General features: G+C 34.2%; 8 protein-coding genes and 1 pseudogene across 10 annotated transcripts; 3 read left to right on the plus strand and 6 right to left on the minus strand.

Moving 5' to 3' along the window:
• Positions 1–9,135: 9,135 nt before the first annotated feature.
• On the plus strand, positions 9,136–14,031 carry LOC115963700 (LRR receptor-like serine/threonine-protein kinase). Its single transcript, XM_031082818.1, has 2 exons — positions 9,136–12,322; positions 13,291–14,031. The coding sequence occupies exons 1-2, from the start codon at positions 9,478–9,480 to the stop codon at positions 13,794–13,796; spliced, it is 3,351 nt and encodes a 1,116-aa protein (XP_030938678.1). The 5' UTR covers positions 9,136–9,477; the 3' UTR covers positions 13,797–14,031.
• Positions 14,032–16,809: 2,778 nt separating this feature from the next.
• Positions 16,810–22,260, minus strand: LOC115963681 (cell division cycle protein 48 homolog). The gene is made up of 9 exons (XM_031082775.1): positions 22,080–22,260; positions 20,615–20,780; positions 20,294–20,522; positions 19,415–20,181; positions 19,095–19,316; positions 18,908–18,979; positions 18,503–18,784; positions 17,999–18,358; positions 16,810–17,268 (listed from the first exon to the last, which is right to left on the minus strand). The coding sequence occupies exons 1-9, from the start codon at positions 22,139–22,141 to the stop codon at positions 16,972–16,974; spliced, it is 2,457 nt and encodes an 818-aa protein (XP_030938635.1). The 5' UTR covers positions 22,142–22,260; the 3' UTR covers positions 16,810–16,971.
• A 26,075-nt stretch (positions 22,261–48,335) lies between these two features.
• Positions 48,336–52,215, minus strand: LOC115965843 (zinc finger BED domain-containing protein RICESLEEPER 2-like). 2 transcript variants are annotated; one of them, XM_031085135.1, is made up of 4 exons: positions 52,036–52,215; positions 51,861–51,913; positions 49,049–51,122; positions 48,336–48,948 (listed from the first exon to the last, which is right to left on the minus strand). In XM_031085135.1, the coding sequence occupies exons 2-4, from the start codon at positions 51,897–51,899 to the stop codon at positions 48,929–48,931; spliced, it is 2,133 nt and encodes a 710-aa protein (XP_030940995.1). In that variant the 5' UTR covers positions 51,900–51,913; positions 52,036–52,215; the 3' UTR covers positions 48,336–48,928. The 2 variants fall into 2 exon arrangements, with proteins under 2 accessions (XP_030940995.1, XP_030940994.1); XM_031085134.1 differs by having other exon boundaries at positions 51,861–51,938.
• A 1,303-nt stretch (positions 52,216–53,518) lies between these two features.
• Positions 53,519–61,812, plus strand: LOC115963549 (2-oxoglutarate and iron-dependent oxygenase JMJD4). 2 transcript variants are annotated; one of them, XM_031082589.1, is made up of 9 exons: positions 53,519–53,888; positions 54,941–55,111; positions 56,090–56,252; positions 56,452–56,569; positions 58,100–58,169; positions 58,256–58,336; positions 59,426–59,482; positions 59,577–59,688; positions 61,017–61,812. In XM_031082589.1, exons 1-9 carry the CDS (start codon positions 53,556–53,558, stop codon positions 61,493–61,495), a joined length of 1,584 nt encoding a protein of 527 aa, XP_030938449.1. In that variant the 5' UTR covers positions 53,519–53,555; the 3' UTR covers positions 61,496–61,812. The 2 variants fall into 2 exon arrangements, with proteins under 2 accessions (XP_030938449.1, XP_030938450.1); XM_031082590.1 differs by lacking the exon at positions 53,519–53,888 and adding an exon at positions 53,910–54,646.
• Positions 61,813–64,997: 3,185 nt separating this feature from the next.
• LOC115963550 lies at positions 64,998–68,776 on the minus strand. The gene is made up of 7 exons (XM_031082591.1): positions 68,067–68,776; positions 67,875–67,961; positions 67,506–67,718; positions 66,743–66,907; positions 66,414–66,467; positions 66,186–66,332; positions 64,998–65,636 (listed from the first exon to the last, which is right to left on the minus strand). The coding sequence occupies exons 1-7, from the start codon at positions 68,451–68,453 to the stop codon at positions 65,259–65,261; spliced, it is 1,431 nt and encodes a 476-aa protein (XP_030938451.1). The 5' UTR covers positions 68,454–68,776; the 3' UTR covers positions 64,998–65,258.
• Positions 68,777–87,868: 19,092 nt separating this feature from the next.
• On the minus strand, positions 87,869–89,951 carry LOC115964104 (plant UBX domain-containing protein 10-like). The gene is made up of 4 exons (XM_031083430.1): positions 89,181–89,951; positions 88,701–88,874; positions 88,402–88,596; positions 87,869–88,322 (listed from the first exon to the last, which is right to left on the minus strand). Exons 1-4 carry the CDS (start codon positions 89,730–89,732, stop codon positions 88,095–88,097), a joined length of 1,149 nt encoding a protein of 382 aa, XP_030939290.1. The 5' UTR covers positions 89,733–89,951; the 3' UTR covers positions 87,869–88,094.
• Positions 89,952–100,233: 10,282 nt separating this feature from the next.
• On the minus strand, positions 100,234–104,499 carry LOC115963069 (annotated as a pseudogene).
• Positions 104,500–123,265: 18,766 nt separating this feature from the next.
• On the minus strand, positions 123,266–128,260 carry LOC115964302 (protein ASPARTIC PROTEASE IN GUARD CELL 2-like). Its single transcript, XM_031083639.1, has 4 exons — positions 128,158–128,260; positions 124,416–124,577; positions 123,961–124,173; positions 123,266–123,771 (listed from the first exon to the last, which is right to left on the minus strand). Exons 1-4 carry the CDS (start codon positions 128,258–128,260, stop codon positions 123,266–123,268), a joined length of 984 nt encoding a protein of 327 aa, XP_030939499.1.
• Positions 128,261–133,860: 5,600 nt separating this feature from the next.
• On the plus strand, positions 133,861–135,054 carry LOC115964303 (protein ASPARTIC PROTEASE IN GUARD CELL 1-like). The gene has a single exon (XM_031083640.1). It carries the CDS (start codon positions 133,861–133,863, stop codon positions 135,052–135,054), a length of 1,194 nt encoding a protein of 397 aa, XP_030939500.1.
• Positions 135,055–144,179: the final 9,125 nt, after the last annotated feature.

Below are 144,179 nucleotides of genomic sequence, written 5' to 3' on the forward strand. Positions count from 1 at the left end.
ATTCATAATCTAATACTGGTGTAGCTATTATGAGAGAATAAATCTAGTAAATCATATGTTAATGCGCATCTTCTTCTAATTCAAATGGACTGGCATTCTCTTAAATATTTGTTGAGAAGACATGGACATATGGTACAAGCATTTTCTCCATTTGCTTATTTGATCTTGCAACTTGCAAGCACATTGCATTAATTTACTATTCGATTTTGCGTTTACTGACTCCACCACAGTCTACACCCCACTCACAAGTCAAAACAAGGGGAAAATGATAGAAACAATTAATGTTGACAAGGATTGCAACAATTAATATGGGTCCATTTACACAAGATCGAATTTTTAGGAAATCTCAACAAATATATATATATATATATATATATAGTCAAAAGATTAGAGAAAGTCTAATTATATTTTAAATTGAAATTCAATTTTGTGCTACATGTCTCATCTATTTTTAAATTTTTGTGTTAAGTGAATTATTAGGTGCAAAAATTGAAAATTCTAAATTCCATTAGATTCTAAATTGGATTTCAATTAGAATTCAATTTTATGCCACGTATCCTATCTAATTTTTTAATTCTTGTAACAAGTAAATTATTGGGTGCAAAAATCGAAGAGTTTATATCCAATTAGATTCTAAATCATATATATATATATAAAGTGAGAAATCATTACATATTTTAGAAATTTATGACTTAAAAAATGTTTAAGTTGTAACTTTAACACCAAGTATAATTTGAACTTATATATATGTGTGTGTGTAAGTGTGATTATTTTTAAATATACCTGTGCATATGCACGAGTTTATATACTAGTTATGATATAAAAGCAATTTTCCAAGGGACTCAAATCATCCAACATAATTTTTTTTTTATTTAAAAAAAAGATATTTTATGAGATGATTTAATAAAATCTCTCTCACAACATTTATAAGTCCCACATGTGTAGAACTCATACCATAAGAAGATGGTTTTATGAGACCGTTTCATGAGATACACTCTCATCATAAAAGGAAAATAGGTTAAATGATTTTAATTATCAAAATACAAAGCCAAGAATCTTCTTTTTTATATATATAAAAGAAATTTTCCGTTCTATATGTTATAGTTGCGATAAGTGGACGCTCTCTCTCTCTCTCGTTTCTTTTCTTTTTGTTTAATATTTTCCTTTTGTTTTTTCTCCTTATACCACATGATGAGATGGCGCATAACTGCATTAAAATTAACACAATATTTTTTCTAAGTAAACCCCTAACATCAAAGTTTCAAGAGTTTTAACATTATTATTCCAATTAAATTATATTGCCAAAAATTAAAAAAAAAGTTATATTATTTATTTTAGATTATTTTAATAATTTGTTATAATTTAGGTTTTGATAAAATTCAGTTTTACATAATTCCATTTCTCTATGTAACTTAAAGTAATTTTTATTTTTCATTTTTGCCATGTATTTTATTGTTCATTTTCAATTATATTGTTGAAACACTTGTTTTAACATACATACAATTATTAATCTATATATCATTGCATAAGCATAATACTAATGTCTAAGAGCATTCCCATCAAGAGCTTTAAATTTTTTAGCATTTAACATATATAAAAAAAAAAAAAACCAATTTTATAGCATTTAACACGTCACTTTACAATACACCTAACATCAAATTTTTTTTTTTTTTTACCACTTCATTTAAATATTCTTTCTTTATTATTTTTTTAAACATTTTTTATTCTTCCTCTCTCTCCCTCTGTGTCTCTCTCTTTCTCAACCCAACTGTTCTAAGCACTGCGAGCCACATCCACCAGCCACAACATTAATTCACAACAGAGATAACGAACCCACCAAATCACAAAATCAGATCAGCCCACCAAAGTAAAACCACAAAAGCCACCAAAATTAGATCACATCCGCCAAAATCAAACCCCAAAATCAGCCACACTTGCCCAACCACTGTCGCCCAAACCCACGAAATCAACCCAGACCCACACTCGTCGAACCACCGTAGCCGCACTTGTCGAAACCCAACTAAAATCAATTCACAATAGAGACCCATGAACCCACCAAATCACAAAATCAGATCACCTCATCAAAATCAAATCACAAAACCCACCAAAATCAGATCATACCTCAGCCCACATTTGCCGAACCACCGAACCATGAAATCAACCCAGACCCATGAAATCACGAACAAGGACGATCCACCACCACCCACGAAATCAACTCGTCCTACGGAGAGAGGAGAAAGATCAACAGTCAAAGAAAGAGAGTGAGAGTCAAAAAGAAAGGGGGAGGAGACAAAAAGAGAGACGAAGAGGCAGAGTGAAAGAGAAAGAGAGAAGAAATAGATAAGTGATAACGCCTTAAAATGTATACTTGTTATATATTTATGTGGGCGTTATCTCCTTATTACTATGCTTAATTTGTATAATTAATCCATGATTTGCATTAGTCCCTATTATTTATTTTTACATAATTTCTTAAATAAGATGCTATTCATTGTATGTAATTTTCTATTTTCAGGAAATCATGTGAGAAAGAGGAGTTTACAGGAATTTGTGAGAGAATTGAGGCCAAACTAGAATTAAAATGGAGCTAAAGGACCATATTTAAATGTTTAAGGAGGTGCAGTTGGAGTGCTTGGATCGTCTACCATGATTGGAAGCTTCAAATAAGGAAAGAAATCAAAGAGGCAGAATCTGAAAAGGAAAAATCTGATTTAAGCACTGATCAGTATTTTGGGCGTATCTCTTTTCTCAAAAATCCAATTGACACAAAGCTAGATGGGTTGGAACCGTGACTTAAATATCTACAACTTTCCAGTTTTGAGTTTTTTGAAATTCTCAATTTTTGAAGGCTGAAATTAACTCACAAGTTACTACTGTAAACCTGGACGGAAATTAAAATAGTAAATGTTGTATTTTCTTTGGACACTTTTTACATTAGGGTTTTGGAAGGGAGGCTGTGCAGAACGAATTTTGGTAGAGAAAACCTTGTATTTTTCTTTCTCTAATGGCAGCCTAAACTCTTTGCTAGGGCTAGGGATATGTTTTTTCTATACGGTATGAATATCTAATGTGATTCTTTCTAGAATTTTATCAACAACATATTTCATTGTTCAATTAAATTTCTTTTGATGTATTAGTTCTTCCATGCTTTCAATAAGTTCAATCATATTTTTCTTATTGTTTAGATGAATTTTTAATAGTTTCAAATAGAAATCAGGTTTTAAAGTGAATGGATTTTTTTGAAAACTTTTCTAACTGTATTATTAATCGAGGTTATCATGCGTTCTTGAATTGTCTCAGTTCAATAGAATCATAAGTTTTTATTTGTATAAGAACAATCAATTATGAAATAGATATTTTCTTAGATCACAAAGAATTTTATATCGATATAGGGAAAAACCCCGATGCTCTAGTATTTACATTATTGATTTAAATCAGTTTTTATTATTATTCTTGTTAACAATCACCAAGAAAAAGTATTTTTCTTCTTCACCCAAACTGTTATTTAATTATATTTTCTTTGAATTTACCCTGCTCTTTGTGGTTCAACCTCGGTACTCCGAGAATTATATTGCTACGATCTCCTGCACTTGGGAGTGAGCAAGCAAGAAGAGAAGCACGGCAAAAGAGAGAGAAAGTGATAAAAAAAGAAAAATAATAATAATAAGAGCATTTTCATCAAATGTGTTAAAAATGCTAAATGCTATTTTTTAGCATTTTTAACACCTTAAATCATAAAAACCCATCTTTATCAAGGGTGTTAAATCTTAAAAATTTTAGCAACTTGCTACAGTGAGGTTTTATTACTAACACCTCACTGTAGCAAGCTGCTACTATTTTTTTATTATTTTCTTTCTTTCCTTTTCACTCTCTCTCTCTCTCTCTCTCTCTCTCTCATGCTCTCTGTCCCCTCTCTTTTTCACTCTTTCTGCCTCTCCGTTTCCCTTTCTCTCTACATCTCGAGTTTGTGGGTCTTGGGTGTGGTTGGGTTGAGTTGGTGTTCTTGAGGCGTCATTCTTGAGTCGGCATGGTCGGTGTTCTTGGCTGGGGTTGAGACCGGAGAGGCTAGGGTGGTGGTCATTGGAGAGGTTGGGGTGGGTTTTGGCTATAGTTCTGTGGTGGGTTCAGATTGGGGTGAGTTTGATTTGATTTTGGGTCTTGATTTGGTTTTGGGATTGTGTTTTGGTTCTAGAGTGCGAAGGAGGAAGGGGAAAGGAAAGTCAAGCCACCGTCGTGGAAGAAGATGACGACAGGGAGGGAAGTGGTGTCCATGTCTGTGTTCGTGGAACAAAGAGGCGGAACTAGATCAGCTGTTGACGGTGCCGTCAGATCAGGTCTTCCATGGGAGGACCAAGGAATTAGAATCTGATGGTTTGTTTTTGTGTGTGTGGGTGTGTGCTACAAAGTTAAAGAAGGGATGAACTTTTTTTCTTTTTCTTTTTGGTGGTTAGGGGTTGATGTTGTGGTTGGTGGTAGTGGCTGTGGTTATGGCTGTGGGCGGTGGTGATAGTGGGTGTTGGCAATGGCAGTGGGTTTGTTGGTAGTGAAAGAGATGAGAATGAAAAAAAAAAATTAATATTTTAATGAAGTGGTAAAAAATATAAAATCTTTGATGTTGGATGTATTGTAAAGTGAGATGTTAAAATTGATAAAGTAGGTTTTTGAGATGCTAAATAGTAAATTTTTTAAAATCTTTGATGAGGGTGCTCTAAATAGTAGCAACTTGCTACAATAAGGTGTTACTACTTTTTAGTTTTAGCATCTTTGATGTAAAGCATATTTCAAGATTTTAAGCTATAAAATAGCATTTTAGCATTTTTCACATCTTTGATGTGAATGTTCTAATTATTGTGATGGGTCCATGAAGCCAGGAAGAATAAAACACAAACCCAATAGATTTATTTAAGCTTTTGTACGGAAAATGATCATTTTGATTTTATTGGAAATGAAGAAAGTTTCTTTCACAGTTAAATTTTTCTTTTTCTTATCTAACATTGCAGAGAATAGTATGTAATTTTACATGAACTATGAAATGAAACTATCATGGAGAGAGGATCATTTTCTTTTGTGTTGATCTGTACATCATTATTACATGCATGCCTCTTTTTTTTTTTCTTTTTTTGCTTAGTAAGTGCAAAGGATAGAACCCCAAGCAAGAGGTTACAAAGAAACCCGGGTGCCACTTGACTACAAGGCCATTGGCATTATTACATGCATGCTAAGCAATAAAGTAGGGGGCAGACAAATGAACCAAGTGTGTCCAATAGTGTACTTGCTATGAATTACGATCAAACATCATCACCATTGATCATTCTTTTCTATGAGGATGTGAGCTTTCCACATGTCAGTTTCATGAAGAGAGGGACCTCTCTCACCTGAACCTGGCTATCAGACACGAGATCTTATTCTCTTAGTTCTCTATATAACTCTAGAACTAGCTAAACTTTTTCCTTAGCACTGACCATTTGAAAGGTTCTCCACAGCCTCTCATAGCTCTCTTATGCTCACATACTTATGTGCTGCTTTATTTCCATATATACTCACACAGCATTAAACAAAAAGTAATGCCCATTACAATCAACAAGCTTAATGGAAAACCCCCAACTATTAAAAAGTGTAAGAAAGAAAAAATTATCCTTTATTTTTTTTTAAAAGTTTCGACACATAACGTTTGCTTTTAATGATAACTCTTTATTATCAAACCAAAACATCAATCAGTTTTAGGTGTAAACGGGGATTGAATTCTAGATCTTTTGTTCAACCACAGAAAAAATTATCCTAGTTATGTGAAAATGACTTCTTCATGGATTCCAAAATATAACTCTGCATAAAACACTTCCATTGTAATTCCAAGGGGCAGCCGCAGTATATGTGTGAAAATGATTTTCTTTGGGTAACCACTTAGAACTGCTTAGTGCTTAATGAATTGGAATGTACATAATCTCCCACTTATGTGCTCACTGAAAGCCATTATCAGGTCATGTCAGATGATTGATAGGTATCTGATATGAAAACGTTATCACTTTTTTTAATGGTGGAGCTTCTTCTAGATGGCCCAAAAAATGATGTTTTGTACCGCTCAATTATCTAGTTTGTTATAAGTATAAATCCGCATGTGTGAAGAGACTAGTAGATATATAAAATCAGTACGAAAAGATCTCTCAATCATTTTTACGTGGAAATGTGAAGTCTTGATTTTTTGTTTTGGCGGGGCCAAACTGCTATAGTGAATCCCTAGATTAGAATTTGAAGCGAAATAGAGAAATTAAAATATTGTGCAATTGGAAAATGCAGAAGATAAATATATCATACTTAAACAGTGGCACAGAGGTAGAATTTTAAGAGATAAAATAATTAACAATATTTTTTTTAAAATAAAATTAAACACGCTAAATATAGAGTCCTATAGGAAATCCATCTTTTTTATTTTGGTTTGGAGTAATAACAATTATTAAGAAAATACACACTTAAGATATTCATATAGGAGATATGAAAATTTGGAGACACGTATATTTGTTGTAAAATATAACTCAAACATAGGGCTAAATTTAAATTTGTGGAAAGTTTGGAAGGCGATGTCACTTCCTTCCTACTTCGCAAGAAAAGACATAGAAAAGGTTTAAGAATTATTAAGAAAAATTATAGCTTCCATTTAATGCTTTGGTGCACTAGACAAGATATTGGCAAACACATGGCCAAAATGGCCACGTCTCCCTCTATATAACATATAGTGTAGATTGTAAATTCTCTTACAATTTTTTGATGTACATTGCAAATGTGTTCTCAAAGTTTTAGAATGCACAATTCTAAACTCCCATAGATGATGATGGATAGATTAAACTATTAAATTGTACAATAATTTATACGTTGAGAGATGGATAATGTAAATTAACATCAAGTGAGGGTGTTGATTAAAAAATTATTGAATTTGTGGTCATATTATAAATACTCCTATAGTTTAGGGTGGGATGATTACAATTAACCAAAAAAATAAAATAAAATAAAATAAAATCACACCCAAAAACATAGCTGCTAGATAAGAGACAATGGGAAATTGGCGAAGGATTGTTCCAAAAAGTTCAAGGGTACAATTAAAGTTACTGCTTTGCAGATAAGGAAACTATAACATAATAAAACTAAATTGATCGTTTCTTGAATTATTGATATCAAACTTTTGAGTCACTTGGAATATATGAATTTCTATTATTGACTCAGTTTACATTTTATTCTTAAATCCCATCATATTATTAAAAAAACACATGACACGGATAAGCACATGATGTGCTTGTGAATCATTGAAAAATGACCAACCATTCTCAGGTTCATTACAAGCAAACTTTCCAACCCAAAACAAAAGAAGATAACTTGTAGTAGGAATGCTTGCCCAGTTGCTTGCACAATTCATCAATCATGCAATTATATCCATGATTTGGTTCCAAAATGCCTATTTAGTTGGAACTTAGTTTAGTACATTGTGACACCCCCAATTACGGGTTTTAGATTGGATAAATGCATGTTATGCATTGAATCCTACATCGAGTGTTTATACAGTCCTACTAAATTGTATCAACAATCACGAGGAGCTCTAATAGTCACTTGACTAGTTCTTTTGAAATATAATGCAGATATGACTAAGGCTTCTTCGGATCATGACAACATAGTTTCAACCGTTTATCAGCCAAGTATTCACTTGAATCTTGCAAATTGAAGTTATGTCTTTCTTTCTTTCCTTTTTTCTTTTTTGATTTGTAATGATTTTTCATGAATGGTTACAGTAAGAAATAGTGATGGAAGAGAGAAAAGAGATGTAATAGGAACTTATTCTACTTTGATGGGGTTTGCTTGTCTCTTCCTCTTTGCCATCGACAAAACAAAGACACTTTTCATAAACCAAAAGCTGTCCTATGCCATGGCAGTTTTGGGTTCTTTAAGCAACGATCTACTTCCTCTCTCTCTCTCTTTCTTTCATGTGCAGCCCTCCCCATCTCGTGCTTAGATTCCTAATTGGACACATTTGTAAGGTAATTCGAATATAATAATATCAACCCCCAGAGCATAGTCACGAGGTAGCCAATATGTGTGACTCTAAATCGTGAAGAAACTCCCACAACAAAATGATTCATATGCTCAGTATGGCCTGTAAATCACGTGACATCTTTGTTACTTTAATTAGAAACCTCAATGGGGATTTAATTATGTTGAAAACAAAGCCCCATTTTTTTAATACAAATTCTGCAGAATCAGCACCTTAGCTCTTGTCATGGATGACCTTAAAATGTTGAATTTGTACATGACATAAACAATGGTTACAAAAAGTTTCATTTGAGTGTGTTATTTTTTAAATAATAAGCACATTGTTAATTAGCATATGAATTTCATAGGACAAATGGACCATGTCATAGATCTCATCTTGAATTTATTTGAGATTCGAAGAGGCTGGTTTACAAGCATCTGGATCTAAGTCTATATTTTTCTAATATAGATCTAAATCTGAAACTGTTACAATTTCAATAACAGGATTAAGGTCTGTATCCCATATGAATGATCAAGATCTAAGTCCCCTCCAAAATTTAGATAAAAATGGACTCACAGGTTATGGTAAGAGCAGAGAACAATGCAGCATTGTATTTGTTCCAACAAATCTTTTTGCAGCTTTTGAAAACCTTTGAAGGGATATTTTTGGACATAGATTCAAAATCAATCTGAAGTGATTTCTGTTCTTCCAATACAGCAATTTTGTAGGCTCCAAATGAAACAAAATTGGAAAATGAACCCTCACCCACTAATACAAGTTTAAATATCATTATCATCAGTAAAACTATAAGTTCCTTTCTAGTGAAAATTAAATGTTTTTGGATCCAGAACTAAAATTTGTGAAGTGGTCTCAATCCTAGTAGTAGTAGACTCATCCAACTCTACTCTAGACAAGGCTGACTCAGACCCTTCAGTGCTAATTGGCCAAATTATGCAGCAAGTGACAAAACCTTTTCACTTACTGATATTTTTTTTTTAGTTCTCAATTCTTTTCTTTAAACTAAAAAAGCAAAAAAAAAAAAAAAAAAATTAAGATTATTTTGTACATACCCACATATAAAAAGGATAAAGTTCACACCAGAAAATCAGAGACAAAAGTGACTCTCACCAAGCTCTCCCACTTTCCATTTGAATTAAAAAAACAGTTATCCCTCCCTTCCCCCCCACCTCTTCTCCATCATCAACCATAAATAAATGCTAAAAAACAACCATCTAAAATTTCATTTCTCTCTGCATAAAAACATCATGGCCTAGCTGTTCTTGGATCCGGGGATTCTGGGTCTTTCAATTTATTTATACATATACCACTTAAAAAACTTGTAGCCCACAAGACATGATTTGGTTCCTCCCATTGTCCCTCTCCCTAGCCTCAACTCAACCAACCAAACCCTCTTCCTTTGTGTACTTTCTTCCTCTCTCATTACACTTTGTAGCATAGCTGTAATGCCTGTAAATCCATGGAACACCCTCTTCTCTTTCCTAACAATTATTACCATTTCCCTCTTGAACCCTTTTGTAGCTTTCGCCGTTAATCCACAAGGCGAAGCTCTTCTTTCATGGAAGCAAAGCCTAAATGGATCCACTGTGGCCTTGTCTAATTGGAACCCAAGTGATGAAACTCCATGTGGGTGGTCTGGAATCACTTGCAACATCAACAAGGAGGTTGTGGAATTGGAGTTAAGGTACTTGGATTTATATGGTACAGTTCCAACTAATCTCTCTTCATTGGTTTCATTAACCAAGGTTGTACTTTCTAGTACAAACCTCACGGGTTCAATCCCAACACAGATTGCTACACTACATGAACTGTATTACTTGGACTTGAGTGACAATGCGCTAACCGGTGAAATCCCATCTGAGATTTGCAACTTGCTTAAGCTCCAAGAAATCCACCTCAACTCAAACCAGCTAGAAGGCTCAATTCCGGTTCAAATTGGCAACCTCGCAAGCTTGAAATGGCTGACTCTCTATGACAACCAGCTCAATGGAGAAATACCCAGTTCCATAGGCAACTTGAAGAACCTCCAGGTGATAAGAGCCGGTGGAAACAAGAATCTCGGAGGCCTTATACCCCGAGAAATCGGGAATTGTACCGAGTTGACCATGTTAGGCCTAGCCGAAACAAGCGTCTCGGGTTTCCTTCCTCCGAGTCTCGGCCTCCTCAAGAAGCTCGAAACCATAGCCATCTACACAACTCTCCTCTCCGGCCAAATCCCACCTGAACTCGGCGACTGCACCGCCCTCCAAAACATCTACCTCTACGAAAACTCACTCACCGGTTCAATACCGAAAAGTCTCGGAAACCTGAAAAGCCTCCGAAATCTTCTGGTATGGCAGAACAGCTTGGTGGGTGCTATTCCATCAGAGCTTGGGAACTGCAAGAACTTAACGGTTTTCGACGTTTCGATGAACTCGCTAACCGGAAACATTCCGGAAAGTTTCGGAAACTTATCGGCTTTGCAGGAACTTCAGCTGAGCATGAATCAGATATCGGGCGAAATCCCAGCACAACTCGGAAACTGTACGGAGCTCACTCACATCGAGTTAGACAACAACCGTATCGCCGGTACGATACCACCCGAAATCGGAAACCTCCCGAAACTTCAGCTGCTTTTCTTGTGGCAAAACCAGCTGGTGGGTCCCATTCCATCTTCAATCTCCAAATGTCAGAATCTCGAAGCCGTTGATTTGTCTCAAAACGGTTTAACCGAAAACATTCCTCAAGGAATCTTCGAGCTCAAGAAGCTGAACAAGCTGTTGCTTCTCTCCAACGATTTATCGGGCGAGATACCGGAAAGTATCGGAAAGTGTTCGTCTCTGATTCGGTTCCGAGCTAATGGAAACAAGCTCACGGGGCCGATACCGAGACAGATTGGGGCCTTGGAGAATCTGGATTTCTTGGATCTCGGATCGAATCGGATATCGGGTGGGGTGCCGGCCGAGATTTCGGGTTGCCGAAACTTGACGTTTCTCGATTTGCATTCGAATTTGATCGCCGGAGAGGTTCCCGGTGAGTTAAGCCACCTTGTTTCGTTGCAGTATATTGACTTTTCGGATAACTTGATTGAAGGCGTTCTGAGTCCGAGTCTTGGATCGCTGAGTTCACTCACCAAACTTATCCTCGGGAAGAACAAGCTTTCTGGTACGATTCCGAGTCAACTCGGTTCGCTTTCGAAGTTACAGTTGTTCGATCTGAGTAGCAACGAACTGTCGGGGAATATTCCGGCGAGTCTGGGGAAGATTCCTGCGCTGGAGATTGCATTGAATCTGAGTTGGAACCAACTTTCCGGCGAGATTCCGGTGGAGTTCGCTGGGTTAGACAAGCTCGGAGTATTAGATCTCTCTCACAACCATCTCTCCGGCGATCTCCAATATCTCGCGGACCTTCAAAATCTCGTGGTCCTCAACGTCTCCTTCAATAACTTCTCAGGGCGCGTGCCAAACACTTCGTTCTTCGCCAGCCTCCCTCTCAGCGTCCTCGCCGGAAACCCCTCTCTCTGCTTCGCCGCCAATGATTGCAACTCAGAAAATCCCAAATTATCTCCAAAATCTAGTACACGCGCCGAGGCAGCGCGTGTGGCAATGATAGTTCTATTGTGCGCTGCTTGCGCTTTGCTCATCTCGGCGCTCTATATCGTGGTGAACTCAAAGAAGAAAGGCCTTGGTGGGGCCCAAGACGATCCCAATGCTGATGTGGAAATGAGCCCACCTTGGGAAGTGACACTTTACCAGAAATTAGACCTGTCAATTTCCGATGTGGCAAAATCATTGACACCTGGCAACATATTGGGCCGAGGTCGATCTGGTGTCGTTTACAAAGCCACAATATTTCCGTCAAACTTAATGATTGCCGTTAAAAAATTTCGGTCATCAGAAAAGTTGTCTGCATCGGCCTTTTCGTCCGAGATTGCCACACTGGCACGAATCCGACACCGAAATATCGTGCGGTTGTTAGGTTGGGGAGCTAATAGAAAAACGAAGCTGCTTTTCTATGACTACTTGGCTAACGGTAATTTGGACACATTGTTACATGAGGGGTGCGCAGGATTAGTGGAGTGGGAGATTCGGCTCAAGATAGCATTAGGTGTGGCTGAAGGGCTTGCTTACTTGCATCATGATTGTGTGCCTGCTATCTTGCACCGGGATGTGAAGGCCCACAATATATTGTTAGGGGATAGGTATGAGGCTTGTTTGGCTGATTTTGGGTTTGCAAGGTTTGTAGAAGACAATAATAATTCATTCTCGGCTATTCCACAATTTGCTGGATCTTATGGCTATATTGCTCCTGGTATGTATCAAACTTTACCCTTTTTCTTTTGGATATAATTTGTTACTATTATTAGGCTACTAATTTAATTATCTAGTTTAGGAGATGATTATGTTGATTAGACAAATGTGATTTATGAGTTGTTAGATACTAAAAGCTTGATTAGTAATGTGATTAATGAGTTAATCATTGTTTAGTGACGTAAGGCCTTTGCTAACATAGGATGAGATGGGATAAAATCATAAAACCACTTTTTTGGACACTTCCATTTCTATGATAGTTGTTTGTTGTCGCTTTGTTTGTTCCTCATATTTTTTTTTTAAGAAATAACTACAATATGCTGCTAACATCGCAACTCGAGCCCTTCCCCCCTAGACCCCCAAGCATTTTGTGCATGGGGAGGTGCCAATTCAACTACAAGGCCTTTGGCTTCCTCATATATTTGGTTGTAAAGTACATGCATATTTGTATTTGATAGGTGAAGTGAACTATTCCATTGGGTATATCATAGATGTGTGCTGAGCTCATTAATTTGCGGTGTGATATAAACTCGGAAGTCTTAAATTTAATTTACCATACTATTAGTCCTTTTAATTTACCATACTAATAGTCCATGAGCTTATGAGAGTATTTCATGAACAATAAATGAAATAATCTGGTTAAAAGACTAGAACACCACTCCATTGTATAAAAAGAGAAAAAAAAAAGGGTGAATTGGTTCCGGACAAGAAATTTGGTATAGCATATGACATATGTACCGTGAATGGCAAGAATCCAAAACACCACACTTTATGTGGCCAGACAATTGCCCTACTTAGCTGTGATATACTTGATCTCTTTTGGATTTTATATTTTCACTATTTACACTTGTACCTTGTACCTGTGCCTCTAATAATTGGTGACACAAATTGATCATTTCATATCTGTGAAAATTGAACTGAGTTAATTTTTAACATTTTTATTTTTACTTCATATGGTTTATATTGCAGAATATGGTTGTATGCTAAAGATCACAGAAAAGAGTGACGTATATAGCTTTGGGGTCGTTTTACTAGAGATCATAACCGGGAAAAGACCGGTGGATCCATCATTTCCTGATGGGCAACATGTGATTCAATGGGTACGTGACCACCTGAAGAGCAAGAATGACCCAGTTGAGATCCTAGACCCCAAGCTTCAAGGCCATCCAGACACCCAAATTCAAGAAATGTTACAGGCCTTAGGAATCTCCCTCCTATGTACAAGCAATCGTGCTGAAGATCGACCGACAATGAAAGATGTGGCAGCATTATTAAGAGAAATTCAACATGAGCCCACCATAGGAAATGAGGACCACAAGCTGAATAGCAATTCATTGAAAAAGATGGAAAAGCCATCGTATTCAATTTCATCATCGTCGGTGACACCAGCTCAACTGCTACTCCTCCAAGGCTCTTCTCATTGCTCATTTGCTTATTCATCTTCCTCAGCTGGTTATATATCAGAACATCAATAGCTATATAGATTTTTATGTGTCATTATGTAGTAAGGGAAATATATATGTTCCAATATTGATTTGTAGTTGTAGAGGTTTTTTAATATATAAAGAAACTGTAAAGAGTTAGCAAGGATCAATATTTTGGATAATTTGAAAACAAGTTAAGCAAAATGAGTGTATAGCAACTTGAAATTGTTGTCCCTAGTAAATGTGATTATTTGATATTTCCCAAATTCAAACTTGTTTTCACATCTAAAAAGATTGCATTTTTTTTTTTTTTTTGGATATAGCTTGTATCCAGTGCAATTTTGCATTGAACATGATGCAATTCCAACATGTCTTCGTACTTCTTTTTTTTTTTTTTTTTTTTTTTCATATACATATATAGTATTACCAAATTAAACAATGTGCCTAAGAAAGAGAAAGGAACACAAATTGTTGCTTCATTGCAAAGTCATTTTCCATCACTTCTCCTAAAAGGAGCAAGGGGATGTGTTGATGGATGTGTGTGACTGTGTTATTTATGTCACCAGGGATGAAAAAGAATTTTAGAAAGTGATCTCTCTCTCTCTCTCTGATGTGTGGTTGTGGGAAATGTGTGCAATGATTGGGCATTGTGATCCCCTTATCTCTCTTGATAATTGTTGAGTTAAGGATAAGAAAGAAGCTTCTTTGATTTCATGCTTCCATCTAGGTCCCCACACCACGTGAAATGGAACCACACAACATTCAATGGGCACTTAAAAAACTTAATTACGAAAAAATGATAACTCGATGTGCAAATACAACTAGAAACAAGCCAAACGTCTTTTCCAAATATTAACTGATGTATACAGATGTACATACATGTATACATCAATACTTGTGTACAATACATTTTAACTTGCCACCACTTATTCTTGGATAAAGATAGAGACTAGAAATGATGACTGACAAAGAAGTCCTTCAAATACTAACCAAAAGGACAAAAAAAAAACAAGAAATTCTTCATATTTTCTTCTCCCTTTGATAAATTTTAATTATTTTGCACAATTAAAATGGATTAGATTGTTTGAGTATGTTGTGTGCTGTGTGAATGTGTGTCAAGTCCCATATTTTTACCTGGTGGATCTTGAGTTTATAAGTAATAATTACAAAATGTGACCAACTATTTTCCTCATACAAAAACTTTTGGCTCTGTATGTAACTAGGTACTACAAAGAAGAGCTACTGATCTTTCACAAAGATACTGCAGCGGGAAGCACCACAAAATATTGGTGCAAGACTTGAAGACCACTTTACATATTTGTTGGAAGCTTTGCTTTGTTGGTAGCTCACTTGAGCAATAAGTCTTAGTCGTGGCAATGCTAGGCTGTGCTTGCAGTATCTTCTTTATCTTCTTATACTAATATTATATGCAGCAAAGTTCCAAGCTAACTCTAGTAGCTCTCTGTTTGCTCTCACGTGATGCACATGCAAGTTGACCACAAAGTGATAAAGATTCTAGCAACTTAATGGACCAACATGTGAGCTCTGAGATACACTGCTGGCATCAAAAATATATTTCAGAGAAACCAGGAAATTTTGGGCCTTGATAGAATGTATCAAAGATTCCCAACGTAGATCATAAGTACTTAAATTAATATGATGTATATTTTGTGTGGTCATAGGGTCCACCGCATGTGTGCATGTTACATGGGATCCCACATGAATTTACATCAAGATGGTGACTGCCATGTGGTTCACTATCAGCACAGCTTTAACAAAGGACTAGTAGTTGATTTTGGCAATCAAAGGGACCAAAACTTTGGTATCCCTTGGATAGTGTAGGCAAATAGGTGGGTTGGTGTTGATTTTGGCAGATCTAAGTGAGGTCTGCTTCCCAGCTAACTTGGATCTAGCTAGGATCCAATCAAATTATAAGATAAAATTTTGGCTGGTGCTCAGTAAAATTTTTAAAGGAAGTGACACTTTATACTGAAACACATTGAGGTACACAAACATGTTACCATGGAGAATTCTTTTCAGGTGAAATGGATGAAACTAGACTTATGATATGATAAAAAATGGATGGTTGAAAACTGAGGCATGAGATTAAAAAGATTACGAAAAAAGATGTGGTAAACAGTAGTAAATCCTTTGTGACAGTTTGCCACAAGAACTAGTGGCCAAGCTGGAATTGCATAATTAGAGCTAAGAGATGACTGATAATTAGAAGATACAAGAACCCAGAATTGAATCAGATTTTCTTTGTGTAACATCATTTCAACAGGAAAAATTATGAGTGTTAAGCATGATGGCAAGGCTTATTATTGGTATGTTATTAATTAGATGATATAATAAGCCAACAATATTTTCCTATCCACTTAAAAACTAACCCTATTTGCAGAATCGTTTTTGGTCACAAAACCTGTCTAAGTTAGTTTGGCTCTACGAGGAGGGGGGAACAGAATCTCCATGTGAAAATCATATATGACAGTAATATTTTTGTGTTCACTAACAACCAGGATATTACACTGTTCCCCTGTATATATCTTGGTTGGGGCCACATCTTCATCTTTTTCTATTTGGTTGGAGATGCATCTTCATCTCCATGATAGAAATACCTTATTGTGTTGTCATATAGGTCCATTATTACACTCGGACAAGACCTAATGTCCCAACCCAAATGTTTCACATCTTTTGTTAGATAATTATGTTTTCATTGATTTTAACACAAGGATGTGTCCATCAAAACGTCTCATCACCTTTTGGTTGTCACTCCAGTTTGTTGGGGGAAGGGTCAGGGGGAACAGGTGAGCAGTGTCCCACATTTTTCATTTCAAGTATGCAATTTCTCTGAAGTGGAGAAAAAAGAGAAGATATTCAGCCATATATTTATGGGTTTGACTTGCATCTAGTGCTCCAATAAACTAGACAAAACACGGACACAACACATATCTAACAACGGCCATGTGTTGATCTCATATCTCATCCAGTTTACTGAAATACTGGAAAGAAGTCTTGCCCTATTTTCACATGGTTGAAGATCCAACCCACAAAGCAAACCATATAAATTAAAAGAAGTTTTTTCATAGCAAAAAAAATAACTAACAGTGATATAGAAACTTAAAAGCTACGCTACAATTGTTCCTAAGCAGAATAAAACATGAAATTCATGGCAGTGGATGTAACATATCAGCTGCAGCACTTAAAACAGTTATTGGTTTCAACTTTAGCTGTACAGATCATCATCATCTCCGGCAGCAGTGGCAGAGGAAAATGGGTCTGAAGCTCCTGCTGCAGCACTCTCAGTTCGATCTGGAAACCGGAACTCAGATCCGAAACCACGTGATTGTTGTAAAGTCTGAGCAAAGAGCTGGTATTTCCTGATGTCTGCATCACTGACACTTCGGCGGGCATATTTCATCGACTCTTCAAAGTGTGCTGCCTTTATCTCAGGAACCTCATCAATGTCATCCTCCTCCATAGCTTCAGGGTTCTCTCTCTTCCTTCTCTCCCTCTCAATATCCTGTTAGATGGGTTGAACAAAGAGGATATTAGGAATATGAAGTCCTTCATTTTTAAGTAGAGCAGAAGAAGATATAGGAAGGGGTGGGAGAACAACGATGTGCATGCAGGATGTGCATATTATCAACCCAAGGTCATCCACCCATAATAACAATAATAATAAACCAAGGCCAACCAACATTACAGGAGCAAATACAGAATTCTACAAATTGTAAAACCATCAAACCTGAATAATATTTTACTTTCATATGCACAGCCAACAAAAAAAGAATTAAAGCATTTATATAAGCTATGAGAGGAGGAACAATGGAACAATAAATAATTTGTAATAGCCTTGTTGGCATTTAACATTTTAAGATTAGCAAATTCAAATTTTCTAAAGAACTATAATCATGTTATATATATATATATATATATATATATATAATGAATAAATAAAACTATGAAGCATGATAACATGAACAGAGTGTACAGAACAAAAAAATTATTTAGAACAGCCATTTACACCATCAAAAAGGGTGCCATATGTCTACCAAATCAAGGAAAAATTACACCTTATATAAACACACTAATCAAAGAATTCTCACACCGAGTGAGCAGCTTTACTAGACCAGCAATAATTAGTTTTGGTAACTTGCTGTCTTCCACACAACCAAGGTGGTCTAAGAACAATATGCTTATGAAACTAATGCTTTGCTAAATGCAACTTCAAATTTGGGAAAAGCACTTACCTTCTCAATATTTTCCCTAATAGCATATTTGCAGGCACGCTGACAAATTTCAGTGATATCTGCACCACTGAACCCTTGAGTATACCGTGCAAGAGCTGCAAGGTCAACCTCCTTAGAGATGGGCGATTTCCGCAAACATGCTTTAAATATCTGATGACGGGAAGCCTCATCTGGAAGCGGGATATAAATCAACTGGTCCAGACGTCCAGGCCTGAGCAAAGCTGAATCAATAATGTCTGGTCTGTTTGTTGCCCCAATAATGAACACTGTTTTCTTGGCTGTCATACCATCCATTTCTGTCAGAAGTTGGTTTAGTACTCTGTCTGCAGCACCACCAGCATCACCAACAGAGCCACCACGCTGAAAGTAGGGACCATCAAATAATCAAAATAAACCATTAGTCTTAGTACAATACTTTGCAATTAACAGCAATAAGTTGTTTTTGTGTTTGTGCTTGTTTAGAGGTGAATGGATATGTGAAAGTACAGCCTAAATGGTCAGTACCTGAGTTGCAATAGAGTCTAGTTCGTCAAAGAAAAGGACACATGGAGCTGACTGCCTAGCCTTGTCAAATATCTCACGCACATTTGCCTCACTTTCTCCAAACCACATTGTCAGCAACTCAGGTCCTTTGACACTAATGAAATTTGCCTGGCATTCATTGGCAATTGCTTTTGCAAGTAGTGTTTTACCACAGCCAGGAGGCCCATAAAAGAGAACACCTTTAGAAGGTGACATGCCAAATTTCTCAAACTTCTCAGGATGCTCCACTGGGTATTGGACAGTCTGCAAGATGCCAAAAAATTGATATGAAATTTAGTGTACATAAATGAAATCTAACAGAGACAGGAGAATGCTCTAAAACGCATTTTTCAGAAGGGAAAAATCAAGATGGAACAAAGTACAAACCTCCTGAAGCTCTCTTTTAACATTGTCCAAACCTCCCACATCTTCCCAGGAAACATTAGGAACCTCCACAACCTACCAAACAAGAAATCATGATTGTTATCTCCTGTAAATGCATATGGCGTCTAAAGTAGCCCAAAGAGAAACAATTTCCATATGAAGTAAAACAAGACTTCTTTTCAAAACTCACTGTTTCACGTAGCGCTGATGGATTTGAAGTTCCCAATGCAGATTGGAAGTGTTCATTACTCACAGCCATCGAATTTAACACCTCAGCATCAATAGTTTCATCCTCTAAGTCAATGACATCCATTTTCTCCCGAATGCACTGAAGAGCAGCCTCTGTGCAAAGAGCAGCAAGATCTGCGCCAACATAACCATGGGTATCTTTCGAAACTCTTTCAAGATCAACCTGAAACACAATACCAATTAAAACATAAGATAATGTTATCACCATAAAGAAAATGATGTTTTAAATAACATTTGAGAAAACAGTAGAAAGAATCTCACATCATCTGCAAGTTTCATATTCTTTGTGTGGATTCTAAGAACTTCCAATCTTCCAACTTCATCCGGTACACCAATGTCAATTTCACGATCAAATCTTCCAAATCTCCTCAATGCAGGATCAATACTATTAGGCCTATTGGTAGCTCCCATGACAATCACATGTGCTCGGGACTTGAGACCATCCATTAATGTCAGGAGTTGGGAAACAATACGCCTCTCCACCTCACCATTCGTCTTTTCCCTCTTTGGAGCAATTGAATCTATCTCATCAATAAATATAATAGACGGGGCATTCTTTTCGGCTTCCTCAAATGCCTTTCTCAAGTTGCTTTCAGACTCACCAGCTAGCTTTGACATTATTTCAGGTCCATTAATCAAAAAGAAGAATGCACCTGTCTCATTAGCTACAGCTCTTGCAATCAGAGTTTTTCCAGACCCAGGTGGCCCATAAAGCAAGATACCTTTTGGGGGTTTCACACCAATTGATTTGAAGAGCTGTGGGTGTCTAAGAGGAAGTTCTACTAGCTCACGGATCTGAGCCATTTGCTTCCTAACACCACCAACATCATCATATCCCACTTCATTCAATCTCTCCTCATCCTCACGTTTGATAGGGTCTCCCTCACAGAAGATTTCAGTATCTGGTGCGACAACACAATACTCACCAGGGTCTGTCTCAATCACCTTGAATTCAACACTTCTCATTCCACCCCTGACTAGAAAAAGGTCACCCTTCCTCACAGGTCGGTAAGATTCCAAGAAATATGCTGTTGAACCAGGAAAAAGAATCAGACAAAATCACAAAACTATATAACTACTTAATTACTAATTAAAATAAGCAATAAATGAGCCAAGATGAAGTTAAAATAGCAAACTCACGCTTCAAATATACATCAAACAAGTTGCCGCTAACACCCTCAATTGTATCATCAATCGGAAGGATGTGAACTCGTTTCCCATACTTCACATCAGGGCACTGATGGACGGATATAACATCTCCAAGACGAACTCTAAGATTTGATCGAACAACTTTGTTCATTCTGATTTTTGGTTCTTCACATTGTTCATCAGCAAGAACAATACAGACTGTGTCTCTTCGCTTCTTTCCCTGTACACCACCAAGAAAGGAAAAAAAGGAAATGAATCACATTCTCAAAATCAAATTCACCTCTTAAGTAGCTATATAGAATGTAAAATCACCTTAAGTAAAACAGTGTCCCCACGGAAAAACTGAAGCTTTTCCATTGTATTAGGGTGCATGGAAACCACAGAGTTATCATCAGTTACAGCTTCATCAACAACAAGACGATTAGGAGACTTCTTGCGTTCCAGAATTGCAGTGGAATAATCCTTCTTATTACTTTTCCTGTTTTGAACATACAAATCAATTATACTGGCAGAAAGGCTAAAGGAGTATGAACTAATTAATAAAGAATTCCAGTAACTTTGGGGAAAGTGACAAGGTGATAACATGGACAGCAGAGAGAGAGAGAGAACATTGAATAGTTATGAGATACATGAAATATACACAATGAACAGAAGAAAAAGAGACATATTACAATAGTGTGTGATAATTTTTTATCCAATAAACTGAATGACGTAAACTAGTTTTGTGCCCAACATAAACCTCTCAAGGTCAAGCCTCATTGGAACTTAAAATTTCTACTGTATTTCAAACTAATTTCAATTTATCACATATTACAATGTGATGCAGGAATCAACTATTTTTAACAGTTAAAAAACAAACAAACGTACCCAAAAAAAAAAAAAAAAACCATAAAAATTTCAGCTGTTATCAGTAGTCTAGATCTTCTGTATATCTACATTTTAATATTGGTGGAAAAAGCAATGTTAACATCCAACATAAAAAATTGCAATGTCCTTTATCAATTGGATGACAATGCAGATTACCAAACTTTCTCAACGAATTCATCAACAAAATCGACCCATGTAAATCAAAACTATAGGCTTGAAACGTAAATATTCGACAATTATTAAAAACCAAGACTGACATTGAAATTCACCAACATGTATAAAAGAATATTTAAAATATCTCTAACTAATTTTCTCATTCAAAATTAAAAATACACATTAAAAACATCCCAGGAGCTTAACTCTCACAATAAGCATCACACCCCCATATATAATTTTATTTCAAATACATGTTACACTTAAAATTACATGCTCTACAATCCACTTAATTTTTGTAACTCTTTTTTATTATCCCAGTAAATATATTCCCAAATTGTCATCAATCACATTTAATCCTAGTTCACCATTCACATTAAAACAATACCATGAAGACAATATAAAAAACTAAAACTTCAACTTCAACAAAAACCCAACACAGACAAAAACCCCTGCAAAGCTTAACCCATTAATCAATATGCAAAACAAACCGATCACATTTCAGCACAGCACAAACAGACACAAAATTCTACAGAAAGATTATATCTTTAAACATTGTAATAATTTTCCAAACGAAACAATCTTCATCATCCTAAAAGAAAACAAAAAAAAATCCCATGAAACTATCTTCCGGGAAAACAATAAAAACTCCCAAAGAAGCTATCTTTCGATGGAAACAAAAATTAAAACATAAAAAGTTCCCAGGAAACTGTTTTCATGGGAAACAAAGAGAAATTAGAAGTAGTGAAAAACGTACTGGTCCGCAGAGGAAGAAGAGGGCTGCCCATGATCTGGGGCAGAAGAGCTTGGATCTGCCATGGTTTTTCTCTCTCTCTTTCTCTGAGCTTTTCGCTTTCGTGTACTACAAGGTTTTTGGAAGAGTTTAACTTTAACACTAAGTTCGGTAAAGTTAAGAAAAAAAAACGTGAAAGCCTTTTGTGTTTTGTTTCGATATTTATAGGAAGAGAGAAAGAGTTCTAGTCCGAGTGCAACTTTTTTTTTTTTGATAATGTTCGAGTACAACTTTAACTAGGACTTGTTGGAGATACGGCTCTTAGCCAATAATCTTGTTCCACGTGTCAATGAACGAATAATATCTTGCCACGTAAGCGTCAATTAACAAAACAACCGAGTAATGACATGTACTATATTTTAAAAATAAAAATTTTATATAATAACAAATATATAACATATTATATTAAATTAAATGATTGATATTATAATTGTTTATTGTGCCAAGGTATTCTATATTAACCGTCAACATTTTTCATCATATTTTTATTATGATTTTGAACTTGTACTTTATAATCCATTAAGATTTTTCTATAAATTTGATGATCAAACTTAATAACATTATATAATATGAATGAATGAATGTTTGTTTGTATGTAATTTTTTCATTAAGCAAAAATAAATTATTAAAATTATAATAACATGAGACAATAAATAATTTATTTTCTTGAAAACAAGACCAAAAATATAAATTAAGGAACAGATTAAGGATTTCAAGTTAAGGGAGTCGGAATATAAGCAGGAAAAAAAAATGTCTTATGAGTTAGCAATGTGGGCAATGTGGGATTTACTAGTTTTCAATTATAAATTTATCTACTTTAAAAATATTAGTTATTGCATTATGAGCAATGTTATAAATACTATTTCAGACCTTATTTTGGTTTGTTTATTGGAACAAAATATTTAGGTATTGGCCTATTTCAGAGTTTCCACTATTTTATGTGTGTGTGAGAGAGATATTAATTAAAACCCATATAAATTATTAAAAAATTTAAAATTATAAGTCTATATTTCAATTAGTATGTCAATCTTTAAGCCTAAAATATACATTTAATACATATATTATCAAATTAACAATTAATTTTTCAGAATATAATATGATTAACATGTATATCTATATAATGACAGAAGAAAAAGTCATAAGCTAATTTCTTTTTAAAAAAAAAAAAAATACTAGGTGATTACGTGTAGTGGAGGATTGTGTAGAACCGTAGAAGGCTTAAAAATCTAAGCTTCACTTGAATACTAGTCAGGCTAGTCACGTGAAGCTCACAAAACTTAAAAAGTAAAAGAAAATAACACAAACAAAATTAATGGCCCATTTGGATGGAAAGAGAGTAAAGTAAAGCAGAGTAAAATTGTCCCAAAATTAGCCTATTTTCAACTAACTTTACTCTACTTCATTCCACTCCCTCCTCAATCCAAACAGGCTTAAGAAACAAAGTTGAAGTGTTGAAGGTTTGTAACTATGGGGCCTAGGTTAAAAACTTAAAATGGCTAATAGGTTTTAATTTTTTTGGGTTAGGTTAGGCTTGGAGATGGCAATTTTGCCCTAGCCCTCCCTGCTTCGTCCCATGCGCATTTTTCCTGCCCCACAAAAGTGGTGGGGCATGGATGGGACAAGATTTTAGCCATGTACCAAAGAGCAAGGCGAGACAGGGATGGGTTTAGACTTTTTAGACCCAACTCGTCCTGCCCCGCCCCGCATTGATAAAAGTTAAATTATAATTTTTACATACCCAAAAACTCTACTATTTAAGCTTCCATTTAGGAAGCGCGTTTTGCATATTTCCTAACATAAGCTTTCTTTTCCCGTGGGTCCCATGCATTGTTCACAGGACTCACAAGTACCATATTCAGTAACTTTTTTTTCAAAACTGGGTTCCACGACACCATTCACACATTTAAAAATTATTTTGCTACAGTGTTTTTAGTTTTTAGTTTTCAATAATAAGCGATATTCAAACAGACCCTAAATAAACAAATTATCAGCTTATTTTATTCTACCCAATAAGGCTTTTTGCCTCTTTTTTTCCTTTAGCAAGGTTGGAAATAAGGTACTAATTTTAACATTTTTTTTTGTCTTTATTATAAACAAATTTATGTACTATTGAATCATTGATTTTGTAATATGAGATTTTTGTTTTTGTTGTAATATTGTCTTATTAAATACTTTAATAATATTATTCAACTTTTACTAAAAACTAGTATGTAGCCCGTGCTACCGCACGGGAATAGATATATTATTAATCATGAGTTTATTCATATTTAAAAGGCTCAGTTAAGTCTAAATTCATATTATTAACCAGAAAATTTTATTAACAAAACTTAGTAATATATATATTTGTTGATGAGAATGAGTGGTGGGGTAAGATAGAATAGATGAAAGGAGGAGGGGAAGAGGAGATGATAAATAAGCACAATTTCAGTTGAGCAGGCTAGCAAACCTTATACGATATGGCTTATCAACTGGGATTTTAGTTGTAAGTGCTTATAAATAATTGGCATAAAAGTGGTTTGTGTGCATAGGTGAATTGTGAGTTGGGCGTATAGGAAATGTTGTTTGTATTGTTTATTCTAGCTTAGATGAGTATATTTTCATTGGATTTGTATAATTTATTTGTGAGAGCTATGTGATGTGTCATTAGTGGATGGTTTACTTTTATTTTATTATATTGTGTGCTTCCACATGAGTATGGTTCACTCTCATCACAGTGACATAAAATATGTTTTGGACAAGAAAGATTGTGTTTTATTATTTAGCAGGTATTGTTTGGTAGATTGGATGTAAAAATGCGGGGATTTTTAGTTAGAAATGTAGGGATTTAGAAAGAGCTTACCAAACAAATGCGGGGATTTAGCAGGTATTGTGCTTACCAAACACCACTTTATCTATTTTACCAACCTATTTTTAGAAAGAGCTTGCAACTCGTGCAAATACACGGGATTTTTATTTAATAATTTTTTTGTTGTATTTTTGTAGCATCTCAAAAGTTTTTTTTTTTTTTTTTATATAACATCATCAATATTAAATCAAATCATACTTCATTATAGTAACATATATTAACACACTTTGAATAAGCGGGAAAAAATTAAACTTACAAAAGTGGAAAAACAAATAGTTTTCTTCATAACTTCATAAAAATTTAGGTACATAGCTCAAAATAACATTTATAACCTTAAAATGAACCAAAAGTCAAATAGTTTAACCCCCTTAAAAGTTTATGGGTCTAATGTTGTGAGCAACCAAGCCATTGATGATCTTTTTGCATACCTAGACATATCAGAACTTCTAAAAAAAAATATGTTAAATTGATTCCAAATGAAGAACACATACAGATGCGAAATTAGTTCTACCATCTCAAATCTAAATCACATGAATCAATGTTAGATAGCTTATCATTTCTTTTTCCTTTCAACACGTCTAATAAAAATCTCTAAATCGGAAAAAAAAAAAAGTAATTATTTTTATGGTAAGCATTAATCCCTTGGACAATAGTATCATTAAAAGTACATAATCTAAGCATGAATCTCCATTAATACACCAAAGAAACCATGCATAGATTATGCAGTCCTCTCCAGTCATCTTAAGGGTCACATTTATATATAAAAAATCCTCTAATTTCCTTTTAAGTTGTAAACTTATAGTTATTTCTTTTTGTAGATTATGCATGTGTGGTCCTAACAAAAATTAAAGGTTTAGAGATTAATCTAGTGAGATCCTAAACCTTCCTACTTTTTGAAAGGTATTAGAAATAATGCATTGAAATACTGAAGGAAAAAAAGGGCACAATATTGTCGTGGGTAAATAGACATTCCTCACTATGGTTAAAAAAGCATCACATGGTCCAAAATAACGCTGAGGCACCCTAGCCAATAATTTTCCTTCAAATTAAAGTTTTGACTACTTGCAATCCACACAACATAACCCAAAAAAAAAACACAATTAAATGGTAATAATCAAGCTGTATCTCTCTTCAATAACTACCTAAAATCTAAAAGATAGAACAGCAAGGAAACATCTTAAAGAAACAAACTTACCTTCTTCTTTTTTTCCAAACAGTTGCATAATTTTTTAATGGTGCATTGGTCAGATCCAAGGCAAACTTCACATATGCCACAAAATCTCTTTCTCGTGATTTGGCTTAGTTGCCCTCAGTTCCTCACATAAATCAAGTGCACTCAATTTGCATAGAGTAAGAAAATGTAAATATTAAGTATTCAAAATGGCACAATGGATTCTACATAGCCACCTTCCCTAATCATATCAAAATATGCCCAAAGGATCCAAAAGGCAAGACAAAGTATTCAAATTTAAAACTTTCACCCCTAACCATAACACTATTTGCCTTATAAACAACTTTTGCATGTCAATTCCCAATTATTAAGACTACGAATCTTGGAGCAAAGCAAATGAGGATGGCTATTTTTCAATTACCGATATACGTCTTAAGACAACTGCAGGTTTTGTTTTATCAAATTTTATTGTTTCTCTTTCTCCTAATCTCCCACTAAGTTATGCATTAAAATATGAACTTTGATAGTTTTAGTGACATGTAATGCAACATCAAAATTGATTAAGAAATTTAATTGATTTTAAAAAATTTCGTGTCCTGTTTTATTCAGGTCCAATTTCTTTGTCATATTTATTCCCTTTAAGAACAAAGAATGGTTTTGGGAAATGTTTATAGATTTTGTTTATCAGAATCTATATTTGTTCTACGTATTCACTGAAAAATTTAAACAAACACACAGAAAAAACACAAAGATAACCAAGAAAAAAGTTATTTTAAAAAAGTGCAGAGAGTTATTCAAAACAGAGTAGATTTAATGAAATAGTGCAGTGCAGTGCAGACTTTTTATGAATCAGTGCAATGTAGATTTTGTGAAACAATGTAGCGAAGATTTTAGATGTGTAGCAGTGCAGATTCTTTGTAGAAGAATAGTGCAGAAAAATAACATTTTGAAGAAGAAATCTTTTTAACAAATTGGATCCATAGACCAAATTTTGTTCACTAAGAAATTTAAACAAACAAATAGAGAACAAACAAAAAGATAACCAAAACAGAACCTTCAAACTCACATTGCTCATTTTATAGAACTTGGCAAATGAAACAAAAATCCCAAAGCCAAAGCTTATTAGTAAAATCACATACCAAATAAAATGGAGGTTATAATGTGGTTTTGGAGAAGGAGATGGGCAGAGAAAAAAGAGCGGATAGACTAACAGAACACAACGTATTCAAGGCCTAGTGATACCCATTGAGAAGCTTCAAACAGGGCAAAAAAAATCCTTTGAAAAACCTTTCTTTTAAAGGTATAGATAATAGGTTATACAATATCAATTGATTTTTTTATATTCTAGATAAAATTTGATTTGTGGTAACTTATGATAAAATAAGCTTCAAGACCCCTTTATTTATAAACCACTTAAGTCAAAACGCAAATTCCCAAAGTCATAATCTATTCATTCTAAAGATAAACCACACACAAAGACATTTAATGTTCTTTCAAACGTTACCCTAACAAAAACATGAGAGAGACAGAGACAGAGACAGAGACAAAAGGGGGGTAATTATAGAGAGACAATGTGAGAAAACTGGTGAATCTATTGGACAAAATTCTGTTTTGATTAGTATATTAAAGCCAATGAATGTTTTAGAAACCAAAGAATGTTGAAGGCTGATAGCAAAGGGGTTTTGAAGAGACCATTGTTGATTTATTTAAGTTTTAATTTTCTTTAAGAATACCTTACAAATTGGCTCCTTGACTAACTCTCCTCCCTTGCTTGGTTGAGTAACTATTCTTGCTGAAAGAAACTGATACAAAGGGAAAAATACAAAGGCGTTTACAATTTAAAGAAAACAGGTTGAATAGCCAAAATTGATGATATAAACTTTGCAACATTTTCTAATATTGCAAAGCAATAAAACAAAAAAATAAACCAAAGAAAACTTAATTTTGCAGAGAACTATCCCAAATACATCAATTGGCAAAATGTAATCCAATGGATGAATCCAATGATATTGATATTGAGATAGAATAGAGAAGAAGTCCATTGGAGAAACAACGGAATCAACCTAATGGAAGTCATAGGATAGAGAATGAGAAGAATGATAGTTAGAATCTCCTAACCTGCCAGTTTTATCCAGCAATATTTCTTGAAAACACCTGGTGAACATCATAAATCTGTCTAAACAGAGGTAATTCAAACAACAAATACATAATGGATAGAATCTATTACAAAGTATAAGATAAACGAAAGAGAAATTAGTCTTTCATAAACAATGCTGACCTAATCTCCAAGTATGTTTGATCATATCTAAAACAAAATAATAAAGTACCAATATACCTCATTGTCATAGTCAATCTTTCTTTAAAAGACTGATTTTCAAATGGTAATCTTATCACTTCTATGATACCAATTCTATTAAATGCTCTTCAATTGGCATATCTCATCCATATATATATGTAAAGAAATCACACTGGGTTAATTTGCATATTTTAGCAAATAACAGATATTGATTTCGGAGTTTAATCAAACAAATTGGAATCAAAGATAGACTATATACCAATTATGAATAGCTACCACATTGAATTCAAACCCACAATCCCATTGATTAAATAGTACAAAAAAATTAACATTTTTTGGTCAAAGTAATTTCTCTTTCATGAACAACTTTTGTTATATTTTTTTGGAACATAGCTTTTTATTTATAACGAAAACATATAAACATTGTAAATACCAAGACAAAGAAGAATGTACAATAGAGGGAAAATGTGAAGTTACAGGCTATAGATTAAATCAGACAGATATTAAAATTTTACAGGTCAATTCAATCCAAATACTTGAGGAAAAAAAACCTAAAATATGGAAAATAATTATACAACAAAAAAGGGCATGAGTAACAATAAAGAAAACCCAATTGGATAGCAAAGCAAAAAACCAATCCCTGATACGCAAACAACACTGGTTACAAAACATATAACATGGAAAAATAAATAAATAAATGCAACTTATGCACAGGTTAGTGCTTTTTAATTAACTTTCGTATTTATTTGTTTCTAATTTCAGTACAAATGAAAGTCAATTATAAAGTCATCAAAGGATAAATATAATTAACAAATTAGTAAATAACAGAATACTGGAATTGTTCTTCCATGAAATCTAAAGACCAAAACCAACAAACACCAAAAAAGAATAAATGCTATAGAGACCACAAACCAAATATAAAACCTGATTTGAAACTGAAATTAATGATTACATAATCATCACTAATAGAAAACTCAAATCCTTCAAAACCAACACAATGTAATCATTGAGCTACACTGAATAGTAAAATTGCACAAAAACAAATAAGCCAAATTGATTGCAAAGCAGAGCAAACATAAAAATAAAGATCCATGGACTAATCAAAAACATTAATGTGTTCACAAGATTTTAGTTTCAAGTTTAATACTTTTACTACTGCTTTGGTATCAGTTTGGTAAAACTGCCATTATTTCGGATTGCTCAAAAAATAAATCATAGCAGTTTTAAATTGCAGCAGAGAAAAATGAAAGAAATATTGCAAAAAAAGCGTGAGAAAACATTGAACATATGGGTTGAATTGTCAACAACACACCATTTAATCAAATCTATGTCATTTATTTCTATGTTTCTATTTCAAAGAAGGCAGTAAATAAACGAAGAAAACAATAATTTCAATTTGGAAAAGATTATAATGTTACTAAAACAGGAAAAACAAATAGTATAATCTGAGACCAAATCATTCAAAGAGAGAGAATAAACAGCCGGATTTTAATTCAAACTTGAATAAGAAAAAGTACCGGTGAGCAGTTCCTGAGAAATTAGTGCATACCTTCTGAATACACTGGGTTTTAATATGCAATAACACCAATCAAGCAGCGACAACCAACAAAGAAAGCATACCACCTTTTAAGCTCGTGAAAAGAAAAAGAAAACACAGACACACTCTTGTTTAGAGAATGACCAACCTGGCATCAACACATGATCTAGAAAAAATTATAATTGAAATCTCATAAGCTATAACTAATGCGGATTTGAAATAAGTAGAAGAGAAAATTGGCTAAAAAAATGAATTTGTAAAGAAAAAAGCTGGCTAAAGCATGCAAATCAGAGCCAATTGAAACACAGATACAGTAAATTGATAAAATCTAATACAAAGTATGAGATAAGTAGAAGGGAAATCAGACTATCCTAACCTATCAGTTTGTTCCAACAACGTTTCTTACAAAAATGCCTGGTGAACATTATAAATCAATCTAAACAGGACATTCAACATGTCACTTTTGATATATAACTTAAGTATTAAGCATATGTCAAAGCATAAAAAGGAATCTTCCACTCAAACCTGAGGCATTTAGTAATTTAAGATGCCCAATAAAAACTCACACACCGTGACTGTTGGGTCAATTGGTATCTCTTGATGTCCCTAACTTACACATTTAGGATTTGCACCTCCTCTCCTCCTCTCTTAAGCTTAATGCAGAAAAGGAAAAAAAAAGTTCAAATCCCACATGGAAAAAAATAATCCAATCTCTTTCTATTAGTTAATGAACCACCAACCTCTCCTTCAATTTCACATACATTGTCTGTGGAAGACACTAACAAAAACTTCATAGACACAAAGGAATTGTTTGGGTTTAATTAATATCAGATCAAAAAAAAGGGGGAAAGATTTGCTCTAATTTAATCAAATAAAATATATGGCACTTGCGATTTGCAAATAAAACAGTAAAAGAGAGACCAGAGAAAAGAGAAAAGAGTTTAAAGTAATCGTTGTAAAAAACAGCGCCTAAAAATTTGTTGCAAAGTGTATAACATACTTTAGTTATCAATCTGTTTATTTGTTATTTTAAAATGCAGTAATTAACCCAAAAAATCCCATAATCCCACTTACAAAGAACTTAAAATTACTATACACTCTGAAGCATCCATGTTGAAATCTGTTTATAATCCCTAATGTATAATACAATAGACCAAAGAAAAATAACAGTTTATACCTTGTACAAAAGAGAAAGTGTATAATACAATAGTCAAATTTTGGCCGAATGGCTTTCACAAATGGTTTAATTATTCATAGCCCGTTGACCTCATGTAAACATTCCCGGCAGAACTCCATTCAAGCAAACTATAATAAACTGTAAAATGGTTTTATTTTTCAATAATCTTCTCAATGTTCCCCTTAAATTAAGAGATTGGTCTGATTTTTCAAGAATCACCATATCTAGAGGTCAGTTTGATTTATATATAGCCATTATTATATATGTCCTTTGGAGATGGCCTCTCATGATTCTAGGGTTCTACCATTCTTGTCCATGCCGTAAGAATTAATATTGACAACAAAGCAACTAAAGAAAGAGAATAAACATCCAAATTTCAATTCAAATTCAAACACAAAGAAGTGATGTGTACCTTTCATCAGTCTGTGTTTAGTTCCAATTATATTGGTCACGGAGTAGTGCTGATCCTCAATCTCAATCCCTATTGCTTACGGATTGTATCTATCTCTCTCTATTTCTGTCTCTCCATTTCTCTATATCTGCATCTCTCTATTACCGGTGCCAGTTAAGAGAAAAACCCAAAAAATTTGCAGCAACCACTGATTCAATATTTCAGGATAGTTAACAAACTTTAACAACAAAAATTATTCAATAATCTTAACCAGGTAAATATCATAAAATTATTATTTTAAAAAATTATCTCATTGGACCCATTATAATAGCTTGACATATCAATGGCCAAAAATATCATTCAGATGCAATTAATAACATATCAAACAAACATAAACACACAAATAATAATAATAATAAACAAACAAACAAAAAACAAAAACAAAAACAAAATTTCTTCTTTTTTTAATTTCCCAAATAGTTTTAGCCATGAAACTAAATCATGGTTTGAGCACTATTACAATATTAAAAAAAATTATTTTAAAAAACTCTTAAAAACTGCCAATCTAAGAACCAAACACAGAGGCAATTGTTTGACAGAGCCATCCGTAAATGGGTTAGGGGAAACGATGGGGAGACTAAGAAAATAAGGAGATAGAATTGTGTGAAGAAGAAGAAGAAGGTCATGGGAGTGCATTAGAAAGAGAGAGAGTTTGATCGGGTGGTTCTGTTACCCAAAAGAAAAACCAAATCTAACATAGATATCTGATATTAAAAACCATTCTATCCCAAATTCCTTACTCAAAACTGAATCTAAGCTAAAACCTAAATGCAATCCAATACAATCAAAATACCCAGACCTAAATCATATTTAAACCCAAATTTAAAGAACCAAAAAACAGAGACTAACCGATGGAGGATACGGATCTGATGGTCTTTTATAGTGAAGAACCCTAATTTCTTGTTTGCCATTGACAGAGAGAGAAAGAGCTGTCAAAGATTTTAGAAAGAACCCACCTCGTGGCCCAAGGTTTTCTTTTTTCTCCTTCCCTTTCTCTATATCGCAGTGTCGCTAGGGTCTTCTAGTTGAAACGCTTTTTTATTTTATTTTAACCGGCAGAATGTTTTATTCAGCCAAATCCAAAAAAAAGAAAAAAGAAAAGAAAGAAGCACAGCGTTTAATTGACTCTAATTTCATATTGAAATTGGTGTGTATACGTGGCACACAATTAGAGTTCTAATTGGAATTGCAATTTTACATTCTCTCTGCTTCACCTATTATTTTATATATAGATTAGTTTGATTTGATAGGATAAATTTATTTGTAATTTCAAGTATATTTTTATTAACAAAACATTTTTTATTAAAAACAATTGTAATAATTATGGGCAAATTAACAAGAAATAGAGTTTTACGGGATATAGCAGGGGCCCAAGGGGTGGGGATGAATCAATAAAATTTTTCCCATCATGCAGGGCGGGACAGGGATGGGGGTAAGACAAAACCATGCGGGACAGGAGTAAAAACCCTATCCTTCGAACCTGCCCTTATCCCATTGCCATCCCTACTTAGGCTGTCTAGGCTGATAATCATAGGGGAGGAGGACTCAGGCTTTAAAAGAGAGGAGGCCCAATTATAACAAACTCAAAATATACCTAATTGAAAAAAATAAAAATTTTGGGCCAGAGGGGCCAAGGCCCCCTTGGCCCCGCCCCCTCTTAGATACGTCTCTGTATACATTACACTGGTTGTGTTTGTTTTGGGTGTAAATGATTTCTGGAAAATATTTTACACCCAACGGCATGTTTGGGTGCACATGTAAAATAAAGTTTTTCAGAAAGTCTTAAACTTTGACCGGAAAATAAGCCCTTTTGTTTTACCTTCAAATGATTTTTGGACTCATAGACACCCAAAGAGAGAGAGAGAAAGAGCAAGAAGAGAGAGTAGAGAGAGTGAGCTAGAAGCACACACAACGCGAGATCACACCACCGCCCCAACCTCAGCTCCACTCCATGCACCAACGAGAGAGAGACATCACTCCACCCTACATGCAGACGCCACTCTTCTCTTCTCCCACTCAACCTCACCTTAGCCCACTTCGAGCTCCAAATGTACCCGATCCACCAAGGCAAAACTCTCTCTCACGCTGGCGAAGCCCATCTCACCTCCAACATCTCCGATTCGTCCCTCCCATAGTGCCGTCGAAACACTTCTCTCAAACCTACCCTCTACAATACCCGATCCACACCCCTTCAAACCCATCTCCCTTTTCTTCTCTTCTCGCACGCAACCTCACCTCCGAGATCACACGGAGATCACGCTACCGAGATTGCGCTGTCGAGATCATTGCCCATGAGCGATCTCTCTCTTTCTCGATCTACCTGTCCCTTTCCCTCAATTTTTGATCAGTCTCTCTTCCTCCCTCTCTCAGCTTGACTGAATTGTTTGAGTTTAACAAATGGTTTTGTTTTGATTTTTGTTTTTTTAAGTTTATATATTGAAATTTTCTATTATAAAATTTGTTTGGAAGCTGAGAAAATGTGAGAAACTAGTAAAAAAAATAGCATTTTTAGAACGCAACCAAACATATGAAAACATTTTCTAAAACAATTTTCATAATGCAGCCAGACACTTAAAAATATTTTCCTTTACCGAAAATATTTTACACTCGGAAAATATTTCACATTTAACCAAACGCAGCCTAATTTGCAAATAATTTATGAAATTATAGTAAACGATTGGGATGTCAAATATTTAATCTTTAATCTCAAAATTTTCATTTCAATATGTAATATACTCATATTTAATCTTTTAATCGAATGAACCATGTGCATTCCCCATATAAAGTACTCCATAAATCTGACTTTTCTTTTCTTTAAATACTAAAATTTATTTAGCAAATCATAGAATTGATCCAATTATGATATTGAAGACTTTTATTTATTATTATATATAGTTTGACTATAATCAGGCAGTGGCGACTCTAGGAATTTTATTTAGGGTGTTCCTCAATAAGCATAAATTACACAATCTAATAAAAAGAAAATTTTCTATATTAACAGAAACAACAATAAAAAAAAACATGCAAATACATAAAGTTTACAATTGCCTTCTACGTGGTTTTCTTATCAAATATTTGTCCATAATTCTAGTAAAACAATAAACAATATACAAAAAACTATCAAATATTAATTATTGTTATTTAGTTGTTTCATTAATTTGTTTATCTTTTATAAATTATAATTTGTTATTGTAAGGACGCAATTTGCAACGAACCTTAACAGTGTTAGGTTCGCACGTAAAAAGGCCCAGACAATATGATTTGTAGAGCGTGGGTGTCAAGAGCTAGGTTAACTGTGGTCTCCCTTAAAAAGATTCGTTCCCATGCATACTAAAAGTCTAAAGTTGGTACAACGATCGTTTTCTTTAGTGATCAAGACAACTCCTTTTCTCTACTTTTGCTCTCTTCTTTCTTCTGTCTCTGTTTTTCTCCTTCTTCTTCTTTTTTGTTTCGATCCCCTTTTCCTCATGCTCTTCTTTTAGTTTATATACCCCCCTTTGTGTTCCATCCTCACCGCACACGTGTAGGTTGGGTCCGGAAGACTTCTTTCTGTCCCATCTAGCACCCCCTGGAACTTCCTATGGGCAGCTGTAAAGCTGCTTCCTTACTGTTCAGGTATCACCTCCACATTAATGCGGCCAGAGAGTTGGTTGAGAGGTCATTAATGTAGAGGCAGCTGTAGTGATAGATATTTGTTTGCCTTATCTCTTTCATCCTTGGTCGGTCATTCTATCTTTTACGGTGACCTAATTCTGAGGTCTGGTTGCAATAAGACCACGTCCTAATCGTCCTCGGACGCACACTGCCGAGGAGTATGGTGTCCTCGGACGAATACAGAACCCTACCCCTGTGATGTTGACTACCATCCCCTTCAGTAACTACATTATGACCTGACTTAGCCTCCTTGGACAGATATGCATCCTCGGATGGGCTGCGGGCCCAACATTCCTGAATCAATCCTGAACTTTATGGGCCTATTGATCGAACGGTCCCCACAGTTATATTGTTGTTTCATTAATTATAAAATTATTAATTATTTTTTAGCCTAACATAATTTAATTTGTTTGTCTTTTATAATGTATTATTTCATTATTATTTAGCCTAACATAATTTAGTTGTTTAATTTGTTTATTAATTGTCTTCTATAATTTTTTATGTGTATAATTAATATGTATAATGTAATTAAAAGTTAAGTGGGCCATTTCGGTACCAGCCTATTTCGATGTACCGTTTCAGAATATTTCAAAGTTCCTTAAAATATTATAGATATTATTACTATTATATAAAATAATGAATTAAATTTAATATGTAAATAAAATTGGATTAAAATATTTATTTATAATTTTTTTATAAATAAAATTCACATTTTGGATAGTTGCAAACAGTACAAATGTACAATAAATATGAATGTCAAAGCACCTCTTGTATGTACAAAAAAGTTCTTTTACTTCATATATATATATATATATATATATATAAATTCTAGAAACGGTAGAAATATTACTCTTGGATAAGAATGGTTAAGTTACCAACATCTTATCAACCACCCACTATTTTTTAAAAAAATAATAATAAAAAAACAGCCTTTAGCATTCTACTCTAGATATAGCTGGAAACCAATACATTAAACTTGAAACTTTTTTTTTTTGGTAAAAATTGAAACTATCTAGACTTAGTAATACGTTTGCTGATTTACTGATGTAAGGACACGATTCGTAACGAACCGTAACAGTGTTGGGTTCGCACGTAGACAGGCCCAAACAGTATCATTTGTAGAGCGTGGGTTTGAAAAGCTAGGCCTTGGTCACCAGACGGTGGGTCTTTCGTGGTGTTCATACATGGTAAAGTTTCCTTCACCCCTGGAGTCTTTCTCTTGGAGGTGGGCTGGGAGGTTCTGGTTTCTAGTCATTTTTCCCAGCCCCCTTCTAGATTACTCTTTTTTCCTTTTATACTCGCCTGCGTTCACTGTCCTTCGTCCACGTATAGGGTCAAACTTTCCAAGATTGATACTTGTCCCATCAGCCCATACCCAAAGTCGTTGGGGGTGGTTGTAAAAGTTGAAGAATACGGCTCTGTCAGGTGCAGAGTATTGAATGGCAGTAAGGGCAGCTTTCCCTGGATATTTTAGATTTTCTTTCAAGTTTGGTTCCATACCGTCTTTGCCCCTCTCTCTGGTGGGACTTTGGGTCCGCCGAGGACTGAACTGTCCTCGGCTGTAACCCGAGGCCACTTTGTGCTTTATATTATCAAACTTGGGCCATAGCCCTCCTCGGCTTGGGCCTTTGGACTCCCTACGGGTAAATGGGCCTGGCTCATAAATTATTTGGGCCCCACAATAGCCCCTCAAAACCCTGCTGTCCAACCTCTTGGTTGGAAATGGGGGTTTTGGTAATACCGAGCCTTTATTATGGCCCATCTAATTCGACCTTTCACTAATGCTGGTGGTTCTCCATCTACCTAGGAGATGTACCGGTCTACGAGACATTCTTTTGATCTTACTCCTGACGCGTTTTCGCTGTTTGGTTATCCAAGACGCCCTTTTAATGACTTCTATTTACGAGACTATTTAAATTCGACGGTTTGTTTGATGAGGTGGGGAAGTGGAACGGATACATCTTTGTTTACAGGTTCTTCTGGAAACCTGGACAAATTTAATACCTTCCATTTTGCCTTCTTATAAGAAGGCAGGTAGGAGGCTATCTCTCTCGTACAGAGACCTTTTTTACCTTTCTGAGATCCGTAATCCTTAGCTTCCCTTAGCGTTTACTTTACCCACTAGTTATACACTAAATCATAATACGTTCACCGTAACAACGAGTAATGAAGGAACTGTACCCCCCCCCCATAAACACCACATTCCAATAAAACTCGTAATGGCTCGGTCAGGAAAGGGATGGCGAAGATTCAAAATCTATCTCACCATCCTTTCAGCCAAAATCCGAAGCAGGGACTCGTCACGTCCAACTTTCGGCGTGACTGAGTCGAAAACACTCATCATCAGTACCAACCGCTCTCTCACGAGCATACCTAACATGGCACCAGTGTGTTAGGAGTCAGGACTGAGGCAGGGGCCAAGTGCCCCTGCTTCTTTCTCTCTTCGTTCACTGGTGCCTCCTTTTGCCTCTCTTTCTTCTTCTTTCCACCACCAGGTCCATCCTGGTGCTTTTCCTTCTCCCTCTTTTGCTCCTTTTTCTTTCTTTTCATCTCTTCTCTCTTCTTCTCCTTCTTCTTTTCATTCATCTCCTCCATCTTCTTCATTCATCTCCTCCATCTTCTTCCGAAGAAGGTCCTTCTCTCAATATGGGCGCTACCGAGAAGAAGGTCCTTCTCTCGATATGGGCGCTACCGAGGCAGAGTTTGGAAGGACTTCAGAGACGAGTTTAAAAAGAGATCTGACTGTTCACTTAATGTATTGCTCTTTTTTTTCTTCTTCTTTTTTATTGTTTTGGCAATCTACTTTTTGTATAGGCTTGTTTAAGCCCCTCTTTGTACGTTGTAATACATCTTTATATTAATAAAAATTGTTATCACTTTACTTCACATGTTCTTTCTCTATATTTTCGAGATAATAGCGCAATGCATAGACATACAACTTTGTGAATTCTTTTTATTCTTAAACCGTGGCCGACGTCTAGGACCAAAGTCCCAGTTAATAAAAAGATCTTGCTCTGTGTTTATAAAAACAATCCGGCTTAATAATAATACTGAATCGAACAAATGATACTTAGGGCTGAAACTCCCATTAGACAGGAAAAGAAAGGACATTATGATGAGCTTATTGGGTCGGCCTAGCACAATACCGCCGACCTTAGAGTACAATACTTGGGGGCCCTAATCCTTTATCAAAGAGAAGGGCACTATTATGAATTTGCAAGTGTTGTTCGGCACAATAATATAGCATTTGAATCAATGACACTTAGGGCCAAAATGCTTGCTAAAAAAGATATCACCATAACCTTAATAGAGTTGTTTGGCACAACAATGCCGACCTGTGAAAAACGATACTTACCCCAAAACTAGCCGAGATGATAGCTCAATGCCCGGTGCAGTGTAGGAAGTAACCATCCGAGGACATATCACCCGCAAAATGAACTGCCCCCCTATGCTACTGAATAGTGGGGTGTTTCTCCATCTTCTTAACACTCCTATTGGCATTAACCTTTTACAGTATCTGAGCCGAGGATTGAGTAACTTAGAATTGTTATTAAGTAGCCAACCTTACAAAACTCAATCTTTTTCTCATCCAAGTAGTTGGTTTCCCCATAGGCTTGAGTCCGAGGACCATGCAATGCCTTGGTTCTGTCCAAAACCTAGTTTTCTCATCCAAGTAGTTGGTTTCCCCATAGGCTTGAGTCCGAGGACCATGCAATGCCTTGGTTCTGTCCAAAACCTAGTTTTCTCATCCAAGTAGTTGGTTTCCCCATAGGCTCGAGTCCGAGGACCATGCAATGCCTTGGTTCTGTCCAAAACCTAGTTTTCTCATCCAGTAGTAAGTTTCCCTGTCCATAGTTTTCTCATCCAAGTAGTTGGTTTCCCTATAGGCTTGAGTCCGAGGACCATGCAATGCCTTGGTTCTGTCCAAAACCTAGTTTTCTCATCCAAGTAGTTGGTTTCCCCATAGGCTTGAGTCCGAGGACCATGCAATGTCTTGGTTCTGTCCAAAACCTAATTTTCTCATCCAAGCAGTTGGTTTCCCCATAGGCTTGAGTCCGAGGACCATGCAATGCCTTGGTTCTGTCTAAAACCTAGTTTTCTTATCCAAGTAGTTGGTTTCCCCATACGCTTGAGTCCGAGGACCATGCAATGCCTCGGTTCTGTCCAAAACCTAGTTTTCTCATCCAAGTAGTTGGTTTCCCCATATGCTTGAGTCCGAGGACCATGCAATGCCTTGGTTCTGTCCAAAACCTAGTTTTCTCATCCAAGTAGTTGGTTTCCCCATAGGCTCGAGTCCGAGGACCATGCAATGCCTTGGTTTTGTCCAAAACCCAGTTTTCTCTTTGCGTGGGACCATGGCTTTAGGGGAGTTAGCTCCTCGGCCAAGCCCCTAGAGTTATCCACGCGATTAACGCCACCTAGCGTAGCCCCTAGTCAAGAAGCGTAGCCCCTAGCGGAACTTTACACTAAAACTCTATAACCAGTGGTTAAAAACGACAAAGGAACTCTCTCGACCTACCGCCTATGCCAACACACAAGCCTCCCCACAGACGGCGCCAATTGTAAGGACACGATTCGTAACGAACCGTAACAGTGTTGGGTTCGCACGTAGAAAGGCCCAAACAGTATCATTTGTAGAGCGTGGGTTTGAAAGGCTAGGCCTTGGTCACCAGACGGTGGGTCTTTCGTGGTGTTCATACATGGTAAAGTTTCCTTCACCCCTGGAGTCTTTCTCCTGGAGGTGGGCTGGGAGGCTCTGGTTTCTGGCCATTTTTCTCAGCCCCCCTCTAGATTACTCCTTTTTCCTTTTATACTCGCCTGCGTTCACTGTCCTTCGTCCACGTATAGGGTCAAACTTTCCAAGATTGATACTTGTCCCATCAGCCCATACCCAAAGTCGTTGGGGGTGGTTGTAAAAGCTGAAGAATACGGCTTTGTCAGGTGCAGAGTATTGAATGGCAGTAAGGGCAGCTTTCCTTGGATATTTTAGATTTTCTTTCAAGTTTGGTTCCATACCGTCTTTGCCCCTCTCTCTGATGGGACTTTGGGTCCGCCGAGGACTGAACTGTCCTCGGCTGTAACCCGAGGCCACTTTGTGCTCTATATTATCAAACTTGAGCCATAGCCCTCCTCGGCTTGGGCCTTTGGACTCCCTACGGGTAAATGGGCCTGGCTCATAAATTATTTGGGCCCCACAACTAATCTTATGATTTTTTTTTTTTTTTTTTTTTTTTAAGATTCATATCTTCTAATAAGAGCATTCACATAAGTGTAAATGCAAATTTTCCTTCTGTTTTGTAAAAAAACTTACTTTTTTTATTTTACATATTTGTTTTTACAAAACAACTACATCAATTGGTCTATTCTACACTTTTTTTTTTTAATTTAAATAATATTTTTCTCATATTTTTTTATTATTCACAACTACCCTGACACCACCACCAACTTTAACACACACGCCATATCTGAACTCTATCTCTTTCTTTTTCTTTTTCATTTTCTTCTTGTTTTCTTTTCCTTCTCCTTCTTTCTTCTTCTTCATTTTTTCTTCTTCAGCGTCTTCGTCTTTCTTCTTCTTTTGCTAATGCTGAAACAAGAAGCTAAAGAGAGAAAACTCTTGGTGGGTAAGCTTTTTTCTGCATTTTCTTCTTATTCTTTTGCAATTTCAGTTTGATTATTTATATGGGTTTGATGATTTTTTTTTTTTTTAGGAGAGGGTTTGATGAATTTGGGATCTTGATTTAGATCAAGTTTGAAGAATTTTATGATTTGTTGTTGGATTTAAGAGAAGATAAAAGGATTAAGAAGGCAGAGGAAGAGAGAGATCGAATGAGAGAGGAGAGATAATCAGATACAAAACCAGTTCCGGCCGAAATCCACATCTCGACTGGAATAGACTGAATCAATAACATTGGTTGAGGGTGTTCCTAATTTTGGTTGAGGGTATTCCTAATTTTTTTTAAGGGTAAACAAATAAATTTTTTTTTAATTATTATATATAATTTTTTTTTTTTTTCAGGTCAGGGTGTTCCTAGGAACACCCTGGCCTGAACGTGGCGCCGCCACTATAATCAGGTCTATCGTATTTTAGTTAAAATGTCCTGTTGATCTAAAATACTATTCTGATTAAAATATTGATAATAAATATTTTTAAAAAATTATAACAAGTTTTTTTTTTTTTTTTACTTTATATTATTATAAAATTGTATCGCATTTTTTACGTACAATGATTTACTCCTTTTAAAATAAAATAAAATAAAAAATCTTTATTGCTAAAGTCTTGAGAAGTTTTAAATACTCAAACGCTTGAAGAATTTAAAGGTGTTTCAAATTATGTTTATCTAAACTATTATAATGGTTTTTAAAAATAAAAATTCAATCTTATTTGATGCACTTTGACTAACTTAGGAAATTTTTATTATCTATCTTATTGTTAGACTCCAATCATATTATTGAAAATATTTTCTTACGTTTGATATATATATATATATATATATATATATATATAACCGAGCAATGTCCTCACTAATTGATTGGTGATAGCCAAATTGCCCTTTGCTATTAGATTTTTTTTTTTTTTTGGGTCAAATTCAAAATTTTAATGAAAATTCCTTTTGAGAGAGAGAGAGAGAAAGATATGTAAGTTATGATATATCTTTTGAAGTTGTGATATAAGTTAAAAGGCAGCAAGTACGTACAAATTGGATGAAATCAATGAAGTTGTTTATAAATGATATCTTTTGAAGTTGAAGCTCATGACCTATAAGTTAATCCCCTTTTAAATTGCCAACAGCTCTGGTAAAGTTTGTACAGATTCTTTCTATAGAATATCTGAGTCCTACATTATTTGACCCTGAAGGCCAACTTTAATCTCTTAAAAAGAGTACCCACTAACCCTTATCTTGTTAAATTACTGATTTTCTCAAAAATTTAAGACATTAAGATATGATAATTTTAATCATTTAACCACATACCCTAACACTTCTCCTCACTTGTGGCTCAAACTTCCTTTTATTAGGTGAGGCTTAACACATGAGATTTTAAATGGGAGGTAGAGTGGAGGAAGTAATGACCGAATTTATAGCTTCTTATTCTGATACCATGTTAATTTACAATTTCTTTTAAAAGTTTAAGTTATTAGGATATAGTAAATTTAATCATTTAACCACATACTTCCAATCCCACACCCTGTCCCTATCAGTATAATTAAAAATTAGTTCAAACTCTACAAATTCCAATGATCTATACCTTGCATGTCAATAGATAAATGGAGGGCCTTCTTGCCATGGCTCTCCACTGATCTCTTGCAAGAATGCCATGATGCTTGTGTCTATGAGGAATGAGAGTTCCATGAAACCAAAAAAATAAAGAAATTTCAGCATCACTTCTACACATACTCAATTCACAAGCTTGAGAATTCAGTCCCATAGTAAACATTAGCTAGCTACAAAATTGCTTCACAATACAATGAGCAAGAGGAGGCAACCTGCATAGATTGGACAAGTCATCCCACTCTCATACTCATGTAACCAATTTTTATTTATTTTTGGCAAGTTACACACACTAGTGAGCCTTAGTCCATTCACTATCCATACCATTATTATGGAAAGAGGAAGTTCCATTTGAGATATCATCAGCAAGTTTCAGCAAATTCTTGACCAAAACATACGACTAACATCCTCGAGAATTTAAAGTGACATTTTTTTGTCCATTAATTTCATAATAATGCTTGTGGTAGTGTGAAACCATATTGTAAGTGACCAACAAATGATCATTGACTAGATATTATTAATTAATTCCATCCTATTTCATAATAGCTTTTTCAACCAACAATGACCTCAAAGTCACTAGCCCTAACAAATTTTGGTAATCAAAGAGACTATAACAAACTATAATAGGATCAAACTCATAAAACCAAAAATATTTTTACTTGCATTTATCAGACAAAATCTCTCTCTCATCCTAATTATCATATTTTTATAAGTTAGAATAAATAAACCTAGAGGCAAAGTGACAAACATACTCAAGAGAACCTAAACTCCATTCCATCATTTTCATCATAATGCTTTCTTATTTTAGGTGACCAACAAATGACCAAATATTTAAGTCTCTCCTATAATTATTACTAGTCACAGACTTACGCGATGCATGAGAATAGATAATTATTTTGTATTTTAATATAATGTATAATTTTTTTCTCTAAAATTTTTTTGAAGGTCTCCCCTAAAAATTAAAAAATTTATATTTGGTCCAATTAGGTCTACTTCGGTCCACTTTGGTCCACTCGGTCAATTTCGATCCCCCTTCAATCCATTTTAGACTAATTGAGCCCTAAATTTTTTTTTTTTTTTTTTTTTTGGGTAGGTTTTTTTTTCAAATTTAGCTCAAGAAAAATGCTTAATTTTTTGGTTGAAAAGGATTAAATTTTATTATATTTGGGCTAAACTCTTTAGTTTTGAGTTAAAAAATACAAAGAAAATACTAAAATAGACATTATAAATTAGAAATATGAGCCCTAAAAATGCCAAAAAAAAAAAAAATTATAGGTATTCAAAAGTCTTATTCGGTCCACATTAGTGTTCTATCCAGTCCATTCTGTCCTCTTCGGTCCAATTTAGTCCTATTTAGTCCATTCTGTCCACTGAAGTTCTATTCGGTCTAATTTGGGCTATTCGGTCTTATTCAGTCTATTTCGGTCCATTCAATCCATATTGGCTCTATTCGGTCGACTTTAGTCCTATTCGGTCCATTTTTTCTACTTTGGTCCTATTCGATCCATTCTCTCTGCTTTGGTTCTATTGGTCCCATTCCGTCTATTCTATCCACTTTGATCCAATTCAGTCCTATTCCGGCTATTCGGTCCAATTTGGTCCTATTCAGTTCATTTTGTCCACTTTGGTTCTATACGGCCCATTCTATTGACTTCGGTCCTTTTCAGTCTATATTGGTCCTATTCGGTCCCATCTGTCCACTTTAGTCCGATTTGGTCTTATTCAGTCCATTCTATTCACTTCAGTCCATTTGGTCTTATTCAGTCCATTCGGTCCACCTTGTTCCTATTCGGTCCTCTTCTATCCATTTGGTCCACTTTGCGTTCCATTTGGTACGATTCGGTCCATTCCGATAACTTTGGTTCATTCTGGTCCACTTCGATCTATTTTTTTTGTGCACTTACATATTGAGAAATGATATGTTTGAGTTGAAAGCACCTAATCTAAATCCAAATATATATATATATATATATATCAAACTCGTAATATCTAAAATCTTAAGCATAACATTTTATTATTGTTACGCTTTTGTTGAGTAACATTAATATAGCATTTCAATCCACTTCGATAAAACTAAATTTAAATGAAAGTCTTTCTAAACATAAATACTATGAAAATGCAAATGTAATTTTTAGGGCAATTCTTCATTTGTTTTAACATTGTTACTTTTAAATAAATTGCATAAAGTTGATTATACTTTTAAGCAAAATAAATAAATATATACATACATATATATGTAATTTTTTATATAAATAAATTATTCATAGATAACCATGAAATGAATTCTGCTCCCATTTTGATGCAAAATATCAAAACAATAAGGACAACATAAATTTTAAACTTTGCATACAAGAACAAGACCAAAGTTCAGATATAAAAATAAGGAAAATATAAATCATTAAAACGTAAAATCAACTTCTCTATCTTTATCCTCAGAATCAAGATACCAGATAAAGTGATTAGTAATGCTGATGAGCAGATTTTCAAAAGTCTAACCCCATTCACAACCACACCCACCCCCCCCCCCCCCCCCCCCCCCCCCCCCCCAAAACAAAAAAAACTCCAGTACTATGTATTAGACAATTAAAACAAAATTTGAATGAATTTACTATCTCTAACTTCTAGTCTTCTAATTGAAATTACACCACTGCTTTTTTCTTTTCTTGACCTTCACCCCCTTTTCTCCACTGTTCTTCTTCTTCTTCACCATCTTTTCAATAGACAACCTGACCTTTCTTTTTCTTTGTACCATCTTCCTTCTTCCCCTACCAGCCAACAACCCATACCAGTTCTCTGCAAGACCATCTTTTTCTCCACCTTAGCCAAATTCTTCAAGCATTTTCACTTGCCAGAATTCTATCCATTCACTGCTACCCGTTTCACCAACATCCTAACCCTCATCAATCCCCTATACATCTTCAACAAACACCTCACCAACATTCATATCCATTATTCCATATACCTCACCCTCATCAATCCCCAAGCCTTTGCATTAGCCATGTGCATCAAAGTGATGGGGGAACATTCATGAAATTGCTAACGTAGCGGCTCAAGACTTCATGCATGTGGTTTGGTGATTTATTTTATATTGTTTCCCTAGCTGGCTGATATGGAAGGTTGTTTGTTATTTTTGTCTGCTTTGAGGTAGGTTTCAGGTATTTATGCTTCTGATTTGATAGTTGTATTGCTTTTTCATGTTATCAAAATAATAATAAGATTGGAAAATGATAATGAAGGGCTTTTTTTTTTCCTGACTAATTTTGTCATAAGGTAAGCTAGCCATACCCCTTAGGCTACTCTGTTGTTTTCTATTTAAATTGAGTAAACAGGACTATTGAAATATAATTTCAGTGAAAACAAACTAATGAGTCTAATGACACTACTCAGCCAAAGAAACATCATTACCCTAGACACCATGACTTTAGAGAGAGATCTATACAATTCTCCAGAAAATAAAATAGGGTTATTTTGTTTTATTTTTCTTCTAATCTGCAGATGAAGTGTCAAGATTAGATTATCTGCAACCCTCCTTTGCTGTAAAGGAAGAGGATAATATTAATACCTTTTGTATTTTAAGGATGACATGCCTAGGATGAAATAAGATGGGACTGAAGATGCATGTGCACGGGGACAAACATTCACATCAGGGATTATAATCCATCCCTCTCCCTTTACTTGAAACATCATGCAAATCTAGGGAGAAGGAGATTATGACAACAAGTATATATATTTGACGGTTGACATCAATGCAGGGAAAATAGAAATAAAAGGGAAAAAGAAAATAAACCAAACAAATCCTAAGTTTCACCACCCAATTAGGGTGCTTAGAATCACCACCAACACCAAGCAAAGAGAAAAACATCATTCTCTATTCATAATCACAATATTAACACCATGGTTTATCCATTGAAATAATTGATAATCAATCAAACAGATAATGTCTAAAACTGTTGGAAGAAAATTCAACAAAAAAAGTTAAAATCTATTAACACAAAACTAAACTGATGCAAAGGAAATTAAGGTTTCTGCAATACAAATTGATAGAATATTGGCTACAACACAAACTAATTAACTACTGTTTTGTTAATAACTCTGGCTCTGGATCTTCATAAGCTACCCAATTCACCTGCGGTATGGGCAGCATTTAAAGTTGAAATACAGACGCAAAATACCACCATCAAAAGTACACTTGAAGCCATTCTTGTGGGAATATTCCCAATCCTTGTTCACAATCTGAAAAGCAATGTCCTGATAAGGTGGCCCTGCATGGAACCTTATAATGCAAGTCTCACTCTCACCATTGTTGCTTTCAGAATCCTTGTCCTCAAGAATGAAACTTGGAACCTTTGTTTTGTCAACAAGGTCTGGATAAAAGATATCAAATTTATACCCCTGCACAAACTTTGGAGGTGGGTTTTCATGATCCTAGTGAGTCCTATTGTATTTGTTCCACACGTATCCAGTGCGAACTTGGTTCACATACTTTGGTTTCCTTGGTCTATACTTGTCATGCCACCAATAAACCTGAGAGTCCAAGTTCAGTTCATTAATGGCGAAACTGTCTTCTGAAGAAGGAGCTGTCTTTGATGCCAACGCTTCTTGAAGCCTCCTCTGTTGTTCTTTTACAACAGCCAGAGCCATAGCCCTGTTTTCTTCTTCTTTTTCAGGTTCAGGGTCTGCTTCTTCTTCATCACAAAGATGAGCACAAGCACGAGCTTGAGCAAGTTCTCTGGCTCTCTCATCACGTAGAACCTTGAAAGCCTTTTCAAGAGCCCTTCTTTTTCTCAGCTTTTCAAGCTCTGCCTTTCTTTCAATGGATCTAGATTTCATATCAGCAACAATGTTAACACCTAAAGAAACATCCCTCTCTATTTTCTTCTTCCAAATAAACTGACGACTCTTCATGTCGGTTCCACAACACACACACAAGACGCAGAACCTCAAATATGCCTTTGGTTCTCTCTCACAAGTAACTATGGTTCTACAAAAAGAGCACACATCTAATATATATAGACTACCTGAGTCGGTTATAAGAGTTGGTTATAAGGACTTGGCCGAATATTAAACCACCGACACCAAAATATATTATATATTTTTTGAAATATGATATATAATGATACAATTTATCCAAAAATATATACCCCAATATCATGATTTTTTTTATATTGAGTTTAAATTTTTTTTTAGGTGTTGAGTTTAACATAAAAACCTCAGGTAATACTTCTCTCAAAAAAAAAAAAAAAAATACTTGATCATGGATGGACCGACTGTGTATTTGAAATATATAAAGTCAAAACCACCCCCTTTTTTTTTTCTGGGTATAAATATATATATATATATATAGAGAGAGAGAGAGAGAGAGAGAGAGAGAGAGAGTAGAAACAATAAAAAAAACCAGTTATTTTGTTCTTGACTAAAACTTGGTTGTATGATATGCCAATTGCAAGCATTCCCCAAATTTGTAGTGTTTTCAATTCATATTTCCAAAAATAAATTAGTTTTAATTTTGATGTTTTCACAAAAAATCGTGCCACCAAAATTTGAATTTATAGACTACTTGGATTTAGGATACATTGTTTGAGCCTTGAAAAATGATGAAATTGGGCCCAAACACGTATCAGATTGAACTCTTTTTTTTTTAAATGAAAGTCCAGATTGTCAAAAAAAAAAAACCCTTCAAAATGGTCTTGAGCCCTAGAATAAGAATTATTCCAGCCAATAAGGTATTAAAAAAAAAAAAAAAAAAAAAAAAAAAAAAAAAAAAAACCCTACTAGCCAATAAGAATAACAAATAAATTGAAACATTTTTTTGAAAATCAATAAGTTGACATTTTAGACAACTATCCTCCCATACAAGTTAAATTATAACAAAAGAACCTACAACCAAAATCAACAACAAAATGAACTGCAAGCCAACACAAGTCAATTTACGTTGTTCCAAGCTTATTTACATCTTAAACCTTAAACAAAACTACAAGCCAATAAGTTACACAAGTACGTTTAAGCAAACTACATACCCAAAACAAATAGGTTTAAACAATTATAAGCTCAATGACAAATAAATATTAAAAATTGGGATCATATTAAAATGTAAAATTAGAAATTACTATAGATTTAAAATAAAAACTGAATATATATATAAACAACCTACAAGCCAATAAGGTCTACAAATAAGTTTAAACTTTAAACTTTAAACAGCGATAATCTCCGGCAAAACAAGTTACATTACCACCAAAGAACCTACAACCAAACTGCAAAGCCAATAATCTCAAGCCTACAGGTCCAATCTCCAAGTCAAGAGAAGTTACATATACCATTACAATCTTCCTTCATTATCATCACAAACCTTACCAATTGCAATGGCATTACTGCGCTGAATCAAAAACCAATGATGGTAGGTTCCCCAGGTATTTAGCATTTTTGTGCCAGTTCTAAGAGAAAAGAAGAAACAAAGACAAGTAAGTAAATGAACAGAAAAGTAGATAATACTAATTAATGAATAGATAAATTACATCAAACAAATTATATTACCCGAATTAATTTGATAGCCTTCGACTTCTTTCATTGCCTCTCCAATATCAAGTGGTGATTGTGGAGATCTTAGCCAATTTTGTGCGCAGATAAAAGCCTCAATTGTTTTTGGAGACAATGGGCTCTGAAATGGATCCAAGACACGACCTCCAGTGCTAAAAGCAGACCTGGATGCAACAGTGGAAACAGGAATGGCCAACACATCTCGTGCTACTTGGCCAAGGATTCGATACTTTGATGAGTTCACCTTCCACCAATTTAAAATATCAAAATTTTCCATCTCAGGATCTTCACAACCATCCAATAAATATTGATCCACTTCAGATTTGCGCTTTGCATTATCCTCATCAACCAAGTGTAGCTTGTATAAACTATTCAGCCTTTTTCGAACATCTTTCACGTTAGTATCAACCATCAATTGTGAAGAATGAGGCTTATAAATTGGCTGCCTGCTTACACCTTCACTTGTGACCTTAGTTGCATAATGCTCATACAATCTATCTAAAGCACCCCGCACCTTGGCTACCATGTCATCCACTTGCTCATTATCATACAACTTCTTAAACCAGAACTTAACATAACTCAACTTGTATCGAGGATCAAGTACAACAGCCACAAACAACATTGAATTGATTCTATCGATACTTCCCCAATAGTTGTCAAATTTTTTCTTCATATTCTCCGCCATATCCTTCAAGAGAGGATCACCACCACTACTACACATACTACTTAATTCGCTTTGAATCAAAACAAGTTCATGAAAATATGCATTAGAAGTGACAAACAAAGAACCTGAAAATTGTAAGGCTGCTTCATAGAAAAGCTTGAGAAATTTAGAAAAAGCTTGAATATTTTCCCAATCAAAAGAATTGGGAGGGCCTATGGGCGTTTTCTCATTCCCATCATCTTCACGAAAGTGACGAAGGTATTCCTCATATTCTTCATCTTCCTCCATCCGTTCAAAAGCCTTCTTACACTTCTGCGCTGCATTTAACATCATATATGTTGAGTCCCATCTAGTTGGAATATCAAGGCACACTAAATTTTTACTTGAAATTCTTTCAAGCATCACACATTCCTTGAACTGCTCATATCTTGAGTGAGAAGACTTCACATATCTCATTGCATTACGAATCTTCATGATTGACTCACTAAGATCTTTCAAACCATCTAGCACAATAAGTTTCAAAATGTGTGCACAACATCTCATATGAAGGAACTCACTTGACAATAAGCTAGCCTTTCTATCTTTTGTTTTTCTCCTTATGAATTCAACAGCAACATCATTAGAGCTTGCATTATCTACTGTAATAGTGAAAATCTTGTCAATAAGATCCCATTCAAGCAAGCACGACTCCACCATCCTACCAATGGTCTCCCCTCTGAGATTAGGAACTAGACAAAAGTTTAAGATTTTTTTGTGATAGTTCCAATCACTATCAATGAAATGGGCGGTGAGACAAAGATAGTTAAGGTTTTCTAGTGAGGTCCATGTATCAGTGGTTAAACAAACCCTTTGGCTGGCACTCAACACTTTCTTCAACTTCTCCTTCTCTTTTACATAAAGTATGATACAATCTTTTGTCACATTGAGGCGAGATGGGACAGGAAATCTAGGTTCAACCATAGCCATAAAGTCAAGAAAACCTTCACCTTCCACAATTCTAAGAGGCAACTCATCGATGATTATCATCCTAGCAAGACCCATTCTTAATCTCTCCACACTAAATTCTGTCACACCACTCTCACCTTCTCTCTCACTACCTTCTGGCTTATCCACTGGGGCATGAATGTAAGGATACTCTTCACAACCAAAACTAATATGTGCCAACAGGGCTGAAGTACCATGTTTCCTATGATGAAAATTGAATCGCTTCTGGCAATGAATGCATTCAGCTATGGGATCATTGGGATCACAATCCTGTAATTTTACAAAATGGTCCCAGACATGACATGGTTCTTCAGTGAAAAATTTAGTACTCACCTGATGTTGTGCGGTGGGTGATGATGCATCTGGAGGAGCTTCAAACTCGTATGCAGGGTTAGAATCAGAAGTAGCCTCCCCATCATTCATCTAATAAATGTGAGGAAAAAAAAAAAAAAAGCAAGATTAATCAAGCATGCCTGGACGCTGGACTAAACATGTTTTAAAAAATAAACAATAAAGATTTTGCCAAAATGTGTGAAAAAAAAAAAAACCAATATCCCTAGCAAAATGGATTTTTTTGCCAAATATTCAGTTTTTCAAAAAATATTACTGAAAAGATTATGCTTGAAGTTATTTAGTTATGTAGCCCCTTTTAGAACTCGAGTTAGCTAACTTAAGTTATTTGCTTGCTTGAAACTCAAGTTTACCAAACTCGATTTCTATTTGGAACTCCAGTTTCGAGTTCCAAAAGGAACTTTGGACTGAGGCACAACTTGAGTTCCAAAAGGGACCTTGGACTGAGGCATTTCAATAAATTTTTTTTTTTTTTTTTTTGCAAAAACTAAAAATTTGGCCAAAAAAAAAAAATGCCCTAACAAAATACACAAACCACAACAATTCACAAAAACAATGACCAATCTCTTTTGAATGAATGCATTTTCCAAGCAATATTACAACAATTTAAGTCTTGTAGCTTTTAAAATATATATATATATATATATATATATATATATATATAAACAAGTACCAAAGCCAAAAAATGTTTCAACTGAACTCTAACATATTTTCGAGAATGGTGAAATGATAACAATAATAACAAAAATCCAACAATAGAAATGACGAAACAACAAAATGATGAAATGAGAAGATTTTGAGAGAATTTACCGGTGAGTCCGCGTCGTAGGAATGCGAATCCGAATCCATATCAGCAGCTAACCCTAAAATTTTACAAAATATATAAATCTGCCATTAACAAAACAGACAAAACTCCATTATCACCACGACACCGCATTAGCATTCAAATTCACAGTAAAAGAATTTATTGAAAAATAAAACTAACCTGAAAAAGTTGAGTTTAGAGTGAGAGAGAGAGAGAGTTTTTTGTGAGTGAGAAATTGTGACTGAGTGAGTGAGACGCTTCTAAACTTTTTAGGGTTTTTTTTTTTTTTTTTTTTGGGTTTAATGGAACGGCGGCGTTTTTCGTCGGTGTGTTGCAGAACCGAACCGAACCGTCGCACACGGCGCTGCGTAATGGAACGGCAGCGTTTTATTTACTTTTATATGTTACTGTGAATTGGGCCGAATTTGGGCCTGGACCAGCCGAGCTCTATTCGTTTTCAGAAAAAGACTGCAAAAGGCCTAAAATCGATTGGGCTTAACTTTAAGTTTGACTAAATTAAACTCTTGTCTTTAAAGTTTAGGATTGTTCTTCATTTGGCCCCTAATAAACTTTACCACTCTAATTAGTTTAATATAAGGTATGGTTTAGGATTGTTCTTTATTTTGATCAATCAAATATTTGATTCATTTTAAAAATCGTCCTTGCGTTCATGTCAATGACTAAACTAATTTTTAAGAGAAAGATTTATTAAAAAAAAAAAAAAAACTTAGCATTTAAACCAAACACTATTTTTCATAAATAAAGAAAAATTTAAATCACTCAAAGGTCAACAAAAAGGACCATTTTAAAAATGAAATCAAATTTGATTGACTAAAAATAAAAATTTCAAAGGTAACTACAAAAACAAAAAAAACCTGAACTTTAAAATTAACAAACTTCGTTACTGAGAGAGAGAGAAATGAATCAGGCCGAATTTGGGCTTGGACTTGCCAAGCTTTATTTGTTTTAAGAGGAAAACTGTGCCGAAACGCCCAAAATCAATTGGGCTTAATTTAAGTTTGACTAAATAGCACTCTTGTCCTTGAAGTTAAGGATTATTGATTTGGTCTCTAATGTTGAAGTTCTTATTTTTTATTTTTTGTCTATCAAAATTTATTTCATTTTGAAAATGATCCTTTTGTCTATGTTTGTGACTAAGTGAAGGTTTAGATAGCGGCAAGCGTCCAGTATTTGCGTATCCAGCGTTTTGCGCATGGATACTGTGCACTATTCACGAGGCCCATAAACCTATTTTTTCAGCAAAATTTTCATTAAGAATGGGTCACACGACACTATTCACACATTTAAAAATTTTATTTACTATAGTATTTTCAGTTTTCAGTAATAACCGGTATCCAAACAAACTCTAATTCTACCCATTAAAAGATGAAAAGGTAAAAAAGATTTGTTGTGTTAAACATATAATAAAAGCAAACACTATTTTTTTTTTTATTAAAAAAAAAATTAAATGATAAAGCCTTTGATTGTTGAATAAGAGGTCTGCGATTCAATCTCCGTTTATATTAAAAACTAATTTGTGTTTTGATCCGATAATAAAGAATTATCATTATAAGCGGATGACCATTTTAAATCAGAACCAAATTTGATGTAAAAGAAAAATTCAAAGGTAAGGACTAAAATGAAAACAACCCAAACCCAAACGTGAGGGTATGTAATTTTCGTTTTTCAAAGTTTCGTTGATGCTGTTTTTCCCTGCAAAATACAAAACCCATAACGAAATCTCACAAATTAACAACCTTTGTTGCCTTGCCAAAAAAAAAAACAACCACCTTTGTTACTTTGAGAGAGAGAGAAGAGAAAAAATGGGAATCAGAATTGGAGGTCAGATAGAGAAGGTGAATGGGAAAGAATTGAATTACAGTGAGTTTGTGGAGAGGTATATGGAAAAGAACCAGCCAGTGGTGCTGACAGGTCTCATGGATGATTGGAAGGCTTGTAAAGATTGGGTCTTTGATAATGGAAAACCCAATCTCCATTTCTTCTCTACCCATTTTGGCAATTCCACAGTTCAGGTGCTAATTTGGTCTTCAATACCTTATTTTATTTTATACATGTTTATGGTTTTTATGCCATTGTTGTGAAAGATGTCAGTGGAATAATGGGTTTGTTTATTTATTTTGATTTGGCTTGAGGGTCTGTTTGGGTCAGAGAAGTGTTGGTTTGGGGGGTATAGAATAGCTCCTTAGGATAAGAAACATTAGTATGAGTTTTTGAATGTGGTTTGGAGTCCTGTTAATTCAAGTACTTTTGGCATGACCATAGAAATTTTTCAATTTTGGAGCTTGTTTTAGTTGCTGAAAAGTGCAAGAGATTAGCGTATGCGTGAGTGGACACCATGAGTAAAAGTCGATACAGCATATAATGTGAGTGTGTGTGTGTGTGATAACAGTAGTGGAGAGCTTGTTTCGGAAAAGATTGTGGCACCGGGCATTTTGTTAAGGATTGGAACTTAAAGTAAAGCTTGTGTTAGTTGCAGAAAAAGTGTAAGAGTTGTGTGTATGCGCAGCGTGAGTGGACACCATGAATGAAACAGAATGCAGCCCACAATGTGTGTGCAAGTGGGTACACCTGTGTGTGTCATCACACTACAGTAGTGGAGAGTTTGTTTCAGAAAAGACTGGTACCAGGCATTTTGTTAAGGATTGGCACTTAAAGCAAAGCTTGTGTTAGTTGCTGATACGTGTAAGAGTTGTGTGTATGTGCAAGTGAACTCCATGAACAAAACACAATGCAGCCCATAATGTGTGTCAATCATGTGGGTGTGGAAATAGTATGTGCTCACACCTAAATGCTATGAAATTTGTCAAGTAATTTCCTTTCTTTCAATTTTAGAGAAAATTTATAAAATTGAATTCTCGAGTCTTGTAGTCTCAAAACCAAATATGATCTATCTAATAGTTCGTGCATTTGTTGATGATTAGTAAAGTTCAGTGACTAGATGTTACGCTATTAACTGTTTCTAATATCAAATAAAAATAGAATTCATTTATGGCATTTTTTTGTTTGTTTGTTTATAAATCAATTTATTATGAACTGAACTCAGTTGTTACTGTGGAAATTAAAGGTTGCCGATTGTGGTACCAGAGAATTCACAGATCAGAAAAGAGTGGAGATGTCTGTTTCAGAGTTTGTTGACCACTGGCTGGAGAATTCTGTGCAGGAGCATTGTAGTGCTTCAACAGATCACAGTAATGGCCATCCTGTGCTATATTTGAAGGATTGGCATTTTGTGAAGGTATGGTAAAAAAATTGTTTTATTAATTTGTCTGCTTACTTTACATTTCTATTGAAGATTTTCCTTCTACAAGTAGTAAGAGTATGAGAACATTGTATCTTGGTTTGATAAAGAAATCAATTTCCATAGATATTTAGTCAACTTACACAATAAGTTAGCTATGTTAAAGTTTGATCAACATGACCTGGTTGTAAAATGACCAAGTCATTATGAGTGTTCAATGCAATAATTGGTAGAGTTTAAGGCATACAGACATGGCCATATCATGCTAAGAACTTTTATTATCAGCTACAAATAACAAGTAATTTAAGAAAACCAGTGCATATATCCAATGAGAGAGAGAGAGAGAGAGAGAGAGAGAGAGAGATTTGCAATGCTATTATATATATTCTTTACTACTACTAATTACCTTTTTTTTTTCAAATTTTTTAAAAGAAAAAATGTAATTAGAATGTCACGAGAAACTATACCTAAAAAAAGTCAAGCATGTGTCAGCATACTAGAGTCAAATACGCTATAATTCACAAGTTTAGTTTTGAATTAAAAAAGTCACAATGCCCCTTTGGAACTCCACTTTGATAATGACTAAGCTGGCTAAGCTGCAAGGTGTTTAATTGTCCGTCTATACTAAGATGGAAAGTGAACTATTCGTTAGTTCTTTCTCAAGTCTGGCTATATGATTTGACATGTATCATAGATGTACATAAACTTTCCTAACATTTGTTTACTGATAAAAAAAAAATTACATAAACCTTGCTCTGTTAGCATTCAAATCATTCAGCCATCAATATTAATCAAACCCTTGGGGATTTTTTTTTTTCCTCTTATAAAGAGTTATTTTTCAATTTTACCAATCTATTTGGTGGGGCAGTGTCACTTTGCCTGTGTCAGTTTCTCATGTCTAAGGTGTCTATGTTAGATCCTTGTTAGTTCAGCAGTCTGATTTGTTGCCTTTACCCTCTTTAATCTTATGCTCAGGAGTACCCAGAATATTTAGCATACACAACTCCACTGTTTTTCTGTGATGATTGGCTCAACCTGTATCTCGACAATTATCATATGCATAAGGATCCAGACACTTTTCAAGAGAATAATGAAATAAGTTGCTCTGACTATCGTTTTGTTTACATGGGAGCAAAAGGTTTGAGCACCAATATTATTCCTCTTTCATGTTAGTCACAGATATTGTTTAATTGATGTTCCACTTATTTTAAGAGAAGGGAGAAAGAGGGGAGGGGGGGAAGCTTGATGCTCCCTTTGAACAGAGAGAATTGACTGTCCTTTCTATTGTTTAAATGTAATCTGATGCTCAATTAATTAATTTTTAAATTTTAATGTAGGATCTTGGACTCCTCTTCATGCTGATGTTTTCAGGTCATATAGTTGGTCAGCAAATGTGTGTGGGAAGAAACAATGGCTCTTTCTGTCTCCTTCTCAACATAATCTTGTGTTTGACAGGTATGAATACAGTTTCCTGTGCTTTCTATTAATTAGATAGACAGGATTTGTGGCCTTAAAAATGTGCTCATGTAGGAAGAGCGCTTGCTTCTAGATGAACTTTTTGGTTGTATGTTGGTACAAGAATGACTTTGCCTTGTAAACATATTTTCACTTAGACCAATGATCTATAGATCAAATGGGACCTCTCCATCCCCCATAAGAAAGGGTGAAGGGTAAAGTTGTAGGTTCAAAAACCACTGGTTGCACGTGTCAACTTACTAATAATTTTAAAAAGAAAAAGAGAAGAAGATATTTTCACTTATAGAATAGAGGAGAATCAGATACATTCTAGATAAAGATAAATAGCAACTGATAATATTCATCTTCCACGTGTGGATTTGCGATGATAAATATATTGGAATTTTTCCATTCTTATGAAGCAATTAACTATTGTATCAAGCTTAGACATTTATCTACTTTCGTATGATATCAGTAGCAACTGGTGACCACCTCTGCCATTTATCCATTCTATTACAGTAATCTGCCTCTAAATATTTTCTTTGGGGCCAATGAGCTCGAACTCAAGTGACACCTCCTCCCCTTGTAAATGCTAGGTGGATGGTGAGGCTGTGGGATCAAAACCATTGGGTGTGTGTGTAACTTACCAAATAAAACATATTTTCTTAGGGCAACCATCTGTTCCTATTAACTATCAGGTTAATTAGTGCACAAAATTACACAAGAATATACTGACAGGACTTTTAAAAATTTGTTACCATATATATTGTCATTTGCTAAATAGCATTGAGGTGTATTAAAAGTTTGGAAGCAATATTATATGGTTGTTTAATTAGTTCAATTACTTATCCAAAAAAAAAATAAAAAAAATTATACGGTTGCTTAATTGAGGCATTATTCAGTTATAATTGTGGTGTAGGAAAAATGTTGGGTTTTCTTTTGTTGGTGGCTCTTTTGAGCCTACTTTCCGTTTCACTTAGTGTCATTAATTGATCTGAACATGCTTCCTACTCCTGGTAATTAAAGAAAAAAGAATCTAAATCCTCTAATAAAAAAGATGATACATAAGGTTGATCACCTAGCTGACCTCAAAATTTTGGAACTAAGGCTTGGTTTTTGTTGTACATAAGGTTTATCACCTCTGTATACCAAACCCTGCATCATATTTCATTATAAGTCCTGCCTAGCTGCCCATGATGGGATATTCAGTAAGCCTTTTCAAAATTTCTGTTTAATTTTTTGTTTCTTCTGGGGCACTTTCAAACCTGTCAGAGTATATTGGTGAGCTTACTTTTGTATTCTTTAACTGCTCATGTTGACAAATCTCAGTGATGCGAAAGGGTTGTGTAGAATGATGTATGGAGGAGAAAGAATTAGGTCATTTGACCATGTGTCCTCTCATACACTTGCTCATGTTATGTTAACTTCATTAGTAGTTGATAGTGATACAAAATAATGATAGAAGGTAGTTCCTATTATCGCATGTCTTTTGGACTTGTTGTTTTGATTGCCGTTTCAATTTCCATTCAGGAACATGAAAAGCTCTGTGTATAATATCTTTGATGATGTGAGTGAAAAAGTATTTCCTGGTTTTACCGAGGTAACTTGCCAGCCTAGATCTTTTAGTAACTTTAAATTCCCTTTAGTCTTCTGCATATGTTCATGTCTTGTGTGTTCATTGTGCAGGCAATCTGGTTGGACTGCACTCAAGAACAAAATGAAATTATCTTTGTACCTAGTGGATGGTATCATCAAGTTCATAATCTGGTATCTTAAACTTTTGTTTTTCTTTCTATTTTTTGGTGGTGCATATTATATATAGTTTTCTTTGTGCTTTTCTAATTTCTAATCCCAAGTCATTAATGAACATGCAATTAGTTTTGCAAAGGCTGTCCAAGTTTTCTATTTTCCATTTCTGTGGTGTTCCTCTCCCCTAACCCAGCAAAAATGCATTAATGCTTCTTTTCTTCTTTCACCTTTAGGTAAAGTTTTTGAATAGTCTGCATTATTAAAGTCATTAGTCAATACTGATTTCTCAAGATATTTGTAGTAAAGGCAAGTATACATAATATATGACAACAAATTCTGCAATTTGTGTTTCTTCTTAATATCTGGCTTATGGTCCTCATCAAGTATGATTCGAAGTTCTGAATCTGCTCTAATTTTTGTTTTTGTTACCCTAAAAATAATATATATATATATATATATATATTTATTAATATTATATGCTGCTGTTTTCTTTGTAATTAGAGACAAAACCATTACATATCAAAAAATAAAAAAATAAAAAATAGAGAAAAAACCATTAACATGATGTTCCTCTTAAACTATTCTGTGGCCTGCAGAAGCCACATTTTGGTTTACTTGCCTTTAATTAAGGTTGTATGTCTAATAGCTGTGTTTGGTTTTACATTGGGGATATTTCAGTTTATGGGAACTGAATGTGTGCCCTTGATTCTAGAATTGGGACACTGTTTCTTTTCTTGTGATTAGCAAAAGACATTTGGGGGCTATACTTATAAGGGATGATAAGGGTTTGGCTATTTTCCTTAGGGTCATTGTCAAACATTAAGTACTTTTAGACAATTTGAAGGCATTTCCCACTTGTTTGGCTGACTGTTTGATCTAATTAGGATGCTTCTAGCGTAAAACTGATGTAGCATGTGAGGTTTTTTGTATGGTTGATTTGGAGTCCTTCAATTTCGGGATTTTTTTCCAACTTCTATCACATGTTTAGGCTCAGAGATAGGTCAGATGGGACTTAAATCATAGGCTCAATTCATTTAAATTTTTCTACAAGTTGAATGTTCGTTGGATGACAATGTCACTTATAACATGCATTTGTAATGTTTTCAGGAAGATACAATATCAATAAACCACAACTGGTTCAATGGCTATAACCTTTCTTGGGTGGTAAGTAGATACTAGATTCATGTAGTAATACTATGAATATTTGGGCCTGTTCTAATTGAACTCAAGCCTTTCTCAATTTTTATCATTCTTCCAGTGGAATTTACTTTTGAGAGACTACAATGAGGCTAAGGAATACATAGAAGACATCAGGGATATATGTGATGATTTTGAAGGTCTCTGCCAGCGCAATCTTGCGGCTAACACAGGTGTAGTATGAATAGTAGAGGATTGCTTAGTCCTTCTTAACTCAGCTTGTGTGCCGCTAGGCAACCTCCTTTTTGCTTTTTAATATAAAATTTCTTTACTTAAGCAAAAAAAATCAACATTCTTTGGGGTTGCTAACCATGCACACACTTTTTTATGCTATTCCACTCCATCCTCAGATATCGTTTGATGGGAAGCATGGCTTGCAAAACTTGAACTAGAGTTGTAATATTCTAGAAGATTTGAAATTAATGATAAGGTATCCTACCCATGTAGTAAACCTGTTCTTTAACATGCCATTAAATGCAAAACTATCACTAATATCCCAATTTAGGCATAGGAAAAAACTAAGTTAATTATTGATCTTTCTAGTTTCAACAGGGCATGATCAAAACTGTGTAAAATATTCCCTCCGTCCCATTTTGTTTGTTCATTTTACAAGATTTAACTTTTTAAAGGAATATCATTTAGTGCTTAGTCTCAATAAACTGGACAAGTATTTTGGGACAGCCAAAAGTGGAATATTGGACAAACAAAAAGGGACAGAGGGAGTAACAACCGATAATTATAGAAATTCTAATATACTCTCTTTAGTATACCATATTAAAAACAAAATAGCTTAGGTGGACAACTTATGAGGAAGAAAATCTAGCCAAATCATGCTGAAATCACCAGAATAGATCTGCCTTTTCATTCCAAAGTCACCAGAGGTGGTGTTAACTTCTGGAGCAAACTCCAAGAGCTTGAATGTGAATCCCCATATTGATTTTACAAACAGGATAGTGGCAAAAACTCGTTATAGGGGAATATGTGATTGGCCAATTGTAGTACTACTTTGTTTTAATATAGTTATAATGTAACTTAAGATCTGGATTTTCAATAATGTTCATAAGCTCTTCTTTGTTTCAAATGTACCCAGGCGAGTGCCAATAGGACTATTTTCAATTTAAGGGTGCATTAAGTGAGTTGTGCCTATTCTACCTAAAATGTAAGTGAAATGAACTAAAATAAGAAATAAAGCAGGTCGAGATCAGCCTGGCCCAAACTAACAATTAGAGTAGCTTAATTGATGAAGAAGCTATTCAATTTTCTACCACAATAGGCTTGCATCAAGGATGGAGTGAGCCCCATTTACTTCCGTCATTAGTAGATGAACTAACAGCATATTTGGAAGAATTCCCATGACATTCTGTGCATTATATACATTTTAGTTGAGAACTAGTACTAATTCCCATTGTGCATGCCTTGCTGCTAGTTGCACTATGAGAAGTTTGCTGTACTGGGATTATGCCAATCCTATATCTTGTATTGATTGATTCTTTTTCAACAGGCATGAACTTCTATGATTTCTTTATTTTCATAACATACTTCTGCTTGGCAAACTTGGTCCAACTTTGCCATTTACTAAGAGACTGCAAAAACCCCACTTGGAGTTCATCCACAGTAGCTCGGCATTTAGCTTTGAACCTTCGATCTCTCCGGAACATTGCAGTCAAGATCAACTCTATTGGTGGTGTGGCAGGAAGTCATGGCTTCTTGGATATAAGGGAAACTTTAGATGATCCCATATTTCTTAATCTGTGTGTGGGCTTGGAAAGAACATTTGGGATGATACACAAGAAACAGAGTTTCTGTTTTGATACAAAGAAAGACTTGGTAGATGATTTAACAAGCTTGGATATTATAAGAACTTATGGTTCCCAAATATGTACTGCCAAAGATCTGGTTAGATTTATTGACAATGCTATTGCAATAGTCAGTGGCATTAACAGTGAAATTGTTTTGCCTTCTGAATTAGATGGTGCTTAGATGTTCAATAAGAATTGATTTTGGCTGCGCTGTTTCCACTTTCCCTGCTTTACTGTTCTAAGAAATTTATGAGTGGCTATTTTTGTGTACGGCTCTCTCTCTTCATATGATTATAGTCTGCAGGAAGTGATTATTTGGATTGTGAAGATTGTGAATCATTCTTATAGGAGGATCTTATAGCAAGAATGCTGACTGTGAAGCTCTGGGAATGGTGTGTGTTCATTGGCTGCTTTCTAATTCATGTTGTGACCATGGTACATAAGAAACTAATTAAGTCAAATACTGTTGCTGTAATTACTAGCACTGTTCTAGATTAAAATAAAAGAAAATTTTCTGTTCCCCCCACCTTTTCTGAATTTCATGATGTTAATCTCTGTGATGATTAAGCCAGTCTAGTCCACAGCTTTTGTGAAAGTTTGGAATCTGAAATTATCTATTACTATATAAAAGTTTTAATATAAAATTATAAAAATATTGATGCTTTAAAACAAGGATTCGGTTAATGTGTGCTCTTAGGGCACACGTTAAACTTTCTGTTTTTGGAAACATTTTCTCAAGAATTGAAAAAGCTGTCATTACTTTTTCAATTCACGAGAAATTTTTTTCCAAAAATGGAAATTAATGTGTGCCCTAAGGGCACACATTAGTAAAATCCTTAAAACATTAGTAAAATCCTTAAAACAAATTGTGAAAATCAGTATTTTTTTTAATAGAATTTTCAAGTCATGATAGTAAAATCGTAACTTGGCGGTGCATTCTGTGCTTAGTTGAAAACTGTCACGTCAGATATGCAATGGAAGATCATTACTAAAAGATGAGATTTTTAACCATGGCTTTTGACATAGGGCTATTACTATTTGTGCTTAGTTGGAAATCGTTTCTTTGGAAAAGTATCATGGTCTTTCAAAACTTTATACATTTCAAGGTGAATGGGTGATTGATAGTGTTGCTTTTTTAACCAAATAACTTATTGACCTTCCTTTATTGATCCACCGTACTCTTTCATTCAATAAAGTTGTGTAGATTTTTAGAGCTCAGCTTCTTTTGTTAGGACTTTTTTTATTAATTATTTTCAATTTAATTGGACAAGTTGATTAAAATGTGGATTCTTCTCAAATGGTTTTTCTATTGAATTTTTCGAAAATAGTTCAATACTATTTCCAGTCAGGCTTGATTGGTACATCCACTAAAACACATGTTTTCAGTTTTTAAATAATATTACACGTATTTTTATACATGTTTTCAGTTTTTAAGTGCATGTATCTAACATTCCCTAAGCGTTCATTTGCCTATGCTTATTTTGCATTTGCATTTTAAGTGCTGGGTCCCACAGCACTGTTCATGACCCAACCAACAAATGAAAAACACAGGAAACAAACCCCCCAGCAGCACCGTTACGTTTTAAAAATTATTTTGCTATAGTGTTTTCATAAATAAATTTTCAGTTTTCAACAAAATAAACAGTATCCAAACAGAACCTAAATTTGTCCACAAACAATCCCTTTGATAGAAAGTAAAACAATTTTAAATATTTTGTTAAGCTCTCAATGTGAAAAAAGCTAAAGAAAAAGTTTATTCACACAATCACACCTATTTTGTTTGTTTGTTTCAGTGCATCATGTTTCTCAAAAATACCTATGGGCCTCATCATTCATGTCCTGTAAGATGTAACCCAATAAAGTGAATAGAACAGCTTCTGTTTGAAGTTTGAACCTTGCTCCCCCTCTACAACAAAAGAAACCAGCTTTTTTTTTATGTCTTTTGCTTTTTCTGTTCTGTCCTACAAAGTGTCTGTGTCAGTATCCATGTCTTTGATGATGAGAGACAGCTTTATGACAATAACCAAACATTCCTTCCATAAACATATGAACTGTTCTGCAATATACACTCTCTGGAATTTCTTACCTAAGCATTCATCAATCATCACTAGGTACTAGCCTTTAGTTTAGGTTACTGCTCTTAATCCTCTCCCTCTGGGCCTTGGCTCTCAGTCTCATGTGATACAATGGTGGCTTTGTGTTTACCTTATCATTTATAAAAAGAATCACTGATCTTTCATAACAAACCATAATGAAAAATGCATTTGGATTCTATTTTACGGATTGAGATCTGCACTGAGTGCAATTGGCATATGAGATTGAAAGTTAAAAATTCAACTTTCTCCCCATCCTAAGTATTGCATCGGATCTCATTCCTTATTATATTAGGGCAATGATTGTCTCACACTCTCAATATCCACGCTTCATACATACCAGACAACCATTTACAAGTATTGCATCAAATTTTAATTCTTATTATATTACAGCAATAATTGTCTCACACTCTCAATATCCACACTTCATTCATACCTGACAACCATTTACAAGTATTGTATCGGATCTCAACGCTTATTATATTAGGGTAATGATTGTCTCACACTCTTGATGTCCACACTTTATACATACGAGACAACCATTTACAAAGTTTGGATATCAGGTATCCACTTTTTTTTTTAACTAATATTTGGTGTTTATAGAGTGTGAACATTAGGAGTTTGAGGCAATAATTTGACATCATAATATGCTTCTATCATGCAAAAGCTGCCCCTTGTTTTTTTATCAACTGAAGATTATTTGAGGATTGGCTAAGATATGTTTTAAGTGGTTATGCCATTGACTTTTTAAGATTAGGACATCTGGCTCAAAGGGGAATGGCACTGAGTTTTTCTAAGAAACTGAAAAAGACAAATGACATTGAAAATTATATGTTTCCCAATTTGGTATTAATCAATTCTCAACTTCAAGTCAATATTTGATAGCAAAAACTTGGTTCGAGGAAAATGCTTGTTTGTTTTTGTTGGTATTGGGTTCATTGTATTTCAATATCTCAAGTTTCTTTTAATAATTGTTGTGTTGTGCTTACTTATATGAATTAGATACACTACTTTAGTTAATTCATTGTTTGAAAGCTGGGATCCAAGTTAAGGTATAGATTATAATATTATGCAAAGGTTGTCCATTGTGTAAATCTGTCTGTTTCCTTCAGAATTTGCTTCTTTGATGCACCGCACATGCAAAGCCATATATAAGTACCACTAGCACATTTGCATTGTCCTTCCTTTCAAAGAAAATAAATATTTGTGGAAGTGGTATGGGTTTTCTAAATATCAATGACAATGGCAATTTTAGGTTTGGTAGGTTAACATATTGTAAATTTTATATATATGATTGGAATAGATTTTTTTTTTGGGTTAACTTTTCTATACTCCAAAATATTCCTAACATGTATTTAATATTACTACCTAAAAAAATGAAGACAAATAAGTTAAAAAAACAGTAAGGTTAATATTTTTTTTTTTTTTATATAAAAAAGTCCACACCTCATTTTTTTTTCTTCTTTTAAAATAGCACACAAAGATGCTAATATTACTTAAGGCCTAAGGGTGTTGACAACGTGTTCCTGCCTGTAACATTGATTTATTTTCCATATAATTCAAGGATTTGGGAAAAAAAAAAAGGTGAAGAACTGAGAACATCACACAACTCAATTGTTATTGATAATCTGTATTTCCACAAATTTACATACTCCCAAAGGTGGGATGAATAATAGTAACTCGTTAGTAAAAATGGAATTTTGTGGGAAAATTTTTATGACACCCAAACCAATGTAAGGCTAAGATGCAATCTAAAAACTCATATTTGAAAAAAAAAAAAAACGAAAAAAAAAATAGAGAAAAAAATATATAGGCTACTCTCTATATCCTGTGCTTTTCTTTTTTCTTTCTTCATGGACATTTTACATTCCTTCCAGGACCTCCATAATAAAAGTAAGTTCCCCAAACATTATTTCTCCCTTGTTTTATATCATAACAATTTGGATGATCAGCCAAGAGATGAAGATTTGTTAGAGGAAGCAAGTTATTATCCCAATCAACAACTTGCAAATTTCTGAAATAAGAAGCTTTTCTAAATCCTTCTTCAGCAAAATGGCCACTACCCATTTGAGTAGCAGTGTGATAACCCGATGATCTAGAATTTACAATCTCTCCTCCAAATTGTACCATGCTAGCATGAGTTCTTAAGTGACTAAACAAGAATGCTGGCCAATAACCAACCAGTAGTCCTGATCCAAATTCCAACCACCAATGTCCATGCTTTGGGTCCTACACACAAAAAAAATTATGTTCTAGTGACTTTTTTGGCTAAACTTTGGATGTACATTGCTTAAGTCTTCCTTATTTCTCATTATGTCTTTGACTGCATAAAGGCAAACACAATGAATTTCCCTAACATGGGTCCAATTATTTTATTATATAGTCTTTATTACAAATGAAGGGAAAGAAATCACAACCATTAATGTAGGAGTAAATATTAGGGAAAATGCAAAAAAGAAAAGTATGCTTTTAATTCTTCAATTTATAATAGATGGTGGGAGTCAACCCAATCTTTGAAAATATAATTTAAAAAGAAAAAAAGTTAGTGCTTTATTAAAGAAGAAAAGCTCATGCATCAGGAAGCCTTTTTTAAAAGGAATCTTACATTTTAATAATAAAAAAATCAGAAAGAATTATGTCAAGAAATTTTGCCTCTAAGTTCTTTAATGCCACCTAATGAATGATTATGCAATGTTGAACCAAATGTTTTTTTAAGGATTTTGTTCAAAGAAGACACTATGTAACATTATTTGTCAACTGATTGAAGCTAAGGCTTACCTTCCAAACCATTAAGCCAATATCAAACTGTCTACCATTGTAGTAGGACTTTGGAGAGATTGCTGCTCCAATAGCAACCCTGTTGTTGGTTTGGACAAAGCCTGAGCACAGTAAATTGTAGCATCCAGTTGCTTGATATGCATCAGTCTGTGATTGTATTGAAAAAATGTCAGCACTAGTTATTAAGGTTCTAATATTTAAGAGCAAAAGAGAGTAGACAATACTTACTGTCCAATAAGTGAAGAACCTAGGATTCTTGTCACCATACAGATCTGGGCTAACCTGGAGAAATATGATCACAATATCTTATTAAACTCTATAAAAACCTTTGTAATAATACCCAGGAGTAGTTGAACAGATTCCAAAAACTAATCCAAATGATGAAAATCTTTGTTGTCAACAATTGAATAAACTAAATTCTGTACCATAGTAGTGACAACTAAATATATTCAAATGATACACGTGTAGTTATTTGGAAGTTTAATTAGTATTACTAGAGAAAGTTCAATGGGTTGTTCATTAAGAAAATGCATAGCATCACACAATGATAGACTTGCCTGCCAACCAGCTTCAATGGTATTCAGATCATGGCCAAACGAACCAGAAATGACCCAAATTTGTGACAAGCTGAATTCATATTGATCGGTTACTTGAGGTGCCCACACGTTTATGCCGGCCTTTGCTCCATAATATTGATCTCCATTTACAAATAGAACTGCATGCTGCAATATGAAATTATCAATGCTTAGATACTGAAATATACAGATGTGAAATATAAAGTAAAGTTTGTCCAGGTTGAGAAGAATATGGTACATTATGAGTCATTTTATTAATATGCAACTTTGACTTTAACTAATTTAGATATTAGCACAGAAGAATTAGAAAAACTAGTAAAATACTTCTTGAGCAAGCAGTAGCATACCCATTATCCAAATTACATTCATAACATATGAATTCAATATTACCTAATACAGAGTACTCTGTAACTCAAAGCCAATTTTTACAATTAAGGTTTTATAATTCCCTGCTCCCTATTTACCAAAACACTCTAAATGATTGAGGTAAAATGGAAAAAAGGAAACTTGGCTTTTTGTGTGAAACTAGCCTTATTGGTGGAAGGATTCTAGGAATGAGAAAAAAAAAATGAAAATAACACATAACCTTTCGAATGATGGAAACAAAAATCAAATCTGGAAAAAAAAATTGAATAAGCTTTAATAAGATATCACTTGCAAGAAAACAGATTTCCAGAATTCGGTTTTCATTTCTATTTACCAAAATTTCTTATTTCTAAACTTGAAAATGCTTTAGAATACTAACCTCATGACCACTTCCTGAAGAGTCTCTCCTCACATGTCTTACTGGTTTTCTTCCATATCTGTCAATGGAAATTGCTCTTAGAACATCTTTTTCTGTAGTTCTTCTAATTGGAACAGTACCCTCTGGACATGATTCACCAGATTCTGCCCATAGCTGGAAGCTCTTTGCCACTGTATCTGTTGTGTTAAGGCCTTTTGGTCTCTCTGGTGAATCCTGTAGAACTGAAGACTTTTATTATCTCACAGAATCTATAGTTATCCAAAAAACAATCTTTATAAACATTCAAATACCAAGCATTAGTGGAATTTCTTTTCTTGTTTGAGTATCAATGATCTTGATGGAAAAAGGAAAAGAAAATTTTGAAATTACCAATGGTTTCTGTCCTTTAAGGTCAGGATGATCAAAAGCTGGTTGGAGATGAGAAGGAACACAGTCTATAACATCACCATCAGGGCTCTGAAGCAAAATAAACAAGAACCCAGATCACAAAACCATAAAACACAACAATTTATATTGGTTGACACATAGAGAAACATCATGAAATACACAAAATTTATGTGCCTGAATTGTCTTCACAGCAGGCTTGTTGATCTTGGTGAGATAATCTGTGACCCTCTTCAGCTTGTTCAACTGTGAAGCCGGGTGAAAAGTTTGGTTGGCCGGTAAAGAGTGACCGGAATCTGATAAAGCAGGGCTAACCAAGGAAACTACAAGAAGGAAAGCAACAAGAAGCATGGGAATGATTGAAGAGTGAGTTTTGTGGGAAGTAGGAGAATGTGAAGCAACAAGTTCATTTGAGGAACGTTGTTGTTGCGCTGTTGTTTGTTTTGGTGCAACAATTAGTGTTTGTATGCATTGGTGTTGTTGTCCTGTTGTGTGATGGATTACACAAAACGGTTTGTTTCTATGTTTTGTCCATGGAACTGAATCTATTTCCTTCATGTCCATACAAAACAGTAGAAACCGTTCAAAGAAAATAACCAATCTTTAGTTCTACTTCTCACTTCTTCACCATTTCCAACATTATAAACAAACCTCTCTCTCTCTCTCAGATAGAGAGCATAGTGTCTTGTTTTTTTTCTCTGACACCAAAGAAATTTCAAGCACGAGCATATTAAAAAAGACCTGGATTGGTGGGGGCTGTACTTTTTCTTAAGCCCATAACAGCCTGTGGTCAAAAGACTCTTTTAAAATTCCCAAAATTTGAGTCTTTGAGAGAGAGGGTGTTTCACAGTTTCAGTTATAGACCTATAGTGACTACAAAGACTCTACAACCAAGAAAAAAAAAAGAATACTAAGATTGAGGGATGACATTAGATTTGGATTTAACCAGACCAATGAGTGTGGAATCTATTTTATTCTTTTCTCTGATTTTCAAGAGAGTGGAATCACCCTTCATTGGTTTACCATTTTGTCCATCTCTTCCTCTTTTTATTTTTTGAAATTTTTTATCTCACTTTTGTTTTTTGTAACAAAGTTTTCCAATTTGGAAATTAAAAAGATTGAGAGATGACATTAGATTTGGATTTAACTAGACCAATGAGTGTGGAATCTATTTTATTCTTTTCTCTGATTTTCAAGAGAGAGGAATCACACTTCATTGGTTTACCATTTTGTTCTTCTCTTCTTTTTTGAAATTTTTATTTCACTTTTGTTTTTTGTAACAAAGAGTTTCCAATTTGGAAATTAATAACTTTAGTTTGTGTTCTAGCATGTCTAGTACTCCAATTTTTCCGTTTGTGTTCAGTTATATCCCACCTGCAGAATATTTTTTTTCTTTTGGTTTTTTACATTGTAATACTTTCTTTCCATTTTGGGGGGGAAGAGTTAGAGGTCTTGGGTTGGTGCTGTTTCTCTTATTCTATGTTTGTTTCAGAAAATTTGAGGTCAAGATTTGTGATATGATATCACGGTGCAGTTTCCACTATCCAGTGCTGTAGGAGTACTAGAGCACAGTTGAATATTTGGATTTTGGTGGACCATTCTAATCATTGTATCAATTAAACCATGATGATGAACAAATTCCTTGCTTTTCCAAATGGGTATAATTTTTTTGACCTAAGAAAACAAATTGTGCAATTGCTTTTGACTATAAGAAAGAGCTTGTTGATAATTGAAATTCAAAAGGTTTTTTGTAATGATTTTGTGTTAGACCAAATTTTGTACCATGTGGCTTTTGCTGATTAAGATTTGCTCTTCCTTGTTCACAAGGTAAGGGTATCTTTTGTAACTTATTAGTAACAGTTATATCCAAATCACTTATGTAATAACTAATGAATAGGTGGGTTAGCTCAATTGATAAAAGTTTTTGCATCGAATATGAGATCTGAATTCAATCCCCTTTGTACAAAAAATGAATTGGTGTCTTGACTTGATAATAAAGAACAATCATCATAGAGTGGACATTATAAGTTTGAAATACTATCATACATTATCTATAATATTAAAAAAAAAAATGTAAATAACCAATGAGTGAATGCTATCTTATTCAATTTTTTACTCATTTTTCAGAAGTGATCTCAACTTCTCACATGAAACTCATTTATTAATTTGGTTGATATATGGGTGACTTGATTATTACAACTCTTATCAGAGAGTTCTTTGTCCATGAATTAATTAAGGCTATATCTTCCACTTTGCTACCTATTTGTTTATTACCAATCAAACAAACAGTCATTTAATAATTTCGGTTTAGAAATGGTAAAAGCATACACCAATACAAATAAATGAGATGAAAGTGAAGCTAACATAATCAGTTATACATTTTCTTTTATCAAGCACAAAAAACAAAACCAATGTTCCTTGATTGTTGACACAATTATGACATCCATTTTTTTTTTATTTTATCTTGGCCGCAATGCATGCCTCATAGATTCAAAAGTCTAGCTAACATGCTTAACAGATTTTCAAGAGGCAGATTATATTTTCTACTCCAAAGAGGGGTCATAAAATCATTGTAATAATTCCACAAGGAAATAATAATGCTGTAGGACCATAGTGCCTTTATTTGATCAGTGGGGCTTGCTAGCTAGATGTTATGAATGTCAGGATCATCGGTACACGATGTCAATGCAGTCGAAGACCACCGTGCCGACATCTATTCAAGCCATTAAAGTCTTTGGTCCCATTGGAATGAGTAATGAAATTGAGAGACATTATTTATATTATTAGAAAATAGTGAATTTATTGTGCAATTTTAACATTCTACAAGTATAAGTTCCTGTGCAGTGAGCATACCTTTAGCATGATAATCACTCTATAAGTACAGGTTCTTGTAGGATGAGAGGGAAGGATCAGGATTCAAGTCTCTAAAAGGAAATTTCACATGCATATACTTTTAGATTACACTAAAGTAGGATTTCTATCTCAAAAAAAAAAAAAAAATGGTAAATCTAATCATTTTATTAATATTCTAACATTTCTCCTCACCTGGGATCTAACTCCTAATTTTTTATTTTTTTTATTTGAAGTGATTTTCCATGTTCCACGATTTTGCTTTTCTATTGAGGCAAAAAATTTCATGATATTTTTCACCATCGTTGCGATAGCATATTGTAATTTTTTTTTTTTTTTTAAAAAATGATAGCATATTGTAATTAAGGTAAAATAAAAAATAATGTTGATAATAGACTCGTGAAAATGACATTACACCAATTAGAAGTCATTCTTTCAAGTGTCTCTTAACACTGCTTATTTCTTTTTAGATGTCCATGAGTTTATGGTGCATTCCTTTTTGAATTTTTTGAGGTTCATGTCAGTCATAACTCAAGCTTTTAAGAAATTCAACCAGAATTCTGAAGAGAAAGAGAAGAATATATTAAAAAGGCATTTGTATGTCGAGGTAAAAAGGGCCCCCACATTCAGTTTTCACTCAAGGAAATTCAACACACACATCAGTACTTCCAGTTCCAATAGAAGGTGCAAGTTAAAAGCAGTACATTTAATCAAAATTGAAATGCCAAAATGGCCAGGATCATGAAGAAGTGTAAGATAAAATTTTCATATAAAATTTTTGTAACTATGTTTTTTGAAAGCGGGCAAAAATCATGTAGCAAAACACTCATATTTCTATAGTATTTAGCAAAATATCAATGTTTTTGGAACTTGGCATTCGCATATTTTGCCACTTAAATTTTTTTTGATAATTTAAGTAGAATTTGATATTGCTAATATCGAGTTCTGCTAAAAAAATATGCATAGAACTCAATTTTGAAGATATTAATCAGTTTCACACAAAAATTAAGTTCTAAAATAGGAGTATTTTGCTAAACACTTTAGTAGAAAGATGGGTGTTTGCTGTGTACTTCAAAATTTAAGCCATTTTTTCTTTTTGAAAGTTACCATATTCCCATGTAGAAACCTACAAGCTACTAGTAGTAATTCTTTTTGAACATGGCCTGGCATTAATATAGTGTGGCATATAGCACAAAGGTATGGGCCCTCAACCTGGTCACTCTTTTTCTGGGGTTCTGAGCAATGATGCTTGCCACTTCAAAATGCTTCTCTTCTCATACCATTCTTTAATTCTCTCTTCTTTTCACAAAGACCCACTCACTCTCTCAACTACCTATTCGGCAAAAATAAAAGAGTACTGTTGCAGAATAATACTGGTCCACTGTCTCTAAAAACCAACTGTCATGCAATCACAACGTATAAGGTTCTTTAATTTTTGGAACCATAGCTAGTATGATACATATTCATACCCCTTTGTAAAGTTGGGTTTGAGTCTTTGAGAGAGAATAGATTCCATACCCCACAAACCTTGAAGAATGTATATTTTCCAAGTCTTCCTAGATTTTATCCTCTTGAAGTTTGTGTTAATTAGTTATAGAATATAAAGCATAAAGAAAAAAATTAATGTAGTTTAAGGGCAGTGTGTACGCACATAAAAATATGTTACTGTTTGGAAAAGGCTGCCATTGCCATGCTTTTTAAAAGGTTACGTAGCAACCAAGCAAATATATATATATAGAAATAGCAAAGTTCTGCTACTAAAGAGGAATCGTATGAGTAAACTGTAAACAGCTAAGTTATTTAGGTGGTAGATTTTATTCTAATAGCTAGCTCTTGAAGTAATTCTTCTTAATCGTTCTCATGTATGGGCACTAATTTTTTTACATTCACTTTATATTATTCTTATCGATCTTTGCAAATTCTATGTCTAAAATAATAGAGCCATGTCCCTAGGGAGATTCCATTGCGGTAGGAGTGATCATGCAGGTCATCATCCCAAAAGAATGTGAAAATTAGCAATAATGAAATCATAATTATCCAATGGTTACCGAGAAAGTGAATACAATTAGCTACTATTATACCACTACAAAAAACTGGTTCTATAGCAATGTTTTTTTTTATTATAGTAGTTTTGAAAATCGCCACTATAATATAGCGCTTTTAAGAACTGCCACATCTATTACGGCAGTTTAAAGTTGGGGCTATGAATTTAAAGCCAGAACTATCACAATTAAGGGTTTTGATCCGCTCAAAATGAAAAGCACATGAACTTAACCGGAACATAGTAACTGCAATATGAATTCAGTTCGATTGAAAAGTTAGATTTTAGTGATCTTTTGGACCTGGAAAGAAATGTTAGTAAGTTCACCTAAATTCTAATCTGAAATCATTTTATCTTCACAAGATAAGCCATATATGGTCAAAATTGCAATGCCATTATGATACAAGCACGCCACACTAGTAGCTGGTACCAACATGCTTGTTAGCCAAGCATACATGAGTGCATTACCACTACACCTTAGTGCCTATAGTGAAGATAGAATAAGATGGTGATAGATCATCTACTTTGTATGCAGATAGTGCCATAGTGGATACCATGTGTTGTTATCTTTCTGATACGTATATAAAAATTTAACTCTTTTCTACCAAGAAAAGCTGAAAACTTGAGTGCCCCACTTGAAAATCTTGAAGACTCAAAGCTAATTAACTAGCTATAATGAACTTAAATTGGTATAGTGTGTATCACATGGGTACCCACATTACTAGCAAAAGTTATTGCTAACAAGGTATTTGTTTAATTGTATACAGCTACTTTACTTTTACACTATGGTTGTGGAGGTTGATCAATAGGGACCTAAGGCAATAATGATCCTGGTCGAAAAATTGACCTTTGCTGGGAGACTTGTTGGAAGTATATTGTTGTGGTGATGATAAAAGGCATTGTTTAGGCTTCATTATTTTGCGGTCCCAAAAGTTGTGTCTTAAGGTACGAAGTGTGTGATTGTCTTCTTGTAGTTAATTTTTGACTATTGGAAGCTTGCAACACGGTCATACTATACGTAACGTCCGAGTGACACTATGTTCTAGAGAAATGGTAAAGCAACTTGCTGTGGTGTTTTGCAAAACGGTGCGGACAAGGAAAGGCACTACTTCCTTTTGTTTTTGCTTTGTTTCGTTTTGTTTTATTTTGTTTGTAACTTAATGCAAAAAGCGATGGTTTAGGTGTGTTTTATTTTGTTTGTAACTTATTAAATACAAAATAGCGATGGTTTATTATTATTATTATTATTATTATTATTATTATTATTAAAAATGAAGTAAAGTATATTTATCTTTTAAAAAGAGTGAGGTTAAAAAAAAACAATACATAATCAAAGTAAATTAAAAGTTAAATGAAAAAACTCATGATTAGGGTTGTCCACATGTCAGATCGAATCGGGTTTAGGCTTAACCCATATCTGACCTGACTTGATTAGGCAGAGCATGTCTCAACCATCGTTGACCTAAGAGATTGATCTAATCAGGTAGATCGGGCATTCAACAAGTGGTGGTTAGTTTGGTCAGTGTAGTAGATTTGAAAATGGTGAAAATTTGAAGATTGAATGGTGAAAATCTGATGAAATTTTGCCAGATCCAATAAAAATCTGATGAGATTTCACCAAATCTGGTAGAAATCTCACAAGATCTAGTGAGATCCGATTAGATCCAGTGGAAATCTTACCGAATCTAGAAATTTCCACCAAAAAATCTTATACTAGTCAGTTGGTTCAAGTTTTTTCGAGTTTTGGGGGAGGAGACCTTTAACCAACTCACTACCGACCACTGGAGTAGTCGAGTCGGACGTCAGTCGGCTCAGATCCAGTCGAATTTATCAGGTGAATCAAGTATCTAAGTGGGTTGAACAACCCTATTTGTGACTAGTGGACATGAATTGATTTCTATCATAATGGTTCATCATTTGTTGAAAGACCAAAAATATAGTCTCACAACCTTAAGTGAGGCCTGAAAATTTGCAGTACTATGTCTCACTCAAAAGTTGCCGCTTTGGTTTTGATTTGAACTCTAATTTATAATGAAATGAAACAAAACCCAGTTTTTGCTTCACATTACAAGTCACAAGCAATTGCTATATATCAATATCAGTAACTTGTGCCCTCCCCAACAAAATACATTGCTATCGTGAACGAGAAACTGACCAGGAGATCGGTTGCACTATTTAAATTTGGGTTGTATTATTTCTACAATTGTAAGTGGCGGAACCATATGGGAAAAATTAATACTTTGTATTAGTTTTTATATTTTTAAAATTTTTCCAATTAGTTTAATTCACACCCTTCTAACAAATTAAATCATGAATTTCTCATTTTTATAAGAGACATCATTGGGTCACAAAGGCCATGGCTCCCCTTAAAATTTCAGGAAAAAATTACATAGATATACATATATAGATTTGAAATTTTTTGTCTCAAAAAAAAATCTAGTCTCTCCAAAATTGAAATCCAGTTTCAATCCCCAAAAAAAAAAATTAAAATGGGCCCAAAGAGCCACAAAAAAAATCACATAGCCCATAGCTGTAGATGGTGGCCCATTCCAAAAACAAAACAAAAATCTTCTTTATTAACCAATTTCTCAAATTTCCTAAGGAACAAAAATCCCCAAGCTTTCAACTAATTGCAAGAATTAAATTCTGTAAGTGCACATTTGGACTAGTTTTTTAATTGAAAGTTTATTTTGCTGAAAGTTAGAATAAGTACTGTAAGGACGCGATTCGTGACGGACCGTAACAGTGTCGAGTTCGCACGTGAAAAGGCCCCTAACAATATCATTTGTAGAGCGTGGGTTTGGAAAGCTAGGCCTTGATCGACAGGCGGTGGGTTTTTCGCGGTGTTCGTATAAGTTTAAGTTTTCCTTCACCCCTGGAGTCTTTCTCCTGGAGGTGAGCTGGGAGGCTCTGATTTTTGGCCATTTTTCCCAACCCCCCATTAGGTTACTTGTTTTTCCTTTTTATATTCGCCTGCGTTCATTGTCCTTCGTCCACGTATAGGGTCAACCTTTCCAAAATTGATACTTGTCCCATCAGCCCATATTCAAAGTCGTTGGGGGTGGTTGTAAAAGCCAACGAATGCGGCTCTGTCAGGTTCAGAGCATTGAATGGCAGTAAGGGCAGCTTTCCCTGGATATTTTAGATCTTTCGTCCTGGTTTCGGTCCTATACCGTTTTTACCCCTCTTTCAGGGGGGGAAACTTTAGGTCTGCCGAGGACTGAGCCGTCCTCGGCGATATCCACAGGCTATTTTGTTGAGTTTGGGCCATAACCCTCCTCGGCTTGGGCCTTCGAATTTTCCCCGGGTAGATGGGTCTGGCCCATAAATCATTTGGGCCCCACAATAGCCCCTCAAAACCCGGCTGTCCAACCTCTTGGTTGGAAAGGGGGGTTTTGGTGATGCCAAACCTCTTCCTACGACCCAATCAATTTGGCCTTTTAATAATACTGGCGGCTCCTCATCTGTCCAAGAAATGCGCCGGTCTATGAGACAGCTTTTTGATTTCGCGCTTGATGCGCTCTTATCGTTTGGGCATCCCAAAACGTGCTTTTAATAACCACTATTTACGAGACTACTTTAATTCGGCGGTTTGTTTTGATGGGATGGAGAAACGGAACCGGCATGTTTGTGTTGGCAGATTCCTTTGGATATCTGAACCTATTAAATGTCTCCCGCTCCACCCTCAGTATAAGAAGGAAGGGCGGAGGTTATTGTTTTTGTAAAAAATTCCTTCTCATCTTTCTGAGATTTGAAATACTTGGCCTCCCCTAGGGTTCATTTTACCCATTGGTTCACAAATTAAATCGTGATACACTTTATCATAACAACGAGTGATGCAGGAGCCAAACCCCTCCCATAAACGCCATGTTCCAATAAAGCCCATTATGGCTCGATCGGGATAGGGATGACGAAGACTCAAAATCAACCTCACCCTTCTTTCAGTCAAAATCCGAAGCAGGGACTTGTCACGTCAAACTTTCGGCGTGACTGAGTCGAGAACACCCATCATCAGTACCAACCGCTCTCCTATGAGCATACCTAGTATGGCTCCAGTGTGTTGGGAGTCAGGATCGAGGCAGAGACTAAGTGTCTCTACTTCTTCCTCTCTTCCTTCACTGGGGTTATTCTCCGTCTCCTTTTCTTAATCTTCCCAGCACTAGTTCCATCCTGGTGCTTTCACTTCTCCCTCTTTTGCTCCTTTTTCTTTCTTTTCATCTCTTCTCTCTTCTTCTCCTCCTTCTTTACTCATGTCCTCCATCTTCTTCATTCATCTCCTCCATCTTCTTCATTGATTTCTTCCTTACTATTTCCTTCTCCGCCATTTCTTCCCAAAGAAGGTTCTTATCATAATATGAGCAGTATTGAGGCAAAGATTGGAGAGACTTTGAAGACGAGTTTAAAAGACGCTTGGCAGTTTACTTATCTGTATTACGGATGTAATTGTCGCTTAGGCAGTTCACATTTTGTATAGGCTCGTTCGAGCCCCTCTTTGTACATTGTAATAATTTTTCGTATTAATAAGATTCGTTGTTATTTTATTTCGCATGTTTTGTCTCTATGCCTTCTCTTTTTTTTTTTTTTTGAATCTACAAACGCTGCTCGGCACAATAATATAGCATCTAAATCAATGACAACTAAGACCAAAAGACTTGATAATAAAAAGACATCGCCATAACTTTAATAGAAATGCTTGGCACAATAAGGCCGATCAGTGAAGAGTAATACTTACCCCATGCTAGCCGAGGAGAAAAACGAAGGCCTGATGTCATGTAAGGAATAACCATTTGAAGACATATCACCCACCAAATGAGCGGCATTCTTATATGACTAAATGCTGGGGCGTTCCACCCCCTTCCTTACACCTTTATTGGCCTTTACCTTTTATAGTGTTTAAGCCGTGGATGAAGTGACCTGACATTTTTATCAAGTATCCCATCTTACGAGATTCAAACCTTTTCTTATCCAAGTATTTGGTTTCCCCATTGGCTTGGGTCCGAGGACCATACAAGGCCTCGGTTCTGTCCAAAACTTGTAATTTTTATAATTTTTTTGTACTTGGTTTCCCCATAGGCTTGAGTCCGAGGACCATACAAGGCCTTGGTTCTGTCCAAAACTTGTAATTTTTATAATTTTTTTGTAGTTGGTTTCCCCATAGGCTTGAGTCCGAGGACCATACAAGGCCTTGGTTCTGTCCCTGGGCACATATGCTGAACGGGCCTGAGCCGCGAATTTACTGGGCCCACAAATTGAGAGGTATTTCCGTAGTCTTTGATCACGCGGTACTTCTTGGCGTCCCAGTGTTCGAGGTGCGCCTTCTCGAGACTCCTTTAACCTCAGGGTTGCAGACGACGTTGGAAATCGAGCCAGAGACGTTTTGTCTGTAGCGTTCCTTGGGACGCTGCGCGAATTAAATGCCACCGGTTTACTTCTGGGTATAAATGGGATAGGGGATCACTTCACTTGCACATGAACTCTCCTGTTCCCTTCGGAACTATATTTCTTCTATATCCGCGATCTCTCTTTCTAGTGCCACTGCCTCAATGCAAGATGTTTGAGGCTTGGATAGGGATGAAAGGTCTCCGCACGCTTCAGAGGCACCGAATCCTCAAGGTGATATGGTACGGACAAGGATGGCACAGATTCAAGCCAGTCCTCCGTCTTGACAGGAGGAAGATGATATTCCTCCTTCTTTTAATCAAAATCCGAAGCAGGTTCTGGTCATGCCAGATTTCTGGTATGTCAGAAAAAGGAATTTCCGCCATCAGCGCCGTCTACCTTGTAGCAGGCAAATTTCTGCGGGGCTTCCCAACTTCCGGCTCCCTGCACCTTTTCTGTAGATGGTGTTAGCCTGAGGTCAGGTTCCCTGCACCTTTTCTTTACCGGTGTAGGCCCCAAGTTGGGTTCTTTTGCTGCCTGAGTTATGGGCGTGCAAAAGCACTGAAGAGGAACAAGATCTCGAGGCAGTAGCCAATTTCTCCTCTGTGCTACCTCCTTGGCTTTATCTTCACTCTCTTGTATTCTTCGTTACTTTCGTAGTTAGCTTCGATGTAGGCTTTGTTTCAGCTTTCCATTGTACACTGTACTGTTCCCTTGTCTTAATAAAATATGTGTCTATTTCTCTATATATATCTTTCTTCTCCGTAACCACTACTTTAAGCATGAATATTAAATATGAGCTTGCCCTTAATGATATTCTAGGCAGAGAAATGCCTTAACACAGATTCCTACTAGTTTAGACTTACAAATATTATCAAACATAACAAGGTTAATCATCAATAAATTAAACTCTTGGAACTAACCGGGATAACGGCTGAGTGCTGCGCGATGCATGCTAGAGCGATATCCGAGTACGACAAACTCTAAGTAATTCGTCCGAGAGGGTAGCCGAGCAGCGAGGGGCTTTGGTTGTGCTTCTGGATAATATGTTACGCCGTATCGCATCAACCCCTTTGATATTGGGGGATCAGAGGGTAGACCGAGGAATCTGCGCAATCAAGGTATTAACCCATCTGTTAACGCAGAGCTCTCTTCGGATGGATTTTGAGGTTTATGTGCCATAGTTTTTTTTTAAAATAGTTGGTTCCTCATCCAGGTAGTTGGTTTCCCCAGAGGCTTGAGTCCGAGGACTATGCAATGCCTTGGTTCTGTCCAAAACCTAGTTTTCCTCATCCAAGTAGTTGGTTTCCCCAGGGGCTTGAGTCCGAGGACTATGCAATGCCTTGGTTCTGTCCAAAACCTAGTTTTCCACATCCAGGTAGTTGGTTTCCCCAGAGGCTTGAGTCCGAGGACTATGCAATGCCTTGGTTCTGTCCAAAACCTAGTTTTCCACATCCAGGTAGTTGGTTTCCCCAGAGGCTTGCGTCCGAGGACTATGCAATGCCTTGGTTCTGTCCAAAACCTAGTTTTCCACATCCAGGTAGTTGGTTTCCCCAGAGGCTTGAGTCCGAGGACTATGCAATGCCTTAGTTCTGTCCAAAACCTAGTTTTCCACATCCAGATAGTTGGTTTCCCCAGAGGCTTGAGTCCGTGGACTATGCAATGCCTTGGTTCTATCCAAAACCTAGTTTTCCACATCCAGGTAGTTGGTTTCCCCAGAGGCTTGCGTCCGAGGACTATGCAATGCCTTGGTTCTGTCCAAAACCTAGTTTTCCACATCCAGGTAGTTGGTTTCCCCAGAGGCTTGAGTCCGAGGACTATGCAATGCCTTAGTTCTGTCCAAAACCTAGTTTTCCACATCCAGATAGTTGGTTTCCCCAGAGGCTTGAGTCCGTGGACTATGCAATGCCTTAGTTCTGTCCAAAACCTAGTTTTCTCTTTGTGTGGGATCTTGGTTTTAGGGGAGTTAGCTCCTCAGCCAAACCCCTAGAGTTTATCCATACGGTTAACGCTACTAAGCACCTAGTTTGCTCTTTACGGGGGACCTTGGCTTTAAAGGAGTGAGCTCCTCAACCAAGCCCCTAGTCAAGAAACGTAGTTCCTAACAGAACTTTATACTAGAACTCTATAACCAACGGTTAGATATAACGAAGAAACTCTATCGACCCACTTCCTATACCAACACACAAGCCTTCCCCACAGACGGCGCTAATTGTAAGGACGCGATTCGTGGCGGACCGTAACAGTGTCGAGTTCGCACGTGAAAAGGCTCCTAACAATATCATTTGTAGAGCGTGGGTTTGGAAGGCTAGGCCTTGATCGACAGGCGGTGGGTTTTTCGCGGTGTTTGTATAAGTTTAAGTTTTCCTTCACCCCTGGAGTCTTTCTCCTGGAGGTGGGCTGGGAGGCTCTGATTTTTGGCCATTTTTCCCAACCCCCCATTAGGTTACTTGTTTTTCCTTTTTATATTCGCCTGCGTTCATTGTCCTTCGTCCACGTATAGGGTCAACCTTTCCAAAATTGATACTTGTCCCATCAGCCCATGTTCAAAGTCGTTGGGGGTGGTTGTAAAAGCCAACGAATGCGGCTCTGTCAGGTTCAGAGTATTGAATGGCAGTAAGGGCAGCTTTCCCTGGATATTTTAGATCTTTCGTCCTGGTTTCGGTCCTATACCGTTTTTACCCCTCTTTCAGGGGGGGAAAATTTAGGTCTGCCGAGGACTGAGCCGTCCTCGGCGATATCCACAGGCTATTTTGTCAAGCTTGGGCCATAGCCCTCCTCGGCTTGGGCCTTCGGATTTTCCCCGGGTAGATGGGCCTGGCCCATAAATCATTTGGGCCCCACAAGTACAATTGTACATTTCGACCTTAAAAAATGAAGTACATATGCAAATAAGCTTTAAAATAATAATAACAATAATAATATTAATAATAATAAATACTGTGAAACCTATTCTTAGATCAAGTTTTGGATTATCTATAGGCACATGAATTTGTTTTGGGATAAGCAAGATTTATTGATAAGACAACACAAATCTTGAAAAAATATAACCTTAATCATTACAGATAATGTAGTTCAACTTTTGAACTTTAAAAAGTTGACAAATAATTATAAATTGTTTTTAATGAATAGGTCCAAGTGGTCAATAAACTACTAACTTGTTCAAAGATTACTGCTACTTATGAAAATTACAGTATTTGATTAATGCTTTGACCCCTAAAATATAAACTCGGTTTCACCCTCTCATACTTTGTAATCCTTTGTAATTCAATTTTATGGATTTTAGTTAATTTAACTGGTAAAAACTTTAACGATTAAATAAAAGATTTAAAGTTTAATATCCACTTACACAGTTATACCAAAAATTGATTGGTGTCTTAGTCGAATGATAAAAAATACTGTAGGAGTGGTAGGCCCAGTAGTGCGTATCTATATATATGTTGGGTCAGGATCCCAATCTGAGGACATTAGGTAGTCCGAGGATGGAGAAACACTGTGAAAGGAGTTCGCGTCAGTGAATGAAGAGGTGAGGTATGGTCATGAGAGTCTAGAAAAGTGATCCGAGGAGGGATGCCACCTCGGCTGATCAAAGCCGAGGTCTGAAGCTGTGGTCCGCAATCCAGGACAACATTCTAGGAAATTCTACTGATAATGATACATATCCAGGAGGTACGGGACAGATAAGGACTAAGAAATATTTAAGAGAAAGCTGCTACTATCACATTGAATGCTCTGTAACTAACTCTTTGGCCGCATTAATGAGGAAATAATACCTGAACAGTAATTTTCAGCCTTACAGCTACTACTAGAGGTTTCAGGAAAGTGCCGATGGGACAAGAATCAACACTAGCAATTTACTCTACACGTGGACGGTAGAAATGATAGAAGGAAAATTGTGTAAAACAGAGACGAGACCCTAAAGATGTGGGATCGGAGAATTAAGAGAGAATCACGATAACAATAAGAACAATATTTCTAACCAACTTCAAGAGATATATACAAGAATTAATCTCCTTGGACTGTGCCGATGACGATTTTCATTAAATATAACTAGTCTATTTTTACTTTATGGTCATTTGGATCCACTGTAATTGCTACCCAACTCATTAGAACCTAGATTTCCAGTCCACTCTCTACAAATTCATTGTATTGGGCTCTTTGGGCCTAGATTCTTTACATTTTTGGGCTTAGGATTCAAACCGTGTCCCTACAAATACAATCATGAAGTGGACACTATAGTTTAAAATTCTATAATAATAAAAAAAAATTATAATTTCTTTGCTAGCAATAATTATTCCCATTAGAGTAATAAAATAAATAAATAATGAGGACTAAGGAGACAAGCCAAGGCTTTTTTCGGAAGAAGTTTGTTGGAAAACTGCCTCAACCATCTACGGGCTTGGCCCATCTCCATTTTCCATGACATCCCCAACCAATTGAAAGCATTCGATTTTTAATGGCAGCTATTGATGACTTTGATAACTCCATGTAGGCCCAGGTGTGATTTTCTAAGCCCATTGCATCTAAACTCTTTGCTTATGCTTTTGTTAAGTGGTAATTGAAACGAAAGAAATTGGATTGTCCTATATCTTGTTCTAGCTACCCACTAAATAAAAGAAAATAAGTTAAAAGTAATTCTATTTTTGTATTTGGGAATAACTTATAAACTAGCTTTTTGCTATTTAACTTTTATGTATAACTTTTTTAATTTTTTTTTCAAAGTACAAGTATACTTTAACACACTTTCATCAATTTTTTTTTTTTTTAACAAAATGCTAAATAAATTATTCTCAAATGGAATAATGAACTTCAATTATCATCTAATACATTATTGGTTATTTGAAGACTCTAAAAAGCATTTTTTTTTAAGTAAAAAAATCCTTAAATGTACAAATCCACCCATTATTTAGTTTTATTTATTTATTACTATTTATATACATAGGATAAAATTTCAACCTGTAATGTCTACTTTATAATGATTGTTTTTTTTATCATTATGCCGAAACACTAATTGATTTTTGGTTTAGGCGCTCAGACTTTACCAATTAAATGAACTTGAACTCACATTTTTAGTTGTTTTTATTTACATTTTTTTTTTTTAGTTGGGGAGTCTTTATGAATTTTCATCTATTGCCTAGTTTAGAGTTCAGAATTAAGGGTGCTAACATTTTTCTCTTTTTTTTGAGAAACAAACGCAGTCACACACACAAGGGAGAGGAAAATGAGTTTTAATATAAAGGCACGCCACAAACTCCACTCAAAAGCTATGGTAACTTTTAAGGGAGTGTGGAGTAAGTTATACTACATACAACATACTTTCTTAAACAATGTGAGACAATTATCCTCTTTTTTTTTTCTTGAGAAATGAACACACTTACACAAGGGAGAGGAAAAGGGGTTAAGGATGCTAACCTTTTTTTTTTTTTTTTGGTAAGAAGGAATTTAACAAAAACTAAACAAAATGATCAGCAGCTGAAACACTGCGATCATACAATGTCCCTACTGCATCTAAACTAAGTAGCAAGGATACATCCGAGGGGGGATCCAAAAAGATAACAAAGTCCTGGGAAAGCCATGCTCCTCTTCTGGCCAAGGCATTTGCACACTTGTTGGCTTCCTTGTAACAGTGCTGAATTCTTATAATAGGAATATCTCCCAAGCCCTTCCTGCAGTCCAACAGAATGGTATCATTTCCACTCTCAAGCCTTTCATCTTTCCTCAGCAAATCAACTACCAACTTCGCATCTAGCTCAAAGATCACTGCCTGTAGATTTAGAGCAACGCATAGGCGAATGCCATCTCTTAACGCCCAAAGCTCTGCTGCCACGATCATGGTAGCACCAATGGCCCTAGCATACCCTCTAACCAATTCTCCATTCTCATTTCTTATAAGCCCACCACCACCTGCAATCCCCAAGTTGCTTAAGGACAACTCATCTGAGTTAACCTTGAACCAGTTAATGGGTGGCCATAGTCACTTCACCTGAATGGTATGCCAGGTTGTTGCCTTCTTTTCATTCAGCCCAAGATAAGCAATTTCAGATGCCATAGCAAGAGTCTCAGTCCTCAAGTTTTGTCTAGGAATTTTGTCTCTAAAAACCACATTGTTTCTATGAAGCCATAAGGTCCAAATCCCACCTGAGAAAATAATTCCCCAATCAATACCTAGGACGGGGGTGCAGCGAGGATTACAGCAATTTAAACGAAGCCAATCTGTTAGTCTGGCTCCATAGAACAAAGAGTGTTGTATGGGGGGAGGAAAGGAATTCCATAAATCTTGGGCAAGAGGGCAATCACGCAAGAGGTGTAAAATTGTTTCTGAGGCTCCATTACACATTGGGCAGCAGGTAGGGAGGTCAATACCCCTCGCAACAAGGATAGCACGGGTTGGGATAATTTGATGACAATACTGCCAAAGGAAGCACCATACCTTGGGGAGGGTTGGAACTTTCCAAACCCACTCTCCTAGAAAGGGGAGAAAGGATGGCTGATAATAGATATCTTCACATGTAGCTAGCTTGTATACTTCCTTGAGCTCAAACTTACCACTCGAAGAGGAGATCCAGGTCATATGATCAGTACCAAAATTCGAGAGAGGGATCGAGGTGGCTTTTATCTCAAAAGTCAGGGGCTTTGGGAAGAAGAACAATATATTATTCCATCTACACCCATTGAACCCAATTATATCCCTTAGAAGTTGCTGGTCTTCACCCTTGTTTAGAGGCCCCTCTATTAAACTCCTTAAAGGCCCTTTATCCAGCCATTTATCAAACCAAAAGGATAGTCTACTGTCTTTACCAGCAAGCCAACATTCCCTTTTTTCATGGCCGCCCAAGTGGAAGAGAAAGATCTAGGAGAGGCTAGGTGGCTTTGAGGTCTTCTATAGGTACCATATTTTTGGGAGAGAACTCTGGCCCATAAGGAATCTTTCTCAGTGTTGAAACACCAATTTAACTTTGCTAACAAAGCCGTGTTCTTTTCCTTAGCAGCTTGAATCCCCAAACCTCCTTTCTTTTTAGGTTTGATGATTTTCTTCCAACCAATAAGGTGCAACTTTTTCTTATTCTCCCCAAAGGAAATTGTGACTAAGCCTATCCACATTCTTCAAAAATTTTGGCGGAAAGGCAGAGCACTGCATTGAGTAGTTTAGGATGGTAGACGTCACTGACTGGGTAAGAACCAACCTACCAGCAAAGGAAAGAAGATTTGCTTTCTAGCCCGCTAGACGACTCTGCATTCTCTCAATAATGAAGCTGAAATCTTGGGGAGAGGAGGTATGCTTGATGAGAAACCCCAAATATTTCCCTAAGGTAGGGATGGATCTAAACTCCAATAAATCGCAAAAAGCTGACCTATCTTCAGGGGGCACATTCGGAGAAAAGAATACCCTTGACTTTTCACAACTCACCTTCTGACCCGATAAGGAGCAAAATGTATCTAAGGCATCCCCGACAACCACACAGTTTTTACTATCTACCTTAGCAAATAAGACAAGGTCATCCGCAAAGAATAAATGAGAGAAATCTATCCCTCCTCAAGACGCCTTAACCGGATTCCAGAGCTTTGCTTCACACTTTTCCATTATCAAGGCCCCTAACACCTCCATGCAAAGAATGAAAAGATAGGGAGATAGAGGGTCTCCTTGTCTAACACCCCGAGATGGCCGAAATGATTCCAAGGCTCCCCCATTGAAAATAATAGCAATTGAAGAGGAAGAGACACAACTTATAATCAAAGTGATGAGGTCTTTAGGGAACTTGAACAATGAAAGAGTATCCCTTATAAAGCTCCATTCCAAGCGATCATAAGCTTTCTCCAAATCTATCTTTATAGCCATAACCCCATTGCTCCCCTTTTTCTTGGACATAGAATGGATAAGCTCTTGGACTATAATTGTGTTGTCTACCCCTTTCTTCCCAGGAACAAATGCTGTTTGGAGAGGAGAGATCAACCCAGGGAGCATAGGTTGAATTCTGGTCACTATAAGCTTGGTAACAACCTTATAGATTGAGTTACAAAGACTTATGGGCCGATAGTTGCCTAGGGATTCTGGATTGGTACATTTCAGGATAAGGATGATAAGGTCCTATTTAGGTACATTGCAATGTTCACACTATTTCCACAATCTATCTATTATCAATAAGTCAATTTTTTTATTTTATTTTAAATCTCATTTTCCACCTTCTAGCTATTGTTTTGTTTATTTATTTGTCATATATGAGTAAATTTAAATTGTCAATTTTTACTCATAAGATAGAATTCTAGACCTCAATTATTAGTAGAATAAGAATTGAGGAACTATGGACCTTGGTGAAGAAAATTGGTGACACGAATATATCATTTCTCTTTGATTGCTCTAGAAGTGTCCAAAAGAAGAATAAATTTAGATTCTTACATCAACTTGAATTTCAATTTTCTCATTTGATTCTCATGTCTACTCCAAATTGTCAATTAGATGCATAATTAGAATAAGGTGAACTCATAGAAGAGAATTTATACAGCTCACTATAATTCATCAAAATTACGTGCATGTTTGAGACTAGTTTAAAAGCTAGCATTTTGCTTTTTAACTTTTATATACATCTTTTTAAAACCTCATTTTTTCTTACTTTTTCAAAATACAAATATACTTTAGCATATTTTTAGCAATAAGCTAAATAAGCTATGACATATATATAAACTCATCTTTTTCTTTTATTCTCTCCATAAGTGAAGAAATCTTCAAGTAATAAACCACAACACTATAGCTATCACTTTCTAATGATTCTGCTTTTTTCTACTTTTCATATTCTTTGTTCCCCGTTTGGAATGTGGGATTTGATCATTTGAAGAAAGATACAAAATGCTACTGTTGCAGTAAGCAACAAAAATATAGAATCCTATATTCACCCACTTCTCTTCAATAAAGAGAGCATATTTTTCTGGACGAGATTTAGACTATGAAGTCAAGGTCACTGCATTATCATAGCCTAATCAACCTGCATGCCCGTTGTTACATAAAAAAATTTCCGAATCTCTTTATTTTAAGTGAGTGGATGGGACGGTAGTTAGGTAGAAATTAGAAGAAACAATATAATAAATAGTAACACAAGCCTATCAAATATGTTGAATGAGGTGTATCAAGCATGTTTTGATATAATGAAAATTATTGATATGCTGCATAAAAATAAGACTAATTACCCACCTGGGGTGTGACTAATTTCCATTATGATAGTAATAAATACAATATAAAGCAATAATTTTCCTTCAATTGGGGGTTGAAGAAGTTATGTTGAAGAAAAGAATCCACTTTCTTGATCTCGAATATAATTCTTTCAAGATAGTAAGTAAAGAAATCTGTACTATTTCTTTGGATAATATAGTCCGGATAATGTCTTATTAAGCGGAGGTCATTGGTTTAAATCTTTTTATCATACCCCTCTGGATCAAACTTGCTCATCGAAAGGAGGGAGGGAATCCACTATTTCCTTTTCTAAACCAATTGAGAATTTCTATTTTAGTTGAGATGTTTAGAAGACCTGTTGAATAGCAGATTACTGATGAGCAGGTGGATTATTGTTGCAACCTAACCATAAGTATAAGTACTTTTTTGAGAAAGCTACAAATATAGGTCACTTGGGACGTCATTGACTCATTGTGGGCGAGCTGTTTTTATAAGTGAACTCTTTGATCATGGCTGTGATCAGCAATTCGGCATTTATTTGACTAGGCCTAATCTGTGTTTCAGCATGAATTTAATGTCCAAATGCTCATAGTACAGATAGTATATCAATGATGTGACAAGTTTAGACATTAAAGCACATTGTATAATAAATAAAAAGATACACTTATTTTCTTTTTCTGAATAAAAAAAGAAAGATACATTGGATGTGTTCCTGGAATTTTCTTACATTTGAATATGTGGGCATGTATGCGCATGTGTCCAATGACTAATGTCACATAGCCTCCAAGAACAGGCTTGCTCTAGGATGGAGGCCACTGTCTTTGAGAGTCATTCCCATCTGATCAACACCATAGACTTTTCTAGGGAAGCTTGATATCAATCTGTAGTTTCCAATACCAGGGAGGCCTAATGAATCTATGTATCTGTATATTGATTGGACCTTGTCTGTGCTTGCGAAGCTTTGCTCTCTTCTTTCACCATTTGGAAACCTTATCAAAATCTGAAATATGAAAAGAATGATTTAACACAATAAATACTTTTAATCTCACATAAATTATTTTGATAGCACAAATACTTACCTGGGTAGCTTGAGGATTCGTTCCCCTATTTGCTACTTCTTTGTATTGAGTTTCTTTGGTAATGGCACCCTCTTTGACTTGAACATACTGTTTTTGACTGTTCCTGAGCTTATCATAATTTGGTTTATTAGAAGGAGCTTCTACTGGTTTCTGAACTCTCTCTCCTGAAAGCGAGTTCTTGAATCTTTCCTTTTCCTAAGATGGGCAATAATGTTATTGGTACATTGTCAATTTGCAGACTTAATAGTTTGAATTGGACCTAAAACATGTAATATCATATAGGCACACAACTCACACACCTTGTCTATCTGAAGAGATGCAAGATATGCTGCATCTTGTTCTTCTCTGAGGTGACGATCCGCTCTTATCTTTTCTTCCTGCTTGGCCCTTGCACTTCCAAAAGCCAACCCTTTCTCCTCCATTGTCCTCTGCAGAATCTCCACCAGTTCAGCAGGGGAAATTGGCCCTTCCATCTATACATGGACAGAACAGGAACAAAACAATAAGTTCAAGCATCGTCATTGTTACTATTAGGAGCAGCTAGTGGGACATAACAGTGAGTGTGCCACATAGTCCATGTTAGCACTAAGCTAACAAGGAAATTGCATCACATTAGACCATACAAGCATAAAATTTATCACAATTTGATCATTTTAGCCATTTTAATTTTTTTTATCTTTCTTATTACAACGACTACTGCTTTAATATAGAGGAAAGGGAAAGTGAACATGCACAACAAAAGCTCTAAATTTTATTCTAGAAATGAATACCAAACCAACCTGTTGCAGCACTGCTATGCTATCACCAGGGGCAGGAGCTATCACAGCACAGAATGGGAAACTGGCAGGCCTCAATATTGTAGCCATTTGCAAGCCTTCTTCTCTATTAGCCAGTGCTCCCCAGCAAACAAAATTAGCATCAAGAAACTGTACCACCAGTTCTGAACACAAAGTGTCCCTACAGAAAGAGGGAGTGAAAGGGTGCTCTGGTGCATGAAGGTACACGAACATAAACTTTTGATCATCCTCTGCTATCTTCAGGGCTTCCATGAACTGACAAGCATAGAAAAATGGATGGTTGGAACCATATTGATCTTCAAAACTGGTTAGAAATGCCCACTCTTCTGGAACAGTAGTACTAATTTGCTCCTCTGGATGTTGCAGTTGATAGTTTGATGGTACATGTTGATTTCTTCTTCCTCCTATTCCCATGAGGTCTCTACCATGACCCATTGCTCTTGAAAATCCACCTATAATGTTCCTTGGAAGGCTTACCATTCTGCGTACAAGTGCATTGCCTGCTCTCCTATTGTCTCTCAAAATCGATGACATTGCTCTCTATTTAGTACTCACACACACGCTATACTACCACAAAGATCGATGACCACTAATTGGGAAAGCGAAAAAAAAAAAAGGTGTTATAGACTCAAAGTACGCACAGCTTTGCTTTGAAGAGTGGTGGTGTACTGAGGCCATATTGTTGGGACTTTTTAAGGCAGAAAAGTGATGCATGGTGACAAAAAAAATTATTCGGCATGGCAAATAATTTTCATTTTCTTAGGTAACTTTTAAATAAAGAGAGACACACAGCATTAAAAAAAAATACCAAGATGCCTCTTCTTTTTGGCTTCTACAGAGTTCAAAGAGGATGCTTTTTTTTTTTTTTGGCTAGATAATTATGGGGATAGAACCCCTAACTCAAAGATACATATGGTACCGGGTACCACCAGGCTACAAGGCCCGGTGGTGTTCAAAGAGGATGCTTTACTTGTGAATGAATCCACCGTTAATATTGGAAGAGATTCTGAGATTCACGTAGTTGTTGGCTACTTATGTAGGTTGATTGGTTAAAATTAAAAATAGCTGGGAATTGTAGTTGTTTTGTACTCATCTTTGGCCCACAATTATTTCACTACACAGGTTGGGACTTTCGGCTCATTTTTCTCTTTCTTACATGGGTTGGACTTCAAGGCCCACAAAAACAAGTCTAGCCCACTGATTGTATTAAGCCACATCAGGTGTCCTAAATCCTAACTCTAATTGCATTTGGCATTAATTAAAAAGCAAGCTTTTTTTACTATTCATCTTATTTTTACTACTATTAATGAGTCCTATTACACTTTTTGATACTATTCAAGGCCCCAATATACTATTTCAGCTATCTATTAGTTTTATTTACAGTATTTTCAACAACAAGTTTTCAGTTTCAGCTAAATAAGGATGGGTTTGGGTAGTAATGCGTTTGCGTTGGAGCTGGCTTCTGCGTTTTTTGGCTGGGTCTTTGCACTGTTCACGGGACCCGCAAGTACGGAATTTAGCAAATATAACTTTAAAACTGGGTCCCATGACATTATTTACACCTTTAAAAATTATTTTGCTACAGTGTTTTTAGCAATAATTTTTCAGTTTTTAGCAATAAGCAGAATCCAAACACATCCTAAGCTGTTCCCAAACAGACACTAAAAATGATTTGAAAATTATTTTTAATTTTTGATAATTTAGACTAAAGAGAATTTGAAATTTATTTTTATTTTTTTGATAATTTAATAGTTACACCAAGGGATTACAATATACTATTAAGGCATCAATTCAATTATACAACTTTCCCAAAACAAACCAAAAAAAAAAAAACCTATATGTTATAGGTGGGCCGGCCCATAATCATAATGATATGATGATTTGTGTGGCTGATGAGTAATGAGATTCTCAAATCAAACCAAATAAGGAAAAACATTAATGCTAGAGTCCCCCTCTCGAGTCTCGAGTCTTAAATGGGTATACGTTTCCTATGTTGGGACTTGGGTGCACAAAGTCCAGCCCAACAAATCCAATTGATTTTTTTTTTTTTTTTTTTTGGAGAATTTTTTTTAATGTATGTTTCACGACAAAGTTGTAATATAATCCAACGTCCCATTAAAATAATACAACTTGGTTTTGTAAGATATATATGAAGAATTTTTTTTTTTACGAGAAACAACTTATATATGAAGAGTAAGTGCGAAGAATGTAAGGAAAATCATGCAAATGATGCTATATGCGTGGGATATTGCTGAAATTGGTTCTCCTAACCAATTAAACAATATAACTTATGAGGGTGTAATATTACAATTGTATAAGTGACATCATTTTATTGGTTAAGATGACTAGTTTAGCAGTCATCTAGTAGTTCTAATAATTTCTTCATAATCTCTTTAGCAATATTTTGCTTGGAAATTGAGTTTCTAAAAGCCTTTAAACTTTAAAGTGGCTAAGTGGTCTCTTAGTAATAAAGGTATAATTTGGCTAAATAAAAATTATTTATTTATGCAAAAGAAGCCAATTATTATTAAATTTTAATATTTTGCTTTCTATGCATTATCATGGTAGTATCAATTTGAAAGTTTTTTGTTTTTTAAATAATTGTACGAGGGTGATTATTACGTAGAAACCAGCAGTTGTCATTGTAACCAAATTGTGTCTCGTACAAAAACAAGAAATTAATGATTGAATTTGTTAAAAAGGTGCAAATTAAATAATTTGTAATATTATACAACATATTTTTATATTTTATAATATATTTTAATAAGGAAAATGTTAGGTCTCTTACATTTTAGTTGAGAGTTCAATATGGTTCCGCTACTTACAATTGTAATAATATTAACCCTCTATTCTAAATAATAATAATAATATATAAAACAAAACATATTAACCCTCTATTCTAAATAATAATAATAATAATAATAATAATAAATAAAGAAACTTCAATTTCAATAGTGCATGTAATGACTCATGGTTACTTAGTTTTAAGTCATGCAAATGATACCATCCCATTCTTTTCGTATATGCATTTTCTTGCCCTTCATTAAAAGTTTAATAATTCATTTCAAATGTTAAAATATGGTGACAATGGGGCAGGACGAGCTCAAAGTATGGTGTTTCTAGCTTTCTATCCTATTTACAAAGAAAGAACACCACACAAGATGAGAGGGTAGATTAAGGACTCGATGGGTCGGAGGTATTTTCTCCATCCCTAATTAGGTAACTTCATCACTAATGATAAAGTGATTGAAAAAAAAAAAAAAAGTGGATAAGGGAAAACATGCACAAGATAGTACGAGATAGGATGAGCAAGACAAGGTATTTTTACCGTACTTGGATATTTTAGTTTTTTAATCAAACAAATAAATAAAAATAATTATTCATTACAACTTCTTCTATTTTCTTCCTACATAATAATTATTTAACATACAACCAAACATATCCAAAGTTGATAAGAAGATATATATTTGAAGCTAGCAGCAGCCTAAAAAGTAACTGAAAATTTCCCATACCTACTCTTCCCCTCCACAATGCAAAGTTAGTAGCTGTGAGAAGTTGAACCCCTTTTGTTGTATAATAATGTAATAATAAAATTGAAGTGCAGCAGATCATAATGTTCTTTTAGTAGCCAATGGCTGCTGAAAAAACCTGTGTAAATTCATTAATAAGATTATTATTTTTGTCTTTACCAAAGGATGTGACAATTATATTAATCCCATTTAGTTTTATGTTAAAGATATAATTTTTTAAGCTGCTTCAAGTGATTATGTCTAGAAATTAAGCATGGACATGCTTGGGTTAAAGTGGTCTCACCAATGTACACAGTTCCAACACATGTTCACGGTCACCGATGGTTGTATGTTATGTGGAAAAACCAAATCAGTCAACATTTCAAGGTTTAGTCATGCAAACCTGTACTTTGGAGGCAAAACTTCCAGTCTATGCAGCAACAGACCTTTTCTTTGTTCAATTTCTTTTCCTTTGAAGATTTCTCAGCCAAAAGAATTGAATATTGGTTGCCTGTCTGGTATGCTTGAGTTCAATACACACCAGGCGAATCCATACATATTTTCTCAATAGGCCCAATGAAGGGCAGTGCTCTCACCAATGGGTTTTGTTTTTCATTCCATGCATGTTTAATTTGGTTTTAGCAGAAGTGTGTTTAGTTTAGTGTATGAGGATGTGTTCGGTTTTGTGTGATTAAATAAAGCTCAAAGTGCTGAACTAGGTGATGTTTTGTGCTAAAGTGAATGATTGATTTGGCATGAACATAAACTGCATAGTGAATGCCCCTAGATTAGCCGGCAAATGGTTTTGTCAGGTGGATTTAGTTGTCAGTTGGTTTTATTGGTTAGAGGCAAGCTCTTCTTTAGGAAGGTTCCAATAAAAGTGAATTTGATTGGAGAGGATGATTTAGAAATTCTCTTCGCTTTTGCATAATTAATCATTAGGCAATTGAAGCTTATTTATTAGATGAAGCTTCAAAAATGAACTACTATATAAAAATTGCAGATGATGGTTTAGGAGTTTTGATTCATTACATGCTCCTTGTTAATCATGATACAGTAAGCACTCAAACATAATTTGTTACTAGCATTTGTGTTGTAGAGATGGTGTAACATCATGGAACCTCAACTTTTATTGTGGGGGAGTTTGGAATGGGCCATTGATTGTCACATCCACTAAACTCTGTGAACTCTTTAAGAAGTGTGGTAGAAGTGACCACAGCTTTATTCCTTTAGGCTTACAACAGAATTTCAAATAATGAAGAGATTTACAGCTGAACAATGCTGTTTCTGTTTAACTTTACCATGCCACGCGTCCTACTTTACTGTTACAGAACTCTTCTCTTACAGAACTGAACAGAGAATTCGCTCTGTTTAGAGTACAAAAACAGAGCATTGCAATGCATTAATACATGGACGACAATTTTGACTACTATGTCAAATAACCATAATAACATAATATCATAACTGACAGATAATACTTAATACACCATAACTTAAGTAAACAAACTAGAAAATTAAACATAACAAGGAAACTCTTCTCACATGAACCCGCTAGACTGTACTACATAAAGCTTGCTTTAATTCATTACTAAAATTCACTTGTCTTCTTCTTCTTCTTCATGGATAGGCACAGCTTGAAGAATGAGGCCACCACCTTTTCTATGAGGCACAATACGCAGCACAGCACTTGAGCTCAACAGTGGTGGGAAACTACTACTTCTACATTCTTCATCATTCTTCTTTGATGATGAAGATGAAACTTGCTGCTTTTTTTGAGAATTCTTTTCAGTACTAATTTCTTTGTTTTCAGGGACAACCGCACCTGTATCATCACCTAAGATTTCTGCGGTAGTGTGGGAATTGTTGTCCGTTTTAGCTTGGAGGAAGCTCCAGCCGCCCAAGTTTGGCTCACTTGAGGACATGTTTTCACAATGGAGATGTGGAGAATGCAAAGAAGAAGATAGGTGAGTTGAGACTTGAGAGAGAGAGAGAGAAACAGAGACCTGAAATTTATAGTGAAATTTGCTAATCTTTCCTACATTGAGGCTTTGATTGCATAACAATAATAGTCAAATTGCCTCAATCTTCTCAAGATTGGGGGGCTTTGTTTGCATGGACAATAATAGTAATTACCCACTAACTCAATATTCTTCTTTAGCTTGTGTAATACCCGAGAGAAAAAAAAAAAGATTTAAAAGGATGGATATTCAAGTAAATTTTGTGGGGTCAATTTTATAATTTATAATTATAAGAGAGTTTATAAAAAATTAGGTTGAAATCCTAGCTATAAATATAAGTTTATTAAGTCAACGTATATGGAGAGATATTTTGAGAGAAAAGACTATCCAAAAGATTGAAATAAAGAATGATTAACTATACCTTTGAGGTAAGAGCTTAAGAATTTCGTTTTTATCAAATCTAAGTATTATTTAGAATTAAAGTATTTTTTATGTAAGGATTTTGGCCAACAGTGTGACTTTCTTTAGACATGGCCGCATGGGTCTGTTCTACATAATTTTCTTAAAGGAATAGTACAGGATTGATGGAATTTAAAAAAAAAAAAAAAAAAGAAGGTGAAGAAACTCTTGACGAAAAGAAGGAACAGCAACTTCTTTATGAGTTATTATTATTTGTTTATTGATTTGGTAGAGGAAGAATAGTGTTTCCATAAAAGCTTGTGTCAGAGCTTGATTTGCGTGATTTGTCCTCGTGCCAAAAGAATGCTAGAGGCGGCAGTGGCATATATATATATATGTATATATATATATATATATTTATATAAATCCATAGAATAATCCCCTTGTCATAGCAACGCCAGCTTCCTTCTAATATTATTGTTATTATTATTAATAATATTATATTATTATTATTATTATTATTAGTTCATCTATATATATATATATATATATATAAAACCGAAGCCTTTGCTGACGCCACAATTTTCCACGTCAGCATAATATTTAAAAAATAAAAAATAAATAAAAATTATAACCCCTCAAAACCCTAGCAACTTTACCCCTCTCTCAAGTTAAGAAATATAAAGCCACGGTTTCTGCAAACTCTCTCTCTCTCCAGACGTAGGAAGCCCTAAAGCATTCAAGATCTATAAAACCCTAGCAACCTTACCCCCCCTCAAGTTAAGAAATATAAAGCCACGGTTTCTGCAAACTCTCTCTCTCCAGACGTAGGAAGCCCTAAAGCATTCAAGATCTACAATGCACGGTATAGATTTTAGCTTATAAAGTTCAGCTTTTGTAAGGTTAGTTTTGTTTATATATTAATTAATACATAGTACTTTGTTCACCATTGAATACTCATATAATCAATTTCCAATTCAGTGTTCAAGAATTAAACCAAAATTCTAACTGCGCTATCATAAAATATTATTATTAGTATGAATTTTATGGAGTTGCGGTGTTCAAGAATTAAACCAAAATTCTTTTAAATTATCTATAATATTTTGTCCTTTGAAAATTTTATCTCTTTGATTTTAGTATATTGTGTTTCTTAAGCTATAGAGAGATTTTAAGAGATTTATATATTACTACTATGTGGCTGAATTTCCCATGACATCAATTTTATGTTTTTAACCAAATACATCAGGAAAGCAAGAGAAGGCGCATAAATATTTAGTCCTTAAGTTTAAGTTTAGGTTTAGGTTTAGGTTTTAAGAGATTTATATATTACTACTATGTGGCTGAATTTCCGGTGACATCAGTTTTATGTTTTTTTTTTTTTTTTTTTTTTTTTTTTTTTAAATTTGTTTTATGTAAGGTTAGTTTGTTTACATCAGTTCTTTGTCTCAAAGATAAGACTTTTAATATATCCCTTGCAAGCACACATGAACTTAAATTGTCTTTTAATATATGCATACTTTATTATTTTCTAATAGTTTTCCCGTGCATCGCACGGGTTAACGACTAGTTGGTTTGGTAACTGAGGCGTATGGTGAAGTGAGATCATGGAACATGGGCTAGGCGATGCTTTTGACCCTATATGACAATATGTATCCTAGGTTTTATTAGAGGCAGTGGAGGATACATACAAGACTTTTACTTTGAGATAATAAAAAGAAATTATTAGATATTTCTAGCAGTCGTTCGGTTGGTTGGATATTGTTATAAGTCATTCTTAAATTATTTGATTATTGAGTAAATGATACTTGCAAAATTGTTTTAGGTGATGATATCTAAGGATTTTTAGAAGAAGTGTTAGGGTGAAGTTTCTTTTGGTATGGCTTTTGGAGGTAAGTAACCTTATCCTAATTGGTTTTATTTTGCGTATTTTAACTCCTGAAATTTGATTACAGTTATTACAATTTTATTTCTAATGTATTACTGATTTCAAGTAAAGAATTATCAAAAATAGATTTGATTGCTGAATGTATGATGTATTTTATTTAATTGTTTTAAGTTATACTGATTCAAAGTAACGAATAAAGAATTTTCACAAATACCTATGAGCACTGAATATAAGATTTATTTAATTTAATTGATATTTGTTAGCTATATTGATTTAAAATAAGAATATAGAAATATCACAAATATATTTGATTATTGAATATATGATTATATATACGTATTTAAATAAGATATATTTTTGTTAGAAGCTATGATTTTATACCTATGATTATGGACAATTTGATTATGAATTGATTTTGATACCTAAACCAATGGGGGTTATTCATTGGTACTCTGATACCCAAACCAATCGGGGTTATTCATTGGTACTCTGATACCCAAACCAATGGGGGTTATACATTGATACTTTGATACCCAATCAGTGGGGGTTATTCATTGGTACTCTGATGCCCAGTTACGGGGATATAGCGTGACCATAGTCATAAGATTTTTAAGAATATAAATTACGTTTGAGTATTTGAACCGCTTGATTCCTTAAAACTACATATGTGATTTTGGAAATGTTTGAGTATTTAACTATTTGAGTCACTTAAACTGCTTATGTATTTTTAGAAACTATTGTAAGTTATAGTTTCTGATATATGGAAAATTGACTAATTTCTAAACCATCTATGATATATATTTTAAGGTTAAAGTACGTGATCTATTTGCAACTTATTATTTTAAGACTATGAAACTTCTTAGTTATTCTTGAAAAGCCATAGTATATTATAACTTTTGAAAACTCTTATTACATCTTATTACTTTACAAATTTATAGCTTGATAGAACTTATGAGGATTTTGGTTACTTATTGAGTTGTCAACTCACCCCTTTTTTCCCTCCAATTTCAGATTATGAAGAAAAATAAGTTTTAGGAGTTCTGATGTTGTGAAGTGAGCGGGAAAAGAAACTTAGTGATTTTGGGATTGAATTGTCTTTGAATAGTTTTATATTTATTGGCCAATTGGCATTATGTACATAAGGTTTGGATTTTGTTCCTATTAAATTATTGGAGATCTATTCATAATAAAATTGTTAAAGTATTTTGGATTTATTGATTTATTTAATTTTGAGGATAAATTTTAGTTACTAAGAAGGCCTTGCACACTTGTAAAGGACTTACTTTATAAGCGTGTGGCGGTTGTCACATGCCTATCTTTATAGTTGGGTTCGGGGCGTGACAGTTTGGTTCATTGAATCTTTAACTTGATGTTAGATGAACGTGTTATATATAAGTTGTGTTCAATTTAATACACACACTTGCACTTGTTACTTTGATTAAAACCGTCATTTTGTTTTTGTTTTTTTGAAGTAGTAAGTTTTATTGGACCTCTCTGGTTGATGCTATGCCTTCTAAAGTTAAAAGAGAGATTCTATATTCTTGTTTAGTATCTTCCATTCCAAAAGGAAAGAAAAAAAATATATAGATTATAATTTTTCATAATACCTTTTTCTTGATGTAAAATATTTTCTTGTCTTTGTTGGTCATTACTTAATTTCTATTGCAACTTCCTAAGTTCCATGTTTTACATCCATCTGGAATCAAAGCATGATGTAGCCTTAATTTCAGAACCTCTGAAATTAAGATTATAAAAACAATTCTTGTTATGTTAAATCCTAAGTCCTAACGCTGTAGAAACATTTGTGTAAACTATAGTAAGCAGTTCAAAATCCAACTGCTTAAAAACATTTTTATTTTAAAAATTAACTGAATGATAGAAATCTTTTATATGGATTCATCTCACATGCATGTCCATTTGAGTTTGAAGGCATCAAAGCACTGTTTTCATAGTTTAGTGATGTGCATATTTTCAATCTTGCATGGACAATCAATTTTCTGGTTACATTCATACAGACAATCTTTCATAGATTGAGGTTTTGTTGCATAACAATAATAGCAAGCTTTAACTCTCTATTATTGTAACCCAGCCATTGCTATATATTGCCTCAATTTTCACAAGGTTGGGGCTTTGTTTGCATGAACGACAATAGTAATGAACCACTAACTCAAATATTCGTCTTTAGTTTAGTTCATTGAATCTTAACTTTTGGATGATCATGTTATATAAGTATTGTTCAATTTAATTCACACCCATGCACTTGTCCTAATTTGCTTGGTGATGGGGGAATTTGATGTCAGTGTAACGATGCAAGAAGCAATATGGTTTTGAGAAGGGTAGCTTTTGTGATTGGAAGACTGTTTAACAGCTAAGAAGATGGTGATAATATTCTTATATGTGGATGTGGTGTATTACCATTATTTTTGGTTGCATAACAATAATAGCAGGTTTTAACTCTCTATTATTGTAACCCATTAACTAAATCAGCCATAGCTATAAATTGCCTCAATTTCTCAAGATTGGGGCTTTGTTTGCATGAAAGATAATAGTAATTAACCACTAACTCAATTATTCATCTTTAATTTGGTTCATTTAATCTCAACTATAAGTTGTGTTCAATTTAAGGAATGCAAACTCATGCACTTGTCTTTATTTTGCTCGGTGAAGGAAGAATTTGATTTCAGTTAGAGATGCAGCAATCTTGGTTATTGGTTTTGAGAAGGGTAGCTTTTGTGAATTAATCTTTGGACAATTGGGATAATTTACAGACAGGGAAATACCCTTTTAGCCTCAAGTTATAGGCCTCATTTTTGGTCAGCCACTAATAAGTTCAATATTAGATGGACATAAGCCCAGTCAAGAGAGGGGAATTGGGATTGTTTTTATTTTTAATGGGCAAAAGATAAGTCCACTCGATACTTCTTTCATTTCCCCTACCCCCCCACCCCACCCCCTTATTTTTGTCATGTTGATATTGCTTGCTTCTTCATATGTTAATACTGGAGAGATAGGCATTGTCTTAGTTGCTTTGGGTGCCACTACAAATTTTAGCATGAGTTGGCAGTGTTCTTATAGCAGTGAAGAAGTAACCACTACTTGAGTTCATTGTATCACGGTACGTTCTTTAACTGCATGAGATTTGCACAGCTGGAAGCTTCCATGTATTTTTCCAGTTTGGTTGAAGGAAACTTATATTCATTGAAAAAAGAAGAAAAGGAAAGGAGAAGAAAACTCCAATTTTAAATTGTGCACAAAAAAACATAATTTCTTTTATAGATCAACTGTAATATAAGCGCACAAAGGTCCTAATACAAATACAAATGCTACAATAAACCCGGGCACAACATACAAATGTAGCAAACTGGGATTCCAAAACCCCATATTAGCAATAAAAGGAACAAAGTATGGCTACCATTTCAAATTTATGGCCAGGTCCAGCAGTGATTCTACTTGGCGTATGGCTCTTTGTTTCTCCTGTTGCTTCAACCTACTCGCAACAGATTCAGGATCAAACAAATCTTGTCCATGCTGTGCTTCAGTTTGTTGATACCGGACCTCTTGTAGCAATGCATTAACCTCTCTGACAAAGTCTACCCTTAAAAGTGTATCATCAGCTTCAAGTGGAGGTCAAAGTGGCCCTTGATGCTGTTGGGGAAAAAGTAAGCCGTTATGAAGTTAAATCAAACACAAATTAATTTGACCAATAGGATAGAGTGTTTATATTAGATCTAGTTGTGACATATATCATCTGCTCCAAAGTTGAATGAAGCAATCCCAGACTGGTTAGTTTTATCTTGAACATTAAATGATCTCCCATTAGAAAAATATTCCATTATCTTGGATATAATAGAGCCATGCTTTTATTTTACCGCCCAAGAAGGAGAAATGTGAATGTTCCTCTAATTAGTCTAGGTACTTCCTACAATCAATACCAACTCCTATAATTTTTCACTCTGTGCCTTCATGAAAAGAACGGTTATGCGCTTGTCCCTACATGCAGAGATTGTCCTGGTGGCCTGATGCCACTCCTGATTCCTTGAATGTGTGCATGCAAGAGAGGTTTCTATGAGAATGACCAATATGTCATTCTATACCCTTATAGATTTCTTCGGTACAGCTAAAAGAAAAGGCACCATCATACAGATGAAAAAGAAAAAAAGAAAAGATCTGTGAATTCTATAAGAAACACGCTAGTTGTGGCTATCATGTAGTTTGATCAAAGCCATAGGAAATATAATTTGTATATTTGCAGCATACCTTATCAATGTCAAATCCTGCTGGAACAAGAATGCTAAATGGATCCTCTCTTGGAAAGGTGTCAACCATGCGTTTTTTGCATGCCTTCATCCAGCCTTCATCATCAAACCCATCATGCATATTCAAAAGATCATTGAGCAGTCTCATGGCAGGAGTAGCCTCCCGTTTCAAAATCTGAGTCTAAAATATTAAGTAAAATTCAAAGCTTATAATTCTATTTTCTCCCAAGTAAGGCAACGAAGAAAGTAAACTACAATATGAAAAGGGCCTAAAGGAGTGTCACGGTGCAAGATGTGCTAGGCTGGAATAATTATGTAAGGATTCTACTAAAAATCAGCACAATTTCAGACAAGATTTAACAATGTTCAGCATTTGGTTTTGAAAGTTAAAACCCATCTGTGTATTGAAACAAATGAATTTAAGCATGGCACTATTATATGAAAAGTAGTGTATACCTCAACCCTTCTATATAACAGATCAAGACTTCTTATAGCATCCTTTTCTTCCTGGAAAATGAGATAAATATCTAAATCAACATTAGAGAGAGAGATAAAGAGACTGCATTATATTAAGTTCTACTGAACTCATACTATTAAGATTTACAAGGAACCAAAAAAAAAAAAAAAGAAAAAAGGACAAGGCAAAGCCTTATGCTAAAAAGGACAAATAAATTCCCAATTCTTGCCTTAAAACAAAAATACAAATTAAGAGGACTTGAGCAAATTTATTTGTTAGACATATGTAGTAAAACCTATGAATAGTCAGCTAACAACCAACTGCTTTACCATTGAGTTGTTGAGGAACAATGAGAAATTAGATATTGATTTAAATTCCCTTTCTCAATCCATGACCAGTATGAGCTTGATTTTCCTTAAGTTACAGGTATTGTGTTGGATATCAGATTGACATTGAAGGTTCAATGGTCTTTAATTTCTCTATTTGTTTGATAACTTATTTCTAAGTAAGAGAAACCTCCTAAAAGAAGACCTTGAACTCTCTTTTTCTCCAAATAATCATAAGTAATATGCGATTTAGAGTAACTTTGTCATCAGAGTCCTTAATCAACATGGATGCCTTGCTTATAAGAAATAGCTAATCATAGTAACTTCATCACTTTTCCTTCATGAGAAATATTAGTTGAGAATTTGATGCTCATAAATCCCAGATTCTAATCTATGATACATATTATTTTCTTCAAACTCGTGTGAAAACAAACTTTCTTTTAAATAATAATAAAAAAAAATAATAAAAAAAAACAAAAAACAAAAAAAAAAAAAATTTGGTTCTATAAGTATTTACAAATCTTTGAGACTTATGAACCTAATGCTGAAATGCCATAAACACTCCTACACCTATGGAGAAATTAATAAAGGAAGCCATCAAGTTTGAACATTACAATAATTAGTGATTGCAAACATTTACATTGGCACACTAAAAAATGTTTGCAAAACATTACACTACAACAACATTGCATTAAAAGAAAAGATGCCACACAGAATTTAGAGACAACAAAAGACTAACTTACATCACGTCTAGCAAGATCAAGGCGATTCCATATGACCATTAGAACAAGTTCATTGAGTTCTCCTTTCTCAGCAGCTTTCTCAATTTCCTGCATATAAGAAAGTTAATCAATAGTCAAAATTATCCTACATGAATAGTTTGACTCAACTTCCCACTTATGGAAAATGCTACAAGCTACAAAGGATGTATGAGTATGGACAGCAACGAAATGAGATGTCCTTAGATATAAGACATAAATATTTCCTTCATAATGAAAACAAAAGCAGCCAAAAAAGGAAAAAGGAAAGGGCTTTTACTTTTCAGAAGGACTTCTATCGACCCATGTGTATGCAGAAAGCACTCTTTAGAAATGAACACATTCTCATAATTTTAAAGTCTTAATCTCTTGACAGATTAAGCCATTTGTGAGGCTTGAATACTGTAATTTATGATTACCTCTTCAACTTCTTCAGCAGCTCTGATCAAGCTCGAAACCAATCTCCGTGCTTTTCTGACATCTTCTTCTGGATACCCTTTCAAGCGTGTGCCAATTTCACGATACTCTTCAATCTTTCTTTCCTCTTCTTCTTCTTCCTGTTGACGTCTTCGATGAAGCTCCTTTGTCTTTTCCCGTTACCGTGCTTGCCATTCCTAACCTAGAGTAGGTTAACTCAACTTTCCAAATAGTGCACATCTTAGAGGTTACATGAGTTCAACATAATAAGATAGTGGGTTTTACATTTAGGCAACATATTGTTATATACAGAATGCACACGATGCCCCAAAACCCATCAATCAGGACCACTTATCCATTCAATTGAGGGAGTGATCATAATCTGAACAAAATATTTCAAGAATTAAGAAAATTATAACATTGGATTAAGCTATATATGAAAGTAATAAAACGGGAAACAGTAATGCTATAAATTAAATTTAATTCAGGAGGACATGGACAATGCAATATAATTCAAAACAATTTTTTCTTAACTGGTAATAGGCAACTGTGAAAAGAGGTTCGTGTTTTAACTTGCATGTCAATTGTAATTTCACAAACAATAAACTCAGATTGCTCAATTTGTAAGCCATGAAGGCATTCCATTAAAGCTGTTATAGAAAAGCACTTCAAATTGACTGAGATTGAGTCAAGCAAGCAATTCTAATATTTTTCATAGTAATAGAGGCTCAAGTGTAACATGACCCTGCATGATGTAATTTTGCACACATAAATCTCAAATATGTGATAACTGTCAAAACATACCAAAACCATTTATTGTTGTGGTGCCAAATGATTCCAACACACTCTTTTACTGTAATTAATTTGTATTAAAAATTCCAAAACACTCTAGTCAGGACTAAGTGTAGCAGACAGTGGGCCTTTAGTTATCAGCTCGAAAACAAATCAATAAGACCCACTCTAATAAATTCCTTTAGCAAAGTTACACACGGAGACTGCCATTAACCATTTTACAAACACTATATATATATATATATATATATATATATATATACACGCACAAATTGATGATTTAGTGGCATATATGGGAAATCTACCATTGACCCATCTCAGGAAATCAATAAATTTGAATACCCAATAATCAAAAAAGAACAATCATCCAGTCAACATAGCAAAACAAGAAAAATAAGAGACACCCATTTAAGAAAAGGTGAAAAAAATGCCATAGCTGATGCATATTGACAACTACATACATACATACATCATCATAATACTCCTTTGGAAGCCCATCTATAAGCGGCTCATCCTTGTTCATACACCGCCTCAGAACTGGTTATCAAATCCCAACCAAAGAACTCAAAAAAAAAAAAAAAAAAATGCAGTTTAGGCATGTACTTGGCCCAAGACTTTCATCACACAGAATAGGCCCAAGCACTTTGGCACGTACTTGGCCCAAGGCTAAAATAGAGTCCATTTATTCACATTTTAATCATAAAAGTAATATGTCACTTTCTAATTGCAACAACATTATTTTCCGTTTTTGTTCACTGCTTACACTATTTTTATTATGCAATGATCACAGCAAAACATGACAATAGCTGTAAAAATTAAAAAGTGTTGTATCCTTAAACTTATATTGTATTAGTAGTAAGTGAAAAGAATAGAGGTATGTTTTAATTTTAAAAAAGTGTTATATTCACAAAAAAGTGTTATTGGTTTTAATATGAACATATTATTAAAATAATTACTTTCTTATCACTTGAAATTTATTGTGAAAGTATTGTGGATATAACATTTCTCTTAAGTCTATTGTTGGATGTTTGATATATGACTTAAGATTATCATCTTTCATCATCTCCATGAAATGAAATTGTAGAATAAATTGAAAATTTACATTTAAAAAAATTATATATGATATATATTTAATTATGTATTAAAAAATAAAAAGTCAAATTAGATAATTTTTAGAAAGAAAAAAATATGCATAATTTAAATAAAATTTGTTTAAAGAAAAAAAAAATGCAACTGGTCGGGTTTAAGATTTTTCTAATTAAAAAAAAAAAAAAAAAATCCTTCAAATATTTCACGTACCAAAACCTGTTAAAATTTCCGAATTTCATCACAAATACATCCTATTTCTTTACCTATAATAAAAAGAGTGAAATTTGTTGAGCACTGTAGCTAATTACCATCCTGTCCTTGGACTTTGAGAGTTTTGTGATAGCTGAATCAAGTAGATGTGTGTTTATCCTCATCAAGTAGCTGAATTTCGTTTAGGCAAAATAATTAAATAAATATATTTGAGATCGATCTCGCAGTAAAATTTGACTTCGATGGAGTGTTTCTATTTCCTTTCTATGTGTTACACACAGTACTATGAAGAAACTTTTTGTTTGTAGAATTATAGCAACCATTTTGTTAAATTTTTTTTAGCAGAAAAATAAAACATTATTTACTGTTTTTAAGGTTAACAGGAAGTCTTGAGTCGTTATTCGTTAATATCAATAGCGTTGCTTCCGTTAGTAAATAGGAAAAATAGGGAGAGAAGCACACATGGCTAATTATTATTTGTGAAGCATGAAATGGAGCATAGCAAATGGTTTGGAGAATTTTTATTCCTCTTTATATAATAATAAATAATTAATTACAAAGGGTAAAACTTAGTTACAAAGTGTCCTTAAATTCAATAATGTCATTCTATTGACCAAAGGCCTCATAGTTGAGTTTAATTTTCCTTATAAAAGATACCATGGTTTTTTCCATACTAATCGATACAATTATATATTTGATTTCAATTGTAAAACCCAAAATAAAACAGCTAAAGATGTGGACCTAGGTTTTGTCAAATTACAAGTCTTCTATCCCACCTCAATTATCATAACCCAGGAGAGGGGTGTCCATCACTTTAGCTTTTTTGGAAGCCTAATGAGGGCACCCCCTATCCATCACTTTAGCTTTTTTGGAAGCCTAATGATGGCCCCCGGCCACACACGTAACCCTGGGTCTCGTCTTAGCATCACCACTTTGACATGGATGGCGAATTGAGTAATGTAAAGTCACACCACACTAGGCAGCTGTTTTTTTTTCTTTTCTTTTCTTTTCTTTTTTTTTTTTCTTTTTTTTTGATACCGCAGCTGTCTAATTTGGGAGAAAGTATACTATGTTTCGGTAATACTAACTCAGCATCTGTCTTAGTATTTCCTACCCAATAAATGAGTGACACATGTTTCAAAAAACCATATCAGACTACTCCAATAAATTAATCACAATCTCTTATACTATCAGGAAAATAAATTAATTATTTATTAGAATAGTCTGATATAGTTTTTTAAAATAAGTATCACTCATTTATTAGGTAAAAAATATCAAAACATACGCCTGAATTGATATTATCAAAATATGTTATACTCTCTCCTAATTTGGTCTTAAAGATTGCAAGTTCCAAATTCCAACTCCAGCTAAACTTTTCCTAGTTTACCACACGTGAAGGTCCCACCCAATGCGGCAGAGGTTCTTACACTCACACTCACGACCAATGCGTGACTTTTCCCCCTCCTTCTAATAAATAAATAAATAAAAATGTTATATTCTTCGTTTAATAACGTATTATTGTGGGTTGTTATATATATATATATCGTAAGCTGACAAAAAGATAAAGTTAAATTTAAATTTATAATAATTTATTATATAAAATTTATTATGAAATTATTGTAAAAATAATATAAATATAAGATTTCTCATAAAAAAATGTTAGGATCATAATTAAATTCACAATTTTTATCTTTTACCACAATTTCTCACAAAATGTGATAGGTTAATATCTCTATTGCTCACAATTCGTTACAGTGTGAGATGTGGCAAGAGTTGGAAAAATAGTTTTATATATATATACACATAAAATGATATATATATATATATATTTATAATTCAATTTGTGGGAAATATGGATTTAAATGCTCAACATCTTTATTAAAAACACCAAAATAAAACTAGTTTTGAGGGATAGGAAGAAAGGAAGGTACAAGGTCCGGTTATAATGTCTGTCTAATTTGTATGTATGCAAAAAGATTGATAGTTGGGGGTGTGTGTGTGGGTTGAGGTTGACAGGCCAACATTGAGTGAGGTGGTACATGTAGACTTTGTAGAGATTACAAATATATATTTACGTGAGAGAGTTCCCTTGGTTGATAAGCATTAGGCAATTTGCCAAGTTGTTAGTATTTTTAAGAACTACCCTTTAGTTTTCAATTGTTTATTCTTATAATTCTTTCATTTAGAGGATTTTTCATTATAAGTTTGTTAGACTTTAGAGTGGTTTGTGTGGTTTCAATGGTTAAGAATGTGCACATTTTTTCTGCTTGGTTCTTGTCTTTGGAAGAGTTTAAAAATGTTTTGGAATACAATAGAAGGGGACATATAATCCACTATTTATCATTATTAATTACGATTAATCATTCTTAAATTAATATGATAAATTAGTATTTTTTTTAAAATTGAGAATCAAATTAGTGTTATGTTATTTATTCTAATGAAATATACACATTTTTATTAAAAACCAAACACCAAGCTCGTGACTTGCAAGTGCTATCATAACTATCACATTTAAAAAAAAAAAAAATTCCAAACCCGCCCCATTTATCCAGAGGAGTATGAGCACATGGGCTTGAGTGATACTAGCATAACATAGATACTAGCATAAAACACACCCATCTATATATCAAATATGAATTTATTATATTGTTTAAGTAGCACCAATAACTTTATTGCCACATCAATTAATAAAGTTTTTGTTTGTAGTACCTTTAGTATTTTTCATATAATTTTTCACATTTTTTTTCATAACTACTTTTATGGCCTTTTATGATTGGAGTAATAATGTAATATCACTTTCACCTAAATCTATCATTAATACCACTTTTATTATGCATGAATTATGCTCTAGCTGAAGTAGTTGCAATTTTATAAGGTTTAAACTTGAGTAGTAGTTATGAAAATCAATGCAAAACCAGAGTAGAAGGGGATGCAAAAGTTTGTTTTCATGATCCAACTAAAAAGAGAGAATCAGCTATTTCTACTATCATTAATAATGCTTTTGATTTAAGTTTGTATTTTGTTAACTGTTTATGTTAGGAGATCTCTTAACTCAACACCTTATTTTTCTAGTAAATTTAATGTTGCTCTTAAAGTTTCTCTTGTAATAATTTTAATTTGCCTCTCGCAATTCTAGAAGTATGTAGGTAAGGTTGTCAAAATCGGGATCCTACGTAAGATCATGGGACGTAGGTGGGATCGTAAATCGTAGGATCGGATCGTAGATTGTAAGATCTTACATTGTTTGAGAAAAAAATAAAAAATACACATTATTATGTTAAATAATAACATAAATTATACATTCATTGATATAATTACCATACATCACTATATCCATTTGTAAGTATCATTTAAAGAGACCAAAAACCTCAACATGTGACACTCTATTGGGATATTTTTTATTTGGGTCCAACTGACACTCTCTCTACATTAGAGTGGAAAAACTTAGTCTATTGGGATTTATTTTTCATTTAAGTCCAACTGAGCTTTCTATCAAGTTAAAGAATATTACAAGAAAACAAGGTCGTTTGGAATCATCGAAACCGTATGATCCTACCGATCCTAAACAGTCACAAAAATCCTTGAAAGATCTAGATCGTTTTGGGCAGGTGGGATCGTAAAATTGTAAAATCGTAAGATCCAGATCGGGATTTTGACAACCATGATGTAGGTGCAATTGTTGTACTTCTTTTTAGTTCTTAACAAAATTACAATTGATCACATGTACACTATCATAGGTTGTTACCATATTGAAAAGAACTCTTTAACTCTCTCCTGCCAACACATCCAATAAAACCCACTTCAATACGCAAAGGACTCACACCATTCTACAAAATTCTCCAGGTTAGTTTTTCTTTTTTCTTCTCTGCTTTTTTTCATTTTTTTGTGCCTATTTCTTTTCCTCTCTATTTTTTAGTTGCCAAACAACATATTTGTTCTTGTAGATTGTAGCTATTTTTTTTTTTTGTGCCTATTTCTTTTCCTCTCTATTTTCTTAGCTACCAAACAGCATATTTGTTCTTGTAGGTTGTAGCTATTTTTTATTTTTTTGTGCCTATTTATTTTCCTCTCTATTTTCTTAGCTGCCAAACAGCATATTTGTTCTTGTAGGTTGTAGCTATTTTTTATTTTCTTTTGTGCCAATTGCTATTTCCAAACAAGATTAGGGAAAAGAAAATAAAAAAAGAGAGTTACAATTGTTATTGATGTAGCTATTTTTTATTTTTTTTAATGCCTTGTTGCTATTTTCTCGGTAGCCAAACAATAAGTAGGATTTGGAAAAAAAAAAAAAAAAAGAATTAGAAATTGGACAAATAATAAGGAAGATTGTGGCAAACATTTATGTATTGTGATGGTTGTTGTTAGCATTGTTCTAAGAATTGATGTAAGGTACTAGGATGTTTTGGTAGCTATGGGCAGGTCACATTCTGTTATAGATGGCTAATTAGGCATGTGCTCAATTCAAAGATTCAACTTAAATTATTTCTAATACCTTTTGTTTATTTAAATATTTTCATTTGGTTGAATTTCATGGTTATTTAGATAATCAAAATCAAAATATCATCCTATATATACTCAATGGAGCGATACAATGTGGGTGTTAAAATTCGAGAGGGGAATTATGCAGCAGATTACTTGGCTTGGGATCTTGTGACTCAACAGACTGTAACTTTGAGAAAGATTCACTACAAGAAAAAAGACATAATACAACAAGTATTATTGCAACAAAAAAAATAATGCAGGTAATATATATACTATTGCATCTCTAGGTTGTTTTGTGTTGTAATAGTAACTTAAATTTATTACATCAATATGAGATTGTAACAATAATTATTATGTTACATCGAAATGTCTTGTTGTAATAGATAACTCTTTTTATACATTGAGATATGTTGTTGCAATAAGTAATCTTTTATTTCACATCGAACTATATTGTTAGTATAGTTCCTAGATATGGTTTTTTAATTGCAAAACAAGTTAATGAAAAAATTATTATTCAAGAAAATGATTTATTTATTTGTAATTTTTTTTTGTTAAAAAAATCAACCTATTGCAATGAGATTTTTTCAACCTATTACCTCAAAGTTTATTACAATGGCTTGCATCGACTTTTTTGTCATTACAATAACACCTATTGCAACGAGATTTTCAAAATAAATCATTGCAATATGTGTTATTTATTGCAACGAAAATCTAGTGTTGCATAAGCCTATTGCCTCGAAGTTTATTAAAACGGCTTGCATCGACTTTTTTATCGTTGCAATAACACCTATTACATTATTGCAATGACTTATTTTGTTGTATTAAGTCTTTTTCTTGTTGTGATTCCTTTGATGAACAAGGATTTTGAGCATGAGATCATAATTGAATGCTCAATGTTGAATCAGGCACCTCATCCAAACATTATCAGGTACTTGTATGACTTCAATCTTTTTGCTAATTAAGTGTTTCAGAATCTGATGGCTCTTTAATTTAAAGAGGAAAAAAAAAATTATGCCACAAAGCATATTGTTTTGTGTAAAACATTATTTACTTTCTTGGTAAACACTCTCACTTTGGACCTACAACTTATGCTTGTGGATTGTAGGGAAAAAAGAAGTTGCTTGTGGAACTTGTTATTCATTTACAATTTAATTTTTGATAGTTAAGGTAGAACGTTGTGAATTTGTAAGTTTTGTAAATGATGTGATTGATTTTGGGTATTTGAGATGTGTATTTTGTTTTAGAATTAAGGAGAAAGAAAAAGACACATTCTATATCAACTTTTATTCTACAATATTCCTCCAAAGTTGTTTTTTTTTTTTTTTTCATTACTTTTATTGAATAATTATAATAATTATTACTTTTTATGATGAACTCATTACTAATAAATTTCTATAAAAATTATGTTATAATACATATATAACATTCTCCAAAATCATCTTATATAAAACATTACAACATTATCCATGCATCACACAAGATAATTTACTAATTATTTTTAATTTTTGATAATTTAAACTAGAGAGGATTTGAAAATTACTTTTACTCTTACTTTTTGATAATTTAATAGTTACAACAATAGGATTACAATATATGATTGAGGCATCAATTCAATTATACAACTTTTCCAAAACAAACAAACAAATAAAAAAACAAAAAAAAAGGTCTATATATAATAGGTGGGCCGGCCCATAATCATAATGACATGATGATTTGTGTGGCTGATGAGTAATGAGATTCTCAAATCAAACCAAATATGGAAAAACATTAAATGCTAGAGTCTCCCTCTTGGTCCATACGTTTCTTCTGTCGGGTGCACCAAGTCCAGCCCAAAAATTCCAGTTGATTTTTTTTTTTTTTTTTTTTGAAGGTTGTGATGGAATATTTGTTTTATTTGATTTTTTTTTTTTGAGAAGTTTTTATTGATGTATGTTTCATGATAAAGTTATAATATAATCCAATGTCCCATTAAAATAATACAACTTGGTTTTGTAACATATATAAATATATATATATATATATATATATATAGGGCCTAGTTAATGTGTGCCCTTAGGGTACACATTAAATTTTCTATTTTTGGAAACATTTTCTCTGAAATTGAAAAAACTGTCATTACTTTTTCAATTTTCGAGAAATTTTTTTCCAAAAATGAAAATTAATGTGTGTCCTAAGGGCACACATTAGTAAAATCCGTATATATATATATATATATATATATATATATATATATGAAGAGTAAGTGCAAAGAATGAAAGGAAAACCATTCAATTAATGCTATATGACGTAGGATATTGTAATAGGTTATTTTTGAAACAATTTTTTTTATTGGTTTTTGAGTTTTGGGAAATTTCTAGTATTAGTGTATAACCTTTATTTTATTTTAACCTCTTTTTTTTTTTTTTGGAGAGATTCTAGGCTAATTTACTCAAAATTGAATCATTTTATGAAGAAATTATTAAGTCCAACTAGAGAATCGTTAAATTGGTTCTCCCAACCAATTAAACAATATAACTTATGCAGGTATGATGTCATATATAATTACATAAGTGACATCGTTTTATTGGTTGAGATGACTACTTAAACAATCCTCTGGTTGTCCTAATAATTTCTTCATAATTTCTTAGCATGTGCAATATTTTGTTTGAAAATTGAATTTCTAAACACCTTTAAACTTTTAAAGTGTCTAAGTCGTCTCTAAGTAATAAAGGTATTTTTGCTAAATAAAAATTATTTATTTATGCAAAAGAAGCCATTTATTATTAAATTTTAATATTTGCTTTCTATGCATTAGCATGGTAGTATCAATTTGAAAGTTTTTGTTTTTTAAATAATTGTACAAGGATGATTATTACGTACGTAGAAACCAGCAATCGTCATTGTAATCAAATTGTGTCTCTTATAAAAACAAGATTTAATGATTGAATTTGTTAAAAAGGTGCAAATTAAAAAATTTGGAATATTATATAACATATTTTTTTATTTTTTTTATTTTTTTTTGAGAAACAAATACACACACAAGGGAGAAGGAAATGGGTTCTAACATAAAGGCACATCACAACTCCACTTAAAAGCCATGGTTATAATATATTTTAATAAGAAAAATGTTAGTTCTCTTCCGTTTTAGTTGAGAGTTCAATATGGTTCCGCTACTTACAATTGTAATAATATTAACCCTCTATTCTAAATAATAATAATAATAAATAAATAAAGAACCTTCAATTTCAATAGTACATCTAATGATCTCATAGTTAGTTAGTTTTACGTCATGCAAATGATATCATCCCATTCTCTTCGTATATGCATTTTCTTGCCCTTCACTAAAAGTTTGATACTTCATTTCAAATGTTAAAATATGGTAGCAATGGGGCGGGACAAGCTCAGAGCATGGTGTTTTGTCTTGGTTTTTTTATCCTTTTCCTATTTACAAAGGAAAAACACCACACAAGATTGGAGCAGGGTATATTAAGGACTTGATAGGTTAGAGGTATTTTCTCCATCCCTAATTAGGTAACTTCATCACTAATGATAAAGTGATTGAAAAAAAAATACAAAACAAAACAAAGCGGATGGGGGAAAACATGCACAAGACAAGGTATTTTTACTGTCCTTAGATATTATAGTTTTTTAATCAAACAAATAAATATGAATAATTATTCGTTACAACTTCTTCTACTTTCTTCTTGGATACCCAAACATATCCAAAGTTGATAAGAAGAACCAATAACATTAATTGATTTCTTTCATGAACAGAACTAGGTGTTAAATCTCCTCTCCCATATTACTGGTGCTTTGAAGTTAATATACATCGTTCGTTCCAATATTGGTGGGAGGCTAGACCTGCGTGGCTTGAGTTTAAAATTTTCAAAGGCAGGGTCGTTGGCGTGTTGTTGTATATCTTCGTTGGTCACTACCCTAGGGATTAACCCTTGTCTCGTGCGTATTGGGTATCTTCTGCCATGTATTAGCTTATTGCCAAGAAAGTAAGGATCCAAATACCACGTTCTTCTAGCTAGTTTGTAATTTTCCAAGCCAGGAAGCAATAGTATCGTGTTTTCAACAATGTTAACGGGCCGAGAGACTACAACCCAAAAGCAAAGGAAGAGAGAGACAGAGAGACACAATGTCAAGAACAGAATGGTCATGAGGCTTGGCTTCGGATTACCCATTATTCTTTCTTTCTTTTCACCTACAGAACAGAGAGATAGAATGTGAAAGAGAGCCACTTTATAAACGTATATATATAGTAAATATATACTAAGACTTACGACTAGTATTTGAGAATCCCATCAGCCTCACAAATCATGCCATTAATGGCTATAAATAATAAATGGGGCGAAATTGACAGCAGGAATTCATGAGCTGTGTACATAAAGATTTAAATTCAATTCCAGGTACAGTGTAACTGTGTAAATATGAAATATATAATAAATTATTAATAGTAATTATTAATAATGATTTATTATGATTGTAATTATATATGGAAATATAATTTCTATTTTTTCCCTTTTTTTTTTTTTTTTTTTTTACAAGATAGAATTCTACTCTAACCTAATCTAAGTGTATATGTGTGTGAAACTCCCTCTTGGAGACTTGAACCTTGGCCCTTGCCCCTTACACCCCACAAGCACTTATACCTGTGGAGTGACCGTCGCATCAATGATGTGCGGTGGTTCTATTTTTTCCCTTTAAAAAATGATTAATTTGGAAAGCTTTTAATAGCAGATATAAATATAGAGATAGAATTTCAAATAAAAAATATATAATAAAATTATGATGTGTAAAATTATAGGATTCAGATCCTCTAGATTTTTTAAGGTACTCTACCAATAGATTTCTTTAAGTCCAAACCGTTCTTTTATAATTTAAGGGTCTAGATTCTGTCATGTCAGTATTTCATTAACAATACTCTTAAAATAATAAAATAATGTTGCAAACAAAACAATTAAGATTATTGTTAGTGGAATGCCGACATAGTAAAATCTAGATCATTAAATCATTAAAGAATTGTTAAATTTAAGGAAATTTATTTAGTAGAGTACCATAGAAAATCTAGATAATCTGAATTCAAAATTATGAGGTTTTAAAAGTTTATATGCATTAATTATCATTTTTTTTAATGTTGAAAGAAAAAAAAATTTTGTGACAAAATATTATGAAGTCAATTAAAAGTCTTCTCTCAAAAAAAAAAAAATTAAAAGTCTTTTTTTTTTTTTTTTTAAGAAACAAACACGCACGCAACTTCATTAAAAAGCCATGGTAACTCTTTGAGATATATTATAGATTTTTAATTTTATATATATTATAAATCTTTCGCAACGTATATATTATAGTTTTTTTTTTTTTTTTTTGAGAATCAAGACCAATCTTATTAAAATCAAAGACTGAGAAGATCATCCATAAATACAGGTTCGACGTCTGGTGAGATATCTTCCATCTAGACTGACAAGAGTGGAGAAATAGGTGTCCGTCTCACAAGTGAGTGAGCTACCTTGTTACAGTACCGACTTACATGAGAGAATTATAAATCTGTGAAATGTGAAGCCAGGAACAAAATGTCATTTGCTAGGTGGCTGAACTGGGCAAGAGATTTGGAACCGATCTTTAAACTCTGCATCAATATTGTCGAATCACCCTCTAAGATAACTTTGTCGATCCTAATTTCCACCAGTAGCTCCAGTGCCCTACTTGCAGCCAAAGTCTCAACCTCAATCACTGAGTAAGGTAAGGATACCAGTTGTTAGAGCGAGGCCATGACTAAGCCTTCAGAGTTTCAAATGACAACCCCAAGTCTTGCATTATCCTCCTTTCTCAAAAATCGCCCCATCAATGTTAATTTTGTACCATGACGGATCAAGTGCTAACCATGAACCAACCCGAGTTGCTGTTGCTGTATTATGGGTCTGGTGGGGTGCTACTGCTTCAAGCTTCCTTTCCACTGCCTTTTTCAATACCTGGCTAAGAGTGTAGGTAGGTTTCCCAGCCTCAGGGGCGACTGAACCTATAGGCGACTAAGGCGGCAGCCTAAGGCCCCCACTTGTAAGAGGGCCCCCAAGTAGTAATAATATAGTATATAATATTGTTTTCTCGTCTGAAGAAAAAAAAAAGTCCGTTTCTCACACTGAAGTGACATGAAGGCTAATGCAATCACCATATCTTTAGCTTGCAAAAGAAAAGATTACAAAAAGCCCGTTTCTCATCTTGAAAAAAAAAAAAAAGACCCGTTTCTTACACTGAAGTGACATGAAATCCCATCACCAAATCTTTAACTTGCAGAAAAAAAGATTACAAAAAGCAGAAATCTTTAGCTTGTAGAAGAAAATATTACAAAAGGCAGAAAGAAGAAAAAAATCGCCCACTCTCTGACTCTCTCCAGTCTCCATCTTGATTCAAAAAAAAAAAAAAAAACACTCTTTTTAGTTGGCTTACTCTTCAATTGGTGTTGGCAATAGACTTGGTGTGTTCACAGATCTTTATTTCATGTTCGTTTTTTGTTTTCTCCTCCTTTGCCTCTTTCGTCTTCTTCATGGTTTGCTGCTAGGTGTCTGTTTCTTTTTTTTTTTTTTTTTTGAAGAGGAGTTTACTTTGCTATTGCTCATTGCTGCTGAGTAAAGAGTACAAGCAGTGCCGACAAGAGAACAAACAAAAAGACTAAAAGAGTTTACTTTACAAAAAGTGAAAAAGAGACTCTTAGGTTTCTCTAGAAGCCAATGGCATGATCCGGACCCTTAGATTTCTCTAGACTCTTTAGACTCTTAGATTTCTTTAGATTTCTCTAGAAGCCACTTAAACTCTTACTGTCTTACACGTTTTAGTCTTTTAGGCTCTTACACATTTTAGACTTAGCCTTACACGTTTTGCTTTCTTTTTTCTTTTTTTTTTTAAAGAAATCAAATTTAGTGTGATGAACTTTTAGTCTTAGTGAATGAGTGAATCAAGTTGAGTTCTACATATTTTGCTAGTGGGCTAGTCTTAGTGGATCCAATCAAGTTAAGTCCTACACATTTTGCTAAAAAGAAAAAAGAAAAAAAAGAGTATTGATAACAAAATTATAAATTTAGAATAATTTACTTTGTATTAATATTAATTTTAATTTTTTTGTGCATGCTTAAAGTGTAAAGTGATCATATTAAGTAAAGCTACAATTGTGCTTTTGATAAACCAGGTTCTATTGTTTTATACATTAAATTTATATTATTCTAGTTAAATTGTAATTTTTTTTATTATAGATTGTATTTCATTTGTTCGTAAATATTTTTTAATTACAAATGTCTACTAGAAAATATCCATCCGGATATGAAAAACTAAAAAAAAGAAAAAGACAAAGTGAAGAACTAATTGAATCTCAAAAAGGAGCTATGGACAAATTTATTACTAGTAAAAAACAAAATCTTGCAGAAATTTGAGTGAATGTTTCATAAATGAACAAGAAATTCATCAAAAAGAGATAGAAGATAATGAAAATATAAAACAAAATGATAATAACGAAGGTGGTCATGATAATGTTCAAACATGTAATGTCACCATTCTTGATAATGAAGCTCAAAATAATTTAGAGGAGAGTGAAAATATTAATGATCAACCTAATTATATTCCTACAAATATTTTTGATCCAAGTCAATGGAAAACTATTGATATAAAATTAAGAGATTTGTTAGTAGAAAATGGTCCAATAAGAGTTGATGATCTAAACTTTCCTATAGATAAGAATTCTAGACATTTTTCTACTACGCATTATATTCGAAAATGACCAAATGGGGAGAAACATGATAGAAAATGGTTAGTGTATTCGAAAGACCTAGATAAAGTATTTTGTTTTTGTTGCAAGTTGTTTAATTCAAAATCTAATACAAATCAACTAGCTAATGGAGGAACTAAGGATTGGAAAAATATTAGTTCTATTCTTAAAAATCACGAAACAACCAATGAGCATATTACTGATATGAATACTTGGATTGATTTAGAACTAAGATTATTGAAGAATAAAACAATTGATAAAAATATCCAAGAACAAATTAAGAAAGAGAAAGATCATTGGAAAAAAGTGTTATTAAGAATAATAGCGGTGGTAAAAAATCTTGGTAAAAATAATTTAGCATTCCGAGTAAAAAACAAAAAGATCTATCAAGAAAATAACGGAAATTTTTTAAGTATAATTGAAATGATTGCAAAATTTGATCCAGTAATGCAAGAACAAGTTCAACGTATTCAAAATGGTGCAATCCATAATCATTATCTTGGACATAATATATAAAATGAAGTGATACAATTACTAGCAAATGAAATTAAAAGTAAAATTATAAAAAAGATTAAAGAAACAAAATACTCTTCAATTATACTTGATTGTACCCCCGATGTAAGTCATCAAGAACAAATGACTCTCATACTAAGATGTGTGGATATTTCAATAAGTCCGATAAAAATAGACGAACATTTTGTGGAATTTTTAAAGGTAGATAATACTTCTGGAAAATGTCTTTTCAATGAAATTATAAACGCAATAAAAAATCTTGAACTTGATATTAATGATGTACATGGACAAGGATATGATAATGGGTCTAATATGAAAGGGAAAAAACAAGGGGTACAAAAAAAGAATTCTTGATATAAATCCTAAAGCATTTTACACACCATGTGGTTGTCATAATCTCAACCTTGTCCTATGTGATATGGCTAATTCTTGTCCTAAAGCTATTTCTTTTTTTATAGTACAACGTATATACACACTATTTTCTTCTTCCACAAAGCGATGAAATATTTTACAAGATAATGTGACAGGTTTAACTCTTAAGCCATTGTCACAAACACGTTGGGAAGGTCGAATTGAAAGTGTGAAAGCAATAAAATTTCAAGTTCTAGAAATAAGAGATGCTTTGTTACAATTGGCAAAAACAAGTGAAGATCCCAAAACAAAAAGTGAAGCTGATTGTTTAGCAACATATGAGATTGAAAGTTTTGAGTTTTTGCTAGCTATGACTATTTGGTATGACATATTATTTGCTGTTAACTCTGTTAGTAAAAATTTACAATCGAAAGACATGCATATTGATGTAGCAACATCAATTAAAAGGTCTCATGTCTTTTTAAAAAAAAATATAAAGAAGATGGATTTACATCTGCTATGAATTCATCTAAAGAAATTGCAAACAAAATGGAAATAGAGCCTATATTTCGTGAAAAACGTATAATTCGTAGGAAGAAACAGTTTGATAAGAATGTCAATGATGAGACAACACAATCCGCTGAAGAATATTTTAGAATTAATTATTTTTTATATATAATAGATCAAGCTATTTTTTCAATTGAAAGTAGGTTTGAACAATTTCAAATATATGAAAATATTTTTGGTTTTTTATTTAATTTTGAAAAACTAAAATCACTAGATGATGATAGTTTGAAAAAAAAATTGTCTTAATCTTGAATGTTTTCTCACACATGAAACTTATTCCGATATTAATGGTTTAGATTTATATTCATAACTAAAAGTTTTAAAAGAATTTTTGCAAATAAATGATAACTCTCCAATTAATGTACTAAATTATATAAAGAGGATAGAATTTTTTCCAAATGCATGTATTGCTTTCAGAATATTACTAACTATACCTGTTATAGCTTCTTCCGCAGAAAGAAGTTTTTCAAAATTAAAATTAATAAAATCTTATTTAAGATCAACTATGTCATAGGAAAGATTAAGTGAATTAGCTATATTATCAATTGAAAATGAAATGTTAGCGGAACTTGAATGTAAAAATTTAATTAAGTAATTTTGCCTCTCAAAAAGCAAGAAAAATAAATTTTAATTGAAAAATATATATATGAATTTATAATAAAAAGCCCCGTTTAAAGCTTTCGCCTAGGGTCCCCAAATTCGTTGAGTCGCCCTGCCCAACCTAATGTTGTTCCTTCGATTCCATAAATCCCAAACCACCCAACAAAATAATTCTGGATCATTTTTTTCTATCAATATTATTCCAAGGAGGTCAATGAAACAGTTGGCTTGTCTCAGTGTACTGTGATTCCTTTGTGGTTTTTTAACTACATGGATTCAAGCTTGGGGCAACCATATAGAGCATGTAGCACGTCTTCTTGGTGACACTTGTACTGCTCACATAGATTCTCAGGAATGACTTTTCTCCGCATGATTGCCATAGAAAGTTACGAATCTTGCCAGGAACATCGAGGCTCCAAAGTGCCATCCACAAAGGCTTCATTGAATCAGTGTTAAAGGGGCCAGATTGTTGTTGCAAAACTTCATTCTGCAGGAATTTATATCCTGATTTAACCGAGTATTCACCATCAGGGGTAAACGGCCAAATTAAAACATCTCTCTGCTGGGACTTGCACAATGGAATTTTTCTGATGATGGTTGCTTCGAACTCATGAAAAGTATGCTCCAGAATATCTTCCCTCTAAGTCAGCTGATGTTGGTCAATCAAACAGCTCACCTTAGCCTCATCCTGCCCATGTAGAATAGGTGAGATAATTCGGGGATTAGTTTTTGCAGGAATCCAACTATCACCCCAAATTCTGACCGAATGTCCATCTCCAATCCTCCATCTCGTCCCTTTTCTAATCACCTCCCTGCCTCTGATAATACTTTTCCAAGGTGCAATTAACTAAGGTGCAATCCCTGCAATGTGGCTTACTTGGCCTAATTAGAGCTTGCCAAGTCAATTAAAAATCCAACTTAGCTTCCACCTCATCTATGATTAACAAAACTAGCCAAATCTCACACAATGCTCAAACTTCTTCCCCTAGTTTTAGTATTACTTAATTTCTCATAATTTAACATCCCTACGATAAAAGAAATAAATTTATTTATTCTCGTGAACATGCTTGTATTTATTGCTTGGATGATTAATAGCATCTCCAACATCGGCAAACATACACACCAAAAAGAAAAAAAAAAAAAACAAAACAAAACGCGCACACAAAATCCTCTAAAGTGTTTTTTTTTTTTTTTTTTTGGCTAATGAATATTCACTCTTTTGGCCTAATTAAAGTGCTATTGATCATTAATGAAAGAATAAAACGAAATAAAAAATTAACATACTAGATTAAAATATTCAACTTTTATACATCACAATAGCTACAAATCAACCTACCTCCTTTCTTTTTGAAACGTACATCTCCAAACTCGAGGGAGATACAACCAAAACCAAGACAAAACACAATCTTTCATATAAAACTAATCAAATCATAAACCACCCCCCCCCCCCCCCAAAAAAAAAAAAAAAAAAAAAAAAGAAGAAAAAGAGAGAAGATAAAAAGTATGCTGATCTGATCTAGGCAACTGGGACACATGTCCTTGGAGGTGGGGAGGAGCACGAGTGGACTAGGCAACGTGTGTGTAGTGTGAACGCAGATTTGAAAGGCCGACTCTCTCTCTTTCTCTCATGTGCCCTTTATGGTATGTTAAAAAAAAAGAATAAACGTAGAAATAATATATAAATGGAATAGAGAAAAGATAGAGAATTTATTAGGAAGTATATTTACCAAAGTAGATAGACAAAAGACAAAATGAACTATTTACTCTTTAACTAATACAAAAATTTGGAGAGTTTATTAGAGTTGCTCTAAGTTTGGTAGTCTAAACCTAAATCCCCATAACTAAATAATGTCTTTGTAGAGTTTTTTTTTTTTGGCATACCTCTTGATGAAGGTCAGACCCTTTCTTTGTAGAGTTTACATAGGCATAGATGAATGCTCTGCCCGACGTCTAGCACTTAATCTTTTGAGGTGATAAATTCGATCCAAGTAGGTTAGCTCTTATAGGGTCCATTCTTGTTTCTTATTTTTTGGTGCATTAAGTTGGTTGTTTATATGATGGTGTCAGTCTAATGACAACGTACAAGTTGTGACCCCATACAATATATGAATAAACTACTATAACTTGATCTTTATTTAATATTGGAAATGAATAATTAGAATTTTAGTAAAGAAAAAGAAAATGCATATACAAGAAAATGGGAAGGTATTATTTGCACGACTTAAGACTAAGGTTCTAACTCTCACATATTTACTATATTTCATATCTATCTTTATGTGTTAAAATGTGAATATTCTTGTATTAATTGTGGATGCACGTGTGAAATGAGTATGAATTAAAGAGTATTTTTCCTAAAACTAAATACATATGTGAAGAGTTAAGATGAAAATGTTTAAGGGATGAGTTACAACATACAAGTCACAACCGTAGTGAGGTTTGGAAATATATATTCAGTACTTTAGAGCTTAGACATTAGCCATGTGTATCCCACAAAAGTTGCAGCTTCGTTTTAATTTAAGTTTAGTTTCTATATAATGAAACTTTACAAAACCCAGTTTAATTTTGCTTCACATCAAATTAGAAAGTACTATTGCTATCATCAGTAACGAGAATGAAAATTGGAGACCAGATGCACTAATGAAATTCAGGGTTTAATATTAATTCAATTAAAATTAATAGTGGAACCATATGTATATAGCTCAAGTCAAAAGTAAGAACTACGTACTAAGCTAACATTTATCCGAACCGCCACCGACCTGTGTACTTGTCAGCATTTTCCCATAGAAACGACTGACTAATTATTAAGAGGAATGGAGTATGGCTAATCCTAAGTTGGTCCCATTGTTGCTCCTTAACCCCATAATTAAGCGCTTCATGCAACATACCTAAGTTCGAGTCCCGCTGTCCGCAGGAGTCCATTGGTGGGCATCCTTAGTAGGGTTAAAATCCCAAACAGACAGTAACTATAAATTCGATTTGCCTGGCGTCCTGTCCAGGGGGAGTTCAAATCTTCTGTCTCACTCTTCTTACTCCACTATATATTCCACAAATAAAAACATGCCACATGTCTATCTAATTTATTAATTGCTAAATTTATGCCTTTTATTATTTTAATTACCTAAATATGATGGGTTATTTATTTATTTATTTTAGGAAATTGAAATAATAGAAGACATAAATTTAGCATGTAATAAATTAGATGGACATGTGATATGTTTTTATTTGTGGAGTATATAGTGGAGCAGGAAGAGTGGGATAGAAGATTTGGACTCGTCCAGGGGTGTAATATAACCATAAATCCCCTCATTTTTATTTACCAAAAAAATAATAATATATATATATATATATATATATATATATATATATATATATAGCCGAGCACATAAGACCACTTTTTCATTAACAAGTGGGCGTGTAGTAGTCTCATGTGTCTGGCACATGAGATATCATTTCGTCCGTTGCATTTGAAAAAGAAGCCTATTAAAAAAACTGAAAAATAAATAAGAAGGATAAAAAGGAAGATCTGATAAATGAAAGTAACTATTAATAATTGCTGGGAAAAAAGAATAGAATAGATAACAAATATATAGAAGTAAATGATACGAAAAATTAGGGCAAATAAATAAACTGGACAAAGCCTTTTATTGAATATATTTGTTCCATATCATATCATCAATACATAATAATAATAATAATAATTGTATTATAAATAAGGTCCATGATTTTTCTCAACACATAAACAATTATTATTATTATTAAGCTAAGAACAATCGTTGGGTGAGAGTATGAGATTGTTGTGATAAAGGTCGAAAGTTAGGCGCGTTCCCTGGAGCTGGTGGCTGCCAATGATAGTAAAATTGTAAGAACTAGAAGCAAACGCAAGACAATATGTGTTGTTGTCCATGTCAAGGAAAAGTTGGGATGTGGTTAATGTGATGGAAGAGGCAGTGAACATGGAATTGGAGATGAAATGAAACTTGACAATGGGGGAATGGAAATCAATATCAGTAGTACCCTCAAAAGGGTGTCTTCGGAAACAGATGTCAAATGTCACTGGGATTCCAGCGGGGTGCTCCAACTGGTACAGGGCCTTTGAGGTGAATTTCGCGAAACTATCTCGGAAAATTGTATATACTTCTTTGGGAAACCAAGTTAAACTGGATCCTGAATCGATTAAGACACCATTATCATCGCCATTGCCAGAGCTGCTGCTGCGATGCCAATAACTTGAAGGGATGGGCAACAAGATGTTGTTGATACTGATTCCTGAGAAACTGACATAATTTTGATTAGACTTTTCAAATCTAGGAATCATGAATGGTGTAATTACGGTTTCACTGGTGTTTCAAGGGCCCGGGTAGAAGAAGTCGAGTGTAGTGAGATCTTTGAATGAAGGATTTGGTAGGCAAAATGAGAAGTTTGTGACTCCCAGTTGGTCTATTATTGAGTAAGGACCATGGTTAAGACCAAGTATGCCAGCGTATTTGCCGCTGTAGTTTCCTCCGAAGGAATCAGAGCATCCCATGACTATATTCTCCACAGCTTCTTGGTCCATGATGAATGTTAACTTCTCTTTGATCATTCTACCATCGGTGGTTTCTCCATCTGCATAACTATAATGATACCTGCACTGCTCCTCTGCAGTAGTACTATTATTAGTACTTATTCCTTCATAATCATAGCCATTACAAGGCTCAATGATATGTACCTCATGATGGCATTGTATTGAGTTGCATTCTATTTCTTCGTATGAAGAAGACTGAGCCGGATCAAATATGGGACCTTCAGTTTGGTTGTAACATTCTTCGCATGGGAGGCACTGCAACCACATCAAGCGACTGCCGGTGTCTATAAGAAATCCAACTCGTTGAGGGTAGGGCTGCCGACCCAGAAATATGCCACATACTCACCTCCCAACTGGTTGTAGACACTGGTGTGGAACAAGCTCCCTTCGTATGAATTGACAAGGGTTTTGTAATCCAAATTATTCTTTTTTATGGCAAGCATGTCCCTATGGTACAAGGGAATGCTCAAGTGAGATTGGGATGGTGGTAAATGCGTGGTTTTGGTGTCTGCAGATTGGGGAATGAGAATGAGAATTAGGACAAGCAGTAGAGAGAAATCAGAAGAAAACATGTTTTTCTCAATCAGAGAGAGAAAGAGGAAAACAGATTTCACTGGTTTTTGATGATTTTGTTAAGCTATAGAGCCTACATATAAATACTAGCTAAAAGGCGCATAAGCTATCCAATTCTATAGCCCGTGTTAATTAGTACTACCAACTAAGGGTATGTGTTAGTGTGAACAGATTTCTAAATAGTCTCTTGGTACCTTGTCAGAGAAGAATGGCCATGGGTAACAAGTTGGGGAGCTTCATAAATTTTGATTATGTCAAAGGGGGAAAAAAAAAAGTGGAAGGAAGAAACGTGAATGATCATCTTAATTGTCCGAAAAGAGTATAAGTAATGCTCGCATTTTCCATTATTTCCTTCAAATAAAATTAAAGTCTACATTTTTTTTTAGTAGGTAATGTATGAATGTCAACATCTCTGAGAAAGAGATTATGACAGTACCAACAAGATGACTATTTCAACCATGTAAGATAAAACAACCACTAGCCTATTAGGGTCCGGAGTTAAAAGGGGGGCACTTTTTTAGTATAATGTATATACATTTGATGTAATCTCAAATTGACTATTTAGTCTTCTTAATGTGACCTACTTGTGCTGTGACTAAAAAACATATCAATAAATTCAGTGGAAATTTTTTTTACATTTATATTTTATATGATGGTGCTTTAAGTGTGGTGAAGGGCTCAACCCACCCTCAACCCGACCTAATCGGGTAGAGCAAATCTGAACTTGCTATCGACTAGAGAGGATGATTGGATCAGACAAATCATGCCTTCTACGGTTGGTGGTTGGTTTGGTCGGTGTCAAAAATTTGGACCGAGCTAATTAACCAAAACCAATTGGACCCAAATCGGTTGAAACCAGTCACTTGTCTAGTCAGGTTTGGTCCAGGGTTTTATGGGACCAAATAAGTAGGTCTGGCCTCAAAAAATGCAAAAACTGGACTGGACTGGACTGGACTAGACTAGACCATTTTCACCGCTGCTTCAAATATGTCAAGCACTCCTTATCCTTAATAGCTCCCTTTTCTTTTCTTTTTTGCTTTTACTCTCTCTCTCTCTCTCTCTCTCTCTCTCTCTCTAAAAAAGAAAAAATAAGAAGAAACTTGGCATTAATTGTGTTAAGAACAACGCTTAACAAGTAAGCTACAAGTTGCCTTCTTTCTATATGGTACAAGTAAGACAATATTGCATTAATGTTTATAGGTTCTATGAGTCTCTATATATGGTCTTAGTACATTTGATATTCTAAATATCTTACCAATGGTGGCATGTTTCTAATTTCATGTCAATAGTTGCATATAAGTGTTATTCCTTCACTATCTTCCAGAGAAAGTAGGAACAAAAAGCGTGGATGTCATGATTCTTGAACTCAACTATTACACCCGTTCCAAATTGGGGCTGTTCCTCAAATTCCCCAATTTAAAGTTCATGATGACACTATCTCAAAAAAAAAAAAGTTCATGGTTACATGCAAGGATGGCATACAAGTTCTCTGTTGTGTATGACTGGTCCCAAATTTAGTGACACATATTTTCACAATATTTTTTTAATTTTATTGTTGTGCTAAGTGGTAATTGATAAAACATTATTTTCATATAATTGTAAACATGATCTTTATTATATGTCAATCACAATATATCTTCTCAAATAGTTGTGAAAAAATTTATGAATTCATTTTTTGGGTGTCATTAAACGTATTATGTACAACATTTCATGCCGAAAATGATTTTTTTTTTAATCAAGAGTATTTTTGGCTTAGCGATTATGTGTCAAACCATTTTAAGGAGGTGGTGCTTTTAACCTAGCTATAGGGCTTGACCTTTAGACTTGCCACTTTTATTCAATTCCTCCCATGTGCATTTTGTCAAAACTTGCTGTGGGTGGTTTCCATGAAAATCCCCCCAAACCCCCACCCCCCCCCCCTCCCCCCCCCCCAAAAAAAAAAATTAAGCCACATTCCAAGGAATATTTATATATATAATTGATGACGTCTAACTTTTGGTTGATTTTGTAACTCAATTTTTAAATGTGTGTTTGACAACTGATTAAAATCTAGTTTTTTGCTTAAATTATCTAATGTTTACGTTTTTATCTTATTTTTATTTCAAATCATCTAACTTTTAGCTTATTGAAAAAAAATTAATTTTTAGCTTTTTGTATCACATTATACAAATAAAATACTAGAAATAAAACAATTCACAAACGAAAATAAGCAAGTTATATTAAAAGTACCGAGCAAGTGAATGTTGAATTTTAATAGGTTAGCATGCATAACGGTATCTAGTCTTTTGTTATATTTTCACACAATCTCCATTGAAAGAGATTTTATCAGTGCAAGTTCTCTTTTTAGAAATTGGTCAGGGGCCTAATACATGTGAACTCGATAAATATGGCATATTTTCAGTTTCATCTTTTGAAAATAGTTAAAAAGAACACAAAATATTAGCTGGAATTGTAAATGATTTTTTTTTGTTTTTTTTTTTTGGATAACATGGAATTGTAAATGGTTGAATAATTGCACAGTGATGGTGAGTTTTTAAATCTGAATTTTGTGTGTTGGGGATTCTGATTGTCATTAGGTTATTAAACCAAGGTCATTAGGTTATTTTTATATGGTATGATTGACAAGGTCAGTGTTAACGTATATTATGTTATGGGCTTTAGGCCCAATTAGGTTACTTGTATAGCACACTTGTACTTGTACTACACTCTACTTGTACTGCACACATATACCTCCTATATAAAGGCAGTAATGTATATTCTTTGATTCAAGAAATACAATACAATCATTCTGTATTTCTAACATGGCATCAGAGCCACTGCTCTAATCCTTTGGTGTGCCGCTCTTAAGCAGTCCTATCTTCTTGGGTGTCCTCTGCAGCCGTTTTTGTGAGCAGCATCGTTGCCTTCACCGCGAATCCAGTACATCAAAGACCACTGCCTTGCCGCCACCACCGCCTCCGCATCTCCGATCAGACCACAGATAGCATCATTGGAAAGTAGTCTCTCCGATCTGCCGTTCTGTGAAATTTCGTCTTCATCGGACCCTTCACGCGCCTCCACGCGTCACCAGAATTCTCGGCATCACCTGCACGCGCCTCCACGCGCCGACAAAAAGCGTCACGCGCCCCCACGCGCCTCCTGTGTCAGTCACGCGCCTCCACCCGCCAGACTTTTCGCTGACGTCATCATCTGCTTGATTACGTCAGCCCTAGCTGACGTCATATGCTTACGTCAGCACCACATCATCTGCTGACGTCATCCGTTGACTTTGACCAGTCTGACTGTTGACCGTTGACTTTTGACCAGAGTTGACTTTTGTAGTCTAGGTCCTCCTTACTCAGTTTTTCGCGTAGATTTCATTTTTGCGCTCCATTTTTGCATATTTTGCTTCTAAATGAGAAATAAGGACAGGTCTTCTTCTTGCAATAATCATCGCCAACAATCCAGCAAACGTCTTTGCAGTTTTTGCAAACGTTTTGGCCACAATATTGAGACTTGCTATCGTCGCAACAAACCAGCTGTGTCTGTATCCGCTGCTGCTGTTGCTAACACTGAGAGTATCCAACCAATGGCTCCCATCTCTGCACAGTCTAAGTCTTCAGGACGCACTTTCACCATGTCCACAGATGACCTTAAAAACATCATCGCCAATGTCATTCGTATGGTTGGTAATGCATCTTATTCCTCTTCTCTCTCAGCTTTATCTGGTATGTCTCCTTCCTCTTGGCTTATGGATTCTGCTTATTGCAATCACATGACTCCTCACTCGTCCTTATTTTCTGAACTTAAACCTGCACCACACCCTCTTAATATTCACACAGCAAATGGTTCCACTATGTCTGGTCATAATATAGGTTCTGTTTCAACCGCCAATCTCTCGGTTCCTAGTGTCTTTAATGTTCCTGACCTTTCTTACAATTTATTTTCTGTGGGCCAATTAGCTGAGTTAGGTTATCGCATTATCTTTAATTATTCTGGGTGTATTGTGCAGGATCCAAGGACGGGACAGGAGCTTGGGACCGGTCCTAGAGTTGGGCGCATGTTTCCCGTGGACAACCTTCGTCTTCCACTTGTTGCTCCTGTTTCTGTTGCTGCAGCTGCTACAGCTTCTTCAATTCCTTCCCTTGCACTTTGGCATGCTCGACTTGGTCATGCATCTTCCTCTCGGGTACAACAATTAGCTTCTAGAGGTTTGTTAGGTTCAGTGTCTACAAAAAATTTTGATTGTGTTTCATGCCAATTAGGAAAACAACCAGTTTTGCCTTTCAATACTAGTGAATCAATATCCACTGATATCTTTGACCTTATTCATTCTGATGTTTGGGGCCCTTCTTCTGACTCTAGTATTGGCGGGTCTCGATATTTTGTTGTCTTTGTTGATGATTACTCTCGCTATAGCTGGATTTTTAATATGAAACATCGTTCTGAATTATTGCAAATATATTCTAATTTTGCAAAAATGGTTGAAACTCAGTTTTCTAAACGCATCAAAATTTTTCGATCTGATAATGCTCTTGAATATATTCAATATGCTTTCCAAGCTGTTTTGCATTCCTATGGCACTGTTCATCAACTAACTTGTCCAGGTACCTCTCCGCAAAATGGTAGAGCCGAACGGAAACTTCGTCATATTCTTGACACTGTTCGTGCTCTTCTTCTCTCTGCCAAAATTCCTGCTCCTTTTTTGGGGCGAAGCTGCTCTTCATGCTGTTCATACTATTAATCGCATTCCGAGTCCGGTTATCCAAAATCAAACTCCATATGAGCGCCTTTTTGGGTCATCTCCAGACTATCACCACCTTCGCTCCTTTGGTTCTGCTTGTTTCATTCTTCTTCAGCCACATAAGCATAACAAACTTGAGCCTCAGTCAAGGCTTTGTTGTTTTCTTGGCTATGGCGAAACTCAAAAGGGGTATCGGTGTTATGACCTTGTCTCTCATCGTCTTCGTGTTTCCCGCAATGTTGTCTTTTGGGAACATCGCCTCTTTGTCGAGCTCTCTCACTTTCGTGCCTCCCTATCTTCCTCCTCTGTTTTAGATTTTTTTCCAGATGAGGCACATATTCCTTTTGTAGCTGCTCCTGATCCTCCTGTAGGTGCTCCTGATTCTCTTGTAGATTTCTCTGTCCAACCACCAGATATCACTGATCCATTTCCTAGTTCACCCTTTAATGAACAGGTGGAAGATGAACAGGTTGAAGACGAGCTACCCAATCCCAACCCTGAGCTTGGGTCCCCTGCTCCTACTCCGCCTGAAGATCTTGCACAAGACATTCCACCTCGTCACTCAACCCGAGTAAGATCTATTCCTACACATTTACTTGACTATCATTGTTACACTGCTCTTGCTACATTACATGAGCCTCACACCTATCGTGAGGCTTCCACTGACCCTTTATGGCAGATTGCAATGAAAGAGGAACTTGATGCATTATCTAAAAACCATACTTGGGATTTGGTGACACTCCCTCCCGGAAAATCTGTGGTTGGTTGTAAGTGGATCTACAAGATTAAGACTCGCTCTGATGGGTCCATTGAGCGCTACAAAGCTCGTCTTGTTGCAAAAGGTTTTACACAGGAGTATGGGATTGATTATGAAGAGACCTTTGCTCCGGTTGCTCGTATCTCATCTGTCTGTGCCCTCTTAGTTGTTGCTGCTGCCCGTAAATGGGACCTTTTTCAGATGGATGTCAAAAATGCATTCCTTAATGGGGATTTACATGAAGAAGTTTATATGCAACCTCTTTCTGGTCTCTCTGTTGACTCAAATAAAGTTTGTTACCTTCGACATGCACTTTATGGCCTTAAATAAGCTCCATGAGTTTGGTTTGTCAAATTCAGCTCTACCATCTCTCATTTAGGTTACATGGCCAGTCATTATGATTCTGCCTTATTCCTTCGTCGTACTGACAAAGGCACTATTTTACTTCTCCTGTATGTAGATGATATGATCATAACTGGTGATGACCTCAGTGGCATTCAAGAGCTCAAGGATTTTCTTAGTCAGCAATTTGAGATGAAAGATCTTGGACATCTCAGCTACTTCTTGGGTCTTGAAATCACTCATTCTACTGATGGACTTTATCTTACTCAAGCTAAGTATGCTTCTGAACTCTTGTCTCGAGCTGGACTCACTGATAGCAAGACCGTTGACACTCCAGTTGAGCTTAATGCGCATCTGACTCCTTCAGGGGGGAAACCATTGTCTAATCCCTCTCTTTACAAACGATTGGTTGGCAGCCTAGTTTATCTTACAGTTACTCGTCCAGACATCTCCTATGCTGTTCATCAGGTGAGCCAGTATCTGTCTGCTCCACGATCAACTCACTATGCTGCTGTTCTGCGCATTCTTCGATACTTGAAGGACACCCTTTTTCATGGCCTTTTCTACTCAGCTCAGTCTCCTCTTGTACTCCATGCATTCTCTGATGCTGATTGGGCAGGAGATCCTACTGGTCGCAGGTCTACTACAGGTTACTGTTTTCTCCTTGGTTCTTCTTTGATTTCTTGGCGAAGCAAGAAACAAACTTTTGTGGCCCGCTCCAGTACTGAAGCAGAATATCGTGCTCTTGCTGATACTACATCTGAGCTCCTTTGGCTACGATGGCTCCTTAAGGATTTGGTTGTGTCCACCTCCTCTGCTACTCCCCTTTATTGTAACAACCAGAGTGCCATTCATATTGCTCATAATGATGTCTTTCATGAACGGACTAAACACATCGAGATTGATTGTCATTTTATCCGTTATCATCTTGTCCATGGTGCTCTTAAGCTTTTCTCCGTCTCCTCCAAAGATCAACTTGCAGATACTTTCACCAAGTCACTTCCTAAGGGACGCACTCGTGATTTGGTTGACAACCTCAAGTTGGTCTCACATCCACCTTGAGTTTGAGGGGGGCTGTTAACGTATATTATGTTATGGGCTTTAGGCCCAATTAGGTTACTTGTATAGCACACTTGTACTTGTACTACACTCTACTTGTACTGCACACATATGCCTCCTATATAAAGGCAGTAATGTATATTCTTTGATTCAAGAAAAGAAAAAAAGAAGGGGTTTACATAAAAAGAATATGACTTTTTTTTTTCTTTTTCTTTTTTGATACGAAAAAGAATATATGACTAATGGTAGTGATAAGTCTGAACATGACATTTGATGAAATCTCAAATTGGTTTTTCATGTTTTTTTTTCCGACTTTATCCAAATGGAGTAAAGCCCTCTTCACTCTAGTACAAGCCAATTCCTCAAATTCCCCAATTTAAAGTTCATGGTGACAATCTTTCAAAAAAAAAATGCTAATGGCGTGACATGCAAGGATGGCATACAAGTTATTCCCTGTTGTGTGTGACTGGTACCATACTAAGTGACACATATATATATTTTCATAATATTTTTTAAATTAATTGTTGTATACTGAGTGGAAATAATTGACTTTTATTATACGTTAATATAATACATCATCTTAAATAGTTGTGAAAAAAAAATGATTTTTTTAAAATTAAGTATGTACAACATTTCATGCCCAAAAAAAAAATATATATATATATATATTTAATCAAGAGTATTTTTGGCTTAGCCATTATGTGTCAAATCATTTCAAGGAGATGGTGCTTTTAACCTATAGGGCTTGAGTATTAGACTTGCCACCTTATTCAATTCCATCGATTCGCATTTTATCAAAATTAAACTTGACCTTGTTGTGGGCAGTTTCCATGAAAATCCCCCAAAAAAAATGATAATAATTTTATTTTACCTAAAAGAGATATTGTTACACTATCATGAGTATATTTGTGCAAGTTTCCATTTTAACAAATTGGTCAAGGCCCAATACATGTGAACTTGATAAATATGGTAAATTTTCAGTTTCATCTTTTGAAAATAATTAAATAGAAAACAAAATATATTAGATGGAATTGTAAATATAGTTTTAAAATCTCAATTTCGTATGTTTGGAATTTTGATTGTCTGATTTAGCAGACATGACAAAATTTATGTGTCATGAATATCAAAACTTAAAAAAAATGAAAATAAAAAAGAGAGAGGATGATGATAATCACACACTACTTTGAAGTTTTAAACACGAATATTTTTTCTTTGGCTTTTTAAAAATGTGTATGTCAATGCATCAATTGTAGATATTGTTTTAAATGTGGATATTTTCTTTTGGTCTTTTAAAATTTGTATATTAATGCATCGGTAGATATTGACATTTGTATAAAATAACGGTGGTAAAATGAGTGAAATAGAATTTTTTTTTCTCTCAAATTTTAATGGTGGCATTTTTAAAACTGTCCAATTTTTAATAAACTATTTACAAACTGAACCTCCTCTACTCTCTTTCTAAAATGCACTGTGATAGACTTCATGCCATTAATAAACTATTTACAAACCGAACCTCCTACTCTCTTTCTACTCCCAACACACTATTAGTCAATTCTGTGCATATATCATATATGCATGTGATACAGTGACGAATTAAGCCTAACTCCTACTCCCTTTCTAAAATGCACTGTCATGGACTTCATGCCATTAATAAACGATTTTCAAACTAAACCTCCTCTCTCTTTCTACTCCCAACACACTATTAGTCAATTAAATGCACATCTGCATGTGGTACGGTGACGAATTAAGCCAATTCTTTTGTATCATTATATTATTCACATCAGTTTGTGTAAAATTTTCTTTCTATTTTAACATAAAAACCTAATTTTTTTTTATTTTACATACTTATTTTTCAAAATACCTCACATCATATTATATATTTTACATTATATTTCATTAAAATCTCAAATTTTCTTTATTTTTTTAATTGTTTCTCTCTTGTTAACCATCATCTAATCTCTTCTTTCATTCTCGAGATACTTAAAAAATTTATTGTAAAATGAATATTGTCAGTGTAAATTTACACGATTATTATAGCATACTTGAAAATTTACACAATTATACATAAAGTAATGTAGATCATTTTTAGACAAAATTGTATGAATTCTATAATTTTTTTTCTATTATACACGAACTGATACGAATACTTAATACAACCGGATACAGAGTAACTAGGATTAAGATAAGAATTCCACCAGGACTACATGACCTCTTTGTATATAAAAGTCCTATATATGTAACTAGCTAACCTGCAGACTCCACTTTCATTAAGAGCTTTTCTTCTTCTTCTTCTTCTTCCTTTTGCTCCTAATCATTCTATTTCTTCAACACTCTATCATGTTTTTCCTTTTGATCCTAATCATTCCATTTCTTCACTTTACCCCCAACACAGCCATCCCCCATGTTCAGCCCCACCCAAACACAACCATTGTGGCACCAAAAGCTAGTCGTGGCTTCAGTGTTCCACTGTACCACCGAGCTATGCTTTACAGAGAGGAATTCAACCTTACAAAGGCCACTAGTTCCAACTATGATGCTCAAAAGACAATGTTCACCACCGGCCTCTATGACAGGTTAAACGGTGCTTATGTGGCATACTTGATGGTTGGTGACCCTCCTCAACGCCAAGCACTACTGTTAGACATCGGCAGTGACCTACTTTGGGTGCAGTGCCAACCATGTATTACTTGTTTTAATCAAACCGACAACCTTGAGTTCGATCCAAAAGAATCTTCTTCTTACAGAGAGATTTCTTGCAACTCCGCACTATGCAACCATGACGAAAATTATATCTTTGGTTGCGATGGCACAATTGATAGAACTTCAAAAAACGATTGCAGGTTTCAAATATTGTATGCTGATGGTTCTATTGCCTCAGGGAAAATGATCACAGAGACCTTGGGATTTTTCTCGGATGTTAGGACCCTGGAGAACATATTAGTGGGATGCGCTAATAACAATCTAGGACACTTCGACGAAGAGACGAGTGGCATTCTTGGTCTTGGCCTTGGTTATTACTCGTTAATTAACCAACTGAAGGTGACCAACTTTTCCTTTTGTCTGCCAGGTCCAGACTTCATTTATGGCTCCACATTAGACATGTTCTACACCGAGCCCGAAAAGGATAACACCATCACCGTACCTTTGCTTCTTAATCCGCTTCACCCCAGCCACTATTTTGTTGGTTTCCAAGGAATTAGCTTGAACGATCAAATGGTTCCCATTCCATCATCTTACTGGGAATTCAGCACCGACCCCGAATCTAATATTGATGGTGGTATCTTGGTTGATTCAGGAGCCTCAGTGAGTTGGATGCCGACACAAGTCTATGAAATTTTCAGTACAAATTTCGTGCAACTCACCAATATGATCCAGGAGAAACCCCCATACTCCACAACATTCAACACCTGTTTCTCAACCAGGTCCACATCCAGAAGTGTCCCTGAAGTCAAATTTCATTTCACCAACGCCTACTCTCACATTAACAATGGAGCAGCTGTTCTGGAGGTATTCACTTCAAAACAAACCTGATATGCTATGCCTTGCCTTTCATCATGGTCTCGGCTTTGGTTTTACAATCATTGGCAGCAAGCAGCTCCAGGGTGCACGACAGACTTATGACTTGGTCAACATGAATCTCAAACTCACACCCAATGAGTGTTACTAACTAGTTTACTTGCTTAATATATTGTTTAATGTTAATTATGTTCTGCTTGTCAAACTCCATGTCATGGACTCATGCCCCACGGTGGTTTCTATCTCTTTATTACTACTAAGTCTACTGAAAAATATATATTTGCATGGTAATGAATGAATGTTACGGCTTAATTTAGTTGTCTTTGTCCAGCATCTTCTTGTCATCCATATCTGTTCTTTTTACAAGGCCTCTCTCTCTCTCTCTCTCTCTCTCTCTCTCTCTCTCTCTCTCTCTCTCTTTGCTTACCTTCAATGAAAACCTAGTACAAAGCGTATAGTACTTCACAAAGTATAAGGGGAAAAAAAAGTGAGGCATGAATCTTGTTTTCATCAGTTCTTATAATTTAATTATACCTCTTACCAATTTAACAAGAGGGAAGTTATGGACTTTTAATTTTTAAATTTATTTTTTCAAAAATGGATGAGTGAGTTTGGCCCTAAGAAAAAGAAAGTAAAGGAAAGATCACATTAAGCTCCATTTCATAAGATTTAGTCTGCAAATTGCAATTGTGCTATCCCTTTTGGAGTTTAAAATGACAATAAAACTAATTGCTAATGCATGTGATGCACAAAAAATTATTGAAAATATGTATGTATTTGTATATATATATGTATGTATAAGTATCTGTGATCCTATACATAGGGAATTTAATATGCAACATAATTAATTAACTTTTAGAATTTATGTAGAAAAGGCCAACATAATTTATCAAAATTTGATTAATGTTGAGTTTCTTTATCCTACTAAAACAATTGGTTCTAATTGATCTTAATTAATAGGCTGTAAAAGAAAACTAAAATTATATTTTATATGATGATATGGAAATATGTGGATTTTTCAAAAGCTTGCATGACAGTATAAGGAGTCAACCAAAAAGCCAAAATACTATCATTTACACCTATGCAAAGTACGGAAAAAGTTTTACATATATAAAACTAGTTTGTATTCAAAAACAGACAAACATATTCAAATGTTTGAGTCACTTGAAATGAAATAATATAAAAAATAATTATGGTGAAATATTCAAAACATACTCATCAATAACGTAAAAAATATTTAAAAAAATAAAAAGATACTCAATAAATATGTTTGTCCAATTATTTCAAAACCCACAAAAATATAATGTTTTTGAAACACATTTGATAAAAGAAAAGAGAATGAAAAGATGTCCACATTTTTTTCTACTTCATTTGGTTATTCTTGGTTCATGACTATACTAGTTTGAGTGGCATGTTGCACATGCTACTCTATAATTTGAGAAAATTAAGATGGGTTACATTTGAAAAAGTACGAAACCCAACACTTAAAAAAGGTATCTTAAAAAAAACAAACAACTAAAAAATAGTGTGTTATACGTTGCTGGTCTCATTTATTAAGAATTTTGATTACATACTAACTTAGGAAAATTACTATTATTATTATGAGTTAGATTCTAGTTATACCGTGGGTTCTAGTTAGCTCAATTGATAAACTCTTTGACGGTTGTATAAAAGATTTGGAGTGCAATCCCCGCCTACACCAAAAACTGATTGGTGTCTTGGTCTGATGATAAAGAGCTATTATCAGGAGCGAACGTCATAGATTGAAACTCTCTCAAAAAAAAAGAAAAAATGGTTCAAGTTACACCTAGTATAACTTTAAGCAATATTACATTAACCAATAGTTTTTAATTAGATGCAAATTTTGACAAATCCACCATTAGATTACATTATCTTCGTATATTTTTCATGTTTGCAAAATTTCAAGGTGATCAAAAATCAATAGTCATATCATCAATCAATTGTTTAAATTCAAGTTTTTGTAATTTGAAATAATGCATAAAAGATTAGTTTATAAATAGAATGGTAAATTACATCTGATTGGCATGAAATTTGACATGTATATTAAGAACATATAGAACATATATTCCAACGGTTGGATTTTCAAAATATGAATTCAATAATAAGTTATTGAGTGGTGTAACATTACTTAAACTTACACCAAGTGTAACTTGAACTTAACTAATTATTATTATTATTATTATTATTATTATTATTATTATTATTATTATTATTATTATTATTCCAACTAATAGCCCTTGCAACAAATACACACATACCCAAAAGAAAAAAAAAGTTGAAAAATGTCTTAAACCACCATAAAGCAATAAAATTTCTAACAATTCGAATCTAAAGCAATTTTATTTTAAATAATACAAACTATATCATAAATGACTTCAAAAAAGAAAAGCTAAATGAACAAAATTTTCCTCCAAAACTGATTTGGAGAAACCTCACGTGACAATTCATTAAATTATCCACGTTTCAAATTCCTTTAACAAGCAAATTATTTTTTTTTTTTTTAAATGTTAGTGAATGATTTCTCCTTTAGCATGCACTATTATTTTCTCTTAGGCATCACCCAAGGGACACTACACCAAAAAAAAAACACACCAAAGTCCATAATCTATGCTCATAAGTGTAATGAATAAGCAAATGTTCCACAGATTCCCCACTTTCTTGCATATATAAAAATACCAAATTAAAAAGAAAATGAAGAAACAAAAGAATTGAATGTGTTAGTACTTAGTACAGCTCGTCCTAAGTGTTGGCATAATTAACATAAGCGCAGTTAAAAGAGGAATTGAGTTACCGAGGGGCTAGAGCCTCATCACTGCTAACTCCCCACTTTATAATCCAATACACCCAAAAACACCAAGCAAAAAGAGTGAAAGCAACATTAAGATCAAAATCATAGCAAAGAGACTAAGAAAACTGAAAAGTAGTTGAAGGGTAAACTTGATTAAAACAAAGCTAAACTCTCTATTGATGGTCAAATATCAAGATCAAACGGATACCCCTTCATCTCTCCCTAAAAATGTTGTTTGTTATCCTTCATCTCTCCCTAAAATTATAGTCAAACAATGCATTATCTAAGGCAACCATATCAAGCATGTGTAGTTAGAAATTAAGTTATAATAAAGTTTGTAGCTAAACTTTGTAATTCAAAATTCAAAATTGATGAGGAGATAATCATATCGGAAACCCTAATGAAATTCAGGTTTGATATTATTACAATATTCAATATTTTTTTAAAATATTCTGAATGGTTTATTTCGCATCCTTCTAACAAATTCAATCACTAATTTTTGAGACACAATTTAGTTACAAATTTACAATGACAAGGTTTCTAGAATCTCTTCAAAACAAAGAAATTAAAAAAAAAATTATTATTATTATTATACTAGAAAATTCCCAAAACTAAAAATTGATAGGAAAATTGTTTCAAAAGTTCTTCACATATGTTACATCGGATTATATAATACATCATCAATAGAAACAAATATTTTTCACAAAAAAATAAAAGCAAAAATAAAAAATAAAAAAATCATCACAACCTTTTGTGTGGCATGCTAAGAAAATAAAAAAATATATATTTCATCAAAAAATATTATTAATATCAATTCTGATTACATTGAAACCCTAAAATCCATAACCATAATATGGCATTGATATAGACTATAGAGAGTGAAGATTAACAGATCGACGAAACAACACTGACCGACCCATCACTGCAGAGAGAGAAGTCTAGGTTTAGGTTTGGGTTTATCAGTCGGTACGTACCAAAGCCTGGTCCTTCCACGAGAAATACGAGTACTAGATATTTTAGGATAAGCAAAACTCATAGTCCAAGCCCTAGGCACCACTGCTGATAGACTCCGATGGCGGCGGCGGCGGACACACTCTGGGCTGGGTTTGAAAACTCTTGAGCCATGATCAGCAGCAGGAACAACAACAACTGGTTCGTATTTCAACTTGTCTTCATCTTCTTCATTACTCTGTCCCTGTCCCTGTCCCATAACGCTACCCCAAGAGACGGACAATTCCATGAACAGAATGCTCATCATAATAATAAACATTAACTTCTTCACACTTCCCATCCTTTCTCTCTTCACAAAATCACACACAACAACAAGAACACAAGATTTCTCTGAGATCTTCTCTCAAACATAAATAAATATAAACAAACCCACAAACCCTTTTTGTTAATTTATATATTAAACCAACCGACCCTAGAATTCCTCTACCGTTTATTCTCAAAAAAAAACCCTACCCTAATTGAATTAGGATTGATTCCATCGGTGGGCTGCACTTAATGGGCCGGCCACCTATTATATATTTAGGCTTTTTCCATGTACTAATGTTTTAATCCTATCCCAAAAAAAAAAAAAAATTAAATTAAAAGAATGATGAGTTATTTTGATCTAAATTTCATTTTGCATCTTTTTTTCGTAAAACATAATAATTGCAATAAACATAATTGTTAGTATCGTACGATACGCGATACGTATCGTACGATACGTATCGTATCGTGTGTAAAAAATTCTGTATCGTATCGGCGTATTGTAAATGCTCATGAATCGTACGATACAGTGTGCGTATCGTATGAATCGTATCGTATCGTACGATACATGAACAAATGCTTAAAAATGATATTTTTTATTAAAATTTGTACTTTTATTAGAATCTAACAAGTTGTTAGACTTGTTTTTAACAAAAAATTATTAGTTTACTTAGTTCACCCTACTAAAATAATATATTCATAAGTTTTTTTTTGCTCTCTCTCCTACAATTAGACTACATAGTACACACTTACCCTTCACTTTAATATTTACAGATTTATTTTATATACTACGAATAAAATATTAATTGACAATATAAATTTTTTATTTTTATCATTATTGTTATAAGTCCAAGAAACTAGAATGCCAAAAAAAAATTTATAAAAATATTATTAAAATAAAAAGAACAAGAAGAGATGGTAAATGTTAATGACAAATGATGATGAAGAAAATTTTAATGAAAAAATAAGTTTGCAAAATTATAAGAGTGATGATAGCATTGACTTAGATGGGGTTGATTAGGCAATTTGATGAATATGATGAAAATAAATTATTTTTTTGAGTCATTTGTAATATATTATTACTTTTGAATTTAAGAAATTTGAATGTGTATGTTATAAACACATGCTAGTTTGATTTATTTAGTTAACTTGTTAAATATTATTACATAAGTGATGAATAAATTAGTCATTTGTTAAATATATTCAAAATTTATAATGAATATACCCTTTATATATGTATATTTATAATTTTTTATAAATTTTATTAAATGTTTGTGTATTTTATGATACACGATACAATACGATACACGATACAGAAAAATTAAAAATCAATTCACGATACGATTCACGTTTTGACAACTATGGTAATAAATTAGAATAATAATGTTGGTTTTAATTTTAATTTTTCTTTTCTTTTTTTGTGGAGAAATAAAGTGGTGTTTCTAACTTCATTTTTTTTTTTTTTTTAAAGAGAGTTTCACAACCTATGGTATTTGTTCCCAATAATAACTCTTTATTATCAAACTAAAACACAATCGATTTTTGGTGTAGATAGAGATTGAACCCCAAATCTCTTATTCAATCATCGAAAATTTTACTAGTTGAGTTAACAGGAACCCACTTCTAACTTCATTATTTGCTTGTATATAAATAAAATTTATGTATACAATAGTTATTTGTAATTTGTGACTCCGGGTTTTGCCATGCCAAGTTACCAACATAAAACTATTAGTTACTTTTGATGAGAATAATATTATCATATTATTCTCATCAGAAGTAACTAAGAAAAGAGTAAATTCTAATGACCAATGTTAAGCTGCATTCTCAATGGGCTTGCCAAAATCACCATTTGGTTTTCAAATCTAAGATAGTCTAGACTTAAAAGGGTTGGCACTCAGATATTCCTAATTTAGCTCTCTCTCTCTCTCTCTCTCTCTCTCTCTCTCTCTCTCTCTCTCTCTCTCATGTGTCCTTTATGGTATGTTTAGTTGAAGGGAGAGGGAGGAGAGTAGAAGGGAGTAGATGAAAGGAGGTTGGAGAAGTACATGGAGGGAGAGTAGAGGGGAGGTAGCTGGAAATTAGATTCACCTTTCCTGCAACCTCTCATCTCTACTCCCCCCTTAACCCCACCCCACCCCTCTCCCTCCATCCAAACATATATAGGCTTAAAAATAATTGGGATTCAATTAGAGACCAAAATATTGTTAGTTAATTAAGCACTCAATTTTTAAATGTGTGTTTGACAACCAATTAAAAACTAGTTTTTTACTTAAATTATCTAATGTTTGCATTTTTATCTTATTTTTATTTCAAATAATCTAACTTTTACCTTTTTGAAAATAAATTAATTTTTAGTTTTTTGTCTCACATTATACAAATAAGATACTAGAAATAAAACAATTGCCAAATGAAAATAAGCAAGTTATATTAAAAATACCAAGCAAGTGAATGTTGAATTTTAATAGGTTAGCATGCATAATGGTATCTAGTCTTTTGTTATATTATCACACAATCTCCATTGAAAGAGATTTTATCAGTGCAAGTTCTCTTTTTAGAAATCGGTCAGGGGCCTAATACATGTGAACTCGATAAAAATGGCATATTTTCAGTTTCATCTTTTGAAAATAGTTAAAAAGAACACAAAATATTAGCTGGAATTGTAAATGGTTTTTTTTTTTTTTTTTGATAACATGGAATTGTAAATGGTTGAATAATTGCATGGTGAGTTTTTAAATCTGAATTTTGTGTATTGGGGATTCTGATTGTCATTAGGTTATTAAACCAAGGTCATTAGGTTATTTTTATATGGTATGATTGACAAGGTCAGCATGGTTTTACATAAAAGAATATATGACTAATGGTAGTGAAAAGTCTGCACATGACATTTGATGAAATCTCAAATTGGTTTTTCATGTTTTCTTTTTCCGACTTTATCCAAATGGAGTAAAGCCCTCTTCACTCCAGTACAAGCCAATTCCTCAAATTCCCCAAATTTGGAGTTCATGGTGACAATATTTCAAAAAAAGAAAAAAAAAATGCTAATGGCTTGACATGCAAGGATGGCATACAAGTTATTCCCAGTTATGTGACTGGTCCCATACTTAGTGACACATATATTTTCACAATATTTTTTAAATTAATTGTTGTACTGGGCGGAAATAATTGATGAAATATTATTTTCTTATAAGTGTTAACATTTTTTTTCTTTCAGAATCTTAATAACATGATTTTCATTATACGTTAATCAGAATACATCATTTTAACAAGGATATGGTGCTTTTAACCTATAGGGCGAGCATAAAACTAATAATTTTATTTTACGTAAAAGAGATATTGTTATACTATCAATGACTATCACACAATCTCCATTGAAAGAGAGTGTATTTGTGCAAGTTTCCTTTTTAACAAATTGGTCTAGGCCCAATACATGTGAACTCGATAAAAATGGCAAATTTTCTGTTTCATCTTTTGAAAATAATTAAAAAGAACACAAAATATATTAGCAGACATCACAAAATGTATCTGTCTGAAGATTATAATTAGCAGACTAAACAACACTGACCCATGATCACTGCAGAGCGAGAAGTTTAGGTTTGGGTTTATCTGTATCTGGTGGTACGTACCAAAGCCTGGCTCTTCCACGCGAAATAGGAGTACTAGGTACACGAGTATGCAAACTCTTCATAGCCCAAGCCCTAGGCACCAATTCTGATAGACTCCGATGGTGGCGGCGGACATACTCTGGGCTGGTTTTGAAAACTCTTGAGCCATGATCAGTAGCAGGAACAACAACTGGTTTGTATCTCAACTTGTCTTCATCTTCTTCATTACTCTGTCCCTGTACTTGTCCCATAACGCTACCCCAAGAGACAGTCAATTCCATGAAGAGAATGCTGATAATAATAACAATAAAAATTAACTTCTTTGCACTTCCCATCCTTTCTCTCTTCACAAAATCACACACAACAACAAGAACACAAGATTTCTCCGAGATCTTCTCTCAACCAAATGTAAATAAACAAAACCCACAAACCCTTTTTGTTTATATATAAACCCACCTACCCTAGAATTCCTCTACCGTTTATTCTCAAAAAAAAAACCCTACCCTAATTGAATTACGATTGATTCCATCGGTGGGCTGGACTTGGTGAACCCAAAATATTGGCCCGGCCACCTATTATATATTTAGGCTATTAAAAAAAAAACTTAATATTTTAATTGAAATAAATGCATTTATTTTGCAATTCAAGTTTTAATTGATTTTATTCATAACCATTAATATTTAATTTTTTCATATGCTTATCAAATTTTTTTTGTCATTCCTTTTAGCTGGTTATTTAATTTTTGGGTAAACTAGCTACAATGTCAATGTCAATTTAGTCTTTGTCTTTATCTATTGGATGAAAATTGTTGGCAAATGACCAAAATAAAAAATTAATTTCCGTTGATGTGAAAATAATTTTTTTTTTTAATTTTGGGGTCGGTTGCCACATCAGTAATTTCCACCTAAGAAATAACGGTATAGGCTAAATTGACAGGACACTAAAAGGTTAAAAACCAAATTGAAATATAATATAAAGGCCAAAGACCAAATACGTAATTTACCTTCTTTTTTTTTTTTTCATCATAATAATAAACATTAACTTCTTCACATTTCCCATCCTTTCTTTCTTCAAATAAGTTTAATTAGTCCCACAAACTTTTTCATAACTTTGCCACAATTTTGTTACGTGGCGACACATAAATGATGAAATCATGGATTTACATGGACTCCCTATTTTATTTTCACCACTCATAAATCGTTGCAAAATTGTGATAAAATTGTGAAAAAATTTGTATCACTATCCACCAAAAAAGCAAATACCAACCACACGTACACAATAACACAATATTTCTCTCAGATCTTCTTTCAACCCAAAAAAAAAAAAAAACCCCACAAACCTCTCGATTGGTGGGCTGGAGTTGTTGCACCCAACATAAGTAACGTAGGTACAATGGGCCGGCCAGATATAATAACCTTTTTTTTTTTTTTTTTTGGGGAAAGATATACTAACTTAAAATTTTAATTAAAATAAAT

The sequence above is a fragment of the Quercus lobata genome, chromosome 10, assembly GCF_001633185.2.
Source record: "Quercus lobata isolate SW786 chromosome 10, ValleyOak3.0 Primary Assembly, whole genome shotgun sequence".
Taxonomy (NCBI): Eukaryota; Viridiplantae; Streptophyta; class Magnoliopsida; order Fagales; family Fagaceae; genus Quercus; species Quercus lobata.

What these genes read in the sequence shown, in the direction of transcription:
- LOC115963700 (XM_031082818.1), top strand. Translation starts at nt 9,478, where the DNA reads ATGCCTGTAAATCCATGGAACACCCTCTTCTCTTTCCTAACAATTATT. An exon ending in TTATGGCTATATTGCTCCTG is followed by an intron (nt 12,323 to 13,290) that starts GTATGTATCAAA and finishes TTTATATTGCAG; the next exon opens with AATATGGTTGTATGCTAAAG.
- LOC115965843 (XM_031085135.1), bottom strand. Translation starts at nt 51,899, where the DNA reads ATGGATTCGGATTCGCATTCCTACGACGCGGACTCACCG. An exon ending in CCTACGACGCGGACTCACCG is followed by an intron (nt 51,123 to 51,860) that starts GTAAATTCTCTC and finishes CACATTTATTAG; the next exon opens with ATGAATGATGGGGAGGCTAC. An exon ending in AGGCTATCAAATTAATTCGG is followed by an intron (nt 48,949 to 49,048) that starts GTAATATAATTT and finishes CTTTTCTCTTAG; the next exon opens with AACTGGCACAAAAATGCTAA.
- LOC115963549 (XM_031082589.1), top strand. Translation starts at nt 53,556, where the DNA reads ATGCTGTTTTTCCCTGCAAAATACAAAACCCATAACGAAATCTCACAA. An exon ending in AGGATTGGCATTTTGTGAAG is followed by an intron (nt 55,112 to 56,089) that starts GTATGGTAAAAA and finishes TCTTATGCTCAG; the next exon opens with GAGTACCCAGAATATTTAGC. An exon ending in GCTATAACCTTTCTTGGGTG is followed by an intron (nt 59,483 to 59,576) that starts GTAAGTAGATAC and finishes TCATTCTTCCAG; the next exon opens with TGGAATTTACTTTTGAGAGA.
- LOC115964104 (XM_031083430.1), bottom strand. Translation starts at nt 89,732, where the DNA reads ATGTCATCGATTTTGAGAGACAATAGGAGAGCAGGCAATGCACTTGTA. An exon ending in GCATAGCAGTGCTGCAACAG is followed by an intron (nt 88,875 to 89,180) that starts GTTGGTTTGGTA and finishes GTCCATGTATAG; the next exon opens with ATGGAAGGGCCAATTTCCCC. An exon ending in CGAATCCTCAAGCTACCCAG is followed by an intron (nt 88,323 to 88,401) that starts GTAAGTATTTGT and finishes TTCATATTTCAG; the next exon opens with ATTTTGATAAGGTTTCCAAA.
- LOC115964303 (XM_031083640.1), top strand. Translation starts at nt 133,861, where the DNA reads ATGTTTTTCCTTTTGATCCTAATCATTCCATTTCTTCACTTTACCCCC.
- LOC115963681 (XM_031082775.1), bottom strand. Translation starts at nt 22,141, where the DNA reads ATGGCAGATCCAAGCTCTTCTGCCCCAGATCATGGGCAGCCCTCTTCT. An exon ending in TCTTCTTCCTCTGCGGACCA is followed by an intron (nt 20,781 to 22,079) that starts GTACGTTTTTCA and finishes TGTTCAAAACAG; the next exon opens with GAAAAGTAATAAGAAGGATT. An exon ending in GTTTGATGTATATTTGAAGC is followed by an intron (nt 20,182 to 20,293) that starts GTGAGTTTGCTA and finishes CTGGTTCAACAG; the next exon opens with CATATTTCTTGGAATCTTAC.
- LOC115964302 (XM_031083639.1), bottom strand. Translation starts at nt 128,260, where the DNA reads ATGGTGAAAGTGCGTCCTGAAGACTTAGACTGTGCAGAGATGGGAGCC. An exon ending in AGCGGATACAGACACAGCTG is followed by an intron (nt 124,578 to 128,157) that starts GTTTGTTGCGAC and finishes CCCAATCTGCAG; the next exon opens with ACACCAAAACCACGCATTTA. An exon ending in CATACTTGGTCTTAACCATG is followed by an intron (nt 123,772 to 123,960) that starts GTCCTTACTCAA and finishes TCAGTTTCTCAG; the next exon opens with GAATCAGTATCAACAACATC.
- LOC115963550 (XM_031082591.1), bottom strand. Translation starts at nt 68,453, where the DNA reads ATGGACATGAAGGAAATAGATTCAGTTCCATGGACAAAACATAGAAAC. An exon ending in TTAAAGGACAGAAACCATTG is followed by an intron (nt 67,719 to 67,874) that starts GTAATTTCAAAA and finishes TCAGTTCTACAG; the next exon opens with GATTCACCAGAGAGACCAAA. An exon ending in CCATTGAAGCTGGTTGGCAG is followed by an intron (nt 66,468 to 66,742) that starts GCAAGTCTATCA and finishes ATATTTCTCCAG; the next exon opens with GTTAGCCCAGATCTGTATGG.